Source organism: Amblyomma americanum, chromosome 6 (genome assembly GCF_052857255.1).
Source record: "Amblyomma americanum isolate KBUSLIRL-KWMA chromosome 6, ASM5285725v1, whole genome shotgun sequence".
Taxonomy (NCBI): Eukaryota; Metazoa; Arthropoda; class Arachnida; order Ixodida; family Ixodidae; genus Amblyomma; species Amblyomma americanum.
In genome coordinates this window covers 23,639,823-23,783,461 of record NC_135502.1, presented here as the reverse complement: position 1 = coordinate 23,783,461, position 143,639 = coordinate 23,639,823, and the positions used below count along the sequence as shown (strand labels likewise).

Sequence of the window (143,639 nt, the reverse complement as noted above, 5' to 3'; positions counted from 1 at the left end):
TTTTTTCTAATCCGAGCTGAGAAAATCAAAATTTTTGGAGAAAATGGGCTTCATCGCTTAAATGGCCGCCATGCAGAAATAAACTTAATTACTCTACAACCGAGGCACTCGATTTGAGGATGTACCTGGGGCACGCAGTGAGTCGCAGCCGATGCGCAGCAGTCGATTGGTGGTCGATACTTATGTGCCAAAGTTGAAAGTGGAGGTACAGTTCGAAGTTGAGCATTCACATAACACGGTTGAAAGTTATGACAGTTTTTACTGAGCAGACAAAACAATATACAATAAAAACAAACGCAACGTCGCATTCTACAGGAAGATAACAAACCCAACGCTTTCAGAACTATAACCCATATGTGCTCCCAAGTATTCCCAATCCTGCAAGTCCACTCAGCATCGAAAATGTCTAAACAAGCTAAAACTTTAATGGAAAGTGTGACACGATAAGGATATAGAGAATATTCAGTAAATGTGTTCGGAGAAAAGATGCCATGTTTCATACCTAAAAGCCTTAGCCTGTTGTACCGAAAATTTCACGCACACATACAATCATTTCTTCACATAGTGCAGCGAAGTGTGTAGAAAGAGAATATATCATCTTCAATTTTCCTGTGCCATAAGTCTCCAAGAGCAGTAAGGAGAAGCATATGACCAATATCAGGGCTGCACAGCCTCAGCTGTGGTACTAACATGTTCTGTTGTGTGCTTTGTGTGTGACTCTGTAGAAAGTAAGCAACTAGTTCGCTAGCAAAGAGGTCTCACTCAGCCGCATACTACTCATAAACAGCTGGCTCGCTGATGTGAACGGCATAGCATAATGCAGCAGAGTGCGAAATGCATCAAGTCCTGTAAGATCTCACAGAGTGACTGAGAGAACGCTAATGGCGGTGGGGAGTCAGGCAGGATTTTATCAAGAAACTTTCTGGGATGGGGTCACGGACGCTGGCGCCAGATACTGTTCCTTACAGATCAGTGAAGAGTGTAATGGAGTGATGAGATAATGCGGGGCTTAGAAGCTGTAACAGGGGTGCATGCTTGTTTAGCCACGCTGCTAGCGCATTCGGTGGCTGCTTGCTCTAGGTTGCAAAATTTGGCTTATTTGCATTAAACGAGTGAGAAATCAGTCCACGACCGCGAAAGTAGTTATTGCAAGTAGGTGTGGTGCCTTAGGCTTCGTTGCTTCCGAAACGTGAATTGTAGTCTGTGGCATTATAGAGCTGATTTCGGCTTTTTCTTGTATAAATTAGGCGACATTTTCGCAAAGAGGGGAAGGAACGCTCGGGTGTTTTCAAGAGCGCGCAAAAAGCACGGGACGACGTGTTGTGTGCAAGATACCTTTTGTACATAAGCACTTTTCCTTTAACGAGAGAAGTGCGTTACATGCTTCATCGTTGTTTGACAGATTGACTTGTATATATAAAGCGTGACGTCCTAATGCTTAAGTTTGTTTCGTGTCATTATTTAGTTTGGGGTATTCTAAAAGCACCAGGATTTCAATGTCTGCAGTTAACATTAAACAAAAATCACAGTTTAACGAAACAGTTTAGAATAAGTTTTTTTTTTACCAGAAGTAATGGCAGAGCATGCAACTACATGCCAGTGGTAATGCTAAGTTCCTTTCATAACTTGCAACTTAGATTATTAGATTATGACAGATATTGATAGATGAGGTTTGAAGCGCGATGCCCTGATTCTAGAGGACAAGCCTGGACGAAAATAAATTTAAAAAACGAACTTGCAGCCAAATCAAATTACATAACTCATTTATTTTTAGCTGGCAACAGTGCGGAATCAGGAGCTGCAGAAATCATTCTCAGTCAGGTTGAGCGGAATGCATTCCACGTTTTTTGAACATTTACACTATAAGGCCCCAAAACGTTTGAGTAACGTACCTGAAAAATAGATTCGATTTCACTACACTTGGCTACCTTAATATTGTTTACTATCTTGACGACTACACATCAGAGCTCTTGTATTTTGTTTCAAGTGTACTATATGCTATGTCCACGCCGCAAGGTGCCTTTTCTTCGCTCGTGGTATTTTTCGTTAACACACTGCATTGCACGCAGTAAGTAAATTTGGAGTACGAGAAAAAAAAAGTGCTTTAGAAGCAGGTTTTGTCCTCCAGCGATGATGTGAATGATACGTATGTTTGGTATTAATTTTTGCATGTGTGTTCCTAAATGCTCGCGCGAAGGAAGCCAAAAAGCAGCGGTGGCTGCAGTGATGTTTGATGGGCATGCACGTTATTTTCAGGCAAAAAAATAATGTATTGAATTACCAGAACTAAAACAGATTCAGTTTCACATTATAATTAACTTATGTCAAAATTACCCATCAGATATACTGAAACAATCTCGACGCGAATTCTCTCTAGCAGGGCGAAGTAGTTTCCCGACGGCAAACTCAAACTTATTACTCAAACGCAAACTTATTACTCAGCTCCGATCCGGAGATTCAACTGAAGACCGTCCGACTGGCCGAAACCGCCGCTAGGGTCCAAGGACTCCTGGCCGTCGTCTAGGTGGGAAGGCTTAAAGCCTTCTCTACATCTGTTGGACAAATAAAGTTTTACAATCCAATCCAACGGCAATCAGCAGCGAATATTCACTGAAGCCGAGGAGGGCTCGAATTAGCGAGCTTGATCATTCATGACTAATTATTCGATCCTAATCTTATTTGATTCACTGAACAACTTGTGACAGGAGCTTGAAGCTATATATATTTCAATAAATGTTTATTTTGCGCTCTCAGCAAACGAAATCGCCTTAACTTACTGGCCACTAAAATTAAAATCACTGGAAAGCAAACACTCGCAACATGCTGGCAGAGACATGTCGGCCACTAGTCTTGACCTGGCCAGTGGTGCAGTGTTCCTTGAGTCGCGTATGGCAGTTTTCAAACAGAATCGTTGAAACAAACATTGAGCGCTAAGGCATTGGTGGGACGCGAATAATGGGAATTAGGCGCTATTACTGTTTTTAGAGGTATGAGAGGAAAGGGCAAGCACCAGAGCACGGAAGATCAGTATTCTCTTGGTTTTATTATTTTATGCCTGCTGTTCAGCTTACCGTCGCATTATTTCTTTTGCTTTCTTTTCGGTATCTCATTGAATAGCGTAATACGCAATGTTCTCTCATAAGTGTACTGCGTTCTTCAGTCTCAAATTCGTCAGTGTAATAGAAAACCTGATGCAGGTGTTCGTGTAAAAGTTCAAGTGGCTGCAAAAAGCTGTGACAAAGCGGTTTAATAATTTTCTTCCGAGGCTCGCGGTCATGTCAGATAAATTTCATTGCTATGGGCGACTGTAGAGCCCTGCAGAGGCCAGCATATTATACTTTGTACCTGCGTCTATTTTTTTTAGCAATAAGCTACTCACGGAATACTTCCATGGGGATACCAAGCTGTGCCAAAGATATGTTTCCAACGCTTGCAGGAAGCGCTGAATGTTACAAAATGAAACAGCCTACATTTGCAAGTTGATGCGTATACTTGCTACAATTTCTTTTTTACACAGCTATGTGTTTTACGGAAAGCATTTAAAATCTGCCAATGAATTCTTTTGTTGCCCCTGTACACATGGACGCTGAATACTCGATTTATTAGGCATGCGATATTTTTGTTGCAATGTGTGTTTATTGTGCGCGTATTGTTTGTAAGTTATTTTCGGATGTTCTAACCAGACTCTAAACATTCGTGTTGGTCTTCATAAGTGCAAGATAATGCTTTGCATTTTTTTTTCATTTTCACGGTAACTGTAAACTTCGCAGTTTCAATAAATGTACTAGGCAGTCTTTTCTTAAATTGCCAGATGTGTACTGTGTAAAATGCTCCAAAACGCTTTCTATATTATCAGCTATACATGACAGTCTACGCATTGATTCGCTGTACTCAATGTCAAGAGGTGCATTTGTGTTTCACTTGGACGATATCAGTTGTTACAGATCGTAGTCAGCATTCAAGAGTGGAGTAGGTTTTCACAAGTGACGCACCAAAAACCATATGTCATCCTAGCGTATAGGGGATGACAAATACAACATTGCTTTTTATTACTGGCCTTGAGCGCTGCCCGCGAGAGCATCCTGTGTGGTGCTATGCCGAGTGTTTCAGTGAAGCTCTCTATTATAATGTTTAGAAATAGGCTTCTTGAACTGTAAATGTAGACTTTGTGGCATAATTATGCCTTTTAGTAGACCTCAGAAAGCAGGTGAATTATGTAGACAGAAAGCCGCTGGTGGTTGTTGTAGTAGTTTATGAAAATATAAGACAATAATAAGGCTGTTCAACTAAATCCCAGTAGTCAACCTTTTCGCCATTAAAGTTGGGGGCCTGGTTGAAATTATACACTTGTAGCTGACAATTAGTTATAGCCATGTCAATTTTTTGAATTTCTAAAACGCAATTATCTTGCTTTTTATTTTTATATTTTTGTGCAAGACAATGGTACAGAACTTTTTTATTGGGGGACGGCAGTAAAGACAGAAAGCTGCCTGACGAGGTCCCGCCACCCTGGGGAAACAGCGGTTGACACTCAAGCCCAGGTCAAAACAGCAGAAATATCTTTTTACAAGCACAGCAAATCTGTGAAGAAATGTGTTTTTAATTTTTTGCAAAATAACTATGGGCACAAAAACAGATTTGGGTATCTATTCGGAACGCATGGTACGAAAAAATAACTAAACATAAATACGTCTCCATGATTTAACTCAACACTTCAGAAGAAATTGTTGGTTATTCTAAAGCGCTAATGTTCCTTTAAGAACAACTGCAATACCTTCTTAACTTTATTTATTGAACAACTCATGGTCATTAAGTCGTGAATGATTTGATACCTGTTTAATAAATTCAGTATCTGACAGCTGAATCTCTGATATCCATAGTTCATTCGAAGTCGGGGCTTAGCTTTATATTCTTTCTTAAGTCGCATGTGCTTTTTTTTTTCCTGATATCTTGTTTCCAATGCAGTTTTATCGAACCGGTATTGGCGATAAACTTCAAAACAGTCTGTATTTGTAGATTCTGCGTACTTCGAGTATTCCATACGATTTAAGGTAGTGCCCAAAACTATTGGGCAATTCCAGGTTACCCGTAGCAAGTATTGCTCTTTTTTGGATTGACAGTAGAGAATCTGAATTTGCTTTCGGCGTGGTTAGCTACACGGGTGAGCAATAGCTAAGGCTTGAATGTATAAGAGACTAGTATGCATGTCGTTTTAGAGTAGCTGGAAGATAACATCTTAGTATATTTAAAATGCCTAAAGCGTCAGAGAGATTAATTCTAAGTTCGTGAATGTGCGCATTCTATAAAATAATTTCATGGAATGTAGCACCTAGGACTCTGGTACTCGAATACTGTTCTAGGTCCGCACCTAAAGTTATACAAATCGAATTGTACATTTAGAGCGAAATAGTACACAATTTCTCTTGTTTATGTTCAGCGTGAGGTGGTTATTTCGTAGCCACGAGGTTAAACCGAGAAACCAATTGATCGCCTCTGTAAACAACATATCTAAATCTGTTCAAATAAAAAAAACGCACTGGTTTCGCAGCACATAAATCTACATTTGAAGCGGCCGATATGTTTACAATATCATTAATTGGCTCTGTGGTTCAACAAATTCTGGCCATCTCGTGCGCCATTCGAAGACCGAGCGGTTCTGGAGTACGCATAGCAACGCCCAGCAGTGCGCAACCCTCCGTTGAGCTCGTGTCATGTGAACTCCTCTCCTCTCGCGTGCCCAAGGTGCTTTGCCAGCTCGACATTACCCTCCGCTCCAGTGCGGGCGAAACAAAGTCACAGACGCGTGCGCCATGGAGTGGCATGCACTGTTGGGCGTTGGTATGCGCGCTCCACAAGCGCGCGGTCTTCAAATGAAGCACGAGTTGGCCAGATTTTGTTCAGCCAAAGACACGAGCGTCTTCGCGTCATCAGTTGAATTCAGTAAATCACTTTTTTTTCAAGCGTAAGTGGAAGACGAGGCAAAAGACTCACTTGAAGCCTTTAGTTGCGAAAACGATTATGCGTACTACTTATGGCTAGCGACAAATATCTACATTTAGCCGAGCACCTAGTTGTAGCCGTTAAAATTTTAACTATTTAGATTAAATTAACCAGCTCTCTAACGTGAAAAACTAGTTATCAGGTGTCCGTTAACACTGGTAATACTACTACGCTGCAAAAGCCATCTTTATAAACCAAAAGCCCTATTTTTAAAATTTAACGGCGGGCTTCGCTGAAACACACCGGTACATTCTTCCACCGATTGTTATGATTATGGCAGCATATAATTTTGTGATTTGGTTAGTCGTATGAAAACACTCTTGGCAATTATTATTTCCGTGTGTGCCATTTTAGAAGTGTTTTGTACGTGTTTTTTTTTTTGTGTGCGCACTTCCTTTGCAAATATTCATAGTGTGTCCCGTAATCAGTGCGACACACAATCTTTAATGACAGACAGGACTTCGTACAGAAGTTACAATCGACTGTCATGGTTAACTTTTTAGTAATCCGGAATGACTTTATAATGCTGCCTCACAGGTCAGCACTTTATCTCAGACTTTATTCGTTCAATAGCTGAAAAGTCTTGCCTTAATGGCTTAATGCCACAACACTTGAAGATTGGCACACAGCTGTTGCTTACTGAATCTTAGAGGCGAATTTTGTCGAGGAGGCACTTCGCACTTATACATAACAATGCAAGGGTTATCCAATCTTCCCACAAGCCCCAAAGCTCCCCTTTGAATAAAGCGTAACTATCATCTCAAATGAGCTATCTCTAGTGACTCCGCGCGGAATTCGCTAGCTTTTTGCACTAAAACTCAATAGAAAAGCAGTGTACTAAAAAGCTAAATGCACAGGTAAAGCTCTACCATTCGCCGGAAAGACTTGAAAGTCAACCTGCACATCATGGTTTATGATGTGCTTATGAATGAGCTTTTAGCAGTTCTGTCAGCAGGCTGAAATTTTTGGCTCTAACAGATGGTTATTAGGCGGTAAAGGTGTTACTAAGCTGTTGATATAGAGCTATTTTCTGAAAACAGAGCGGCTTTTGCGAAACGACAGGCCAAGGCAGATATGTGTCACTTGGGTGTTGCCTTTCGATTAATTTACTTAGCATGCAGGCGGCGAAAACGCGTTTTCTGAAGGCCTGCGGCGGTTTCCGGCGTTTACCGGTAAACTCAAGCGAGCACTTTTAGGTCCCTTCTACTTTACCTTTACGTTTACGCATTTTTTCGCGTTAATTCTGCCTTCACTCAGTGTGTGCTAGGCTCGGCAGACACAAGATAATAAAATAGCGGTCACGGTTATGAGACTAAAGAGCCACTGTGGAAGACTGGGCGAGTTGGTAGGTAGTCATTCTAGAAAAAACAGCGCACACAGGACAGGGACCAAGGGAAGAACCGACGACACGAGCGCTGACTTACAACTGATTTTATTAAGCGGAAAGTGAACAATATATATAGGAAGGAACTTTCCGCTTAATAAAATCAGTTGTAAGTCAGCGCTCGTGTCGTCGGTTCTTCCCTTGGTCCCTGTCCTGTGTGCGCGTTTTTTCTAGAAAGAGCCACTGTTCGCTGTCTTTTACAATTATTTAGCCTATGCTGCATGCTATAATCGAAATCTTGAGGTCCGTATTGATTCGAGACTAATCCAACTTTTAGAACTTGCCAATATGCGATAGGTCTCAAGACATTCATCAATCAATTCCCTCCTTTTTCTCATCGTCGGCTCATTTCAGGCCCACGCTGGGCGCCTAGTTTCGCAATGAGCAGCAAAACAAAAACGGTGTATAAAGCTCTAAATAATATAGAATCGCCTGGTATATGTGTGTGTTCAGATATTAAAAGGCTTATTACCAGTCGAAAAAAGATGCAATCGGAACATACCACAGGACCGACGCTGGTGTGTGCGCGTCTTTTTTCGGCTGGCGATAACCCTTTTGAACGTGCATACCAACAGGTCCACCACTTATGTGTTCAGGCATTGACGTTATTCAGGCTCTCATGACCCTTTCTAATTTCAATTAAATTTTATTTGTGATGGGAAAACATGTCGACAAAACGGTATGGACAATTAGTTTTGCAAGAAACGGTGTGATTTTCCTGAAAAACATCTTATATCACAGGAAGGGGAAAAAGTCGCTTTTAGTTTGCTAAGCTGCAAGTTTGGATCTGTGCAAAGCGAAACAGTGTCCTTAAATTTTTTTCAGAATCCGCATTAAAATTTTTGTGTTTGAAGTAGCTCAAAAGTCTCCTGGCTCTTAGTTCAACGCGACAAAATCCCAAACATTGTCTAAAAGTTTTGCGTTCTAAAAATGGCCCTTTTATGGACGATAATGGGACATAATCCGCCAGTCTCACTGTACATCTTTATTGACGCCCGGCGTGTGTTCGCTGCTTAGCACCAACATGGGGGCAAGCAAACGCAACCTTACCATTTATCTCACTTCCAAGCCGGTAGGTGTCGCGGCTTGCGACCGATGAGATGGGATCGCTTATACACCGTGCTACGCACTATCGCCGGTGACCCGATCCTCGCCGTGATTGCAGAGCGTTCGAAAGGTGGCGCGGCGCTCTTTCGTTGGGATGGAAATTTTCGGAAAACTTGCTTCATGTTCTCGCTATACTTTATCGCTGTTCCCGGATGATGTTCGGCTCAGTTTGTCGAGAACTGGAGCTAAAAGAGTTTCGTTCTTAAATTTCCACCCTAGTTAGCTAGTGCCTAATAAGCATGCTTTAGAAAGCCTTGGAATTGGTCTTGGTAATTCTGCCATAGAAACGTAATCAAATATCATGATTACGTTAACTGTCACAAAGTTACAGAACTTAGAAGGAAGCTTGTCCGAGAAGGCAACATAAGGTATCAAAGGGCCGCCAAAATATGTCCACCTAAGAACGTTAAGGTGGCATAAATCAATAGCATCCACTCTTTCGTTTCCATGCCTTCATCGCTGTGGCCTGAACGTGCGGTGTTTCTAATCAATAAGTGCCCCTTAGTTATTTCACACTCGATTTTAGCAATCCCCGTACGCCACTGGGCAACACTCAGCCTTACAACGCATTACTTGCTGCTAGTATTCGGTTTGTCCAACAGTTTGCAGTTGACAGTTTACTTTTGACCTCTGCTGAAGGCACGTGCCCACGATAGTGGATTGTATGGTATGTAGATATGTGAACCGATGACTGCGAAAATGGCGAACAGTTAACTTGAGATTGGGCTTAATTTTAACAGAAGGAGAAAATAACGAAACTGATTCATTTACATTGGACACAAAAAGATATGCAGGAAGTTTACCGAAGCAGAGAAGACGCTTTTATGCACCAAGCCACCACCATGAATGCCTTCCCCAAATAGCCTCATTATTGATATCCGCTTCCCTCTCCCCGTCTTGACGTGATCTTTAAGCAGAAGTACACGTGCCCTTATTCCCCCTGCACTTACCACCCCCGTCATAATTCAAAGGCATTGGAGGAGGTGCTCCTTAGAAGGATTACGGCAATGGCAGCCCTTTACTCGTCGGTGACATGCCAGTGAGGCTATAAAAAAAACAGTACCTAGCATATGCCCAAAACTGTTTGCGCTGGCCGCTGAAATGTATGTTCGCCACCTGCTGTGAACGGGTCCTGGAACAAAGGCTTCAAGAACAATATGACCAGAGGAAGTTAGTCTAACGGCTACTAGGAAGTAATACGCCACACTGCGACTGACGGACATACTGAGAGCCGGAACCTCGTCAGGTTTCTGGATGAAAATAGACCGCACGACCTTCTATACCATATTGATAGCCCAGTCTTGTGCCGCAAGGCAAGTACTGGGAAAAAAAGAGTGGCGAAAGGCACGCTGCCTTCTAAATCATAGAAGACAAGGAAGAAGGCTAGCATCTCAGTGCGCCACAACGCCAGGCCAACAACAACAACAACAGCAGCCAGCAGCGTACAACACAAAAGCACCACAAAGTCCACGATGAATCTCCCTGCGACGGAAATCCAGCCACTGCCGCAGTTAGTGCAGCATGAAGGCGAAATTATAGTCAAGTTCACCGGGAGAAGCACTGCTGGTGAGTGTTTTTTCCTCTGTGTTCAAGGTCATGCTGCAGATTGTGTGCAACGTGAAAATAAAAATAGTTACGCGGGCCATTTCGAGCTATTACCATGTTATACTTTATTTTTTCTCTTTCATCTGGTACTTTGAGATTTTTTAAACAAAAAACGAATTTATTTTGTCTACACCTTTGCTTAGTTCAACCGGTATCACTAGAGAACGCAAATACGTACATAAAATGCGATCGCAATGAAGAAGGAGGATGGGCAATACGAAATTTAGGAGTTTCTACTTTGCTTCACAAAGGGTCATGCATATAATTTCAATCATGTCATGCGATCATAGCGCTCTTAGTACTCTTTCTAACGGTACGGAACGCAGTTATTAATATTAGTCAGCCGTCAAGTGCCATCAAATTTTTGCAACATGCGAAAATGATTAAAATAGATCGAACATTACTTGAGCATTATTACACTTAACGGTGGCAGAATGTAAACAGAATCCAGATGTTTCGGCTTTCACAGCTTTGCAATAGGCCGAAATCAATTATTACTATTGCCTAAACGACACTTAATAAAACACGTTGCAGGGCTAATTGGCGATGCATTGTTTCTGTAAACGTAATTCAGCGCTACTTTTTTCAAAGGAGCACGCAGAGATCATACATGACAGGATGTCTGTGTGCTCGTCTGAAATTAGTAGCGCGGGTTTACGGTTCTAGAAACAACCTTATTAACATATTGCTATGATTGTACAATTTGGATTGAGTACCTGTACTGAGTTCATGTAATGAATGTCCTAAAGAACATAAAAGATGCTGCAAATTCAAGTTTTATTCATTTGGATCCCTGCACGCTATATGGTTTTTTAATCTATTTCAGAATGGCAGTTATATTTTTTATGTTTGTTCATGCTTGTTTGCTATTGTTTACTGTTTATTTTTGTTTCTGAGCAATGTGCGAAGTTTTAAGCGCACTAGCAGTTACTCATTGTAAGCTAATCAGTTTTCAACATGCGTAAGACATTAAGAACCTCACTTCAGCAATGCCGCGTCGGTGGCTGTGATTAATTTTTTTCTCTCCACAATGCAGGCCAGGATGCATTCGCGAAAATTCGCAATAGTCTTGGCGCTTTTACAGCTATTGATAATATTCATGCAGCACCGAATGTTGCGAAAGTGTTCAACCCACGATGAGAGACCATGGTGTTCAGATTGAACGATTGGAAAAGCCCCATGCCAAGTTTAGTGTCGATAGCGTCATTAAAGCGACCCCCGATACATCAATAGTTTTTCTCTCTACCGTTAAACGACACCTGTCGATGCGGTCAAGCAACTAAACAGGTAAACTGCACAGGGCCAGATCATGGCTTGAGTTCCTGGCTGAATCTCAGCTAGAGCAAAACGCACGTCGTTTCGTTTATTTTCTTGCTCCATAAAAACAACCGTGACCTTACACTTCGACGTGACAGTTAGCGAAAAGTTTTACTTTGATGGGGAAAACCATGAGGAACGCCACATATGAGCAGTTCCACAACAAGAGCAGATATTTGCTCCTACGAACAGACAATACGGAACGAGGGTAGTCCTGTGAAGTCTTCACTGCTTCTCCTCGTTTTTGGAACTGCGCATGCCACTGTCCCCAGAGGCTGACCTCGGCGAGTTGATCGAGCGCTACTGGTACGACGTGCGCTTCGAGTTCTTCATTGAGGGCCGCAAGTCCACAACATACTGCATCAGCACCGAGCAGGCGCCCACCGTCCGCCTCCAGCAGCTCAGGCTCGTCGACATCACCAGGGGGCACTACGAGGTACGTGCGGAACGTAGTCATAATATGACGTTTAGGCTTACGATGTTAAGTGTTTAGATACGTTAATGGGATTTTTTTTTAATTTCGTTCTTCACGTTAGGGTTTAATCTGCTGAAACGGTGTGATGACGTTGATAACGGCGAGAAACTGGTTATTGTAACAGTGCAGTCTGCTGGCCTAGTCGGTACGTGATACTTGATATGTCAAGCATCGAAAAATGCAGGTGAGCACAAGAGTAGAAGTAGACAGCACGATAATAGAAAAGAGTTCAGCATCGAGTAGAAACTTCTCTTGTAGCCGCGCGTTTTTTTTTTTTCCTTCTTAGCATCATTCATGCTACCTATCGGAAAATTTTAACCTGAATGAGAACCTTCGTTTAAGAACAAAAAGTATATTCAGTATTATTCCGACGAATTACTGCATGATATTATGAGTGTATGTCGTTGTATTAGTTGAAAAATTAACCATGAATTCCAGCCCTTGTGAGCCACGAACCGCCAGTCCGAAATATCAGCAAAAGTTTCATTTTGCACTGTTTAAAAGACTCCTCGCAAGAACTAGATGTTGTTTTCGGCCAAATAACGTACAGGTATATGTAAGCAATGAAGGTGAGAGCACGTAAGTCAGGCGCGAATTAGCTTTGACGGGTATATTAAAATGTGAACGCCATTAAGGCAATTATAAGCTCACCTCCACGGTAAAGAACCCCAGATGGTCGGAATTAATCCGGAGCCTTCCACTACGACGTCCCTCACAGCTCATGTGCAGCTTCGGAATGTTAAACGTCACATGTCGCAGTAAGTTCCCCCATGAGGCACCACACAAATAGCGTTTATTAAATGTAGGGCATAAACCCGTTAAAGTAACTTTCGCGTACATATGGCTCGTGCTACTTGCACAGCACGTGAAAAAAAGATAAAATTTCTTATAAAAAAAATGAAAGTCGATTTGCGTAGTTACGCCATGTGCAAATCAGATGCGCTAGCATCTGGGTTTTCTCTTCGGGTTTGGTTCGAGCCTCGGTTTTCAAGATTCTCTCCATTCTTACTAGATTGCTGTGAGTCCTCACACCAATTGTGGTGCAGTTACGCAGCGGTTAAGCGTAGTGGCACTGCCCTGCGATGGCAGGTGCTGCCACCGGCGGGATTTGTGCGATCCAGATTGCTCTTCCCGAGAGACCTCTCGCGACCAGCCATTAATTGAACTGCCACCTGCCACGGTGGGCAGTCTGTTCACAATCAAGAGGGCAGGTTGTGATGACGTCAAAACGTCAAGCGGACTAGTTGGCTAGGTGGCAGGTGCAACCCGATGGGCACACAGAGGGACCACACAAACTGATAGACAACGGTCTTTCAGCTGAGTGGTAGCCTTAGTGCTAGCGCACTAAAATGCCCAGGTTCTTTCACGCAATGCAGCCTGCTTCTCCAGCACTATACACGATAAGGTAGAAAAAAAAGCTTTGTTTAAGAATTAAGAAACCCTGGCAGGCGGTCAGTATTGACCTCCGAACGTGATGCGCACCTGAAGCGATACATGAGGAAGCAATTAAAACAAACTTCGCAATAAAATATTAAATTTATATAGTTTATGTTTACTTATAAGCAAGTATTAGTAGATTTGATGCGAAGAGTATGTAAATTTGTTTATTACATGCAGGCATTTCTAAAGAGACTAATCAACGAATTGAGATTGTTTATCCTCCCGTACAGCCAGCAGTCATGATGAAGCAGCAGAACTAAGCAGCTGCCAACCAATAAGAATAAATTTGCTGCAGTATAACTACTGCTGAATATGGTTAGAGAGAGAAAGCTGTGGTGCATGCGTTGGCGGATACAATGTTGTGGCAGAAACACAACACCGGGGCAGTACGCGTTGGCGTTGACAACAATGCTGCAGAAATGCGGCACTGGAGCATAGGCCACCGGCGTACATTTGGTAAATTGGCACTGACGATGGAAAATTTATGGCGCGCATAAGTCGCTCCCTGGGTCAGTGAAGACCTCAACTTCGCTTTCAGGTACGTGGCTGTGGTGCCCACCTAAAAAAACGGTGTTTTCACACAATATTTCTTGGTTAGGAATACTATACCGCCAGCCGTTTTTTTTTTCATCCGAATATATCCTTCAATTCGAAAGAGGCTGATTGTCGTAAAGATAATTTTACAACGATTTACAACAACAGCAGCTTGTAGCACTGTTCCATAGGTAAATGACGTCACCATCAGTCTTAATATATTGTAACGGGAAACTCTCGCTTTCACGTGCTGCGCCGAACGCGCTGTTTCCCAGGTGGGCATGCGGCACAATGGATACGTGTACCGAGGTCTGGGCACTTTCGGGCGTGCGCCAGCTTCGGTCCCGTGCTCGTGGTGGAGCTGGGCTCTGTGCACTCATTAAGGTAGGTGGGGTTACCAAAAGATGGCAGTCTTATGAGGCATCTCTTGTCTCGAGGAAATTCACCTCAGAGTGAACAGTTTAGTTTTTTCACTTCAGAGCACACAAAACTCCAATCTCCTTCTGTCTCTGGTGGCAAGGCCAATATGCGCAATCCTGCCAGTTCCATCTGTACAGACTACAGTAACGCATGGTGATAAACCCAAAACGTCATTATTTATGCTTGCAATTCATTCCCACTGAGATTTCTTGCGATCTGTCCTTTCAACCCATACGCAGGCCTCACTCCTAATCCTGGTGACCAGTGACCTACCGGAGCTCCAGCTGGAGTCGTGCGAGCAGCCCAGGATCTTCCTTACGATCAAGCTCAGCTGCGTAGCCCGGAGCTGGAAGACACCACCACAGAGGGTTCGCAGGGGCATCACCTGCATAGGCTACGTCGTCGAAGAGGACGAGGAGCTGCACTACGGCGACCTGGAATGACCACCGAGCGCCGTGTCACGAAGTTCACCAAGTCTCGACGAGCCACGGTCCACCATGTGTTGTACTCAGGATATGTTCCAATAAACTGGTTGGGTGTCCCGCGTAGGCTCCTGGGGGGGGGAGCCTACGCGGGTTAATTTATTGTGTAATGATTGTTAAATGATTGTTAAATTTCGTGTTAAATGTTTGTTCAGTTTTCACAAATGTACTTTGCGTGAAATAGTTAAATGCACTGCGACGCAGCACGAAGCCACTAACTAATCAACCCGGATGCTGCGAGGAATGTTCGACTCTGTCCCGCTCTTGGCGAGTGTGGTGAATATGCCTGACGCTCAAGCGAAGTGTCAGAATGAAAGCAGAAATAAGCCAAGTCCCCCAGAGTCGGTTTGTGTCGCAGATGCACTCGCGTTTAGGAATACGGGAAAGCGTAACACCCACATCGTTGCGGGTGCTCGTATTAAAAAATGCGTGCGTAGTTGCACCGGCAATCTTTATACACTTACATAGAAGCATGGCTAAAAGCTCGTTTGAGAAACCTCGGTAGTTATAAGTGAGGTGGAAATAAGGCAACTTTTCAATCGCCGATTTCACGACGGAAAATTAATGCACTCTTTCTACAGGAAGGCGCCAGCACCCTCTGTGGGAGCCGTCTTTTTTGCCCTGAGTGCCATTTCGATTCGCGATGTGTTTAAACTAGCCTGGCACTGTGCATAATAATGACTTTTAACTAAAAACCTTGTGATAAACGCTGTATCTCGTCCTTCGTCGTGTAAGCGCAACAGCTAGTGAAAATATCCACCACCGAAGTCGGCCAGAAATGGATGTTGGGACTGTGTCCAGCCTGTAATCGCGGATGATGTATTTTCCGATCTCCCTGCTTTGACCTTCGCAGCCTTTGCCGAGTTAATGAGACTGGTGTTCACGGAGCCTGTGGTTCAGCATTTGCGGCTCCCCGAAACAGTGCAAGCTTCGTAGTAGCAAAAACGACCCAGTGTAATTTTCTGACCTAAGTTGTCAGGGCTTACAAGCGTGTAAGTGCGGGGTGGATGGTTTTTCACGATAACAGAGTAGCGCAAATGAGAAGTGCCGAAGACATAATAGACTGCTTCAGCACTCTGTGCGTCCAATCTGTTCTGCATTCGTCATTTCTGCTGTTTTGTTACTGTGGAGAGGGTTTTTTCACGTTGGGTAAAGCTAGCCTATCTTACCTGATCACGGCTACCCTGTGGGTGAGGAAAGCTGCGTCAATGGCCTACATGCGGCCCTGTTTTTTACGTTCTGATCTCCAAGACAGCCAGTAAATCGCGGTGGCTGCTTTTGTGCAGCGTTTAGCCTTCGACGAGTTACGTCGTGCCTTAAAAAAGTGAGACAAATGGCAGAAGTTGAGGTGTGCGCTTCAAATGATTTCATCCAACGAGATAAGAAGCAGCGTGGGCATCGACATGAGCAGCTTGCTGTTTCCTGGCGGTAACTGCAGATACAGCCGCTTCGTTGATTTCAGCACGAGGCATAACTCTTCCTACGCTGCGGAGCAACTCGCTAGCGATATTTCTCGTGAGTATTGGCGGCTTTCACGAAATTGAAGCCGTGCAGCGGCGCTGGCGCGAACTAGTCTGGTCCCGAAGGAACAACTTTGGCTGATACCAAGGTGCGAGAGCAATCGGGGAAGTCAACGATGCCCTGGAATGAGGGCAGCGGCCTGACTTGGCGTCACGAACCACTGAGACCAATAAAGTTTTTCAGCATCATCATCATCTAAGAAGGGTCGGCGCACGGAACCCCGCCGTTTCTTCCGTTGCGTGATTGGTTCGCCTGCACATCCAGACGCTCTCGTCTGAGTCTTGCGGTGAAGTAGAAGCCGGAGCTTAGGAGGTGTCCTGCTACGTAGATGATAGATGTTTGCATGCTGACGAGATAGAAGAGGCGATAAGTGTTCTTGCGCGAGTATTCCGGGGGCGTAGTCTGGAAGCTGTCCATTTTCCGTTGTTCATTTCACGTCTATTCGGTCCTCTGTCAACAGCAGGCGACCGGACCTGACCATTGGCTTAAATTGGCTGCGATATGCAGCCTATGGTGAGGTTCGGTTGACAAAAAATCATATGCCCGGACAAACTTCGTAAGACTTTGAACGCGTTACAGGTGTCCAGCGATCACTGATGCAGCAGTAGATACTGCGCATAAAAACATAAAAACAGAAAATCAGAAAGAAAATGCTCACATTGTAATAAAACCAATCCACATAGCACATGCGATTTCCACAAGAAAACTTCTATACATCCTTTTTAATTCAGCAGGGATATATGTTCAATTTATTATGCCTTCATGTTTACTTTGAATATTGATTGTTCGTTAGGTCAAAGACTGTCTACCGTAATTTGTTCTAACTTTCGGAAGCCTTCTTGTGTGATGTCTGAAACCGTACTGGCGATCAACTGTTACGTAGAGATCCTTGCATATGTGTGTGGCGTGTATATGTTAAATTATCTTATACAAGTATATTTGGTTGGCCATAATCATGTCGTGATTTACAAATAGGTTCCAAGTGCGTAAATCTTGAATGTCTACTATATAATTTTCAAAAATTCGTAGCATTCTTTTTTGTAATACCATCAACTTATTAGTTATGTTGAGTAGTGGTGCCCCAAACTAGCGAACTGTAGGAAAGCTTTGAATGAATTAAAGTGTAATAAAGAGATTTTTTTAACCAGAAAGGTGTCATTGTCGAAATTTTTCTAATGCATCCGATCGATCGGGCTATACCGGTGGACAAGTGCTCTACATGGCATGTCCATGTCAGAGTTTCCTGGAACCAAACTCTTAGAAATTTCTGCTGGGATGTTGAATGCTCGTTGTTTTATACATAATTTGCATCAAGTGTTGGTCACGTTTGTTTGGAGGAGAAAATATGATATATTCAGTTTTAGAGGAGTTTAATTGCAGACAGCTTTCATTTAGCCCTTCAGAAAGAGTGTGTAGATAGCGATTTGTCACTGACGGAGGAGCGAATGAACGCGAAATGGGCAACGGAAAATGGACAGCTTATAGAATGCAGCCCCTGTTGCCAAGAATACAGAAAGGGCAAAGGGTCAGGACGTTTGCACGTTGTGCAGTGGACTGCTTACAGGACCATGACAGCGCAGCTCTTATCAGGTACAACACCTCTGTTTCTAAAGAGTTTATTTGCGTGGACCCATGTAGGTATGAAGAGCTTTTGATAACAGCCATCGCTCAGCACACATGACTAACTCAAGCACGAGGGGTTTTATGCCTGAGTGCCCCTGTAATGGAAGGCCTTATTACGGTGGGCGTGTATGGTGATTTGTTTTCTACGGAATAGGGGCAGGGGGTTTTACAGTGATTTACTAAATAACAATGTCTTTATTCATGTCATATATTAAATGCATGATACTGGAGACCAGCAGTAAAAGCTGTCACCATTAACACCTTGGCACAGCTGCAGGCCCCCTTACACAGGACAGCGTCACAGCGGCATTCTTTCTTTTAAAAAAGGCATACAGTGCATGATCTTAAATTGGATTTCATTCTCTGACAGTAGATGCGACATAGGATCACGGTGAAGTAAGCAAAAAGAAGCAATCACATTTACAAATTCTTTCATCCAATAGAAATAACAAATACATATACAACGATAGTGCCGTCCAGGGAAAAAAAGCGGATAAAGGAAACATTGTCACTTAAAGCACTGAGAGACATAATTAACAGAACTGAGGAAAGGTGGTTCGGAATAGTGAGAAGCAGTTACAAGCCGCACACAAGTAATATCATTACGGAATGTCAGAGACAAGGAAAGGAAAACAAACGATCCTTCGAACTTGTAATGCTTTTTTACCTCTTTAAAGGTATAGTTGTCTGGTACGTTTTCTCCTTTCAGATTATTTATTAATCTCGACAACTGATTTTGGCCTGTTTGCAGACCGTATGTCGCGCGAAATGTTTTTACAGTTTTACAGTGTTCACTATTACGGTTTACGTGGTTCGGAACGTTGCTTTGTAGGTCAGCTCACTCTCTTAAGAATGTACTAGCAATATTCATTTCCTGTTTATAAAATTACTTAGTAGGTAGTCATAATAGGCACCACGTTTTATATTATAAATAATTCATGCGAGTGGAAATTTTTATGTATATTTTTATTCCATGAAGAAACCTTTGTAGTGTATCAAGTTTTTATATATTTCCCAGGAAATAATTGCGATCGGGATAGAGTTCAAGATTATATTTCTCTCCTTTGCTCGGAATAAAATGGATTTATTCTTAAATACATTAAAGTGAGGTAGTTTTATTCCAGTCCATTGTTCAAGAGCAAGGAGTACAGATTCTACGGAGTCAAATAATTCTTAGATATCTTTTGCTGTTAAGGAGTTACTCGTGTCGACGGCATATATAACGATTTGTGCAAAAGGCGCAATGCTCATAACAACGTTAATGTGCACATTAAACAGAAATGGACCAATTACAACCCTGCGGTACTCCTGGACACTTGCAACTGTTGTGAGACAGGGCCATCCATTTTAACCATTTCTTTTCGGTATCCCATAGCATATTGTATTAAAAATTCAACTTAGCCACGAAAACCATAACGCTCAAGTTTACAAATTAATAGTTCTTAATCAGTAAGGTCAAACGCCTTTGAAAAGTCTAGAAATACTCCCATGATTAAGTTAAGAGCAAATTCTGCATTGAAACCTCTCCGAAAGCCACAGTAAAAATTATTTACTAACTTACGTTTTTGTTCAGATTTGCTGAAGTGTCTTAATATCACTTTAATTGAACTTCATTTCGCAATAATTCTTCCTGCCCTTCGTTATTGCTCCGTGCCTTTGCTGCGGGTGTTAAAGATGGGCGGATGTTAAAGCCGAATAGGATCGGAGTAAAATAACGTATTATAGTAGCCTTACATTCATTACGGGCCTTCAAACCACTTCTTACGAACAGAGCGTAAGGCCCGGTTTCCAGAAAATAGTGCGCGGTGAGGACGAGCTGATATTTTTCTCGCTTTCCACCTATACACAAGATTAGATATTCGCATCTAAAGTAGAGCGTAGCCATTAAAATTTGCGAGGACAAAAAAAGCAGGAAGGGGCGCAGCTTTAGGAGTTAAATTCATGCGAAAATCAGACCGTTTCCAGCTTGCTTTCTGCCCAAGCACCAACACAGTCGTTGAGTCTTGCTTGCCTGCAGCACTAAATGATTGCGCTTTTAGTTCTACCACTACCAGTTGTACAAGTCTCCAACGTCGATGTCATTGATTTGAAATTCTCTCCAAAGTGCGCTTTCACCGTCCACCGCTCCTCATTCACGCCGGCCGTTTTCGCAGACCAGATATTTCTTCTTTGCCTCTCGTTTAGTACTTTTACACCGTCGACCAACGAAAGACCGACTCACACGAGTTCGCTACCATCGATAAACAAGCACAAGTTTATCGTGAAAGTTTAAAAAAAGCACCATTATATCTCATTTACACTGTGCTCAGATGTCTTCCACAGCGCCGCCATGTTGGGTAAACTGAGGCGCCCCATCTAGGGCGCGAAAATCGCCAATACGTATTGGCGAAAAATCACCCTTCATGATTTGCCGCTGAAAATATTCGCAGAGTTTCGGCTACCAACAGACTTTTTAGTTTACATTTGCCCACTATTTCAAGCTAGCAGTGGTGGCAGAACCTTCAGAGTATGTCGATCCATAGGCTTAGCTTTTAAACCTCTGCGAGCAGGTGTGTTCGAACGTAGCACGTTCTGGCTGCACGCACGAATGCGACCTACGTGGGCCTCTTCGATTACCCGCCTCTGGCAGCCCGCGGGCTGCCAGAGCGCGGAGCCAGGCGCTCGATTTTCTCAGGCTGCTCCGCGCACTTCCGGTAGCTGCCTAAAACGCGTTCGTTTTTCTCTGACTGGGCGGTTTCAGGCTGCCAGGAGGCAGCCAGACTCATCAGAAGCTAGATCGGCTGCCGTAATTAAGTGATATATTTATTATGTGGCCACATATGTATGCGCGCGAGGAGAGGCATCGAGCAGCGTGCTCGTGAAGGCTTTTAATAAAGGACATGTTTCAATCAATCAAGCGTTTCTCAAACCATATCAGCCTGTGCATTGCGCAGACCGCTCTTGCATCGCGCGCAACTAACACCTCGCCAAACACGTTCAGCACATGCATATATGCGCGCGTCTGAACGCTTACTCGCAGCTGGAACTTGCGGCCGCTCTCGTGAAAGGCCTCGAACACCATCGCAATATCAGCCGGGCGCACGAAATTAACAGCCGAAATATTTTGTGAATCATAACTATATGCGATCTTAATATGAAGCCAACATTTGCGCTTGCGAGGTGGCGAGACGATCAAACTGTGATCACACACACGTGCGCAAAACAAATAGATAAACAGAGATAATCTCAAAAGGAGCCATTGCAGGCGACACAGACTACTATATGCACAGTGGTCTAGCGGAAACAAGCGCCTGCATCGCGCACAACATCGCATGAAGAACCGCGGTCCTTCTAGTCCATATAAAAATGGCCGCACACACTTCCCGCTACCATACCACCTCTCCGTCGTCTGCTAGTAGCCCGAGCGCTGCTGAAAAATTGTATGGTGCGTAGCGCCCTCTGAGGATGGCGCCGAAAAGCAAGCTGGTTCTGCTCGACAAGGAGGCAACGAAGGCGGGAGGTTTAGAATAGTGCAAGCCAAGCATATTAGCTAATGCGTACCAAACGTTCTTTTACAAACTTCTCAAGTCACCAGGTTTGATGCAAAAAGGTATCGGACACCTTGTGACACTTCTGACACTTAAAAGATTTGAAGGAACCAGAACGACCTACCAGTAGTACTCACACTCGTAATATTCGGAGCATTGGAGTTGTTGCACCACCCACTGGAATTGCCTGAAGCAAGGACGTGTTTTCGAGCGAGAAAAGTTCCAGGGGAAAATCGCACTGAGCCCTGATTTTTTTATATTAAGGTGAAGACACACACTTTTTTTATTTCAAACGCTTTCGTCGCATTAAATCGAGCTTCCATCGTAATGCTAGGCAACAACCTAGAATTCCCTTTCCAACTGGCCGGTTGTACTCTTCTAGCTTTCACCAACGCTACTGCGTCATCGCTTGCTTTTGTTTTTCGATGGTGACTGGTGCAGCCGGTGTGCAAAGAGCAATGTTCCGAGGTTTATCTTCAAGGCTTATTCGTTTTATGTGAAAACACAGCCAGCACTGAGGTAGAGCTAGCCACACTGCGTAAGCTAGATGAATAATTTGTAAATTCCCAAGGCTTTTTAAGAGCCAAATACATGGAGCTCTTTTCTGCAGTGTCCTGGAGTATAAAAAAGGACATCACTGCTTAATGGAATGCTATAATAAATACTCAACTGTTTGCAGCAAATTATCATTTATTTCAGGCAGAAAGCTTGAATGCCTAGGCAAGAAGCAGTTTGTACGGTTTCGCCAAGAATACATTCTTTTCACCCCGTATAGTTTCACGCAAAGAGAACTTTCGCGAGCAGCTCTCTTGTTTTACTTCTTAAGAGAGGCAAACATCTTTCGCAAACTGAGAAAACGGTGAAGTTTTTTTTATAATTGTATGGAAGCGCTTATAGGATGCTAATGGGCCATTGCTTCATTGATCTAGCATTAACTAAAGGCTGTTGAAGAGAAAAAATTTAGCGAAACGAGTGGCTTGTTATAACGTACATATGAAGGAAGCCAACAGTCATAGACACCTGCGAAAGCGTAGCGGAATGTTTTTTTTTCTTTCTTTTTTTAAGAATGGTGGTTTCGGTGAACACTGAAGGTTACGGTAAACGCGACACAAATACGTTCGAAAGTATATTCGACAGCGGCCGACAAATCTCAGTGCTGCTACGCAGCCACTAGCTGGCTACTTTGTAAATAATCTCTGTAATAGCTTGTTTATGTACATAAATGCGTGTAATAGATACCATGTTGAAAAAAAAACAGAGATAGCCCAGATCGTAGACCACGGTACGCAACATAGGGAAGTCTTGGGTTCATATTCTACTGGTGAAATGCGGCTGTTCTTTCTGCTATTTTCTGATAAATTAAATTTTAGGTGAAGAATGATTACACAAATAATTTCTCATTGATCAACACCACAAACTTCCCATTGATCAACACCACAAATGCTAAAAGAGAGATAAACCGTTTAGCAGTGTGTTTTAATTGTTCATGAGATGATGGAAATGCCTTAACTAGCTTAATAACAACGTTGTAAGGAATATTTCCTTGTCGCGGTTTCAAACTGCACGTGGTTAGGACAGTCCTAGACATGAGAGTCAAAAGAAGTGTTACTCTAAATTGTTTGGAAGTCACTGTTTTGCCCTAATTGAATTGCACACACACATATCATAAGTCATGATGACGTCCGTATTTTTTTTTTCAGTATTAACGATCGTTTCTCGCGTTTTGCCTGCATCAAGAAGGGCAGGTATGCCCAAGCACTGATTTCAATAACTTTCCGCTAGACAGTGCAATGCTTCGGAACTGAATAATGGGAGACGCTGAACAGTCACCAGTTTAGAATATGCTGAGGGAGAACTTGCTTGACAAGACACAGCACATCCCCAACCAACAGAGAAGAAGCAGTCTGACCTCAGGCAGACGGCTGTTAGCCGATTAGTCCCTGCTTAATCCTCCTGTGATAGACCGGTATTATGTACCTTGTTCCTACCTGCGTGAAGCGCGCCATACACGTCGCGATGCAAATAAGCGTTGCCGCAACACAAGGAGGGACCACACCTGCCGACGACGGCGCGGCTGCTCATGGTGGGTTCGTTTTTCAGTGAGCTCCTGCATCTTGACTTCCCGCGTTATCTGTCTCGCGGGAAGCGAATTACCTATGCAAATTATATTTACGGAGTTCAGAGCGAAAACTACTCTAAGTTATCCCCTATTTTCAGTGTCGGTTGGTTTCAAAGTTGTGGGATCGTGTACAGCATATTTAAAAAACTGACCGAAATTGGCAGTTCCTGAGAAGATTAATGCCAGCTGGGTCATTCACAGTCATTTCCAGAGACTTCAATGCATTTTCCTTCATGCGCCACATAAGACCAGCAGGTGGCAATGTGAACGAAAAGAAGAGAATAGCTATAGGGGTTATAGGTAATCACATTAAAGCACTAAATCACGATGGACAAAAAGAGACAGAAAACTAGCAACAACTAACAATGCGGATGGAGAAGAAGGTCTATAACGGAGGAGTGATAGCTGAAGAAAAAGTTATCAGTAAAGAAAAAAAGGGTGATCGAAAGACAGCTGGCTGCAGGCCAGTATTGAGGACCGAATAAAGAAATCAGGAAAGAAAGTTTTGTGACAAATCATCATACTTATTGTGCCCGCCCGAGCTTTGAATAAGAAATATAAGCCCGGGGAATTCGTCATTCCCGGTTTCTAATTGGATGCAGCAAGCAGTAGGAGGCAAATTAAACCCAAACCTAAGTGTTGATGTGATGCTGCTTGGCTTTATCACGAAGCTAGCCGTTACCGCAAGGACTTCAAAGTGGCAACTTTTGAACTACCATCTGCGATGCCGATGGTAGTCGTCACCACCTATTATCAGATCAAAAATAGTTTTTTTTAATAAAAATAACGCCTAATAACCTTGTGTGGGCCAAAATTTACAATAAAATGTTTTTTCCATGACTACCCGGCGGAAAATCAATGACGCACTCACACAGGGTCACCGCGTTTCCAGTTAATGTCCCATCGTCGCAGTGTAGCATCACGCAGCAGTGGGCTGATGATCTTTTATTTGCAGTGGACGAGCTGTCGAACTACCTCAGAACGCTGTAGGCAAGAGAAGATTCCCGATCTTCTTCGTCGGTGATGTTCGTTGGGATTTAATCTAGCGGGGTGGTTTCTTCCCTTTGAATATTGTTACATGCGTTGACTCCTAAACCTGCAGTGTAGTACATGCATAGCGAAGATCACGCAGGGAAAGATGGCTGCCATTAACTTATGCTCGACGTCCATTTTCACAGTGAGAACAGTACTAGGGTGGAGGGATCTCGCCTTCATTGTATTCGATTAACTTCTCAAATAAGCCTCCGCGCATTGTTGGTGTCTGAAAGTCATGACCTTGAAAAGCATCAAAAGACGCCGTTGTCTTGCTCACTTGACGGTGGTGGGTCGACGTTAATGACAATCCGCATTAGAGGGTTTTCGTCAGGATTTGTGGACCACGGCGACGTAGATCTACTGCAGTTGCAGGCTCCATTCACCGAGACAGCGCAATGGGCTTTCCAGCGTGGCGGTCGCTGATAACTTTAATTAGCCTGCAAAAGGTAAGGACGGAAATTTCATATAGCCCAGATGATTCCAAGGTACCCATTTTTCGCCAGCGAAAAGTTGCCCTCTGATTTCAACAGACTACGGGTGGTGCAAACAACGACAACCTTTAGGTGATTACAGAAAGGGCAGGAAGATGGGATTCTTGAAAACACAAAACAAATTGAACAAGGTTTCTCGGGAAGACTCAGTCCGCTAGCCAACGTTTCGACAAGACGACTTCTCTTCTTTTGGACAGAAGAACGAGTACGCCACCTTGACTCACGCACTTTGCGTCGGCGGGAATTTCATTTCAGTAGATTCATCCAAGTGCCAAGGAGGGATGGTGACAGCAAGCAGTGTCTGAGCTTCTCGAGGGCTTCGATCTGTGGTGGTCCCCCTCAGAACAGAACGTCTCGTTTCGTTTGGTTTGTCCGGGGCTGGGAACTTTGCGGAACGCCCTTCACGAGCCGCCGATAATAAGAGCCCAAACCTAAAAATGTGGGAACATCTTTCTTATCGCCAAGCTTCGGAAATCGTGCGATAGTACCTATCTTCTCTGATTGGAAGCGTACTGAGTCCGCGCTAAGGACGTGGTCCATAAAAAACAGCTCCTTGCAGGCGACGCGGTTCTTCGTCGACTTGAAGGTGAGTCCAAATTACTTCGATGCTTCGACAACTGCAACAAGGGATTTTAGTCATGCGTCGACGTTTTCGACGAAGGTGGTGACGTCTCTAATGAAGATATGACGAATGTGTGCCTCCAGGTATGCCAACACACTGCCTTTAACAAGCTGGGGAGTGCCTAGGAGCAAGCAAAGCCCAAGTACATTGAGCACGAACAAGTAGTCAAGTCTCATGACAACAGCATTCTTTCGGACTCTTCTGTTGCCTTTCTTTTTTCAGTAACCACTATTGAACGCAATCGATGACAAGTTATTAGCATGGTGACGTCAGCCCATAGTTTAATCGAGAGGCTTATTTCATTATGCCATTCGATCTGCGATCATGAACTTAAGAGCAAGGTGACGTCTCTGTTCTTCACCAGGACAACTGGTGCCAGGTGCTGTTTAACAAATTTCTCATGTCATTGCACATAATTTTTTTTTTCTACTTGGTCCTTGGTGCACTCCTGGCATCCATTTTCGGTTGAAGCTTGGTGAAACAGGTGCTGCACATTGGTCAGTTTATAATGTGCGTTCAGTGATTGCTATTTTTCGAAATTTGACGACGAAGTAAACCATTCTTAGTATTGGCGAAGAAGGCCATGGAGCTCACCTTGCCCTTGGCATGACCATGGAGGTTTAGTGTTCAACTTGGCCTGGATATTTCTGAAATGATTCAGACAGGGCAAAGACGTTCCTTGCTTTAGCGGTTTCTATAAAGAAGGCGGCATTTGTCCCCGTGTTGATGTCCCTGTATGCTGTGCATAAGCTCATCACTAAAAGCTGTGCTTGTACCTTTTGCAGATGTGCGGCTACTCACGCGATGGAACTTTGTCATTCTGCTAATAAATGAGTATTGCCTTTTTCAACGCCATGCATGTCCGTATCCACGAAGGAATGAATAGAGCAGGCAGTACCACAAGCGAGAGAAAAGAGAAAAAGAATAATGGAAGGGCAGGCAGGTCAACCAGCCAATTCCCCGTTTGCTGCCCTGCACATTAGGAGGGGGATAAATGGAGAGAAAGATAGAATTAAGAAGAATGGAAGATCGGAGCTCAGCATGGAGGGTGTCCGTGGAGGCCATTACTCTATGAAAACCAACGACCAACAGTGAAAGACTTAAGTGTGGAGCTCAAGCTTGTGCCCTTTGAGTATTTGAAGGGCTTCTTGATGGCTTTCTCCTCAGACAAAGGTTCGAGCCGAGGCCCCACGATTTTTGGCTTCCGTTAAAGGACGACTATTCAATCGGCGAAGAGTTGCATCCAGGGACAATCGTTCACGATCATTTCGAGAGCATCCGCAAGTACGTGAACATTGGTTTCTTCGCAGCCACAATACGCACATGCTGCAGAGCTTGCCATTGCGATAAGGTGGGAGTAAACATCTGTAAACGCCACTGCTAGCCACAGGTGGCACATATTCGTTGCGTACATGTTGCATGGTGCCTTGCCGTGCCTCAAATGATATCTCATGCAGCCACTGTCGTGTTGCGGACAAGAACTCGTAGTTGACTTGTGGTGTCGGCTCTTCTCAGTGGAACTGGGACAGACAGAGAAGAGAAAAACTTACTTGGTCTTCCAGGATGAAAATGGTCATTGGTTACGTGAGCACTGGAGTCACTCACGGAGTCTTGATTTGTCAAAACACGGCAGCCTTCAAATTCAGGTCAAAGTTTCGTGCTCACCAAAAGCCGGTGCAGAGCTTTCCGCCGCGGAAACGCCCCTGCATCACGACGAACAGCACAGAGTACATGTGTTTGTCGATCGTTAGCCTTGTGGTGCATCGTGCTCTTGGCCTCCGGATGTGCGAATTTGTGGGCCGTGCCAAATGGTCATCGCTTCCTCGAGATAACTTGCAGATTACAGATAATCGCATCCAGTGGCTCTTATACTCGCACCTCGAGTCGTGGAATGTGCGCAGTAGTATTCAGTTGATGGTCGTCGTGGCCGTAGCGTTGCTGGGTTGTTTCAGCCTGAAGTTTCGTGGAATCGTCGTCGAGTTCATCTTCTGAGTTCTACATGCTCGTGAGGCACCGTCGGTGAACGATATTCGTCGTTTAGTCGTAAAGCAAACCCGCTTCCAAAGGTTGCTCCTTTTAGTTTCCCTTGAGTGTGCTGGGAGACCTCGCACGGCCTTCGCGGGACGCGAAGCGTTAGGCTGACGGCGATGGGGACAAGCCTGCTTGAGGCAGGTGGACCACTGTCTCCTTCTATCGCTGTAGCGGGCATGGTTGCAGGACGTCGATGGAGAAGCAAGAAAGAGCCATTGTATGGCAGCGTCAAGGGCCCTGGACAGCCCCACCACAGAAAACCGCAAAAGACAGCTGTGAAAGGTTGCTCTAGCGTCGCATATATGGGGCTTGCGCTTCACACGTAAGTGGATGGCGTGTGGTGTACTCGGACATCAGGTTGGCTTTAACGAGGGCTTTAGACGCTGCGTCAAGGCCCAGGAGAGCGCTTTGAGGCAAAGCTATGACCTGTGCTTTTTGGGTTGGAGTCATCGATGCGGAAGTAGCCGAGTGCATTCTGGTATTTTTCGTGGAAGCTGTCCGTGAGTGTCGTTATCTCATACCCATGTGCCAATGACAATGTCGACGAAGTTCCTCACGAACAATCTTGTGAATGACCGTCCACAGGATATCGCTACCGGCACTCATGACATCCAGGAGGTTAGCTGAGAATACTCGCAATGATCTCTTGTATTATAGGTCTCGTTCGTGGGGGTCAAATCAATCTCGGACACTTTGGCCATGGAATCAGCTGCAATATTTGATGGGTTGCGTATAAGACCGGCAAAATGTGGCCACTTAACGCATCATATCAAAAAATTATTCCTTCTGAGCCATCTCGCGGTCGATGCACCGGACAGGCGTTTAAATTCTTCCATGAAAGCAGTCATTTGCTCATTCGAGTTTTGGATATCTGAGCGAACCCGCAGTTCAGCTCTCTATTCCGGTGACGTGGGACGCATTCAAGTGGGATCTGTTTAATACTTTCACAAGCGTAATTTGTGAGTGATCTTTCTAGTACAGTTGTGTGGATGACTTGAACAGGTATGCCGGCCCGATGAAGCTCAGCACATCTCCTTGGCACTGTAAATTTCTGAATGGAAGGGGCACAAGAGCTACAAACGATACTGGCTATATAGGGTGCATTCAGAATCATGTGCTGAAACTTACTAGCGCAACGCGTTTCCGTCATTCCCGTACTATGTACTTGCGAGGCCTTACAGTACAAAGTAGACTTCGTCCAGTTATCTCAATTACTCATGTCAGCTACACGATAGTACTGCTCGAGTCATATTTCACCGTTTTCTCCAACGGAGTCACAACATGCTTGAGGCACTTAGGGCCACTGCTGACTGACCGCTGGCGTTAAGGGCAGAATAATGAGAGAAGTTAAAGCTCCTGGCTCGGCATTTCTTCTCTGCTAAGGCCCACATTCGGAGTCATGCCACTGCCGTCAGTGGGTGGCTCGACAGGAGGGCGTAATCTTTTCCGCGGTCGAACTGCCCAAGCCATGGCTGGCTGGAAGCATGCGCTATATGGACGGCAACCATCACACACACAGAGTGCAAAGCAAATGATGAAGGCTTCCAAAGCCAGCTCTTTATGAAACGAACTTAAGGTCTTAAAGCAAAGGAAACTTGGCTGCAGTGATAACTACACGCGACCATGGCAATCATCGGGGTGAGAATGACCACGGTCGCTCGCCACGCTGTTTAAACATGACGCTGACCTCTCGAGATAATGCGGTTAAACCGTCGCGAGCCGTCCTGATCCCGGTATGCGTAAATTCGTCAGAGCATGTTCTCCTCCTGTACATGCTGTCTAGTTCACGTCCATAAAACATAGCCAAGATAGCTCGTCCCGCACGTGATAACCAGAGAATTATAAGGCTGCTTGTCCGCTGTGGTAACCGAAGACCAATCGTTAAGAAGTAAAAGTAGCAAAACCTTACCACAATGTCAAGCGTCGGTGATGGTAGCGTCCTTGAAAGATCTTATTATGAACTGTTTGATTGTTGATGGGCAAAATAAAAATTTGCACCTATTGCTCCTACACCTTGCTACTACGTTTTCTTATTTACAATTCAGGTCTTTTTTCTGCTTCGCCCTATTCTTGAGGAATTAGCAGCTGTTACCGCATTGGCAACAACAGGTGTTAATTAAGCTCCTCATCCGAAGAGCGTCGCTGCGCCGCTACTGCTTTATGGGAACAAGCACTGTTCATGGCTGTGTGGTGGCTCGGGCTAGTAGGAAGTCCATGGGAACATTACTAGCGCAACGAACACACGCGGACGTAGAAGAGAATACAAGTGAAGAGAGGCGCTTGTGTACTTTTGTATTCTTCTTGATACTTCCACGTGTGTTTGTTCGGCTATTAAAGTTCACATTGTTCATGCGGATTATTTTTGTTAATATCAGCGAGTTGCTTAAGAAAGGATAGATATCAGTAGGATAGAGAGTCAAGTCAGATAATTCTGAGTGACCGTGACAGTGACCGCTAAAACGTCTAGCCTCGCCATGGAGAAGAGCAGCGAAGGTCGGTACGCGCTCTTGACCGATAATACTGAGAGCTAAGAGAGCACAAGGAATAAGAACGCTTTCGCGCGTGCTCTTAAGGGCGTTATTTTAGTATTTATATTTTTTTAACACGACAGAGAGAGGGAACACTTTCGCTGCCTACTCTGGATTCAGGTCACGTATGCTGACAAGCGAACGCGCTGAGCCAATCTCAGTGCAGCGAGCGTATATATAGGAACTAACCTAGATAGCTCTTGGCTTTTTTTTTTCTTCCATCCGCGTGGCCGGGCGCCCGCACAGGCGGCCCACAGGTATGAGCGCAGCGTCCTTGAATGGGCCGGGAGCGACGCTCTTTTCGGGCATAGGGACCACAGGTGAGCCTGCACGCCGGCACGCAAATGCTTCTGTTTCTCAAGCACAACAATGCCTCTTCGTCCCCATTAGCGTCGCCGTCATGATCACCATGACCACGATCATCATCATCAATGTTAAGTTCACAGCAGGATAAACGCAAATCTCGATGACCTGCAGGTGATCTGATTTGCACCAGCCGGAGCAGCCACGGTGCGCAAATTCATAGGGTTTGTTGCTTCATATGACTCTCCAGTCACATGAAGCGACGTCATATGAAGTCATGACTACGCTTTCATTCGTTTGGCGTTCACTTGACACTTTATTGTTTGGTTTCTACTCGATCATTTTTTTGGCACTGCATATCCTGCCCATTTCATAGTACTATTTTCCTCCAAAATATCCTCAGCTCGAGTCTGTTCTATAACCTGCGATGCCTCTTAATCGGCGCATTGGCACATGTCATAATGCAGGTTAGAGAAGATTTCCTTCCACTTTCATTTGCCCCTACGAACAAGTTATCGCGGTCTCTGTAGATCGTGTTGACTGTTTTTCGATCACTCTTAAACGCACTTTTGCACCGTGGTTTCAGTGACTTCATCTTTATTTCCTGCGCTTTCAAGCGCAATTGGTGACGTCATTCGTAACCTCAGTAGTATAGTTCTGATTAGGGATATTGATGAAGTCTCTAGGCGTCCCGCTTTAACTTTTAATACTTGTTCGACTAATAAAGCAGACTACACGTTGAGCCAGCAGATAGAGGTTTAGCCAGCACATGTAACACTCGCTATTCAAGTACAGTCTACTTCACCGTGATGTGTTTATATAATCGTTGTTTCTTTTTTTACAGCATGCTCGTGATGTGTCCTTTCCTTTCGTTCAAAAGAAACCAGCCAACGGTGGAATTATTTTAAAAAAAAACAGTGAGAGAAGTAGACTCTGACCTGCATCGATAGGGCATCGCGTTGTAATCAAAAAGAGACCCCTTGTTCAGACCAGAGCTTCTGTAAGCTAAAAAAGACCAAAAACGCAGTGCAGGTCTTTCCATCATCGGGCGATATCACAAGTAAAATTCATGCTTCCGCAAAGATTTTTTGCATGGACCTCAAAGGCTACGCTGCACAGCCGTTCACTTCAAAACGGTGGCAATCAGTTCTTTTCGGCAAAGGAGTCGCGAGTTTGAATAGACTGGCGGGAAGATTCCTAAATCCAATTTTCTCGGTGATAAACAAGCTTTTTGCTGCCGGACAAACTTCAGTGTAGTCAGAAAGAGCCATATGACTAATTTTTATTGAGAACAATAACTGAACAAAATTGTCCTCGTGCCCTTTTATTTAATAAAAGAGGACTTGCCTGGCAAAACATACGCCACATAAGATACCAACACATTTAAAAAAGAAACAGGACAGCTAGGATTTCTTCGGAAGTTTTTGTTGTGTACAGACCTGATGAACACGTTGAAATTCAGGAAAGGTTTGTAAAGTACCTTAATATGCAAATGAAACCGCTGTACGTGGTTTACAGCAGGTTGCTCTGCATAAAAAGCAACCTTACATAAGCTTTTCTAAGTACCTCAAGTTACGAATTAATGAGTTATTTCTTGTAATGTATTTGAACGATTGCAAGAGAATTACGCGGGCGTTTTACGCCATTGAGTTGTTAAATGAATGACGAAAAACATTAGCGAGATTATGCGCTCAGTTTAGCAACATGACCAGGCAGTTAGCTAGAAAGCACTCGCTTGGTTAGATATGCGCGGACATATGAAGGTCTAAAATGCTCGTCACCTAGATATAGTATATTCAAAGCGCTAAAGAACCGAAAGGAACGCTTACAGAAAAACATGTAAGAAAAATTGACCCAAATAAATCAAAGAATGACACGAAGAAATATATTTGTATTTCAATTTCAGATTTACCCGTCGTCATGGGAAGGGCTGCTGTATTGCTACTTCTGTATCCTGTCTTCTCGTCTTGTTTACGTCAAGAACAGCCATCTGAAGACGTGCTGCCTACACGAAGTCTGGAATCCTACGCGGAAACACACAGATGGTCATGGGAAGACCTATCGACAACCTTTTTCGGAATACCGTTCGCCCAGCCACCCGTGGGAGAGCTGCGTTTAAAAAGCCTGTCCCTGTAAAACCGTGGAGCGGCGTCCGCAACGCGACCGAACTACCGCCACCGTCCTACAGTCGGAACTACCTTTTCCCGTGTCTTGGGCCGAAAGCAAGCGGCCTGCATCCGAGGACTGCCTCTACGTGAACGTGTGGACACCACCCTGCTCTCAGGAGGATTGCAACTGCTCCCTGAAGAACATTATGGTAAATATCTACGGAGGCGGATACAGTGTGGGTTCCAGCGACTGGGATATCTACGATGGCGCTGTCCTAGCATCCCGCGGTGACCTGGTCTATGCCAGTATGAACTACAGGATTGGCGCGTTCGGCTTCTTCAACGGGAAGGTGCCGATGCTCCAGGTAACCAGGGGCTTCACGACACTCTTCTCGCCGTCAAGTGGATCAAGGAGAACGCCATGGCATTCGGCGGAGACCCCCACAAGATACGCTCTTTGGCGAGAGCGCCGGTGCAGTGTCCGTGGGCTACTTCCTCGTGTCGCCACTCGCCAGAGGCATCGCCAGCAGAGTTATCATGCAGAGTGGCAGTCCTTACTGGAGAATCGGTGACAACACCGACAGCGGACCCCAAGAAGATAGTGGACATAGCGAAGCAAGTCGACTGCACCAAACCAACGTGGAACTTCCAGCAGGACTACAAGGTCATTATGCAGTGCTTAAGAAACAACGTTTCCGGAGAGGCCATTTGGAAGCTGTTCAACAACTCTACGGCAAGAAGCACACAACCACGTTCTTTCCTAGCTACGGCGACGACTTTTTTGCCCCAGGACCCCGTCAAAAGCTTCGAGAACGGTGACTTTGACAGCAGCACGCCAGTGCTGGTAGGCACCAACAGGGACGAGGGCTCCGTCTTTCTCACCACCACACTCCTGAGATATTCCCGCACGGCGGAGTCGTCGAGTTGTCGAAGGATGAGCCAGCTTCTACCTAATCTTTTGTTTCAGCAGCACCTCATGGGCAAGACGCCAACTGGAGTGAGGGGGTTTTTACTTTAGCCACCTGCAAAACCCCAACACATCGGTAGTGTTGACGACGGCGTCGGACGCCGTCGGTGACTATGCTTTCACCTGCCCCGTTAACTACTTCGCCAAGGCCGTGTCTCGCGGGGGTGGAGATGTTTTCTACTACTATTTCACGTTCCGCTCCGCTCGCAGCACCATGGGGCAGTGGATGGGGTGTGGCCCATTTCGAGGAGTTCCCATTTGTTGTGGGCCTGCCGTCTGGTGCGACTACCACTACCCCGATGAAGAAATCAATTTCAGCAAGCAGGTGATGGACATCTGGATAACGTTCGCCCAAAAATGGGTGAGACCTGAAATGATGTATTTCTATTTTGCACCGTGATGATGAATTCAATCTATCGACTCATCCTGATTTCTAGTCGGTACCGAAGCTGCATCGTTTACTTAGGTTATTAGATATCCTTCTCTCTGGGTAACTTCATGCTAGATGCCCCAGCAGATCGTCGATACCCCCATACAGTTGTGAAAAGTGTTGTGCCTTTTTATTTACATCAGTGACAGCCAAGCAGCATTACCGAAGAGGAGAGAATAAGGAGAACGAAAGGCTTTTATTACTATATAATGCATCAATATTGGCAGGTAAACTATGACTAAATAAGAGATGAAGGTCTCATTTGGCCTTCACAGTCATGCCTTCCGACATCTGACAGACCCGCATCGAAAATCAAGGCTTCCGCACCTATACTTTCTTTGCCAAGAGCTTATAAACATGCTGAAATAATGCACGCACGGTGAAGTGTCGCTGACGTTGACAAGCATGTCCGGTCTTTTGTCTGCCCTTAGTAGCAGTTCCAGATTTTCAACCTTTTGCGTTTCCGTCTTTAGAATAGATGCCTTTCTTAAAGACTGTTGTTTCGTGACTGCACGAAGTTTTTTTTTTTTTAATCTTAGCCTCTTCTTCTCTGCCTTTCACTGCCACGAGATAGTGTGAAAGAGGGAAAAACTTTATTATGGACAGCTGTTGGAGACGGACTCCAGAGAATGGAGCTCTTAGTTGAGTACCCCATTTTAATTCTGTATAACTTTACAACTCAACTGCCGCTGCTATCCGGATGGCCCGGGCGGTGGAAGCTTTATTTCCCAAACCCTCACCCTCTACATGCTCAGCATTCTCTACGGGCCGGTAAAAATCCCTACCCTTCAATAACGACTTTTCAGCGCCTTCTCTACCTCAGTCTCGCTCGGATTGCTACCGGCTCAAGGAGGACGAAATGAAATTTTACCAACAAAGTCCAAACTTTGTGCGCCCCTTGATTTCAAGTACAGGAAGAAATTAACCAAAAAGATACCCTGAAAGGTAAGTGAATTTGGCTCAAATATGTAAAATTTTTCAATACTGCATGAAAAAACAGAGACCAGTGTCGTGTTGGTGAAAATAACCAAAAGCAAGGAAATCTTGGAATCGGACTTAAAACTAATACGCGGAAACGGGCAACATTTCTATGCTCCACATCGCCCTTCTTTTTCTCTTAAGTATGGTATTTATTACAATCAAATAATGTAACACAGGCCGGCACAGGATTTTTCGTTAATTAGGGCTAATGTTCATGGTAGTACCTGTTTACGCCTCCTGGGTAAGGGAGAACAACGTGGGACTAATTTTGCACCTCCCTCCTCCTTGCCTAATAAGCCCCTCCCTCCCCACACTGCGCACGGCTATGTGGAACTATATACAAAGCCTGTAGTAATCGGTATGAAATCAAGTTCATAACTAGAGATTCCCAGGTACGAAAGCTCTAGAACTGTCAGCGACTAAACCCTTAACAAAGTATTACGGAAGCAATGTCTAATCCATCTCAGAGCAAGACATGCCCAAGCTACAAAGCACTAGAATGGTGGCAAGGCAGAGCACATCACCAGGAGGGAGTGCCACCCTTTCTGATATATTTCTGGGCATGAATTTACCAGGGATTTTGTATTGGGATTTTGTAGCAACAACAGATTCACAGTGCCGGTCCATCATGAGAGTTCTCCATGGGCTGTGCAATCCGAAAAGAAAGAGCATGCCTAAGGGTTAATTAACATATTTCAGAGCAGTTAAGGTATCGTGCAGAAAGGCTGCGAAATTTATTCACTTTATCAATATTCGCTATAGATAATCTCCGAATAGTTTTGCGTCTTTAAAACTGATGAAGCATAAAGGCTCAATTTTTTTGGAGTATCACAGAGATGGAAATTTACCGAAGACACAAAAATGCCCTTTTTTTTCTCTTGCAATGTTTTAACGGAAAATGTCCTAGTGTGCAGTTTAAAGGAGAAAGTCTTTGTATACGGTGAGAGGGCGTTTTACGTACTCTAAGAATTGCGTCTTGTCCAGGCAGACCGAAATTTGAAGAGTAGTACATAGGAAGAGTGAATATCATAGAAATCATATCTCTGGACATACGTTTCCCCGACAATGATAATAAGAACCGAGCGGAAAAACGAACCAGAAAAAACCGACAGCAAAATACACCCTACGCATTAACCTCTATAATCAAGGACAATGACACATATAAGAGGACATAATAAGGGTCATAAAAATACTAACCGAACTCACTCGCAAGAACGTACGAACTATCGGGTGTGAAGTGTCTCAGCAAAATATCAAACCTGACACAATCTTCTACATATAAAGATGGCCTAAACCAAATCAGCCAGCGCTGAGCGGCCGGAAAATGTTATCACGTCTCATAGAATCAAAAGGCAAATACCCCAAGAAAGTCGCAGGCACTCTGTGAAAGCGCTGTGTATAAAATCTAGCACAATGAATCATTTTCATCATCATTATCAGCCTCACTACGGCCACTGCAGGACAAAGGCCTCCCCAAAGTCTCTCCAATTAATCCTGTCCTGTGCAAGCCGCGTCCACCTGATCCAATAACATAACCGATAACCTCATCCTCATCCGACCTCATCCTCATCCTCATCCTAACCTCATCCGATAACCTAACTTCCTGCCATTCCCTGCTACGCTTGCCTTCTCTTGGAATCCAGTCTGTTAGCCTTAACGACCATCGGTTGTCTTGCCTTCGCATTACCTGTAATGCCCAAGCCCATTTCTTCTTCTTGATTTTGAATAGGAGGTCGTTAACCGGTGTTTGTTCCCTGGCCCATTCTGCCCGGTTCCTGCCCCTTAACGCTACACCACTCATTTGTCCTTCCGTAGCTCATTGCGTTGCCCTAAATTTACGTTGAATCCTTTTCGTTGGCCTCCATGTTTCTGCCCCATAGGTTTGGTTTAGTGTTAATGGGGGTTTAACGTCCCACAACGACTCAGGCTATGAGGGACGCCGTAGTGAAGTGCTCGGGAAATTTCGACCACCTGGGGTTGTTTAGTGTGCACTGACATCGCACAGTACACGGGCCTCTAGAATTTCGCCTCCATCGAAATTCGATCGCCGCAGCCGGGATCGAACCCACGTCTTTCGGGTCAGCAGCCGAGCGCCCTTAGCCATTGAGCCACCGCGGCGGCTCTCTGTCCCATAGGTGAGTGCCGGTAATATACCGCTGTTATATATTTTACTCTTGAGGTATATTGGTAAAATGTCATTTGTTTACAGTGTGTAATAAATTTTAGTAGACAGAAACAGGTTGCAGGCCATTGCCTTACCGAATACCGAGAGACCACGAGGGGCAGAAATCTGGGCGGAGTGCTGTATAGTTGACATGCGTTATTTCCAGTAATCCATGCTATGTTTACATGCACTTAATGCGACGCCAGGGTACTTGGGCGGCTTACGCATTTACGCTGCACTAGTATATTAAGTAGATGTAGATCCCCGTATCCAAAACCACAAACCACAACCACAGGAAGGATCGATCCCAGCCCCTGAAACTGCGCCAAACGCCTCTGTTAAACGAACAACTTCATCTGTGCTTGGCTTGTTAGCGCAGGAAAACGCGAGATAATGTGCATCTGAACCTTGAGCTCATTACCTAGAATACAAAAAACCACAAACGGCACCACTATTCAGAAAACTCAAACACTACGGTACTAAGTACAGAGCGAAGAACTGTGGAGACAACTGCCAACCTTGTTTCACAGGGTACGGAACGGACTCTGGTTGTGAGAGACAACCAAGTACGATAAAGCGTATGAACAAATTGTTACATACGATATTCGAAACAACTGAACCAATACTGACGTGGTCTAAAAGAAAGAAAAGAAACGAATGGCGCCCTCAATCCCACGCCTTTTCAAGGTCGATTTTGCAGTGTTGCTAAGTGCTCCTGAGGGTCGCAAGAACACTGCATAACTCTACGAGCAACACGTAGGTTAGACGTAATTAATCGCCCGTCAAAGTACACGTCTGGTACTAAACATTGAACATTAAATCTAAACATTGAAAGCTGCAAGTGATTCGATTGCACTTTTGCGAAAACCTTATTGTTCACACCAGCAAGCGTGATGGCTTGTAGCCATCCATAAATCATTTTTTTCTTTATCCTTTGCCTATCTGTATTAAAGCTATGGCACTTTTTCGTAAATGACTATGGCAGAATTCCAACATCAATATTGGTCGCGAAAACAAGCAGGGGATAGGGGATAAGGCAGATTTCAATGTCATGTAAATTCCCCTGAAAGGCCCGGGCATTCAGCGACACGACTGTCCGATCACCTTTTGCAATGCCCGCATTGGTGAAGCTTGGTCATGTCAAGCTCAGTTTGAGGAACTGGGAGATGTCATTGATAAGCTGCCAAGAGCTTGACATGCATGGCCATGGTAGATCTACTGGCTGAGCTTTACATGGCTTGTGATCGCACGAACAGGACACGGGGCGGAGGAAGATGGGCTAAGAAAGGCGCAGTGTGCAAATCGCAAATAACTAAGGCGGACGTTGCAAATGGTGATTGTAAACAGGCCTGTCGCGCTCAGCAAAGAAAGGAATACTTGCAGTCTGGTAGGCTTGATGTCGAATAATTGTCTGCGCAGAAAACTGCTTGCCGCCCAGACGTCCCAACACTGCAGAGGTCGAGCGTATCGGTGGGCTGTGCCGGCGACAATGGCAACACAAACCGACGTGAACCACCCTCTTCCCTTGCACCGTAATTGTTACTAAACCGCTGACAAACGAAAACTAGACCGTTTTCACAAATTACATGGTCTTCATTTCGTTAAGAACGCGCGGCGAACTGGGGCCGCATCCTGTAACGACCCATTCCATCTCGTCCTTCGCCATAGGTCGGTACGTGACGTCAGAGAAAACGTCACGCTGGTCGCCACAGGAGCACTCCCATGATGCCGCCTGCTTGGATAAAAGCGTCTCCAGCCCATTATCTACTCGCGGACCGGCGCCTACTAATGACAGAGTTAGACGACGCGTTTGGCGCATTGGCACGCCGGACAAGCTTTATCGCCTCTAATCCAGTCGCGGCAAAAAATCTTGCCGTTTTCTGTGCTATGAATTGGCAACGCATGAACCGAGTGGCTCAACCTGACTGGATCAATGCCCCCTCATTGACTGGACACGGCGACAGAAGCCTCGCTAGCGGCGACGTCGCGACCCAACTGGCTGTGTCTGCGACTGGCGGTTACATTCCAACACGGTGCTGCTCTCGTCGCATTGACGACACGGCCAAACGGAATAGGAAATCGAATAGATAGTTACAGAGTACGGCCCATGATGGTATTTTCTTCATCGAAATTATGGGACTAGGGCGGCATTTTTGGCTTATTTTTTTTCGTGCATCCGCCGAAACGTAATGGGACGCGTGAAAAGCCGTGACTTTCGTCTACTTAGGCACGTTTGCTCGGTTACAAATTACAAGCTTTACGCAACGTTGAACTGCGTGTTTGCGCACAATCTGCTCTTGGCCGCTTTTTGCTCCTTTAAACCCGGCTCAACTTACTATCTTGGCAGTTACCCAGTTTACATTTCCGCGAAGCGCGCTCCCCAGCCACGCGCCAGCGACCAGCGTTCCCTGTCCCCACAGTTGTCGGGCCGCTCAGCGAATGTTTTGCAAACCTTTCCCGCAGCGATTGTGGGGCAAGTTTGGCGCTATCTGCGAGCGCTCCACGCGTGCCGTGGCGTCGATGACACGTATAGTACCGCGATCGCCTCCGACGCCCCACTCCGCTCGTTGCCTCGACGCCTTCTCGTTGGTGACGCAAAGGGGGACGCGTGTCTGCAGGACCCAGAGCGTGTTTCGACACAGTACGCACTCGTTGGGACACACAGGCGGTCTCGATTCTCGCTTTTCGACTTTTTTCCGACTCGATCCGCCGGGGTGATATCTGTCGTGATGTGGATACAGCGCAGTGTTTGTTTTTTTAAGGAGACAGCGTTAAAGCGGACGTGGTCGCACTAATTCAGGATCGGTCGAGAGTGCTGTGACGTCACACCTACAGCTGAGGAATTAAGGTAATTAGATTTAAAGTTAAATTGCGACTAGGTCGTAGCATCACTGGCATGTCATTATGGCACATAAGGATGTAAACTAATTAAAGTTAAAAAGAAAATTAGGGTAATTAGTTGAGAATAGAACACATGACCCTTGGGTTGCCAGTGAGACGCGCTATCCCTAGGCCACTAAGGCACGTTCGTTCGACTTTGTTAAAGGGAGACCTTTTGTGCCTTGTGGTGTATCACGTGGTCTGGTATGCCTACTGATGTATTCTAACGAGTTGTGTGATTCGAAAGAGGTACGAATTAAGAATTAAAGCAGCAAATAACCATTAACGCTGTCGTGTCATGCTATTAAGGCGGAGCTTAAGTGTCCATCAAACCCTTCAAGTCTACAGCGGCCATAATGAGAGGTAGAAGAGGTGATTGCCGTTAAGATTATCAACGAAAAGCGGCACGTTCGCTTTTTTTCGTTTTCATTTTCACAAGCAACGAATATGTGTACCATTTGTTCTGTCACAGGTCCAAGAACCTATTCCACTAGGCTAGAGGGTAACATAGTAGTAGAAGCCCTAATAGCACGTTACCAAGCGATTTATGTTACACACATCCTGTGATGAAATTTGTCGTGTCGGCCGCAGCGCCATGACGCACAGCCTTGTGAGAGGAACAAGCCTTTTTTAGACGCACCCGTAGTAAGGTCACTGGAAGCTTTGCCGTTGTCCACAGTCGCGGTACCCTCAATGCTTTTCCAAGCCACCCGCCGGCGTTTATAGGCAAGAGCTTCCGCGGGCTGCCGAAGCCACGTGCGTCAGCTAACTAGGTTCAATCGCTAGTACTTGCGCGAGGCATGTTATCAGCCAAACGCCAGGCTCTAATTTCTCAGACTGTGATCTCGGGTTTGTTTCAGCTCCAGCACCCGCCGGCGTTTATAGGCAAGAGCTTCCGCGGGCTGCCGAAGCCACGTGCGTCAGCTAACTGGGTTGAATCGATAGTACTTGCACGAGGCATGTTATCAGCCAAACGCCCGCCTCTAATTTCTCAGACTGTGATCTCGGGTTTGTTGCAGCTCCAGCAACTGACGGGAGCAGTTTTAGGCGCGTATTTGAACAACTGCAGCGCGCCTGGACTCCTTCTGAATAGTGCCTCTAGTCAAAAGGGTAAAGAAATCGAAGTGGTAAAGAAATGTTACAGCAAAAATTGTTATGGTCAAATGGTTAGAGGAACCCCCAAAGGTGGAGTAGATTTGTAATAAGGGAGCAATTACTCATTGGCATCCACCCAAGCGCAGCCATAGGGCTACACAGGAAAGCTATATAGCCTTATCGTCGGCGGTGAGGCCTCCAAGGCACTGCTCCGCTTCTTGAAGACTTCTGGCCTGCACGATAGGCTGTGAGCGTACCGAATGCTACGCCGAACTTCAGTTTCCTACTACTCTCTTTTCTCCATCTTTTTATCCCCTTCCCCCCCCCTTCCCCCCCCTCCCCCCCCCCCCCCCCCGTGCAGGGTAGCAAGCCGGTTATTCCTCCGGTTAACCTCCCTGCCTTTCCTCCTCCTCCTCCTCCTCCTCCTCCTCCTCCTCCTATATAGCTTTCTCAGAAACATTGCAGTTAAAATAAAATTCGTCCTTGTCCGGACCCCGGTATAGGCCGAATTTTCTGACAAAGCTGTATATCTTTCCTTTGTAGCCATATAGCTTACCTTTGTAGCCGTATGGCTGCGCTTGGGTGGATGCCAATGCGTAATTGCTCCCTTATTACAAAAATTGTTACATGTCTCTCATGCCTGTTAGTTTGGAATCTAATTTTTACCGAGCATCAGAATGCGGAATTCCAAGCTAGTGTTACTTACACAGTACTTAATACTGATGGTTGTTGAAGTTACAAAGAAATGTGAAAACAAAATTGTCAGCTCCCATGGTCATTTGCCTGGGTACGCTATTCTTACCCAAGCATCAGTACACTACTGAGCGAGATTTTTTTCATTGCAGAGGGTCAGACTTTGTTTCTACACGTGATTTAAATGAAGTCACAAAAAACAGTATGGTGTAAAGTGCACAGTTTTAAACTCCTCAAAATAAGTTTATCTCGGTCTAAAATGGACCTGTTCGTGGTCGCGCACTGGTTGCGCTAATTACAGTGCTTCTCTAATGATTCCGTTGGTATCCGAGAGGCGTGGTCCTGAAAGGTGACGATGATGCCGCAACGGCCACACTCTCCATCCTGTGTCGCTTCGTCGCACCTCATATTGGGAGTAAGACGGTTTGTAGCATCGCATCAAGTATACACGACCGAGCCAGCCAGGCGTTTCTAAGCAATGGCTGTAAACCCAACAACTGCTGCGTAATGTCGGCCGATCCTTGCGACAACGCCGTAAGGTTGTTACGTAAGTCTCTGCGTTCCTGAAAGCCACTGAGCGATCATGCAAGCCATACTGGAAAGCGTTTCCATTAACACACGATTTAAATTTCAGGGTTTTTTTTTTCACCGTGTTTTTTTTTTATTAATATTTAAAGTACACCTACCATCTACTGCCTAATCTGACTTTCAAGGGATCTTCGAAGCAACATCTTGCTAAAGCTTTGGTGTTCGCTTCATAAGAATCAGCGTGACGTTGTTCCAGATGCAGCACATGTCAGCCTTCGCCCATTTTTTCTTTTATTTTCTCTATATTCTGCAGAAACCCACCAAGTGTGAATGGTACGCCGTGGCCCAAGTATTCGGAAGGAGCCCCGTTTCCACATGGAGCTGAACCCGAGGCACTACCGCGTCGGCAAGGGTATCCACGAGCACAGCTGTCGGTACTGGAGAAAGCACATCATCCGTGACGAGTAATAAAAAAATTAAGCTAGAACAGAACAACCCCCTCACGCCTCTTTATGCACGTGAAAGATTATTAGTGCCTTTTACTGCGACTCATTCAAGAATGCTAAGTTTTGAAGCACGAATGGTCAAACTACAGTGCAACAAACGAAAGCGATATGAGAACCGCTTGGTTGCAAAAGTATACACTTATTACTGCTTTTTTTTTAATGAAAAGTGTATTTTTCAGAAGTTCAGCAAAGCACTTAGCAACTTTGGAGATCAAGTATACAGAGCGATCGTTAATGCAATGACGCAGATATCAGATATTATTGCGGAAGATACTGTTTTTAGCCTATTTATGCCAGAATATAAAAACAGCCTACTTGTCTGCGTAACGGCAGCCTGAGCGCTGCACTCTGCACCCTCGATCATTCGTTGCTGATTCCTCATCGGAGTCCTTGGTATTAAATACAACTGTCGGCTAACTCTTCAAGGCGGAGCTAAGAAGGGGACATTTCCATTTGCGCAATGTAAATTGTTTCTCTATTTGCAGAAATCAACGAGACCCCCTCTCCCCCTCCTTCCATGCTAATGAATATAGCGTCAAAAATTGACAGAAAGAAAGGAAACTAGGCTCTTCATTATTTATAAACTCGTTAAGAATGGTTAGCTAAACCGCGAGCTCATGTACTGTTCGCTGCCCTCAAAACGGTTTCACTGCAAAAGCACCATAAGATTAAAGTAATTATTATTTCCTTTTAAGTATAAAATTGGGAACCTGCCGTGCCATTTTTTAAGCGACAATTGAGCAGTAATAACACCCATTTCTCATTGTTCTTATGCAAGAATGAGTACCCAATGTTTTGCTCTGAACAACACCTTTCTTCGGGCAGGCGAATATATCTTATCTCTATATTATATGAATGAACTAACGCGATCGTTAAGTGCTTCAGATCTGGTCTGCATAGCTACAAACCTGGCAAGAATCTTTCTAGCCTAGGCTTTCTAAAAGAGGTCACCAAAACAGCATGAGACAAAAACCAATATTTTGACACATTTCCTATAAAACAACAAACAAATTGATGCCTCTTCATACAGCTGCCCCCCCCCCCCCCCTTTTTTTGGTGGGCGCTTGCCCCTGGCGACGAGACAGACCAAGAATATATATTTTTCTTTCTCCCTTGACGGAAAACGCTATTATTTTCCTGTTCTTTTTTTTCAGCAATACACTCCCTTTTCCAACACATGCTTTAGCCATGTCGGATCAATTCAGTCTAGTCATTAACTGCAAATGCGCCGACCCGCTCCCCCGTTCATTACCGCCAATTAGCGCAGTACATCAGCTCTTTTCCTTTCATTTTTCTTTCCTTTAAACGCTTCATCCAAGGACAACTTGGATACTTCACCTAAGCGCCTCGTTTCCTTGTCCCTTCCGCCCTAATGTCGGCGCAATATGCTTGGCCCAACAAGAGTCGTCAAAATGCCGCTATGGGATCGTCTACACAAAGAAACGCGGTCGGATCTGCCTATATATAGCAGCAGAACAACGTTTAGAGTGCACATATGGCGCGAAGGTGGCAAGCGAGGCACAAATGTGCTGCCCGGGCAACTCCATGGTCGCGCTTAAGGAAAAACTGTGCAGCCACTACCGTGTACACTTTGTGCCCCGCGTTTCCTCTGCCCTCCTCGCTTGCTTCACACGCCCACTGTTTCGTTTCAGGAGAAACGCAAAGCTCGTTGTGGGACAGAGCCTCGTCTGCGAGGCGAGCAAGACAATGCAATCTGACCCCTCTTTCTCATACTCCAGTCTGCAGAAATGACCATCGCGACAAATTTAAAGCAAACATGGTCTCATTAACATTGCATTCACTGCCTGCCAAAAATGTACTATGAGACGGCCTCCAAAATATGCGCACTTTTTTGTGCGGATGTTTGCAGGCGTGCGGAAACTTGTTTTCCTCTAAGTCTACTTCATGCAGACACACAAAAGAGATCTCCGTGGTAGCAGCAACAAAATAACGCCTACTGAGGTGCCGAGAACCTTCGTTGAATGCGGGCTGATTTTTGGCGTTCGTTATGTAGCAGGCATTTGAAGGCCGTCCGCTACGAACGCTGTAGTTAATTTATGCAGAGCAAAAGAACAAGTGGATATCTCATGAGTGTGGCTGAACGAGCTGTCTTGACCTGCGTAGAAGCCCGATGCAAGAATTTATGCAAAGTGCTTGTAACGCGCTAACGTCAAGCGTCTCTTGAGTTGTGTTTTGTGTTTAGCATGAAGGTTAACCCTTGCCATCCGCGTTTGGCTGTACAGTGAACTAATCGTTAGGAAGCCGGTTCGAAAAGTACTCGCAAATTTTCTCCGGGCATTCAAGGTGTTGAAATTAATTTCTTGAGGCCACCTGCATGGCATGCGAGTGCGCCAAAGAAACGAGGTTGCGGCGCCTTTCTTTGTGACAAGCATTACTTATACGTGATTTATTTTTAAAAGAAAATTCTGCCTCTCGACCTTCCAGTGTTGTCGTTTTAAGCTATTGGTGCAGTCATGTTGATAGGGGAGTGAGTGAGTGAGTGGGATATCCCAATATTAAAGTAATTTGCCCGTCTTCATTTGCTTCCGCAGACCTAACAAGCTTTTCATGGTTTAGTGATGAAGCTCGTTCGATTTTAAATAAATATTAGCTCTCTCCTGTCGATCGTACGCTGTCTTCCCGCCACATTCAGCAATATCAAAAGGAAGAAAAAACAAAAGCCGACTAGAAAAGGCAAACCTTTGGGGCGGAGTTCAGAAAAGGCAATAAACAACAAAATCCAATCGCTTGTGTGTTTCGAGGTCTACTCAGGAAATAAAGCGAAAGAAAAACGTGCCACTTCGTTACCACCGAGTGTATAGGTGAACGGCGTTTCGAAATAACAGTGCCGCTGACCGCTGCAAAGTTGCTCCGAATGCCCGTAGCTAGGAAACTTGCTCCTTCTCCCGCCCTAGTCTCGGTGCAGTAGTGAGCGCATGTCTTTAAGCGCACCGCCAAGGAAACGAGCTGTTAACCCTGCCCTCATTGTCAAGTTTTGTTTTTATTTTCTACGACGACCTCGGCAGCCCCGCACCGCCGATTCCATCGAGGCAGTCGATACAGCTGCGCATTCCGATAAAACAACGGTAAGGGCGCTTGGCTGTCTGCTCGTGATAAGCGAGACAAAGTTGCGTATAGAGGCCCCTATATCTGACTGTCAGACGCGAACAACGCCTTGCGCTCAAACCTGTACGTCACGGGAAGCGCTGTATAGCGGCGGATACACGGATGCACGGCGCTTCGTCAGAGGTGCTTCGCATATCGCTTCGTTTCTCCCAGCGATCTCTTCGCGAAGGACGGCTCTCGCATTTGACGCGAAGATTTTAGAACACTGAAGAAAAGCTTTTTACCGGCACATTCAGCCACGTAGGGTCGCGAGGTGAATACGTAATGCCTAGACGAAAATAAGTAGTCTCGAAAGGCTCCGCTGCGCCTCGTTAAAATTGGTGGCAACAAGAGCCATAGCGTCAGCTATCCAGGGCGCTTACTACACAAACCTGTGTGCCTGCAAAAGTGCTTCATGACTGGCCGCCGCCCGTCAGTTTACTAATCACAATGTACGTACACATTGCGTACATACACATAATCACAATGTACGTACACATAGGCATAGCGCTAGTCGATGCCAAAACGTTGCTAAGGGCAAGTCCCTTTCTAAATCTGAACGTCGATTACCTGACGCTAGCTCGAAACATCCATAACGCAGCATGACCTCAGTGTCCTCAGTCAATACCACTAGCTTCCTCTCTACTGCTTCCCCATATTAAAGTGTCTACTGGCGCCGATAAGAGCGCGAGAGGGCAGGAGCACCTCGGCTTTGAGAAAACAAAGTGGCTGGCAGTTTAGAGTTGCTAAGCACGAAATACTGCGCGGAAGCAGTTTTTTGCACGTGGACACCACCTCCACGTACCTGAAAGCGCGATTGAGGTGTCCACTGAACCAGGGAGCCAGTTATGCGCGTCTCCAACTTTTTCATCCTCAGTGCCAATTTGGCCAATGTACGCAGGCGGCCTATGCTCCAGTGCCGCGTTTCTGCAGCAACGTTGCCAGCACCAACGCGTATTGCTCTAGTGCCCTACGCTCCTATCACAAAGTTGTCCACGACAACGCATGCCGCGCACATCTCTGTCACTACCCCCACATAGCTCAAAGCGCGATTATTCGATTGATAGTAGTATTAGTCGATGAAAAAGACGGTGTGCAATGCACAGCGCGAGATGTGTGTTACAGTTTAACGCGACGTGATGGACTGTAAAAAAAAAAGGAAAAACGGCAATAGCTAGTGCTCTCGTGCAGTAGCCAGTGACGCTCATCTGTTAGCGCCGCCGCGGGTTCAAATTTCAGTTGCGGCAATATTTATTTATTTATTTATTTATGGCTTGCCCAAGGACACCGTCAAGGTAAAGTATCACTCAAACCTCGTGAAACAGTGCTTTGACACTAAAACCATGCTGGCGTGCATTGCGTTTTATGGGCAATTTGCCTCAGCCACCACAATGAAAAGAAAAAGAAAGGTTCTACCTGCAGTAAACTTTAGTTTCTTTCGCTCGGTATTTATTATGAAATCGGTAACTTTAGCATTCGCTTTTCTCGTCACCTAGATGAGTAAAACTTCACCATCGTCATCATCAGCCTGACTACGCCCACTGCAGGGCAAAGGCCTCTCCCATTTCTCTCCAATTAACCATGTCCTTTGCCAGCTGCGCCCACCCTATGCCTGCAAACTTCTTAATCTCATCCGCCCAGCTAACCTTCTGCCGCCCTCTGCTGCGCTTGCCTTCTCTTGGAATCCACTCCGTTACCCATAAGAACCAGCGGTTATCTTGCCTTCGCATCCCATGCCCTGCCCAAGCCCATTTCTTTCTCTTGATTTCGACTAGGATGTCATTAACCCGCGTTTGTTCCCTCACCCACTGTAAACTTATTTAGAGTAAAACTAAGAGTAAAACTTACTCTATCATAATCAGATTCGCACCAACCTGTCTGAAAGACACGATAACATCCTTTTTTCTATATCTGCTTTCCTGACGCTCTCAGTATAAACAAAAGAAGATTACTGCTGGCTGAGTTTCGTAATAACTCTTTTTCTGATTCACTAACTTGCTTAGGTTCTACCACCTCTGACTTTAAGCCTTAAAGCTGGCAAGCAACATCGCCGGCATTACTGTCAAATTCGCCGTTGCCAAATAAGCGAAGCGTGTGCACCAGATAATGAGTAATAAATCAATTGATACAGAACGAGGCTCCGGCTGTACATCTGTCCTCAATACCCTTCCAGTCATTTAATAAGCCTCGGACTTTTCTAGTTGGGAACAAAGATTCATTTCCCCAACTGTTTTCTTCGGAAACAAATAGGACTGACGGCACTATGCCTGGCGGTTAACATACTTGCCTCGGAGAACCTTGAAGCCAACTTGTTTCAACTGATACCTATTAAGATTAAAAGCGGTAATTCGGAAAAGGAAATCGCATTCCTGGACGATTTCACGCAAGAAAGGCAGACAAACTCCCGTGACCGCCGGCATTAAAGGCACAGTTTAAATTTCCGTACCAGCCATTGCGGATCCCAGTTGCTAGGTTAAATCCGTCTTGCATATTCATACGCTGCATAGTCACACTTATCGTAACACTTAAAGAAGTGTCCTTGTGCAGCGCACGCATTGTTTGCCCTTTCCTAACCTTTGCGGAAAATGTGCTACTATGCAGCGCACGAATATACATCCAGTCTTCGCGAGAGAAAAGAAAATTTCACGTTTGTTACGCAACGCGGAGAGATGGTATCGACGATGGTCTGCTGGCGATTAGGCGGGGTTGCACGTGTGCTGCAACGCTACAAGTTGGTCAACCGAGCTTTTTGCATCATCAGCCTGCGGTGTCCTTGAAAGTCGAGTGACTGCAGCTTCAAGACGAAAAAGCTGTCCAACCAGGAAGTCCTTCCAACGGAGCAAAGCTTTCGCTTCGTATAGTTAAGGACGCCTTGTATCCTTCATAATCTTGCCTCAGGAACTGAAAGAATGCGAGATAAAGTTTAACTTAATGAGTTCATATTTGCTTGTGATCAGGAGATTACAACGACGATAAAGCAGTGTTGCCCTCAATACGATCTGCGACACACTGGCAGCGACCACCGTGCGATTCGCATTTCACGGAAATTGAACTCGTTGTGGTGCCCACAGCAGGAAGCTACACCATTTCGATTCGGAGCTCCATGCATGAATTTTGACCAGCGCCAAGCTTCCAGGCTCCCACTTATTCGTGAAAGAAGCTTTCATCACTTCTTAATTGTTGAAAGTACTACTGTGTGCGACTGCGCGTCCTCAGAAGAGCCATGCATGCCGAGTATTAACAGTGCTTTACACCAACAGCCTTCAACTAGGTGCGGGGGGGGGGGGGGGGGGGGGGGGGCAGAGAGTACGTTGCTATTGCCTCACCAATTAAAAGCAACTATACCTTGCCTCGCCTTTCTGTCATCCTGTTCATCGTATATAAACATTGTCAAGAGAGAACAGTTCAGCCTCCTGTCCGCCTCACATTGAACCGGGGGTTTGGGCCATGCTACGCGCAAGCTCATGTTAGCCTACGTACAACACGGCTGAACAGTGAAAACCGATGGCGCGGGATGATCGCGTTGTAGGATGAGTACCGGATGGGCGTAGAAAGGAGCAAAACAGCGCACGTTCCTATACCACTGACTACGTTAAGAAATTGGAGGAGACACTTTACCTCCACCTTAATATGACGCAGAAAGAAAACCAGCGCAAAAGACGGAGACACAGAACAGGAACACAGGGCGACGCTGGCCCTGTGTCTCCGTCTTTTGTGCTGGTTTTCTTTCTGCAATCATGTACCGACTCGCCTAGCTCACCACTCTACTTAATACGACGCGATAGCTTAAGGGGTTAGTGCCCATATATTCAGAACTGTTCGTTCTCTACTTAATATTCACAGATCCCTCGAACTGCTCATACCCCTACTGGCGCAGTGATGCAGCGGTTAAGCGATGCGCCACTGCCCTGCGAATGTAGGCGCTGCCACCGGTGGGGCTTGTGAGACCCAGGTTGCTGTTCGCCAGTGACCTTTAGCGAACATTTATTAAATTCTAGCTCCCACCTGCCACGGTGCGCAGTTTGTTCACAATCTTGTGGGCAGGCTGTGATGACGCCGCATGGTCACGTGACCTAGATGGCCGACCTGACTCCTAGGTTGCTTCTCTCGGGTTTTTCGTTGATTTTTCGCTAATGGTCAACTACGCTGACGCCGCCGACGCCGACAGCGACGCCGGATTTTCTGCGACACGAGCTCATTAACGCTATCGCGCCAAAAAGAAATGTAACGCTTAAAGCGACGCCACCATTTTATTCTCGTTACGTCAGCCTCCAAGACGCCTCGCTCCTCAAAAGTTTTTCGGCTTTTTTATAGTTTAAATGCGCCATAGTTTCCGCCAGGTAAGAACTACTTTTCACGCTTTCCCTATAGAGCAGCTTCGCGGCATGAGAACAAAATTCTGCTGTACTCGCTAGAAAGAAACCGCTTCGTGGTGTGCCGGAACAAAACGGGCGCGTACACTCGCAAAGCCAGCGGCCCTATTGGCACGGCGCTCCACAAACGCCACACACGCACGACTAATGTGCCCAGCCGCCGCCACAATTACCGCGGTCCCATTCCTTGTCTTCACTCTATCCACATATCCAGCTTTCATTCCGTGACGGCGTCGCTTATGACTTGAGTCGCGATCCGACATTGCTTATGTGTGGCGCTCGTGGCTCACAGGCCTGCCTAAGATTTTTTTGTTCAGTACTGTGATGCTGTGCATACTAATTGCACAGCGTGATGCACAGAACAAAACAACGCGCAGCTCGTGGTAATTAGCTTCGCATATGCTGGTTACAAATCGGTCTTCGCCACGGGGAATTTTCACGTGATATCGTTGTTCAGAGAATGAATGGGGAAAGACATTTAACGCACAGAATAAATCGGGGTTAGTTGGGTGGGCCGTAATTCCAGGAGCCCATTGGCTTTTGCCGCCGCTCTTGCCCGGTTCACCAGCCAAAGCTGGTCGTCCTGATGTGAGCGGCACAGCGCCGCCACGCAGTCCTCAGTTGTTGGGTTATTGATTCCCAGAATATCTGGATTGTTCTGGCATGCCCATACCATGTGGTATAAGTTAGCCACTTCAACGCATAAGGCGCAATACGGATCGTACGAATCTGGAAACATATAGCTGTATCTGACCCGCCGCGGTGGCTCAGTGGTTAGGGCGCTCGACGACTGATCCGGAGTTCCTGTGTTCGAACCCGACCGCGGCGGCTGCGTTTTTATGGAGTAAAAACGCTAAGGCGCCCGTGTGCTGTGCGATGTCAGTGCACGTTAAAGATCCCCAGGTGGTCGAAATTATTCCGGAGCCCTCCACTACGGCACCTCTCTCTTCCTTTCTTCTTTCACTCCCTCCTTTATCCCTTCCTTTACGGCGCGGTTCAGGTGTCCAACGATATATGAGACAGGTACTGCGCCATTTCCTTTCCCCCAAAACCAATTATTATTATTATTATTATTATTATTATTATTATTATTATTATTATTATTATTATTATTATTATTATTATTATTATTATTATTATTATTATTATTATTATTATTATAGCTGTTTCTGACTGGACTGATATGAGTAGTTGATTGCAACTTCCTTGGGATGACCACTTGCTCCCTGTTTAGATTTTTGTCCAGTTCGGCGCATAATTTCTTTGGTATTCTCAAATGTTAAAATCCTTCACTCACCCCACTTTTTTCAATTTTCTCTTCTCTAATTTTGCTTCTGATACTGTACCTCTATTTAAAACCAACGGTTACGAGCCAACTTACTACTCTTGCACTTGATAATCTACTCACCCTAAAACCAAGCTTTCCACTAATATATATTGCAATCTACAGAGCAGGTACTTTGATAGATTGATTGACTGATTGATTGATTGATTGATTGATTGATTGATTGATTGATTGATTGATTGATTGATTGATTGATTGATTGATTGATTGATGCAGATAGGCAGACCAACATATTGATTGAATGCTTGATTGATTGATTGATTGATTGCTTGATTGATTGATTGATTGATTGATTCATTCATTCATTCATTCATTTGATGCGCAACTAGAGGTCGGATGTAATTCATTATATGAGGGAGTATTCTGTAGCGGTTTTATTTCCTATTCGTCCTTTGAAGTCTTTACTATATATATCGTTTCTGATATCGGAGGCGTCAGCACTGCGAATGGTACTGAGGTTAGAAGTGAATAGAAAAAGTAAATCTTACGAAATACACATCTCCATGCATGGTTTCGAACTTCGGTTGTTTCACAGACGGCAACGCAGGCGTAGATAGGTAGCGTAAATTTTACCTGGCCAAACAAATCACGCGGTCTCGAAATTTTTGTCTGCAACAAGAAACTGTAGACACGCAACTTATTCCAAGCCTCTGGTCCATTCGATGAATTCGGTGACGTGAGCAAAGGAATCGGGGCGGCTCCTGACTTTTCTTTTAACTGTAAGTTCTATTTTTGTCCCATTTTTTTCTATATTAGTCAATTTTCATAGGCAATCGATACTATTTCCTCGCAGCAGTGATGAACTCCTCCCCACATGCCTCCCAGAGGGTCCCTACAGCTCAATATGTGCATTCCCCACCGCTCTTAGCACCTCGCCTCAGCTCCTTTCTCCCTACTGCTCGATTACACCTCAGCGCAACAGTCCGCAAGGAGTGACGCAATCGCAGGGCGTGTACCTTAAGAGAGCATGCACCCTCGTCTTTAATCCACCCCACCTGACAGCATATAAGGCAAGGCAGGCAAGCCTCAGGGCACGGAAAGAAAGCCGGGGGAGTTGTAAAAGGGGGGGGGGGGGGGGGGTTCAGTCAGTGTTGCCATCACATAGGTATATTCGCATCGGCAACGACTGCGAAAGCGTTACACGCCAACACACGCGCGTGTACAGATTCGATGAGAAAGAGGAGGGTGGGGGAGACGCGTTCCACTTTCACCATCGGTGTCGCACTCCTCAGTGCACGCTCTCGCTTTCTCTGCACGGCGACGCCGGTTTGTAGAAGAGAGGGCAAAACGCGGAAAGAAAAGAGAAAAGTTGAGGAGGGCCGCGAGGCAATAAGGGTAGCGGCGGAAAGTGCGCGCGCGGTTGCGTCGGAACAGTGCCCGGTAGAGGCGAGCGAATCCGGAAGCGGTGGCTGCTGCCTTTGCGTCGGCTTCGCCACCATCGGCCTCGAAACGCAGCACTGCGCGTTGGTGGTGGCGGTGGAAGAGGCCAGCCGGAGGCCACAGCATCGAGGAGTCCCGTACACTGAATCGATCGGACTCGCTCCCCGCAAGGATCGCACTGCAGGGGTCGACACAGGCTCGTCAGTCTGCCCACGTTCCGAGTGCGCACGGTGGTTAGCCGGTCGTGCAGCCGGCACAGTTGAGCCGCCGAGCCCTGACTGCGGACTGTTTTGCGTGCGACGGTATCCGCACGCAGCCGCGTTCTCTCCCCAACGTCGCCTCCTGCTCATCACTCCAGAAAGACGGCGAAAGCGACAGGTGAGTGGCATCTTGTTCGGAGGCAGCCAGTCAAGTGCCGGAAAGAGACTGACGAGCGCCCTATCATCCTTTCCCTGTGCTATCATCGCCCTCTTTTCGGATATGATTATGCATCTAGACCAAACAAAACTCAGCAAATGAAAGCGCTCTTGAGCCGGTTACCACTGCGTTTGTAGTGCACATTCATTTAACTGCGCAGGACTCCTACGATGCATGAATTTGGACAGTTAATGAAGGCATGTCTGTAGCATTTATGAAGGCTGTTTTTAGAGTAATAGGTTGATGTATTTGCAATGTGTATCCTGGGAAAGAGCGCCGAGAGATAGGCTGGGTGCTCCTCGCTGTCAACAATAGGACAGATTAACCACGAAAGCCAACAAGCACGCTTCCCCAGGCAGCCAATGACTAACCGCGCATGCGTGAAATAAGTACCGTATATTTCACGTATCGCAGATATTTTTTTCTGCAGGCAGGAATGCAGCGGTCATTACTCACATCATCAAGGAGCCACATTTAGGCACGTTTAACTGAAATGCCTAATACAAGAATGCAACCGAGTTAAGCAAACGTCGCACGAAGTAATCATGACATGACTGTAACCAGCCTATCCCCCTCTGACATCAATAGCAGTTCAACCACCCATAAGTAAAACAGTTGGATTTGGATTTAAAAAATAAAGATAGGGCCAGCTCTGTCCTCGAAATGGCAGTAGGCCAAATGAAAGGAAATTTGAGTGCCTTGGCTCTAGCCTTCACCACGACAGTTCATTACAAGACTGAATAAAAGTAATTTTGTATTTTTACTAAAGAAGGGCGAGCGGTGATAAGCGAGAAGAAAAACACGGTGGTGGGACACTGAATGGTGTCTCTCTTTTTGCGCAGCCATGGTAAATAAAGGTCGGCCCTTCGCGTTGCGAGCAGCGCGTGTACGAGTAGCAGCTCATTGCGAGAAGTAAACGTTTGCTGATCGCGCAGCTTCGTTATTCTGGGACAGAATTCATACTTCACCTGACATACTTCCCCTGACCGACAGGAACTTGAGATATCTATCCTGCATGTATTGCTTCATCGTCAAAACGTTCATATTTAATTTACTTTTTCCTTGCATCAGTCTGTTTTTTTTTCTGCTTCATTTCTGGCTGGCGCGATAAGTGGTTACAAGGTGTTACTAGTTTTGCAAGGCCATCGATCGTGGAAGCCTTCGGCGAAATGTCGGGCCGCCAGCTGCATCGTGCGTCCTATTTTACTTCACCTCTTTTTTTCTCATGCGCGGTTCTGAACTTACACCTCTCTTTCCGCTCCACTCGGACTTTAAATGCTCCGCATGCTACGTGCAACGTGTTGCGCGAAGGAAACACGTTTAGGAAGGAAGCACTGATGTATTTACGACTGAATAAGCCGTCGATTGCATTGCGCAAGAGCTGTCTGTTGAAACTCCATCTTTCAAAGGCAGAGGGAGCGAACATGTTTTTGTGCTTGTACCATACACCATTCCCTTAAATGGTGAAAGAACCAGCCCACATGGTAGATGTGGTTTCACATGGATCATCCCTGGTTGCTACAATTTAAGCATCGAGCGAAACAAGCATCAATTATGTTACACGACATCGTTCAGAACACATTTCGAATTACAAATCATAGAACTGGTACCTCGATTCGGCGCTTATTTCATGCAGCTACTTGGTAAACACAGTAGGCAAAGTCTCTCATGCGCCACGCTTTCCAAAATCCTTCCAGCTCTTTAAAGACATCTGTTAAATTAGGCTCATCTGGAGAGATGCAACTATAGACTCTGATCGACGCGTGCGCGAGGAATCTATGAGTTTGTGTAATACCCCTACCCCTTTTTTGTCCCCCATGCGGTGGGTTCCGTTATTTAACTGGTTCCGGACAGCAAGCAGACAAATCCAGCAACAGTCGAAGCTATACCAGATACACCAAGTGGGGTCTCTCCGCTGAAAGTTCTTGCCGCTGAGCGTCGCTGTCCGAACCGAGGCACAGTGATATGGCGATAAGCGCGACCAAACACGTTGCTTTTCCCAGGGGTCTCCAATCGGAGAACCACGAGGTTAGTTGTCTGTTTGTATACAGTATATAGAGGATGCAAATTTGCTTGTGCAGAGATACGGGCCAGGTGTTTGCATAACGAGTATTGCATAGCAATACCCGCTTGCATCGTTGAAACGGGCATATCCTAGCCTATTAGCGTTACCTTTCTTTGTGATTTGAACAGACAGTGTTTTTGTGCGAAGTTCAGCGCCCAGTACAGCAAGATGTTCTGTTCATGGTCGGCCCTTTGACATTAATGCTCCTCGCTTGACGTTCGGTATAGGCTTACATTTAAGAACGCTACGCCTTTTTGCACCAAGAAGGAAACAACAGGTGCGCGTTGTTCCTGAAACAACCAATCGTATCTTTTTTTCTTTATCTGTTCTTCAAGCGCAGGCACCTTGAGAGTCATGCGGTTAGCCGTTTTCCTGAGCGTCGCTGGAGGCCTAGCTGCTGTCGCCACTGCGGCAAAGGTATACCGTCCTGCCGTGTACACGAGCTCCGGGAAGCTCGTGGGGCTAAAGAAAGAGGCGTTCGGCCGGCCTATCGACGTCTTCTACGGGGTACCCTACGCCCAGCCGCCTGTAGACGAGCTTCGCTTCCAGAAGCCTCTGCCAGTGACGCCCTGGAAGGGACTACGCGATGCTTCGACGCCACCGTTCCCGTGCAAGCAGCCGGACTTTTTCGTCCACCAAAACTACACTATACTTACGCGAAACTCCACCGAAGACTGCCTCTACCTGAACGTGTGGACGCCCGCGAGGTACTGTCGTGATGTCAAGACCTGCGGTCCAAAGGCCGTCATGGTCTTCATCTACGGCGGGGCTTTCACGTACGGCAGCAGCAGCTGGTCCTTCTACGACGGCATCCACTTCGCCGCCGCCGGAGACGTGGTCGTGGTCACGCTTAACTACCGGGTCGGACCATTTGGTTTCTTCAGCTCAGGACTGGATGGCCTCAACGGGAATCAGGGAATGTACGACCAGATCCTCGCGCTCACCTGGGTCAAGTCCAACATCAAGCATTTCGGTGGCGACTCCGAGTTGATCACCGTGTTCGGCCAAAGTGCGGGAGCCATCTCAGTGGGCTACCTTCTAGTGTCGCCACTGAGTCGAGGTCTATTCAGGCGAGCCATCATGGAGAGCGGCAGCCCCTTCTGGATGCTGCACGACAGCCGAGACACTGCACTTCAGAAGAGCTACACCCTGGCTAATGCCTTGGGCTGCACGAAGGGATTCGACAAGAGCATTGAGGACCCGCAGGTGATGTCCTGCCTCCGCTCGAAGGATGCCAACGAGATCATAAGCGTCGCCACGGAAGTCCTAGGAACTCAAGCTGAAACTTTCTTCCCCAGCCGTGACGGCGAGCTCTTCCCTGATGATGCCAATGTTCTAATGGACGCCATGAAGACTTCTGGCGTCGAACTGCTCATAGGGAACAATAAGAACGAAGGCACTTACTTCGTCTACAACTTCCTCGCCAAGGGGCTCAAATTCCACAACCTGGGGCATATCACGAAAGACGAGCTGGGTTTCTACATGGTGCTGTTCTTCAGGACTATGCTGCAGACAGGAGTAAACGAAATCCGCGAGTTTTATCTGGGAAAATTGAATAGCACCGACCCCAATGTGGTGCTGCAGCGCGGATCGGATGCTGTCGGTGATTTCTTGATCACCTGCCCCAGTCGTTACTTCGCGGAAAAGTACCAGCGAAAGGGTCAGCCGGTGTATTACTACCAGTTCTCACACCGACCCAGCTTCAGCGTGTGGCCCACGTGGATGGGCGCGACGCACTTCGACGAGTTCCCCTTCGTGTTTGCGCACGCCATGGCCTTCCCCGAGATCGTGACGCCTGAAGAGGTCACGCTCAGCAGGCAAATGGTGGACATCTGGACGACGTTTGCCAAATTCGGGTGAGTAAGGACGACCCTAACCTTACAAAAATGGTGTATAGACAGTCTATAGACTCCTTATAGACTCTATTGCTTCTTATAGGTATTTATTTTTGTCTGTTCGCAGTATATAGACTGCTATGGAGAAAGTCTATCAAAAGTGCATGGCCATAAATTTATAGCTTGCCTATAGAGTGTCTATAGACTTAAAGACAGGAGTCTACGGACAGTCTACAGACTTCTAAAGATTTTTTGTAAGGGTAATTAACCGCGCAGTATTCATTTTGAGAGGAAATGCGCTACGCCATTGGATTTGGGCAGCGTTTTACTTGTATAGTTCTTTTAATATGTTAAACAATTTTGCCATACAAAGCCTAAGGCATACAGCGTGCTTATGCTAATCCGTTTCCCTTTGCATACGTATTCAGTGCTCCCGTTACGCGTTGGGCGCTTGCCGCTTTACGTGTAAGCACAGACTTTGTTCTCCTCCTCCAGACGCATACGCAAGCTAGAATGCGACCTTAAATGAAATTACGCACGTGCGTCCGCACACAAAGAACATTTATAAAAACAAAGTAATTCTCAGCAGGTACTACGGGGAAGTTTAGAACCCCGTTCACATTGTTACGCAAAAACAATGCCCCATTGAGCGTCGTTTCACCTCGAATTACGCATGGCCCCGACATTCTTCAACATTTCTTTCCTGTGTAACGGACTGCGGCTTTAGTAACTAAGGCGGTTTTTGTGTGGGGTGCAAGGCCGTGGCTTACATTACGGGCGAAACCGAGGAGCCAAGGCCAGCCGTGCAATCAACCACCTTGTGTTCTATAACAGCGCCCAGCAGCGCTCTTAGTTAATCTAGATTCCTTCTCCGCATCATTTTTCTATTGTTGTTATGCTGCTTTGGAAACCTGAACCATAGGAACGAGAGCTGTTAATCTTGACGTCCATATACATTCCCTATGCGCTCAACGCGTTGGAGTAGGTAATCTTCCACTGCATCTATTCGCCTGCGTTCGCCTACCCCACGACTCCTTTCCTTTTCTTCTTCAGTTCATTCGCTTTCTTCAGCCTTCATCCTTTCTGGCTTCGTATTATACACGGGTCTGTTTCCTTACATCTACTGCATCCCACTTTTTGCTTGAAAAAGCACATTGTTATATGCTTTCCATCGCTCAAGCTATGCACTTCTTCATAAGTCACAGGTTGTCCTCGGGTAGTCAGCCACCGAATTATCAGGGCGAATTTTTCGCATAGAAAAAAAATGCTTGGTTCGTCCGTGCCTGAGCTGCCATAGTGTAGGTCCGGGGTGCTGGTTACAGCGTATACAAGTGGTGTAAACGCACAGCAGACTGAATGTAGTCCGCCAGTCATGAAATATTACCTGCTACGAACAGATATGTGGATCCGGCCCTTAACTGTCTGACGTAGCTTCCACAACACTGCGTGGTATTAGTGAGGCATAGTAAGTAGGCTCCACCGATTAAGTCAAGCGGCTTTCAGCTCTATGCCGTTTCTCCTTGGCATTATTGCAACCAACAACACTGCGTTCCTAAACTCGCCCTAACGCGCATGCCTCGCACGCATGCTTCACAGACAGAGAGAGTGAGCCTGCGAGGTGAACTTCATTTCTCCGCGCATACAGACGAGGTACCTCGCCGTGTTGGCGATTCGTGCCGCTCTTGTAGTGTACTTGCCCCGAAAAAAAACGCAGCTTGCTCGCCCCGCTACCTGCTTACATAAACGGCAAACCTTATCTATTTGCTCTCGTTTCCAGCGCGCTGGCTTGTGGAGAGATAACTGAATGGAAAAAGAAAGCGGGCGAAGCGGTATCGCCTAATTTCGCGACCTCGCTGGGAGAGGTTTTTGCTCTTTGCGCGATGCCTCAGTTGAAGCGGGAGTAGAGTGAAGGCCCTATCCGGCGTCTCTGGTGCAACTCAGCGCAGCAACGCCGTATATTATCTTCACTCTGTGACGGCAACACGGTGTGCTGAATGCGGCCGAAGTCGCGCAGGATGTTTCGCAAAGTAACAATTCCATGCACTCATCATGATTAGTTTCGGTTTCTCCTTGAACCGGGAGTGTTTGCTCCGAAGATGTTCGCCCGCACCCACTGTATGCATTTGTACCTAAGCCAACTTCGAAAGTAGCGCACATAGTGACGGGGACAATGCTACAGTTCTGAACTGCCGTTTCGGGCTTTACAATCAAGCATGGCACAATGGCTGCTATGGATCTGTCCTTCACCTCCGTCCCTTGGTCTGGATGTTATAATACACTGTTCTGAATGCGCTCAAAATTTATTTATCATATTTTTTTCATCGTCACTGCAGATGAACGAAATACATGAGAAATTAGAGTTAATTAGAACCTGATGCCTCGAAATGGCACATAGGTCATTCGCAATTTAGGCTTTAAGTTTTATATTCTGAAGTGCCAGGAGACGTCCTTTAATGCACTAATAAGATTAACCCTCACCTGTCGTAAAAACGATGTTTGCAATATCTTCTTTCCTGTGGACGACCAACAGCTCCTAACTCTACCGTAATGACAGCTCAGACCATGAATACCAGTAAAGGTTATTCACTGTGTCTCTTTATCTCTACACATTCGTGTTCACGTCATATAATAAAGAAAAAGAGGTTTCAGTGACGTCACGGGTAACCCAGCCACGTATTTAAGCACACCCCCGTTTTGTCGGGCCCCAGACAGGGCGTCACCTTCACCCCAATATCGGTAGACTTTGCTCAGTACGTATGGGAGAGGATCTACCACTCTCAGACGGTACTCTCTCGCCCCTGCGTCGGCAGAGACCTCCGGTACTCCTGAGAAAACCACCGCATAAAGCGTTCTCTATAGGCTACCGGCTAAGCATAGTCTAGACAACGCGTATCAAGGGTCGCGAGGCACGCCTTCTCGTAGAGCCCGACGTATGCGAGAGCAGGCCTGACAGCGGACGACCGACGAGATTTGCCGAGACAGGAGACTGGCAATTATGGGTGAGCCGAACATAGGCAGGGTTCAGTGAGTGAGTGAGCGGCGGCCGGGTCTGCTGTTCACAGCGCGTTTCAAGGATGCGCACGCAGAGTTCTGTGCCTCTGGCTCCCAGTAATTTCGTTTGGGGTGCAGCGCTACATTGAGAGCGGTTATACTATACGCCGGGAGCTACGCCCCGGGCAGTTAATATGACGGATCGCGAACGGAGACAAAGCTCTCGTTCTTTGTCTAGGAGCGTCAGCGTTCCCCGAAGTGACAGCGCACTAGCGTTCGTAGGAGAAGATCGCGATGCGTCATGAGCAATAAGAAACGGAGGACAAAAAACGGGGACGTAACGAATCTATTTTGGAGCGAAAGTTGCGCTGGCAGCCTATAAACGTAAGAAAAGCCGGTCTTTGACGCGCGCGTCACGTTTACCTTCTTTTCATTGACTGCACGGTCAGTTGACCTGCTCGCCCTCTCAGCACGCGCATCGGCTACAGTAAAATCGGATAGTGTCCGAAGACTCCGCGTTTCACAGGGTGCATGTCGTGTTATTCCTCTATAGTGCATATATTGTTTATAGACGTGTTCCTGTCACTTAGTGCGTCCAATGGCGATTTCCGCAGTCTAAATGCCTTCTTACGAGAGATGTTGGGCAGACCTCTTTAAAGAATTCAGAATTTCATGATTCCCTGCCACCCCCCCCCCTTTTTTTCAGTTTCTTTTAAACTCAATTATATCTCCATTCCTATACACGAATATTTTGTTATTAGATACGTAAAAAACACATTTTCAGGAAACCGGCGTCAGTTATTAGTGAAAACAACGAACTTTAAAAAATGGTTATCTTTTTTTCTTTCATGCAGCTAGTTCTTGCTGCGGCATAGATTTAGACGTAAGACTCCTTCCGAACCCCCATGGGTAAGAACAGGCACTTATGCATACGTAGCATTTCATGGCTCAAAGCTCCTTAGTTTGCCGCAGAGTAAAGACGTGCACTGTTCACAAAGTGTGCTCCTGTGGACACCGGATGCTGTCACAGCTAGAGTTGAACATTTTTTTGCTCTTGACTACAGAAAGCGTAACATATCTGGCGTGTCTTCGACGATTCTGTGCTACAAAGTAATGGCTTTCTCAGAAAAGGAGTTCAGTTTTCTCACGTCATTTATACGCATATCAAATTATGAAGCAAGAGTGCCTCAATATCGAGAGAAAAGCCACAGGGGATTTTTTCTGCAAGAACTGCCGTCATTAAGCGTTCGAGTATCCACTTTCTAGCAGGAGGTGAACCCTTTAAGGTCAGTAAGTTGCGCAACTATACACGGATGGAGACACGCGAGAGTTCACGATTACGCGGGCGGCAACCGCTCTGGCAAGCTGTCAAGATTGCCGCAGGCTGCGTCGTTGTCCAAGTCAAGCAGCTGAATGAACGGGCTTATAGTTTACTACCTGTCGGGATGTTAGCGCGCCGAGGTTACGTGGTTTCAGCGTCATCCGCGGACCGATATTTACCTTTGAACATCACCTCCGTGAGATGGTGACGCAATTTGCGTTTATGGTGCGTAACGGAATTATTCGCTACGCAATACTGCCGCTACCCGGAACTGCGATAAGTTTGGTGGAAGTGAGACCAGTCAGCCGGAGTCACGGCGACAAGGCGTCGTCACGGGCCACTGCAGATGCGCCGAGCTATCCTTTGCTCGTTTTCGTGCAGGAGCTCCAGCGCTGTGATGCGACGCTAGTAATGAGGAATAAAAAACGAGACAGCGGGAAAGTGGAGTCCTTCGCTAGGCCTTAGCACCAATTCAGCAAGCAGGAAACTGCACGCCATGGTTAGGCAAGGCTACAAGCTTAAACGCACCCGCTACAGTAGGCGAATGACTTTTACCGTAGCTCATTTGACCAGTACTCTGAGCGGAGCGCGGAGGCCTTGAGTTCACAGTCGGCATCAGCGGCATATATGTTTTTCTACTTTTTTTTATTTTAGTTTCTACAAGGAACAAATTTCTACCGAAGACTGGCTTCAGTGTTCACTTCCAACGTCAGGTTGACCTGAGACTGTACTTCTTTTTTTATGTATCCGCATCCCATATACCGTCCATAAGTAAACGTGACCCTGGCTGTTCTTCACTTCGGATATCACAATCCAAAATGTACAAATGGCGCCTTTGAGAAAGTGAGGACTTTATCACGAGGCAGTCGGCGATTACTTCCCATTCATGGTAGGAAATGACATCTTTCAATATTTTTCCGCAGTGTATGTCCTCATGAGGCATAATTTCCCTAATTACTTCAAAATTCGACGCATAGTAAAAGTAAGGCAGACTCTTTGAAGTGAATTTAATATTCCCTTTTTTATTGCATGTTCGCGAACTAAGGAGGCGGTGGTTCTATTATTCTGTCTTAAATACACACACAAGGTGACCTTTTAATGGTCTCCACGTACAGGGCTCGCATAATGTGTATGTCGCCACTAGCATTGTACACTACCGCATTTAGAGAAATGCGGTAGTGTACAAACTACTCACGCGGACAAGAAGACCAGAGGAGATAGCGAATAATGCTTGGTATAGAAAAACAACGCGTTTCTTAAAGCGTGACTATTTACTGCCGTGCTTTCACCATCATGCCAAGCCTTAAAATGTAAAAAAAAAAGGAAAGCACAAAAATAAAAAGACGAAACAGCGGAGACACGAACTTCCAGTGCTCTTTTCAGTGCGCTCGTTATCATTTGTGTGCGCTGCATTTTCTGTCCGGCAACAAGCAAGAATAAATAATAATAATAATTGGTTTTTAGGGAAAGGAAATGGCGCAGTATCTGTCTCATATATCGTTGGACACCTGAACCGCGCCGTAAGGGAAGGGATAAGAGAGGGGGTGAAAGAAGAAAGGAAGAATTAGGTGCCGTAGTGGAGGGCTCCGGAATAATTTCGACCACCTGGTGATCCCCAACGTGCACCGACACCGCACAGCACACGGGCGCCTTAGCGTTTTTCCTCCATAAAAACACAGCCGCCGCAGTCGGGCCCGAACCCGGGAACTCCGGATCAGTAGCTCCTTCATGCGCAACGTGACAATTTGTGACAACCTTTGTTCCTTTTTCGTAATGCCATAAATGACAGAAAATGGGTTAGCTACTGGCGCTCAAGAACCTCGGCTCGTTGGTCTAAGGGTATTTTTCTCGCTTAGGGTGAGAGAGGTCCCGGGTTCAAATCTCGGACGAGCCCACTCTCCCTTTTTGCTTCTTCGAGTACTGGTCGCGGCATACCATATTCTTGCTGCCATTCTTTGGCCTTCGCTAAACTAGACTTAATCGATGCTATTATTTTTTGAACACGCTCCTTCATGCGCAACGTGACAATTTGTGACAACCTTTGTTCCTTTTTCGTAGTGCCATAGATGACAGAAAATGGGTTAGCTACTGGCGCTCAAGAACCTCGGCTTGTTGGTCTAAGGGTATTTTTCTCGCTTAGGGTGAGAGAGGTCCCGGGTTCAAATCTCGGACGAGCCCACACTCCGTTTTTGCTTCTTCGAGTACTGGTCGCGGCATACCATATTCTTGCTGCCATTCTTTGGCATTCGCTAAAGTAGACCAGAAGTTATTTTCCCTCGTGTCTTATAGTGGCCCTAAAACAACTTTCGGCGACAGTGCAGATATATTTCCACGTAAGATTTTCTCTCTTCATCCGGCTCGTCCATTGCCGAGTACATGCATGCACAAAGTCGTCGTTCAATGAAGACACCCTGCAGTTTCCTTTTTTTTTCTGTGTTTCTACAGTTATCCTGGAAAATGTGCTAGGCTGTCTTCTCGACAAAGCGAAGGCAGCCAACAGGGCAGTTAATTTCGGCAAAACAAAAGAGCAGTTCTGGTGGTATTAAAAGACTCAACATTGTTTCTGACTAGAGGAAACACAGTAGTAATCACACCGAGTGTTGAAGGCCTCCAGCAATACTTCTGTACATAGCCGAGATTTTTTTTGCCTGCCAGCCTTTCTTTTATTTCTCAAAGAAGAAAGGCAATCACTGAGCGCATTCGAACTTTCTCCTCTGCAATTTTTTCCCCAGGCGTATGACAACACTGGGAAAAATAGCGTGGCCTCGGTACTCGGCGGCGGGACCCTACATGGTGGACATCGCGCTGAAAAGCCTCACGATCAAGAAGGGACCTCAGGAGGAGAACTGCAACTTCTGGAGGCGCTACTTCTCCCTCGACGGCTGAGGGTAGCTGCCCTCCCCATTGCAGCCTGCCCTGCACAAGTGCCAAAGTAGAGCGCACCAGACATCGAAATCCAGCTCGTGTGGACGCCTATAGACAGATGCCCGCCTCCCTCACAAGAGCGGCAATCCGGCCGCCATTTTTGCGCCACGCGTAAGGTGACGAAGTGCAAACCACTGCAATAACTGGACGATCCAGTACCACGGCTAACGAAAGGTAGCTATAGGAAGTGACACTTTGAGAGACTTGACTAAGCTGTCGAGGTGCGTCTGACCATGTTGCGCTGTTCTTCAATCGCATTGTTTGCCACCCATTACGTCGAGAGGCAGTTTGAAGTTAAACAACTGGTAGTACAAAGAGATTCTTAGCCAATGCCAATTGCTAACCTTGAAATTCCCAAGTCCTCAAAGTCAACTAATGTAACTGGGTCTTGAGTACACGCGCTCCCGAGAGGCTACTGTCACTTTAGCCTGTTGTAGAACTCTGCTCGCAGCCACAATAGCCTTAGACAGCTCGTTGTCGTTTGCAATGCAGAATAAGTAAGTAATCCACCTAACGTTACGCCCCGCACAATCTGAATGAATGCGTTTTTAATTTTTTTAATTGCGGCCCTCGCTCTTTGCTGTGGGGCACGTTTCGCCTCCCTTAAATAGAAGCACAGTTCGACACTGCCTCAAAGGTGTCGAGAGTCGTCTGTGTGTGTGCATGTTTCTTTGGTGAACATTTACGAGCTCTATTGACACGCAATACGATGTAAAAGCGTTTTAAATTATAAAATCGTCGTTCTTTTTGATAAATATTTCGGTCTTCTTAACAAATAAAGTAAATATTTACTGCGAAAGACTAATTCAGAAGTGTTCAAGAAACATCGCGCCCTCATTGCTGCGGATAGTGTGCAGCCATATACCACATCACTTCATTTTGTGCATCTAACGCGCAAAGAAAGCGCTTAATTGTTTCTCATCTTATTCTGAAATAACGACGCAATTCCCAATGGGGCAAACTGAGCAGCAGGCGATCACAGTTCGTTCCCCTGCACCGGGGGAGGGGAATGAAAGAAGGATGTGAAGAGGAAAGAGAAGTGTAAAGTAAGAAATGAAATAAGTACACAAATGCTGGACGCGAAAAGCCTGCGGCATTGTCGCAGCCTATCGCGCGAACACGAAGCTCTCAGGAAGCTTAGTAGGGCGCGGAAAGGCTTCAGGGCCTACTGCCGCTGTTCAGGACACTGTTTGAGCGGCCTTTTGGGCACCAACACTGCGGAAGAGCTGCAGAGATGATAAATGAGTAGAGTTCCTCCTTCCCCCGGTGCTAACCTTCAACAAAGCGACTTTTTCCGATCGAGGGTCTGAAGAGAAAAAGTCTCTTTGTTTAAACGCAGGCACCTCTCCGAAAAGCCGCCTCCTTTCTTCATCTTGTCGTTAGCCTCAGCATCCCTCACTCTCAGCATTTCTACGTGTCCCGTGTGTTCACCCCCCCCCCCCTCCCGCGAGTAGCTTTACAGCCTAAGCAACTTTAGGTTAGGGTTCACGGTGGCTGCCTGCGACAATTATTTATCCACACTGCCAACACGCTGAAACAAAGCTCCGTTTACAGGAGAGCGTCGAGTCTCTCTCGGAGTGCAGGTGCCTTGCTGAATCCCTAGTCCTCTACCGCGCTAGAATCACGCCATCAGCTCATACGTATAGATTGTACTAATCGTTGTGCGAGTATTTGTTGCGACTTTTTTGTCGGCTGAGCAAAATGTTGTCATTTGAAATAAAGCGCGAAACCTGTTGTACTTACAGGTGCACAAGCGTTGTGTCGTTCATTTAGTACTTCCTTGGTACTGTCGGCAAGGATATTGTATATCCACACATCAACATAGCAGGAAAACATTCGGTATCTGGCTGAACATGAGACAGATGCATCTGCTGTTTGAAGACATGTGGTTAGCCGCGACTTCACAGACCCAGGCACAAGTGGCTTCAACGTACCCGCTGACGCGCTACTCCGTGAGTGGTACGTACTTGCCATTTTTTCTCTCTCTGTCACTTTTCTACTTTTCAACCCCTTCCACACGGCGCAGTGGTTCATGAATGTACGCGCATTGAAACAGTTACTGCGCCTTTTTTATATAATCTCCTCCTCCTCATCCACTAAACATGACCGAGAAGTGAGCGAGTGTTGGGAACAAGCACTCCTTTGGCAGCGATTTCCCCCGCGCACTTGTACCAAGTGCACCATTTACCAGCTGAGAAACCATTTAGGAATCGGGCAAAGCTCACTAATTTAAAATGGTTAACAACCGTCCACAAACGCGTAGCTTATTAATAGCGCAACTTCTGCCATGCAATTTCTACCAAATTTTAAGCCAATAATGACATTAAATAAATGAAGTGATTATCCACGAGGAGTTACGAAGCATATGTCACGCCCAATAGCAAATTTAATTGAAACAGAAAGAAGAGTCTCTGAGAGCATTTTCATAAGAAGTAGATTTTGTTCGTGGCTGCTGTTCCAAGTTAGATTGTCCTGAAATTCGACAAGCGAAATTTCGAAATACGAGAAAAAAAGTCAAAATCGCGCACAAAGCTCAGCACTCAAGGCTACGTCTAGGACCTCTTACATTCGTGTGAAGTGCAGATCGCGTTTTATGTTATTATTCCCGTTGAATGTTCGAAAGTGTATTATTTCGCAGGAGGCTCCATTCTTACTGCTGGTCACTTTTTGCGTTCAAATAAGAAGTTCTGAATAGGCCCTCATCACTTTAGGGTGCCCCAGAACATTCGCAGGCCTTGCGAGGCGGCTTTGATCTCGGCCCGGAAATGAGGAAGGTCGTCCCTCTCTCCAGGACATGAGTACAAACGTCCCATACAAGCACCAAGTTAACTATAAGGTATAATTGACACTTGTCATGACCGTAGGGTCATTAGAAGCCGGTTACTTCACACTTCAGCCCTCCACTATGTAATCGGCGCGGAAACCATCGGTTTATATTGTTACGTGACGGCCAGCCGAAGAATGAGGCGAGATGAACGACGGCAGTGAGATAATTTGATGGCGGCTGGCTTAGTGCGAGCGCTCCGTCCCTCGCCACTGCCAGCTTCGTCGTCTTCGTCACAATATTTAAGCACATGGTGTTCAAATATTTCAAAATCTCATTCAAGTAGGCCAAAGATTAGAAAAAAAATCCAGCCGACGTTACCGAGGGTCACCATGTTAAGAATGCCGTCATTACTTGTGTTGGAAATCGTCGTTTGTCACCTAAAGGGAATGCGCAAATAAGGCTAGTTTTTGCCTATTTAGAAATTATTCTCGACTGATGCGCATACAGGCAAGTTTCACTCATTATGAGAGGGTGCTGACTAAAATGTGAAGTGTTCATCGCCGTAATCAATTCCGGCGCAGTAATTCTAAACTTTCGTCGTATACAGGATACCTTCCAGGAGCTAGAACTGACGTTGAAAGATGTTCAGGCCGTTCCACTTGAAAACTATGTCCCAATTATCCCCAAGATCCTCGCTGATTCACGATTGCCCAATGAACTCGCAAATTAAACTATCATACTGCTTTCGAAAAGATTTGTGATTACAGCCCTTTATGTTGAAGGTGTGGTCCGAAGGGGATGTGAAGAGGACGATTTTGCACGTACGATAAAATAGGCCCGATGAAGAAGCTGTGAAGAAGAAAGAAGCATATTCATATTCATATTTCTTTAATTCATTTGAATTTCCCAAATTTTATCTCGATTCAGTCTTCTCACGTCTTTTTTTCCCCGCGCAAATGCTTCATTGGCATTCTCCACTGTACCTTGGCCAATCACCCCGCGTGGGTATGTGCCATATTTTCTGAGGTGAAGAAGAGGAAGAAGAAAGAAGCATAGGCCCGTTCTAATGGCATTTAGCTCGGACACGGTCGCCCCAGTTTTTCTGATGGTCCTCTACGGGTCCGTGTTGGTCGTGGCCATTCGAGCCAAGAACAAATCTGGCCGCGGCCGAACCGCCGACACTGCTGGCAGTGAGCAGGTGACAATAACCAAGTCGGAACGGCCCACTTCATGATCGCCGACGGCGACGTTGGATTGTACACCTGCACTTGCTCCATGACAGGTCAGTCCCCGTTTCCTGAACATCTCTGAACCATCGACAGGCGGCAAGATGCTGCTTCTCTCGGCGGTAATGGCTTAGACGCCCAGAGGTATAAACGTTGTTAAGCGTGACACTGTGAAACGAATCTTACCTCGCGGTTCGAAGCGCGGAGCGGATCCTTTGATAAGAGGCCCGGCTTTGTATTGTACCCGTTTCTGCACAAATCGAATCCAATAACTTCGATCAGGTCATCTCAGGAGCGTTGTGGATATTACCGGCATGTCCACTGAATTGAAAAACAGTGCAATGGCTCCTTTTCCATAATTGTACACAAAATAATAATTTTAAGCTTTTCTCTTCGCCATGTTCTGAATATCAGTCGCGATGATCAGCGTCGTGGCCATAAACTAGGCGCAACCTCTTCAGCATCTGTATATAGCATCGGTTCTTGCGGACGTTGTACCACTACGTTTAGTAACCAAGCCGAATCGCAATAACCAACGCGTCTTCACACAAACTTCGCAAACATCCCCATTGAGTATGTTTATGGTAAACATTTAGTCCCCTTCAAAGCATCTCTGATCTCGGGTTTTATTGGGATTGTGAAAAACGGCACCAATAAATTATTCAGAACACTGAACTACCGTAGCTGCATATAGAAGGCATCCCACGTAGGGCGAGCCAGTAATTTAAGGAGTTCAGTCGTTCACAGACCTGTCTAGAGCACCCGAACGACGCGACGGAGATTACACTAGCCGATATTTATAGACTGCAGAAAAAAGAGAGCAATCAACGAACATGAAGTTGTTATTTGCTGTTTTTGTTTTCAGGGACTGGAACACGTGCAGACGTGTCACGCTAGTATCGGTTGAAACTTTTTACCGTTTTTTTTTAACTTCAGGGAGTGTTTGTGGATTGTTCTCTTTTACACTGGCGTAATTTACGAGTGCCCTATGCCTCGAAACAAGATGATATCGTGCGTGTACATTCTTATGGATAGTGCTTAATTGGTCATTTCTTTAAAAGCTATATCGGGCCCGCCTGAGAGTGGTGACTTTTATAGACGCACAATTGAGCGTGCCGTTCGAGCGCTCTAGACAGTCGTGTGGATGACTGTACCAGCACGTGTCGGTGTGGTACTGAAGCAATATTCTTGACTGTCACTTAGCTCACACATCTGTGTTTCCTGCTTCATATGTGAAGTAGTTAGGTTAATTTAACCATGGATGACCTATGGAAGTATCAACCAAGCTGTACAGCGTAAACAAAAACGAAAACAAATTGGTGGAATCATTGAAATGATGGCTATTTCTTAAGGGTTTCTTCACGCTTTGAGTCCAGCGCCCCAAATTCCGAGAGCGCGTGAGATTTGGTCTGTTGTTGATGATGACGACTGCGGTTGCACCGTAAACTTCCAGAATTAAAACTAGTAAACCTAATCTACAACTTGAAAACTTGAAATTGCTTCCCATCATTTCTTATGGCTGACTGAATTTTTGATTACGCAAAGTATAGCGTTACTGCGACCAGCCTGAAGCGATGTATTCTTGTAAATAAATTACCTTAAAAATCACCTCTAACCATAATTCGCAGCTTGGGCACGCAGTTTCGTTTTTTTTTGTCTTTTGAGCCAGATGGAGCTTCCCTTTCGACTGCTGTTACTCTTATCGGGTCATTTTATGCTCCTGAATTGCCACGTTCGTTGCAGCTACATGGGTGGGCGGCTCGTACTTGAACGCCACCACAGAGGCCGCCTTCAAGTACGGACTCCTCGGATGCCAGGCGCCGCTCTGCTATGCTTGTAGCCTGCTCGTCGGTAAGCAACACGCTCTGCGATGCAAGGCATTGTAGAACTTAGGAAGCACCGAAGGCGGTGTGGTATGGTATGGTATGGTATAGTATGGTATGGTATGGTATGGTATGGTATAATATGTATGGTATGGTATGGTATGGTGTGGTATGGTATGGTATGGTATGGTAGGGTGTGGTATGGTATGGTATGGTATGGTGCGGTATGGTATGGTATGGTATGGTGTGGTATGGTATGGTATGGTATGGTGTGGTATGGTATATGGGGCCTAACATCACAAAACGATGCGGGCTATGAGGGACTCCGCATGGAGTGCTCCGGAGTAATTTCGACCCCTTGGAGTTCTGTAACATGCACTGACACCACACAGTACAGTCAGTTTCATCCTTGCGTAGAGCGCTCGGGCGGTGCACTTCCCAGCAAAGAAATCCGGATCTTCTCGCAGCCTCTAGAGTCCAGAGGAAATACTTGCGAAGAAGTAGTGCCAGATAGACCCGCAAACCATTTAGATATGAGCACTTTGCCGAGCAATCAGGGGCTGCTCTGTAATTTCAGTTTTCGGTTCCAGGTACGCACTGCTCGACCGCTCCACACAAAGGTGACGCGGACTGCGTACGAGCGTCTTGCGCTTCGCCTCCATCGAAACGCGGCCCCCGCGGCTGGGATCGAACCCGCGCCCTCGAGCTTAGCAGCCGAGCGCTCTAAGACACAGCGGTGGGGTGGGAAGCACTGAAGAGCTGAAATATTTTCACATAGGCGACGACATAGGTGAAAAAATGGAAATAACTGTAAGAATCGGTGGTTCACCAGTCGTGGAAACCACGTTCTGCTCGCTCTGTGTGGTTCTGCCGGAGTGTTCAGCATCTTCTATTGTGGCCAACAGCAGTCCTTGTTATTAACGCTATCATGGCTATAGGCTCCACGTTAGCATGCCTAAATACCAATGAACTACGCTTCAACGTCAGTTACTACCGATCCTATATTTAGCGCAAGCAACTTTCCCAGTACCTGACAATATCTGCCCAATTGAATGAAGTGCATTTTGCAGGTATCCTCGAATTATGAGTAGCAATATTGTGAAGAAACATGGAGGCTAACGAAAGGGGTTCAACTTAAGCTGAGGACAACACAGCGAGCTATAGAAAGGAAAATGATAGGTGTAACGTTAGGAGACAAAAAAAGGGCAGAGTTGTCCAGTGAACAAATGCGAGTTAACGATATCCTGCTTGAAATAACGATAAGTAAATTGGCATAGGCAGGGCATGCAACACGAAGGCAACATAGTCGATGGTCCTTAAGGGTAACGCAGAGGATTCCAAGAGAAGGCAAGCGTAGCAGGGGGCGGCAGAAAGTTAGGTGGGCGGATGAGATTATGAAGTCTGCGGGGATAAGGTGGCTGCAGCTAGCCCAGGGCAGGGTTATTTGGAAAGATGTGAGAGAGGCATTTGTTCTGCAGTAGACATAGTTACACTCATGGTGATGATGTTGGCCATTCTGAGATGTCATGGTCGTAGTTCGATCCGGAGCAGTGAGATGTTCATTATTTCACCCTATATTTTAACCTCGCTAGGTGACTTTCTGGGGTGCAAAAAAAAATATAATTTCGCGCTTTATTTAGAAAATCGGAAAACTACAGTTCACAGCCGCCCTCCTTGGGTTTCAATTACAGTTAGGACCTTAAAGCGTTTAGCCCGCTGAATGTTTCCTCGAGTGTTTTTGCTGGTTCAGCAGATCACCGAAAGACGAGCTTAGCTCTATTCCGACCCCATTCTTACTCTTTAATTACATCAAAAACGCATGATGAGTACATAAGGTACATAAAATTGGTTAACTTTATATTCTACTGTCTTTCGGCAATCTTCGTAACTATGGCACCTAAATAAACATTTTGCTTCATAAGCTACTAAACCTTTTTCTTCTTTGAGCGCAACAAATGTCATCTGTGTCAGGTGCTAGGCCTCTTCAAGAGGGCTATTTTTCCTTTTTCATAGATGCAAACAGAGACGCCATGGATCTAAACAGTCCTCTAAAGATAATAAAGTAACCAAGGAGATTAAGTGTCGCCACATAGACGCTACGCACCTAACGCAGTGCCCTAGGTGGTAAATCCTCAGCACGCTTCTAAACGCATATCCTAACATTTTCCACTCCTTCGTAAAATGCACTCTAGCTTTCAAAATTCACAACAAAGCTTTTAAACTTTCCAAGAACCTCTCCACAAAACTGCAATCCTGGAATCTCGTCAGTGACCGCAGCGGTGGCCTAGTCGTTTGAGCATCCGCCTCGCATGCGGGAGGTGCAGGGTTCGATCCCCAGTGCCTCCGGGTACCCACCGGTGATACAATGGGTACAAGTTTTCCCCTGCCTGGTGCTCGGCCTCTTTAGGGTTAAATGCTTGGAAAATGGGTTTCTGACCCCACCTTGAGTATACGAAAAAAAACCTTTTGCCACGGCGCTCTTGGGCCACAGATGCCTTTGCGCCATAAAAATCCATTATCATCATCATCAATCTCGTCAGTGCTGACTACGTACTGAGCCGAATTCTGCCTTGAGAAAGCGCATGCTGAACTTTGTTAAGCTTCTGTGGTGAACAGAGACCAATCCTCTTTCTGGCCGCAGGAGGTCGACTGTTTGCGGCCAAGATGCGTTCGGCCGGCTACAGGACCATGCTGGACCCGTTCCAGGAGCATTTCAGCCCGTTCGTGGGGGCGTTGCTGTTCCTGCCGGCATTCTTCGCAGAAGTCCTTTGGGTGACCGTTGTTTGCTCAGCGCTAGGTGAGTCTATTACAGTCAGCCCCACAATATGGATACAGTGAACTGAAAACTATAGCCTCTATCATCAAATCAGGAGCGCAATTCGAGAAGTGGTTCACGCTTTATAACAGTCTAAGAACGACTGGCGCCTTGACCAATCATGCACTGGATTGTCATAGCTGCTGACATAAAAGGCTTGCACCAGCCATAAACCGTCGTAACGAAAACAGTGTTTTAAGAGTTCGGCCTCAGATTTGGCGGCGTCGGCTCTGGACCCTCCAAGTCAATGTGAGGAAATTCTGAATCATAGTGTGCATGCTGCAACTCCCTGAGAACTACAGATACATCTATATCCTGTAGCTTTAATTTATATATAGTTGCGAGTGTTCCCAAAAGCAAGACAAAAATGCTCAATATAATCGTCGAAGCTCACTAATGCAGCAAAAAGAATGATAAAAATTCCGATACATTTGCTGTCGTTATTCTAATTTGCTATTTTTCTATTCTAGTTTGAGTAAATGCGCGTAAGAAAGATTACACTTAAAAGAAACAAAACTGCAAGGCTGCCTGAAAGGTCACTGGAAGAATGGCGGCGCTGCCGTGACGTTAAGGCCTTCTTCCACGTGGCACCAAATAATCAGCTGGGGAACACCAACGCATGTTGTGACAAAAAAAAAAAACTATGGATACCGACTGTGTAATGCAAGGTGTAGTGACAGCTGTTTGCGGTGGCGAATATAATAACGTTTATTCGCTGCTAGTATTTTTCTTTGGCAGAGTGTGTCTGGCGTCATATTATGCTTTCATTCGTGATGTCACTGTGTTCGGACCACTCAACGTGGCGCGTTGTCATGCGCGTTGCAGGGACGCCACTTATGACGTCGCTGCATGCGAGACAATCAGCGTAGCATGTTGCGTTGACGTCACGTATGACGTCACTACATTTGCTGGCCAATCATCGGGCGCTGTGTAAGACTGACGACACCAACACTCCGGAGCAGGGAAGTGTAAAAAAAAAGAGAAATCGATCTATTCAAAAGATTTAAGAGAGAGAGAGAGAGAAGAAAACTTCGTAGCAGTCCCAGGTCTGGATCGCTGTTTCAGGTTGGTGGGTTGACGTTGGAGTTCGGCGCGGCATGTTGGTCACCCAAACACATAGGTGATACGGGCCACCAAGAGTGGCCATAGTGTTGGACTGAGTGCAGGAGTAGGAGCGGTGCGGGTAGCCAATGAAAAGGGGACGTATATGAGTGAACCCGGAGAATACCTGACGAAAACAGTCGCAACCTGTTCGGCAGTTTTAGAGCTGTAATTCTACACTCAAAGTTTACGTATCATCTCCATTCGCCTTCATTGCCAGGGTCATTATAATAGCACAAGGACGAAGCGCTCAAGTAGAACCGTCTATTACCACGTGGTCTTCGCTCTGCTACTGACTGGTACAGTGCAACACCATGTGCGAGCGGGAACTGGGCCTTGTCATAAACTGCAGGGTCTGCTGCTGAGGTCTTACTGAAGGTCTCCGGCAGCGACGCCATCATGGGCCCAGCCTTTCTACTCATGTTCACCACCTTCACGGGCGGCCTCACCGCGATGATTCACGCGGACGCTGTCCAGCTAACCGTTATGTTCCTCGGCATGGTGAGGCCTTTGCTTCATCCTAATACTCTGCTGCTATCATTCGGAAACCGTAAAAGATAGCAAAGTTGCCAATGTCCTCATCTAACACTAAATGTTTGTAGCTAACTAGTGGTCGCTATGCTACGCAACACAATCAAAGCCTGCTCTGGCTTGTCTGCTTTGCTTTTTGCAGTGGTTTTGCGTTCCATTCGTGTACTTCAATCAGCCCGTGGTAAAGGCGACTTACTCGACCGGAGTTTGGCTGGGCAGCTTCACCCCGACGGAGCTCTCCATATCATACTTGGACAACCTGCTCGCGCTGGTCTTAGGAGGTGTGCCTTGGCAGGTAGTGCTAATGCTAGCTCTTTCTGCGCAATAATAGGTGCTCCACGGTTTACTGTGCAAGTGTTCAATGTTTTCGTTAACCCCGTGATCAGCAGTGGCCTTGGTGTGTAATCGAGACTGTGCAGGGTTTTGTAAAGGTGTCCGGAGCCACCAATAAGTTTTGTTGTGTTCCACAGTCAAGAAGTAAATTCAAGTTGATAGAAAAATTCATGTGTTTTTTTTTGAACAGCCGAGAGTACTAAGGCCTCTGGGGGCAAATACCTCAATGTGCCCCTTGGGGGTCTGTCTCAATTTGCCGAGGCCTGAGTACAATGTTGTGACTAGAAGCTGAATGCCTAAAAAGCAGGGTTAAACAGCAACCAATTTTACAAATTGTCCACTAAACGAAGAAAAACTGCGCCAACTACCGAAAGTCACACAGAATTCTTTTGAAACAAAAACTAAATTCTAACTTCATGCCCTCTTCAACGGTGAAGTGGCAGGGAGAGCTCAATCCCAAGTACAGGCCCTTACAACATGAAATGGAAGAGCCAAGTTGCACAAAAAAGACAATTTTTTTTGTTATTTCTCTACTAAAGTGTAAAATAACGTTTGGATATTATCCGACAAAGTGAAAACTATTTTTAAAAACATTAAAAGTGTGCTTGTCGCACAAAAACATGAAGTGATCATTACCTGAATGCTCAACCTTTGTTACCTTTCATATTGGAGGTACCTGTACCATCAGGCGCATCTAGGTCCAAGCTCAAGGTTATCACATGAGTAGAGAACGCACACTCTCCACCCCAGAAGAAGCAGGTGTTCCGTATGCCTCATACATAAAGCTTTCGCCTCAGGCGTGGTACATCTATCCCTGATACTGCCTTGTCCCAAAGGAGGAAACGCTAAGGCGCCCGTGTGCTGTGCGATGTCAGTGCACGTTAAAGATCCCCAGGTGGTATAAATTATTCCGGAGCCTTCCACTACGGCACCTCTTCCTTTCTTCTTTCACTCCCTCCTTTATCCCTTCTCTCACGGTGCGGTTCAGGTGTCCAACGATATATGAGACAGATACTGCGCCATTTCCTTTCCCCAAAAACCAATTAAAAAAAAGGACAAGAAATTTGGGAGTTTCGCTCCAAATCTCCGCGAATAGAACAGCAGACTTGTGTTCCGGCCAATCGGCCAACCATGTGACGCCGTTTTCAAAGTGTACTTGCGCCTTAAAATGGTCTCGAGCCGAATGGCCTTTTCCCAATGGTGTGTAGCTTGCTTGACGCTCAGCTTTTCAGATTATTGGGAATGAGGCTGTCGAACACACATGCCAGTTATGTGGTGACGGGGCCTCGTTAAACAAGACGTCAAATTCGTTTATCTGAACGTTAAACTCTTCGGCAGAGTGTCAGTCAAGTAAAGCCATGTCATTCGTCTGGTCATGCCTTTCCTTTTCTTTCCGGTGGGCGGGTCGATCGATGCCTTTACAGGTCTACTTTCAGCGGGTGCTAGCGTGTCGAATGCCCCAGGAGGCAGAGCAAGCCTCCTACATAACTGCACTGGGCTGTATCCTTGCGGCAATACCTGCGATAATCATCGGTGCCGTCGCCAAAGCTGCAGGTGAGTTTGAAGTGACATCAAGCGAGCGATGCATGATGTCACTCGCAAAGTCATCAAGCGCCTTTTCCAGCTTTAGATTTTCCAGATTTCAAGAAATTCCGAGTCTCTTTGTTGTTATCTTTGTCATCGTTACTGAATGGTTTGCTGCAGCATCTCAATAGCGGCGCCTGTCGTGACCATGTGCGAACTAATCTGAGTAAAACGCATGGTGGTAAACAGTGGGCAGCGAACTCATCTCGATAGGTTGTTACCTTACTGCAGTATAAATGCAACACGACGCTGCGAAATCGTCAAACGCGTACAAAGAGTTATGACGGGCTTTTCGCGCGCTCACAGAATACGCGAGAGGCAACGAGACTGGGGCGCTTCTCTTTCAAAACAAAAGCATCTCAATGCTCCTCCCGCTGACGCTGCGGTACATGAGTCCACCAGCTGTCTCTGCCGTGGGACTCACGGCTGTGTCGGCGGCCGCAATGTCAACCGTCGGTTCGTCCACTCTGAGTGTGGCCTCCATGTTTGCCTGGAACGTGTACAAGGCCATCTTCAGGAACACGGTTAGTATCGTCGTTCTTGCGAGAGTGTGAGACGTGTGGTCACTACATCTCCTGAATTCATACTCCCTTTATCGCGCCCAATCGTAAATGTTCAGAGTTCATTAGTATTCTAGAATACTTTGGGGCTGTCTGCCTGTTTTTAAAAACTAAACTAGCATCCTTATTAAAATCGCTGTAATTACGGTTGGAAATTCTCACAAATAGTCGCCACCGGCCCATATGGCCAGTCAGTTTGGACCTCTTGCAACGTATCTGCAGTGAGCTGACCGTAAACAGACTAAACAACTACGGAACTGCCGGCACTTTGCAGTCTGCGCAGGTAAACTGCAGAAAACAAGTACTGCAATAAGACCAACTCGCGATAATTCGTGCAGCCTCATCACGTATTCATGAACAACGAATATTCTAGGCATCGCCCAGCACGTGTACCGACAATACGCACCCAAAAAGTGATTGAAGCCTTCACTAAGTAGACATATTACGCCTGTCGTAAGCTTGATTCCACCATATCCTAAGAACTCACCACATGCGTGAAGAGTATGAGGAACACTTTTTCTCTCATCTTTTCTCCCACATTAATATGGCCATAAATCGTGCCAAAATCACTCTTAAAACTGGCTGCTCTTGTAACTCAGCAAGTTAGATAGGTCGCTGGCCCCCTAGCCAAGAGTTTACTTCACAGGGCAGAGGATATGTTGTGACGGCTCACTCTCGAACCTGGTGCACTAACAGGCCTCCGACTACGAGGTGGACTTCGTAATGCGCCTGAGCGTCGTGGTCGTCGGCATAAGCGCCGTATACCTGGCTAGCTCCGATGCCACAGCGTTGCGTGCGCTGTGGTCTCTATCGGCCGACCTGGTTTACGTGGTCCTGTTCCCGCACCTGCTGTCGGTCTTCTACCTGCGTGACCACTGCAACACCTACGGAGCCCTGACTGGATACATTGTCGGAGTCGCACTCAGGGCGAACAGCTTCGACAGCAGCTGGACATCGGACCCACTGAGGTATACGAACCAACTCATTGTATGGTACCCTCCAGATCACCTTTGTTGGCTACTTAGTCCTTCGCTCCCTGGTTTCATGACAGGAACACCTACATGGCCGACTTGGGGTAATTCAGCCCATTTGGTAACCATGTACACAATGAGGGAAGGGATGAACGAGGTTAAAAGGAAGCAACAATAAAAGTGAATGTGAATATGCACATATCTTAGGGTATATACCGGTGCATTTCATTATCTGCGCAGGGGCTGCGCTTGAAGCTTGCAGAGAGCTAGCACTACGGACAGTAGAGGCAAAGCCGGAAAGATGAAGAAACTGCATCATAATAAGTGATATTGAAACGGGTACAGAAGCGTACGAAAGTTTTTGCCGTATTCAAGCAAACAAAGCCGCGAACAGTGGTACGGAGACGCATACAGCAAGTCGATATACTCTTAAAGGAACATCAAACTTCTGTTAAAGCCAGCACAGCTGCAAAGTAAAGTATTTCTAATTAATATGAAAAATATGAAGGCTGGGCAACATTGGGCTAGTATTTATGGGTTGAAACATAGACCCCAGGACTTCGCGTCGAGTCCGACCTGCGAACAGAATTGAGATGGACCATGCTACAGATCTGGAATGCAGACACGTTCTTTCAAATCCGTTAATCATCCGGGTATCTACTCGGCCACCATGCCAGGCTCGCTGTAATGAGGCGATGGACAAGATAAAAGGCATCGAGCACTTCATTAGGCATTTCTCATGCTCAATGACCACCCGGAGGTGCGCCTGAGCACTGCACACCCGTGACGCGGTTCAATATTCAGGAAATTGTTGCTTCACCAAGTGCGGGTTTGGAAGCCCTTGATAGTTCCCGTAGACACTTGCACAGAAAACAGTGGCGGGAAAGATATCAGTCTTCTAGCCGGGTATATTACTCAGCTGTCTATTACGCTACTTGTATCAGCCGTTGGTAAGTATGCTGGACTCCAATGTGCACTGGCTCTGTTCTGCCTTTCAAAAGAAACCCTGCACTAGTTTCGTTTATTTTCCGCAAATGTTTTGAGAAAATCGGGACTCAGCAGTGTGTCAGATTCTATGAAATCCGAATTGAATTTCTTCATTACAGCGTTAGCTGATGTTAGCTCGTTCTTCATAAATATGGCGTCGTTGACGCCATCCGCACGGTCCTTCGGGGACCATGGGGGAGCGCTCTGTACCTCCGGGTAGAGTGCTCCTTATCCACTCTAACGAATCAACCCTATTCTCCATTTCTTGGCGATCACAAATCATCTAACGCTGGATCCTTCGCGTTACAAACTCGCCAACTGTCTTTTTATTTTTTATTTTTCTATTCAGCGACAACAGGCAGGTGCTCCCTCTAGAGAAGGCAGAAGGACAACGCTACCCTGTTCGTACTATGGCAATGATGACCTGCTTTGCTACTATTATCGGAACTTCTCTCTTCTCCAAATGGCTCTTCGCTCACGTGGTAAGCAAACGTGTAAATGCACATACATTACTGTTCAAACTATTGATCCGGGAATCAGTAAACCAAGCATCCGTGCGCCTGGCAACTCAGGAAAAGATTGCAACCTCAGAAAAAAACAGATTTCGTGTTCTCACGTGGGCCTGGGAAGATGCAAAGATGGATGCACCATATACCTGCTCCTTTCCATCCTATGAGAGCGTCAGTTCCTCGCATGGGCTCACAAGGAACATTCTCCACGTAGCTTTCACTGCGCAAAAAAAGAAAAGAGATGCTGAGCAGTAAAGGGGCTAAACTTCTCTGCCCTTGCCTATACGTGCCCAGCGGATTCCTCCCAAGTACGACATCTTTGACTGCTTCTCGGCCTCGAGATGTGCCACGGTTCGGCATCGGCCAAGCGGCTACTTTGGCCGGGTCTCCCCAGGAGCTTCGTTCCTGCCATCCTGGGTGCCCCGGTTGCTACGCCAGAGCGAAAGGAAGGCACGAGGCAGCCCGGAAGTGCGGCCGCTCTTTGATGCCGGCTGTGACCACGCCTTCGATTGTGTAGAGCCAGGTCGGTGCGCCTTGGCCTGCTGGCCTTCATGCCCACGGTGCTTCCTTGTTTTCTTACGGTGACACCTGCAAAAAATACGATTCCGTCGTCACTTCCTTGCCACGAAAGGAAGGCGGAAAGTTGGAAGGTTTCTCCTTCCTTTTTTTTATTAACCAAACTGAACTTACCTCATGACGAGGACGAAGAATTTCGAATGATCGCGAGATGGATCACCCACGTATCATATGTGCTGCTAGGAGTTCAAAATTTAATTGACTTTTGTGTAAGACCTGGGGATAGTTGCGCTAAATGTCCTTTTGAGAGAGCGACGTAGCCCGCCTGAATCGTTGTGTCGCAGCCCGCGACGGAGCCTTGTTCCTGGTCTGCGAAGGTGACGCATACCGTGAGCACCGTTCCTACAGCGCTCCAGAGCTGACGGTGCCTTCGACGCGCCAGTGGGTCGTCGGTCATGAGACCGGCCCGTCTATAATGGCGCCCAGGAGAGATGTCAATGAAGGTACAGTATCACTTGGCATTAGCTCGCCCAGAAAAATTCGCGTGCCTTAGAGAACTAGGTAGATTCGCGTGTAGATTGCAGCTCATACTGGTGGTAAGAGTTGATAAAATAGGTTTCTACTGAACCTTTCGTTAACGAAGCCTTACCAAAGAGAAATCCTGAGTTTGCTAATTGCTTATTTCCCCGTGGTTTGCCATGCAGCCACTTTTTTTTATACAGCCAGTTGCTTCCTCATCTTAAAGGTCATTATTTGACAGCATGCTTTGGGGCTCACCTGAAATGTGTCAGCAACATCGAACTATGCGAACAAGCGGCCACACGTGCGCACGCTGGAACAGTAGTCAAGCGACAAGGTTTCCCTGCCTCACGGCGAACTAGTTCGGAACTAGCTAGTATGGCTTTGTGCGTGCCGCTGAGCATAGGAACTAATGAGATATGCCGAATTAAGTGGCGCGCAATGACGTCATCCATCAATCAACGAAGGCCAACGTAACTCCCTCTTATCCTCTTATGTTAGAGGACAATCTCGGAGTCACCAGAGTGCGCAGTCGGAACAGTTGTCACGTGGCTGCCGCGGCAGGAACCACATACGGCGGCAACAACGCCGAGCGCACTTTTCCGCTAGTATGAACGCGCACCAATGCGGGTAGAAAATTATATTGGATCCTGAGAAGTGCTTAGTTTTGCAGAGAAGCTAAGGTCAGAACGAAAGCAAAAGCAAATGCTCTCGTTGATTGCGAATTAAGCGCTTGGTTTTATAATACTAGCAACTGTACCCTTTCCGGCATCGATGGCGACGCCACTTTTCGGACTGTGTCAAAACATCGAAATGAAGGGCCGAATTAGGCACAGGTTCACTCAGTACTCTCGGGCATGGAGCGAAATCTAGTATACGAAGACAACAATATACACTTATCCTCTGAGAGCTTGACGCTGAGTGGTAAGGGTGGTAAATGTTGCGCCTAGTATATGGTTGGTGAAAAGAACAGCCCTCACAGCAACTAACAGTCGCCAACACAGATAGTCCACTAAGTATTGAGGTCAGTGGCATTCACCGGCAGCGTATCGGTCCGACATTCCGAGGCTGTACAAAAGTTCGAGGCTGTCTTCTCTGAGGAGGTCATATGCCGGAGGTCCAGTCCATCTTCAGATTATACAGAAAGCAACACCGAAATTTCTCAAAGCCCGGCCTGCACTGTTTGAACTCCGTCCAGAAGCTGAAGCGGGGATCGATCGTCTCGAAAACCAGAGTATTTTGGAACGAAAAGAGTTTCTGACTGGTCCTTATAGGGACTACCATAGTACAGTAAACGCGGCAACAAAGGAAGCCCAAACCCACTGCCCACCGCGAAGGAAATGTTCAGCAGCCTGCGGGGTGGAACAGTGTTCAGCCCATTCGACTTGTCACAAGACAACCGGCAGTTACGAGTTACGGAAGCTACAGCTGAGTTCTTGGCAGTGAACGCAATCAAGGGGCTGTTTAAAGTGAAAGGGTCTGGTTGTTACAGTACCCGCCGGGATCTTTCAGGGCTTATTGGAGACAATACTGAATGAACTGCCTGGTGTTTGTGCATGTCTCAATTACAGACTTATGAATGGAACAGCAGAAGCAGAACGCCGAGAGACTAGAAATGGTGCTGCAGCGACTTAACGTAGCAAACTTGCACCTCAACAAGTCAGTGTAAGTTTGGAGTATCCGAATCCACACTTGGGCCACAGAATAAATGTCAAAGGAATACACACAACTGACAGTAAGTTCCAAGCAGTAGTAGAAGCATCCGTACCAACAACCAAGCAAGCAAACCTTGCAGTTATTTTTAACATGCTCGCCTGTTATGATCGTAGCCTATTGTGTTCAGCCGCGAAGTGCCAATTCACTTGAACCATGTGGTATCCTCACCGCACTCGCCTGTTACTAAGAAAAATCAACCCAAAAGCCTCCAGATTGATGCATAGGGGAAGGTCATGGTCGAACAGTCTCTTCCAGGGGCCAAATCGATGCCTGGAATCGTAATGAAGCCAGTGGGGCGACGTTATCGGATGGTTCGGTGCGCTGGGAAATCGTGCCGCGTTAATAAATCAGATTAAGCGCGCTCACAGTCAAGCAGAAAGAAAAGGAGTATCGGCGACCCTTGCATGGGAGATTAAGCGAGACGAGAAAACTGATGCTGCCGACACAACACAGGAGCACGATGTACCAGTGATGTGCATATCGAGCGGACAAGTCGACGACAGCAGGGGCATATAGAGGCCGACCTTTAAGAGGGGAAGGATAATATGCTCAAGATCCACTTGAACGCTATCAGCATCAGCGTAGCGCCAAGCAGCCGAGCGTGTGAGCTACGCGTGAAGAAGGTGTAGACAAGAATCCATACTGTTCGAATGGGACAATAAATGCAAGGTCCATACTAGCTTAACGTCTCACAGATGTCTTCCAGCAACACTGATTCAACTTATTTCTTCGGTGATTTCGTGATTCCCGTGCTTGAATCAACTGATTAATCATTCTGCGTCTATTCTGGACACAATAAGGTACCAGCTTCTTCCAGTTTACTTTTGCACTTTCTTTCAGAAATCCGAAGCAAGTGAACAACGCACTCAGCGAGGAAACTGGCGGGGACTGCAGTGCAGCTTTCGTCCGTCTGCGCTTACCTGCTCGTCTATTGTTATACTATTTCTATTAGCGTGTTTTAAAGAAAGACAGTTCATGGCCTCTAAATGCTCCGCATAGTATTGTTTTACTTGTGGCTCAAATACATGGGCTTCTTTTCAAGGCCTGTAATTCGTGGACACTCCCGAAGCCTTCGGTTAATTGAGGTGCCATGCCAAAGGTTCCCTGGCCTCACTAGCTTATTCTGGCCGACGTGGTGGCTCAGTGGTTATGGCACTCGGCTGCTGTCCCGAAAGACGTGGGTTCGATCCGGGCCGCGGCGGTCGAATTTCGATGGAGACAAAGCTCTAGAGGCTCCTGTACTGTGCGATGTCAGTGCACGTAAAAGAGCCCCACGTGTTAGAAACATCCAGAACCCTTAACTACGGCGTCCCTCATAGCCTGAGTCGATTTGGGACGTTAAACCCCCATAAACCATAAACTTATTTCTGTGCGTCCTGCTCAAACACCTACCGACGTGCGCACACAACAGTTATCTCCAGCGCCTACATTTGAACCTTTGATCCATGAACCAAATCACCAAAACTTTCCATTTTGGGTAAATGTCAGGTGAAAGCAGGGATTATACTCCTTTCACGCGCCTGCCTGTCTCGCGTTTCCCCTGAATACGAATGGAGACATCACACGTCAGCGGGAACAACGCGTTCCCAGAACAATGCCGCCGTTTATCTCTGAATATACGCAGGCCACAAAACGCTGTAAAAATGATTGTCACGTAGCTATTGCGTCACGGGACTAAGTGAGTGGGTGTTGGCAAAACCACAGGAAACAAGGACAAAACGTACGCCTGTTTCTAAGGCAACAAAACAAAAAAAAACACAGAACGCTATGCGCAACGCTCCAATTGTTCTTAGTTGCAAAATTTTCTCATCATAAAAGCAAAGATAAACGCTTTAGCGTTGCTTTCGTAGCGTTTGCCGCTGGAAGTGGTAGGGCCGTTGTCATGGCAGGCTCATCAGATTACTTCAGTGCCTATTCAAATGGTTAATGATTTGTAAGAAATTGAGTAAACGCATTCAAAAGTCACTATAAAGACCATGTCGTGAGAGTAGGCCTGCAATATTGCTTGTGTCAATAGGCGAGCCTACAGGGGTGGCAAGGCGGCAGCGCACCCCAGTCCACCTCCTACAGCACAGGGAGGCTGAAATTTGTAGCATAGATATGAAGAAGTATGGAAAGTTGGGCGAGTTGGTAACAGTTCATTGTGGGTGGAACAGCGCGAACAGATGAGTGTCTTTTGTCTTCTCGTCTGTTCGCGCTCTTCCACCCACCATGAGCATAGCTATGAACCGACCTGCAAAGACCAGTTCACTACCGTAACTAGTGCTGCGGGAATGCGTAGCGTCTATATGCACGCTGTAATGAACACCTGGAATTTTTCGCTCAATAATCCATGGAGGAAAAGTTTTCAATATTTTCTGCGCGGTAGCTTTTTTCTGTGGCATAAACATGGAGGATACGAAAGCGCAGAGAAAATGAAGAGCATTTGTTATTTCCAAGCATGCATATGATTATGATGGTGATTATGGAGAACTTTTATGGTGCAAGGACATTGGCCAAACAGCGCCAAGGCAGAAGGTATTTCTGCGTACTCAAGGTGGGGTCAAAGGTCCATTTCCTAAGCATTTCACAACAGATAAGCCGACCTGGTCGGGGGAAAACTTGTACCCATTGGATAACCGGTGTGTACTCGGCGGCACAGGGGATCGAACCCCGCACCCCACGCATGCGAGGCGGATACTCAATCCCCTAGGCCGTCGCTGCGATCTCGGGCATGTAGACAGGCTAAGGAGGCTTGTTTGAGGTTCATACTGAGCAGCTGGCGAACTGAGTCCACAGGTGAAGACTAACAGTGGCATGAAAGTTACAGGACTATCATATCAGCCAGAGGGGACTGTGGGTTGTTCAAACTTGGGTGTTTTATTTCATGATGTTTGTGCTCTTCCGTTAGTTTAACGTCTCCAAAAAGTCAGCGGCGACAAGCGCCACTCGAGCTTCTCTCCTGCGTCCCACACGTCAGTGTTCTAATGACGTCACAATGTGTAGCTGCGGTGGCGCCCCGGTGGCAGTGTCGTTTGTCTCCGTGCGCTTGTGTAAGAACTCTAATTATTCTTTTTTGTTTTTTTACCTATTTTCGTCGCTGACACTGGCCTTGACGACACAAGCGCTTCCCCTACGCATTGACGCAGGGTTCGCGTAGAACGATAATCTTAGGCGTACTCTTTCTGAGTTACAGACACGAACAGCATGAAGCGAAAAGCGATGTATATAAAATGTGGCGGGCTTAGCGGTCATAGCATGAAGTTGTGTCATAACTGACGTATTTAAGCGCCATGTCCCATTGTGTGCGCGTTTTAGTGTCTGGCGGGATATAGTGCAGACGTATAGCGGAGCGTATGTGCGCTTTCTCACTGCAAAACGGCCGCTGCTGCTATAATGTCATTCGTTGCCGTCAGTGCGGTAGTGGCGTCGATTAAACGTCTTGATATGAAAATTGAAATACTATTTGCCCTCTGAGTGAGCCACAATGCAATTATATTTGCACGTCATGCGAAGCATATTTGTAGGGACAAAGCAAATAGTAACGAATGCTTTTTTTTTGCTCTTTATCAGAGTGTGTGTGACTTCTCTGTGTAACGAGAAGGTTCTTGTGGCTTCCGCGGCCTTGACGTTACTTCTCCGACTCCTGACTTAGCGTAAGTATGATTCGCGGAAACAAGTTAGACTTTGAGCAAATGCATTTCTTGAAATATACCATACGCTGTGGTTGCCGTCTCGGCCCGAGATGTGCTTCGAGATCTGGCTTCACGCGCGTGAAGCCGTGGAATTGATCGGGTGTTTAGTTTAAACCGATATACGGATGTTTTCAACACTAACAGCTCGACTGAATGACCATATCAACGGTGCCAACCCGACACACGAAGAAAAAGAAAGAAAATAAAAACATGCATTGCGAGACAAGAACTTTCCTTGGAGAGCGGAGTCTATAAGACACCCTTAATGCCGCAAATTATGCAACCACCAGCTAAATCTGCGCACTAAGTTAGCAGCGTCCTTAAAAGCGTTACCTAAAGACGCGTGATAATTCATGCTACGAGGGTCGCCGCCTAAAGGCTCAGTAGTTATGGCGCTCAGCTGCTGACCCGAAAGACGCGGGTTCGATCCCGTCCGCAGCGGTCGAATTTCGATGGAGGCGAAATTTTAGAGGCCCGTGTAGTGTGCGATGTCAGTGCACGTTAAAAAAAACCTGGGGCTCGAAATTTCCGGAGCCCTTCACTATGGCGTCCCTCATAGCCTGAGTCGCTTTGGGTCGTTAAACTCTCATAAACCATAACCATCATGCCACGAGGGCTGTTAAATGAAGATTTCTCTTGAGCGACGCCCCTTAGCAGAAAGAGGTGGAAGTTGGCACAGCTAAAAACCTTTCTCAATCTTTCTCTTGAAGAACATGGAGACCTCCATCACGTGGTATGGGCGTGGCAGGGGAAACCGAAAATCTCCAAGATAGGCGACCCGATTCCTGAGCAGGGGAGCACACGCTAACCAGCCCTTACATGGAAACACAGCGACACCTCATATCCAGGGCCACGCAGACGGCAAGATTTAAAGGAATCCTGGACTGAGGGTAATGACCACGACGAAAGAAAAAACGTTTACTTCTCCTCCTTCTCTTCAAAACAGACACCTAGAGCCTCAAACCGCTGCCATGTTTGCTGTAACAAATGAACTATAGCGTAACCAAGACAAAATAAAGAACCACACAGGACTAGCGCTAGCGCTAGTCCTTTGTGGTTCTTTCTTGTGTTCGTCTTGCTTGCGCTACAGTACTTTTGTTACAACATGCACCACCTAGCCCAACAAGAAGTTCTAAAGCCGTCTTTGCATGCTGCTGCGAATACTTCTTCTGCAGAAGTTATCGGGTTTATTCTTGAGCCACAAGACTTCATACTGATAAGAGAGTTTGCGCTAAGTGTGTGTCATTCGAAAAATTCCCGTGCACGTTAGGCGGTTGAAATGGGGTAGCACAAGGTAGCTGCCGAATGTTTAGTCGTCATGGAATAAAAGGCGTCTGTCGTCGCCAGTGCTTATATTACAGAATTTACAAGAAGCTACGCAGAACCACGTTGCATGCAAGTAGAATTGATGACGTGCATCTCTGATGAGTGACAAATCGCTCTGGTCTGTACGGTAACAGGAATTCCAGGAGCAGTTGTTTTGTTCGCGTGGTTGCGAAAAGTAGTCTTCAATTCATTTAATAACGCGCAAATAAAGAAATATCCCAAAAATACAAGTACTCCGTGGTGGCTGTGCCGGGGGTACCTTGCAGTCCGCTCAGGACACAGCAAGAGGCTTGCCGCAGAGCTACTTTGAAGGAATGTTTTTTTAGGGCATAGCAGCTGCGCATGTCAGCCGGGTGGCTCTTAGCGAGTGAAGCTGGCACGTGGGTGAGCGCGGCGGTGATACCTAAGGGCCAACCGAGCGGCCCGCTTGCGAGAGTACAATGTGAACTTTGCCAGGGCGCAAGTGTCCTTTGCGGGGATGTCTTGGTTCGGGCTACGTGTCGAACGCCCAGGAGTGTAATCGAAAGCGCCGCCCTTGCTGACTGCAGCGGCGGGCCACGCCAGCAAGCATCAAGCCGGAAGCAATAGTGGTGTACTTGCTGTAACTGTGAAGCCCAACGGCCATAAATTGTATCGTGCGGGGCTAATGCTAGCCTGACCTCAATTTTTTGTTAGCTGCTGCTGTGCCCAAGACCATAGCAACATTGCGCAATTAAGTTTTCTTCTTCTTTACGTGTGCAGTAAACCGGTTATTTGGATATATTCTTGTAGTTCTATTTTTTCCTAGGCTAGTGAGCATGAATATGAAGGAAAGCCAGGCCTTCCAAAGATTGAAAACTTGGGAACATCGAAACCGAACATTCTCACTTTCTGCTAATCGGTGTTCCCAAGCGGAACCAGGCGCGGTTTCCTGCATGGGACACGAGCTCAAACACACTGGCAAAGAAAAAGACGCATCGAACGCCACGCGCAGCGTTTTAGAGATCAGTCATACCTAGCTCCAGACCGACAGTGTGCGGAACAGTTGATATATGGAGGTTCATATGAGCCGGTACGTGAGTCGGTCTTGCCAAACCACCAGTGCCGTCCCCGATCCAAGGGCCTCTGGTGACTGCATCCCGGATGAGCTGGTAGAGTGCTGCCAGAAGTTAATCCAGACTCGCGATTACCATGGGGATAGCGGTCCCGAGGAAGTACCCGTGTGTCTGGCACACCGGCGACGCAACGGTGGCTCGGACGCTGACGCCAGTGGAACGGCGAACAGCAGGGGCTGCAGGCGGTTCAAGTTCATTAGCTTCCTGAGCCGCCTGCATGGCCAGCCCAAGCAGAAACAGCCTCCGGAAAAGGCCCGGCCTCCCAGGTAGGTCTTGCGGACAACTAGTGCCTCAGCGGTTAATGGAGGACCTCCACCTATCCTCGAATCTGATGTGTAATGACGTGAACAGCTTTGGTGAACTAAACTCGGAGTGGGCTTTTTCACACGCCCTCTGGGAGAAAGGAAGAGAAAAACAGCTTTATTGGAGGCAGTACTAGGGCCTCATGAAAAGCAGCGCTTGCTCTGCTAAGGTCCGCTTGTAATCCGTCGAATCAGAATCAAGCCAAGAACTCCTGGGGAAAGGGGGATGTGGGAAGTAGAGACAATAAGAGACCTCAAGCAAGGATCTATATTTCTCATCTACTCGTACATGTTGCTCGCCTCGTTGAGCCCCACGCAATAATTGGAGTTAGCTCCCCCTTGCAGCAGGATTTACTTCGCCGCGGAAACAAATTTAAAGCTCACTACTGTTCACAGCGCGTACGGTGCGTCCAATGTCTCCGAGAAAGTATATGCTCAGTCGTGTGCTAACATGCGCTCGCAGCAGCCAACATTTCCTAGAGATATGTACTTTGGTGCCATAACGGAACTTTTCCCGAGCGAGGCAGCGTGCTCGAGGTGCTTTCGCGAAGCGCATATGTGACCTTTCACCTTTCTTAACGCCACGCTGCAGAAATTTGCACCAGGGCAGAATCCCTTCTTCGATCAAAACGTCTCATTTCACTAAGTCAGATGCCCTATGACAAGAAAACCTTAGCACACTTCACTTCTTAGCAACGAACAGCGAAGAAATTTACCGTCCACTAGGGGATCGAGGCGCTCCCACTTACAGTAAATGGAAGTTGTATAAAGGACAGAATATCGATACCTAGGATAGTGAATAATGTTAACGGTTTCTCTTTCGCGCCGCACATCGCACCTCCATACTCACTCACTATGTGCTCGGATCGTTTTAGCCACTGCTTTGTGCCCGCAGGTGGTCTGCCCGCGCTCGACAGCGCTTCCACAAGCTGGCTTCGTGGGTGCACGCGCTTCGACTGGCGCTGCGTCGTCCGGGCGAGACGGCGCCGGCACCCGAGGAGTACCGCAGTCCCGCCGCGGCCGAGGCCGAGCAGTCGCCCTTTGTGGAGATCCCGAGCGAGGAAGACGCAGACTCGTGGCCGCAGGACTGCTTCCAGGATGTCCCTCTGTGAAGCGACCGCCGCTGGAGCACCACCTCAGTTGCGCAAGGAAGGCCGTACCCAGATCTCCCCTACTTGCCCCCGCAAAACGCACTGACAATTTGGAAAAGGCCGAAGTATCTAGGGACTGTCCTTGGAGGGAATTTGCAGTAGGACAACTGGTGCGACGATGTCTCACCGTCTCATACGTGGCCGAGTGTTTACTTAGACACTTCAGTGTCCTTGTTCAGTGTCCTAGTCCTCACAAGGGGAGTTGCATACAAAGCTCATACTCCATTCCTGCGCATCGTGGTGCCTTCCTTACATTCACTTTCTGAACTCACCTGACCAAAAACAATGCCTCATGTCTAGCCAGACCAAATAAACTGTTGAAAGCAAGGACTCTGTCTCCCCCTGAAATGCTACGTGAGCGGAGAATGGTGTGCAAAGAAAGGGGGACGGAAAAAATTGGAGGGGACTCTTAAGCTCCGCCTTAATGGAATGATGTAATAGCGTAATGGGTTTTATGACCATATATGCGGAATTGATCATTCTCTATTTTACATTCGTAGAGCCCTGGAAGGCCCCATACAACTCATGGCGCAGCGGTGCAGCGCTTAAGCGATGCGCCACTACTCTGCGATGGCAGACGCTGCCACCGGTCGGGATTGTGCGAACCAGGTACCTATTCCCGAACCTCTCGCCGCTAACCATTTAACTGCCTCCTGTCAGTGTGGGCAGGTTGCTCACAATCTGATGGGCAGGTTGCGATGACGCCACATGGTCACTTGACCCAGGTGGCCCACTTGCCACCTGCATGGGCCACCTAGGCGGTCCGTCTAGAATTTGAGCAAAGTGGAGTTTTGGATCAGTTGGTAATCCATGATTTGCAGGTGGGCTTTGCGCGAGACAAACGAGGACTAGAGAGGGACACAGGACGAGCGCTGAAATCAGTCTGAAATACTTCTCTAGGGATTTTTCGTGCATTTTTCGCTCTCGGTCAACGACGCTGACAACAGACTCCGACGACGACACCGACTTTTCTGCGACACGGGCTCCTTAACGCTATCGCGTTAAAACAAGAGCAAGTACGCACCATGCACGGTCTAAGTTGAACGCGAGGGCCCAGAGGTTGCGTTGGTCCAATCCACTTGTGGTCCGATCGGTAGTGTTGCACCGAACCATTCTTCCGCACACTACAGACAAAACTCGTTGAACCCAATGCAACCAAAGAAGAATCGGCTTTAAACTTTGACACAGTCGCCTTTTGCCTCGCTCGAACACAGACTGTGAAGACACAAGCAATGACACAAAAGTTGCAATAATGATTACCTGAGTGAGAATTGCAGCTCGCGTCGACATGTGACACCAAGTGCGTGTGACATGGCACACGCAAGTGTGAGGCTATAACAGCTGTGTGTCAATGGCTGTCATTCAAAATTTACGTTGACCGCGGGCACATAGTGTTGACCTTGTGCACAGGAATATCGCGAAATGAATCCACGCGCCTCGATTGAACGGGAAAGATAGCCGTCGTTGCAACAAATCATAAACCACGGCTGTTACGCACAGTGGTAGAAATCACACTTCTAGGTCTGTGCTGGGGGGAGGGGGGGGGGGGGGGGGGGGGTTGATTGGCCAAATGCGCTTAGGCGGCGCAGCTCATGATCACGCGTTTCTCCTTGCCGGTTTACAACGTTACTCCCTTGGTCACAGAAAAGCGCCGAACAGCTGCCCTTTGAGGGGCGCGCAGACGCGATTTTCATCCTAGCTTGCGCGTGTGGCTCCAGTGACTTCCGTAGAAACCGGCAGTGAGAAAAACATTGGAAGCTGTAGTTTTCCACAGGGATCGCACTTCCGGCTCAGTCCAACTGTCATCTCACTCGGCAAGGAAGAGGAACCGGTGGTTACAACACAAATCGCTGGCTGAACTACATGAACTATGTCCATTCCACTGCTGTGTAAACTGTGCTATAGATGGTGCCATACTGAAACTTACACGTAATTTTCTAAGGCCCTTAATGGCGTCCAAACAGGTTGTTGAAGCACGAATAGGAGATTACTCTACCCCGTGCGGTACCATCATGATACCGCCATAGTTGTCGGTACTAGTTTTCCCAGCAGTTCGTGTTCTTACACATTATTTCCGCAAGAACAAGAAAAAAATTAAGACTCACTGCTACAACAAGCGTTACAGCCTGTTTAAAGAGAACATTTTTTTTCTCTCAGCACCATAGCCTTGAAATTCTGAGGGCACTTAAGTCTGCTTTCGTGGAGGAATGCGAAAGCATGTGTTTTGAGGATAACTCGTCGCCTCTCTTTGTTCCTCTTTTTCCTCTAGGGGTGATTTCAGAAGGTTCGCACAGTTACTGTAATTGAATCCTTCTTTCAGCTCAACCACATATTTTGGTTCTTCAAATTTGGCACCAATTGCTGCTTTCCCGTCCACCTACTATATCCCCGTCCGCCTATTCAGCCATAATTAACTAATTACTGTATGTCCATCAAACTTTCGTTCGATTATCACTCATCAAACACAATTCAATCCATTTCAAACTTTATTTCCACTCATTTGCTTATTTTGCATTATATTGCTATCCTGTTTTCTCATCCACTCACTATATCGACGTCCGCACTATTTTGACGGTTTTCCGACTTTTTTTGCTCTAATTAACTAAACCTATCAACACCAAATTTTGACGCACATAATCCTCTATTGATTACAATCCTTCGTTTGATCCTAACTGCTCTGGAAACGATAGAACGGCTGCCGACACATTTTGGCAGACAGGACCTCGCCGACATAGCCAAGTAATGCTTTCGCATTAATAATGTGGTAGAAACGCTGTCTGTTTCAGTTTCGTGGTGTAAGAGCAGCCATCATGTTAGCGGTTAGAAACGATCTGAAAAGATCGATGCTCCACGTTCCTGGGCATATGTAGTCAGTATATTAACTCTATAGGGCCCCTGAAAAGCGGCTACTATCAAGAGCCGCACCATATTGCCTACTATGCACTACAGTTAGCAGGAAATGTAGACAATATATGCTTGGCAGTGCAATCATCGCCTTCACTCTGGAGTCAATATTGGCGATCGTGATCCAGTATGGCGGCGTTATGGAGGACTCCTTCTGCGGGCAGCCTAAGTAGAAGCGCTTAATAGTTGCTTTAAAATTACACAATAAACGAGCTGCTATTCGTTGATGATGGCAAGCTCGCGTGAACCAGTCTTTCTTTTCTCGACATTACAATGGAGCAAACGAGATACAAGGAAGGAGTCGCTGTCTGCCGTGCAAGAACGGCCGGCGTGAAAACGGAGCGATTTATGGTCAACGAGCGCCTTGGAGAAAATTTAAAATCTCCCCCCCCCCCCATCCAACCTTCCAAAATGACATCAACGGTAATGACACTTGTAAATACCCTAGAACCGCAATTTTTCTTGCATGGCCCTGTCGTCGGGGAGAGCGTTTCGCAGCAGCTGCCGCAGATGACTCGTGCTACATTCCTCCACTCTCCTCCTTCCCCGGTATTCACCCGAGTGGTTCCCATAGCAACGCACCCACCGGTTACGCCGACACCTACCACTACTACGACGACGACAACGCGAAACCGAGGAACAGATATGCCAAGAATCAATAACCCCAACTCACGTTCGGAAGACCAGCTTTGGCTGGTGAGCCGGGCAAGAGCGGCGGCAAAAGCCAATGGGCTCCTGTAATGAGGGCCCAGTCAACTGCGATTTATTCTTTGCATTAAACGTTTTTCTCACTCGGGCATGAAGTCCACATGACGGCTCTCCCTAGTGACGTCATGCGAACCATATACGACGACGTGAGGTATTAGCACCAGAAACCGGCTACAGACGGCGCCGCGAGCCGCGGAAGAGCGGACTTTTACAAATTACTTGTAAGGTACCGCTTCGCTAATGAGGACCTATACGCGGCATGAACATTCAATAGTGTTTAAATAATGTGCGCGCTTTATAGCCACCTTCAAAACCTTTTCAAGGGCCCTTCAAGGAGGCACAGGCAAAGTTTTGGGGTGTTTGTTCTTTTTCTTTGAAGGAGGCCTACGGGCCTCGTAACAAACAAAAAGAGCTCAGAAAACAACACGCCTCTGAGTCAGTCCATAATGTTTTGGTGTTGGTATATTTTAGTGCGCGCGGTTGCGCGGCCCATGGCGCGGGCTTCTGCAGCAAGGAGGTTGATCTACAATCAGTTTGCCACGCTGGTCCACGCATGCGCGCGCGCAGCGGGGGATGGACATCACCGCGCGCTATCATGTGTCGTGACCACGCGGGGACCGACTCTCTCCATCTCTTCAAGGCTATTGCCGGACGCTCCGTCCAATTTTTTTTTTCCTCCATGCTGGCAAGTACCGGTTGTTCATCTGAACAACCACTGGGTTTGGTGACGTCACAATATTTGGGACAAGTGCACATTAACGTCACTCGGTTCGGGTGAAAATGCCGAGTGGCTGCTCAGGCATTCAAACCAATATTGAAATATGTTCCACTCAACACCTGCAACTTAAATTTGCAATGCATCTCCTTACGCCCTTGAAACAAATGCCTTTGTCAGCATTCTAGATTTTGTGTAAGCACTCTGCAACTCCCGTGAAGACATTTATCGCAAATTTTTACCCACCAGCAGAGTAACTGCAAAAGTTATGCTGTGTAAATTGCAAAAACCAATGGCAGCTGAGCGCCATACCCTTACAAAAATTTCTTCAGACAGTGTATAGACTGTCCATAGACTTCTGCCCATAAAGTCTATAGGCTCTCTATGTACAAACCTTAGAGAAGTCTATAGGCAATACAAATCCTATAGACAGTCTATAGACAATCTAATTTTTGGTCATACACTTTTAGTAGACTTTTGTCTATAGACAGTCTATGGACTATGAATAGACAAAACGAAATATAGAAAGGCAATAGAGTCTATAAGAAGTTTATAGACTGTCTATAGACCATTTTTATATGGGTACACTACATGTGACCATAGGCATGAGGCGAGTAGGTGCAAGGGAGGCAGTGGCCCTTTAATAGACATGGGAAAGGAGGGCGCATATCATAATGCACCCGTCTGCCGCGATAGCTCAGTGGTTAGAGCGCTTGGCTACTGAGCCAGAGTACCCGGTTTAAACCCGACCGCGTCACCTGCGTCCACACTTCCCAGGCAGCACCGAAATGTTTTCTTCTTTTCGTACACAACGAATAGTTTTAGCACCACCATATGGTAAACACGGTATCTGCTACCATATTAACCATATGGCAAATGTGGTTAGGCAAGCCTGGCAATGGTGGCAACAGCAACACGTAACCGCATTTGCCGTACAGCTGTCCGGCTATGCTAAAACCTTCTACTATAGTTGTTGGTGCCTTTTTCTTCTAGCATTTGCAAACATTGAATTGAGCTATGAAATAACATTTGCTAAACTTTAAACATCTAAGCAACATATGTGCAACAATCGCAAAATGGTAATGCAATCCTACAAGACAAGACCTGCCCATTGTGATACACCACAACAATCAACACTTGGGAACAAGCAAGGGGCATGCACTACAATACACAACTAATACATGCAACGCTAACACTCTCTTTCTAATAGATAGAATGACCTTACGCTTATTTAGCCCGACGCCAATGGTGTCGTAAGTAGTAGTGGTCGATGCGCCATATGCAAAGATTTCTAATTAAATTTTCGGTCTGTGCACGCAATCTATGGCAGGCATCATCTCAGATGTTTAACTGTAATGTTATGCTAGTTGAAAAACGTTATTACTGTACAAAGAGTGAAAAAAGGTTTGAGACACAATACTTGAATATATTGGCGATGGCGCTTTATGGTCATGATTTTAACGCAATAGCGTTAAGGCTCCTGTTCTGCAGAAAATCTGGCGGCGGCATTGTGAGCGAAAATTGTCCAAGGTAGTAGGGTGGCCACCCCATGGCCAACTTGGGGCGCAAGATTCTGCTAAGCCTCCCGCAACCCACTATGGTAGAAAAATGGGCCGGTCATGTGACCTTGTCACATCATCATAAGTCACGTGAACTTATGGCATCATCAAAACCTGCCCACCAGATTGTGAGCAGAGTGACCGTCGTGGCAGGTAGCAGTTATGCCTAGTCGCTACAGGTTGCTCGGAAAGAGCAATCTGGGTCGCACAAGCTCCACCGATGGCAGCACCATAACTTTGCAGGGTATTGGCACATCGCTTAACCCCTATACCACCACATCAGCAGTGGTATGAGGACTTCCAACGATCTATGAATGTAAGAGAATGACCAATTCCACATATATGGGTATAAACCCATTAACGCTATCCCATCATACCCTTGAGGTGCAGCTTAAGTGTCCCCTCCAGTTTTTAACATTTTATAAAATTAGAATTTGTGACCTTTCATAGTTATGATTTTAACATCAAAATAACATTTTGGCACCGCGTCAGCATGCTTAGTTTTAACATTAAACTAATGCTTATTATGCAACATAAACGTTAATTTTTAATAATCAGAGTAACATTGCAGTGTAACATGTAATATTTCAACTTAAACAGTTGTATTACATTATTCTAATATTCGGTTACCCAAGTCGCTTCCCTTGGCGCAGACGCCGCATCAGGTTTCACGTTCACCACTCCTTTCTGACACTGAGGCACGGCTGTTCGATCATTCCCGCTGTATCTGTCAGTGATGGAAGTCCCAGCTTCAACACGTAGCCGCGCCGTCCATGTGCCCAGCGCCATAGCGTCACCGCAAGCATGCAGCCGTCCAAGCATGCTCTCCACTCGCAAATTATGTTACGTGTCTGTTAGACAGTTCGAATTGGTTCAATTGCAAGTGCCCACATTCAAGCTTGACGCTGATGAAAAAGGAGGAGGTCATAGACTAAAACGAGTCACTGGACACTATAGACGCCAGCATGACACCACGCAGCTCATGCCAAAAACAGAGATAATACAAGCATGCAAAAAAATGCGATGGTGAAATGCATTAAAGTGGCACTGAGCACAAACTGGAAGTTTGCCTTTAGCGACAGGGTACTGCATTCTAATCGCTGAGACCACTCTTTCCGAAAATGGAGCTCTCATAAGCCAGAAGAGACCAAAAAATAAAACACAGGTATCGTCATCACCGCCCGATATCGCAAGTAAACTGTGTGCGCTGATCTCAGAGGCAACATACAGGCATTTGCTTCAAAACGGTGGCAACCAATACTTTTCGTTGCAGACATCACGTGTTTGAGTCTAGTGGCAGGAAAATTTTTAAAATTTTCACAGCCATAAATGCATCTGTAGCTGCTGGACAAACGTCAAAAATATCAAAAGAAGAGCCAAAGAATCAATTTTTACTCAGAATAATTTTATGGAGTTCTGATGAGTCCCTTTAATGAGAAAGAATGATCGCAGTCATTAAATGCAACAGTTTCCTCACTGCAAATGCTCACCAAAAGTAGCAGTAGAGCTCAATGGCAGCATCAAGACCTGCATGGCATTTTGCCATCCCGCAGCTCTGACAGTCCTAGCATTGCATTGGCGACACATCGCCACGCATGCCATTTTGCCTTGGCGCCTGAAGCGAGCATAAACTTGACATCCTCTGCCCCATCTTCATTAGGCTGCAGCCACTGTGGACCTGAGCGCAAAATGATCTTGTCTTACTATTGTTGTCGGCATGACGCCATTGCAGAACAACACATTGGTTCGAACGTATACACGCGGACTTTATTCCATAGAAGCCTACAAATCTCTCATGTCCATCTATAGAAACGCCTGCAAAAATCGCCACAGCACGACACGGAAACACACTATCGCAGAGGCAAATGGGGTAAACACAACTGTGTAGGTTCTCGTTCGCCCAAGAAGAAAAGGGCGCCATCTAGGCCTCACACACCCAAACATGGGATGTGTACACCGATGATCCCAGCAGTCGTAACATTAACGACCACGAACATCTTGTGTACTCTCGCGGACAGAACATTCACAACATTTGCGAGACACTGCGTACGGTGCTGATCACTCGGACAGGAAGCTAGACCCAACAACATGACATGCGTGGCTTTCCCATGGCAGTCCTCAATAGGAAGCGATAAAGCATTCCTTTTAATTAGAATCGGCTCATCTACTACAACCATGTGGCTTTCATTCCTTCTTGCAGCTAAAGTGATATCCCACAAATTGGTGTAGCGGAACATTACAGGGAAACACTGGCAAAACAAACCCTGTGTGTCTACTTTTCGCTCACAGGATTGTTTTTCCCTGAAGGAAACCACTCACATATATCGGGCAGCTGCCAAATTCCAGATAACTGCTCTGCAGTAGCATCGCATTTTAGACCAGATGAAATGACATTTTAGACCAGATGAAATGACAATGACATTCTCATTTTAAGAATGTCATAATATATTGCTTAGAATCGTTCCCTGCACTGTCCCCCAAACCAAGGTGTATACAACGCACATCTTCGCACAGGCTACAAGGATGCCAACTCCAACGAGTGATCACCAGCGATTTCCTACGCGCTTTTTTTTTTTTCAAATCCAGTGTCATGCCCAATGACGTCAACAAACATTCCTGCATGCTTCCCAAGACCAAAAGCGATGCGTTCAAACCAGCTTCACAACGATGTGTCAAAGGCACCGCTCTTCACTCCTCCTCACCAACTTTGAGCTTGCAAGAAATCGTAATGCACAAGATATACGCAGGTATTGCACATGACTCGGCGTTGCGACGCGGCCACAATGCCTCCTGTAGTGAGCAGGGGTACTCATTCCCAAAAATACAACATCAAGTGTAGAACACAAATTTGCATCACATGCAAAGTCTGACATGATGAAAGAGCCCAGGCAATGCTATGTACAATATAGTTACAACGCTTACTGCCTAGAATTCCAATGCTTCATAAGAGCCTCATAGGCCACCACAAGCAAAAAGGCTCAACAAATCCCGACTGATCTGCAGTAGCTAAGGAGCCCTAAAGGTATGCTATGATTTCTTTGTGCATTTCCTCTCTGACCTTTACCGTGTGGCTGCTAGTAGCAAAGAAGAAAAGATCTGTTTCCGATTCATTTCTCCACTTTACTGATGATAATACGTGTGTGTTACTGCCATGGCACCATCAATAAAATTACACATATTTGTGCAGCCAAAGTGGCAAGAAATATTTAGAACTGCTGGATGGAGTGTATTGCTCCATCTCAGGCTTTCAGAAAATGAATGCCGGTATAATGAGTACCCCCTTCGAACCCACCACTGGCAAGCGTCGCCCGACAAATATGGTGTACACCACAGCACAACACTGCATTGGCGCAATTACTCATGGGACCACAAAAAAGATTACAATGAGCAAATAAATAGAGATACTGTACACAGCCCTAGAGACGAAAGCGTAAGGCCTACGATGCTAGCCAGGAAAATGCATAAAAGTTTTAATCACTCATAACAAAGACAGAATGCAAAAGGGAAATATGGGGCATAAGAATAATGCTCACCAACTACATCATTAGAAATAATGTAGCACTAAGGAGAACGTTCACTACAAACATGTTGTGCTGCTCATTCTCTTAAGGCGAAAATGATGAGCAATAACAGCAAAAAGCACATGACACAACACAACACCCAAAACTCCCTAAGAGTGCGCATGATGTCGGTAATTCCCATTCCTACTTGTTGGAACATACAGGCGAATATCTGAATTCTCTTCCATTCACTCGGTCCAAGCACTGCAAAGCTACACCCAGTTGAAGTGAAAACAACAGACAGCATGTACCACTGTGTCTCAGCAGTTTCACAGGACCAGGAATCAAAGGAAGTAATCAAGGCTTAAACGGCAAATCAGTTACTAGATGGGGATTCACACTGAAGCGGTCACACACAACACCCTACTGGCACAGAGATTTAAAGCACGGCTACTTTTGTGTCCGCTAATGAACATGGCAACAAGAGCATGCCGTATCAATATGGAGCCACAACAGATAGCTGATTATTCCAGTGACAAAAATTCACAAGAATGAAGCATATTCTACTCAAGAAAGGTTAAAACTGCGCAAAAGACGACATAGGCAACGAGGAACACACAAAACACTAAGGGCGCAACTCCTCGTTGCCTATGTCCTCATCTTTTGCGCAGTTTAGCTGTTCTGGAACTATGAGCCAACTAGCCCGCAAGAACACTCTACCGAAGAAACACAATAAACCGTGCTTCAATCTTCAACTTGCTGATAAAATGACATGCAACACGGCAGAGATACAGCTGCAAGATGTGAACAATGATGTCACTGAAACCAGGAGACCAATTCGCAGATAGGCTTTGCCTGCTTCTGTAGCAATCACAGAGTAATTTAATTTCTATCAATGTCAGCAGCTACTCCGGGATCTTTCTCATAAAACTGCATTTCATCACACCACCACTTAAAATGTTCCATTACAACTAATCTGCACACTACAAGTGTCTTAAAGGAAAACTGTGGGGTTTCTTCGCCTGTATGCATTTTACTGAAGGTTCCGAGGTGGGTTCACAGCAGTCTTCTTGATCCTTTGTGCCGGATTTTTCAGACAGGACGTATTTTGTCTCAGCACATATGAATTTATAATTTTCCTGTTTAAGGGCCTCAAACAGGAGAATTTCTATAGGCAGCCTTGAGTTTGTGGCATCATAAGCTGCATACCCATCAATATTTGGTCTGCGTTGGCTGAAGGAAAAAATCCTGAGCTTGGCTTTGGTCATTTAGTACAAATAATGGTCGATGCTGTCACTTACAGTAGCCATTTCAGCAACTGTGCACACAAGAGGTATTGTGACAGTATCCGTGATTTAATATGTGGTGTATCATGACGACGACAAATCCCAGCATAGGTCATGTGAAACATAAAAAATAGTGCAGTGTAATCGCTGCTTCTTCATTGTTTGTCATTTCAGCTCTTGAGGCAGGATGGCTTTAGCATCTTGAACTAGAACGACAAAGCAGCAAGTATATTGCAGTTTTTCTTCTTACCTCTAGTGACCTTCATTGACCTTTGACATTGCAGCCATCGTTCAGCTGCTGATGCCGAAACAGCATGACAGTATATATTTAATTACATTTTTTGCGAATCGTAGGCGAATGCTGCCAGATGATCATGCACAGTCATGTTTTCTGCCCAATTACAAAAAAGAAAGCATGCAACCAAAATGTGGCTGCTAAGCTCCTGCAAATACTAGTTCCTTATATGCATGCTGCTACAATTCCAGCACAGCCTAGTAAAGAAACATCACCAGTTTTTTGGTTTTTTTTTTGTAGTTTGCCTAACATTCGCAGCCCAGGATTTTCAACACTGTTGTAGTGAACAATAAAAGTTCCTACCCAATCGCGCTCTGCACTTGCCAGTGTAACCATCAGTTATCAAACAAGCATGAATGCCTGAAACAAAACCAAAACATTCTCAGAAATAAGGAAAACTAGAGCTAAATCATCCTGCTGCAATGGGTACCTGAATAAATTAAACAGTATTAACATATGAGCTACAATCCAGTGAAAACAAGCTCACAAGATCTCTTGCTTCCTTATGTCACCATGTTATAATCTGTGAAAGGCGGTACGGACTTCACACAAACAACAGACTGAATAAGTCTCAGAAGCACAAGGCAGGGGAAACTTGCAATGATGACGGGCCCTGCATCTTTCCGCAACAGCTGACACAGCCTACAAGTGGACACACGGCTACACAACAAACGACACATACAGCCACTTTCCATCTCACAACAGCCCATCTGTCACACAACTAACAGCCTACAGCCTCGAGGAATGCGGTTGCGTGGGTGCATAAAGCGCTTTCTCAGTTCGCATGGGCGCACCCGGCTTGACACTAGCACAACAATGACACCACTGTATTGAGCTGTACCCACGTGGCTGTACCCACATAGAGCCTTCCTGCTCAACCGCGCCAGTACATCAGTTCTGGAAGTGGCCGTCACAAACACCACGTCTTTGGTGGATATCCCTGTTTAACAGAAACTGCAGACAAAGGTGTACAGGAGGCGACACTACATCCCCCAAGCCTACTCAACTGCATTAAATTTTCATATCAGTGCCAGAGCATCTGACTAAAGCTTCCTCACACTTTACAAGCACAAGTTCCCAACGGCTGCTCTTGATATGCACTAAAAGAAAAGCAAAGATGTGACACCTAACCAAGGTAGAAAAAAAAAAAGAAACTGAATATGAGGGAAAAGCTTCTCGGTACTTTTGGCTGACAGCAAGCAATCAACAAAAAGAACATCAATGCTTTTCATGTCCAAGCTTAATACTAATACATCTTTTTTAAGTTATTCATTAAGTTACACTTGGATTCAGACTAAAGATCACACAACTTACCATAATTACACGATTGTAAGTCGACCTATTTTTTTAATCTTGAAAATCCGAAGTGGGGGGGTCCACTTACAATCGAAACGAAAACATCGCACCATAAATAAAAGCGAGACAAACGAGATATCAGGCATGCTACAGCGTGGTTGCATTTTTGCTGCGTGGCTCCGTCACATCGCTATTGGTGCTGGCCTTGAGCAGCTGCTATGTCAACATGCAGAACTGGCATCCTCTCCTCGCGCGCCGGCGGCCGATGGCGGCTATCGATAAGCAGCAAACTGGCACGCCACACGTGGCTGCTGACTGCGGTTGCTGATAAGCGGCGGCGGCCCGATAACGCAATCACGTTCTACGGGAAGCTCAAGCATCCAACAAGTTTTCGTTTTACTTTCAAATGCGCACTCGGCGCTCAAGGGAGCATTGATAGTTGATGGAAAGGCCGCTGTTCCGCACTATAACTAAAGGTGAGACAAACGAGATATCGGGCATACTGCAGAGTGGTTGCATTTTTGCTGCTCGGCTCCGTTGCATCGCTCTTGGTGCTGGCCTTGAGCAGCTGCTATGTCAACACGGAAAACTAGCCCACTCTCCCCGTGCGCGCAGGCGGCGGCCGATGGCAGCTATCGATAAGCAGCAAACTGGCACCCCACACGTGGCTACTGACTGCAGTTGCTGATAAGGGGCAGCAGCCCGATAACGCAATCGCATTCTACGGGAAGCTAAAGCGTCCAACAAGTTTTCGTCTTACTTTCAAATGCGCGCTCGGCGCTTAAGGGAGCGTTGATAGTTGATGGAAGGGCCGCTGTTCCATTCGAGGCGGCACCCCCCCACCCCTCGGAACGGCAGTGGTGTCGGGGAGTGTCGATAGCTGACGGAAGAGCCGACGCCATTAACGCGTAGTTTCCCTTTGGCTCTGACGCATTTGACTACTGCCGGCCACGTTTGACAAGTTTTTAATGTAGCGCTTCGTCAGTCATCATTTGTGCTCCAAGTCCAGCAAGCAACCGGCGCTCGTTCACTGCTACATTCAAGATAGCTGCCATTTTTTACGCCAAAGAAATAAACAGTCGCACGCCGGGCCGCAAGTTAGATGTTTGCAACGGGCGATATAAGTGTGGCAGCTGCAACGAGGAAAATTTTCAGCTGTTCCATGCGATGTCGTGATGTAGCTGTTTGGGAAGTGCGGGATTTTGCTGGACGACGACGTTAGAACAATGTACTGTGGGACCGCAGCAGCGATCACGATGGTAGCGCTAGTGAGGATGATGGCGTAAGTGTGGACAAGTAGTCCAGTGACTAATACACTTTCGTTTTGGAATGTGCCCACGGGCACGCCGATAGCACGCTGATAGCCGATAGCACCTGGCAATAATCGGCGGCCGCTGGATAATGCTATCACGTTCAACTATTCAAGGCCAAGCTTAAACAACCTTGGAAGTTTTTTTTTATTTTTCGGAAATGCGTTTTGGGGGTCGACTTAAATTTGAGGTGACTTACAATCGTGTAAATACGGTATATGAATGACCAGAGACTAACCGCAAATGTAGCAAAGTTTACATTGGTGCTGGTTAAATAAATCGATGGAATAATCTCTCCGGACTGGCCAAATCATTTTACGAACATATATTGAGGAGTGGAGCATGAATTTACATCCTAAATAAAAGATATGGAACAGCTGGAAAAGTAATAGTATTAGCATTGTGCAACAAACACATGTGAGAATTCAAGACAGGATTTTGCTGCAAACTTCTTGGGAGTGCTCTGCTTGGCATCTGCCCCAATCCCTCACTAATTTTACCTCTGTTCAAAAGGTGCAAAATGCAACACCATCAGTCGCAGCAGTAACATGAAATTTCATGGCCCTGCCATCCTTGCAACTCGAGGGTTTACAGAGGCCACCTAGAGTGGTATCTGACACAAGACCAAGCTCATTACACTAGATTGATCTCTCACATGGAACGAACTGGGCGTTTTACCATAGACCACCCTAGAGAACTGATTTGCCGTACTTCGACAAGTGTCAGGGACCCTCCTGTGCACCTTTCTCCACTACACAAAGCCTTCTCAAATACAAGTGCCTGGTTTTCTTTTTTTTTTTCTTTTCAGAGTTTAACTAGAAAATCTAAAAGTTGATGTGGGTTGCTTGAGGCTCCTAAGTGCTAACCCGCAGCCAAAAAACAGTCATCCAAGTAGGTGCCACACTAGTTGGGAACCACAGGGGGCACGCATTAGAAAACTTGAAAAGCAAAGCGTAGGCTCCTCGTTCATGTTCTGTTCATCCGTAGTCAATTTTGGTCGATGGTAAAGATTGTCTCTATGGAGGGCATTTAGGTCGAGGAGAAACGGCATCTAAGCCTGAACAAGTGTGATCACGGGACGGCTCATGGCACTTTGTGTGTGGTCTAGCGCCTCACACCTTGTTTTTCCCAACTCCACATTTCCAAATTTTTGCAAGCTGTCAATAATAGATTAGAGAAAAAGAATGGCAAGGTGTGATCACGGCTTCCTTCTGTCGTCAGAAGTAGTCTAGACAGGTCTCCACGATAGAAAACTAAGCACGTGGGCTGTGCTTCCATCGGTCCACAAAAGTGTCAGGGCTATCTCAGAGTGCTGAATCTTCGAAAAAAAAAAAAGCCATGCCCAGAGAGAAAGCAGAACCACGATAATGACATCAGCCATCAACTCAGTTGCAACCAATTCAACCTGGAATAGTTGGCCCAGACGCAGTGCAAGCAACTTCATCCACATGCACAAAAAAGTAGAGAACGAAAGGAAGTCATGGATCCTGTTGAACCGGTCACGGGTGGAGGGAAAGAAAGGTGAGAGGTCTATCGCTACGCTGTGACAAACACGCGACAACCACATAGCATAGAAAATGTTTTTTTTTGACCCCCTCACCTTTCCCCCCGAGGGCTGTGAATGGGGATGTCACACGAGGAATCACAGCTGACAACGAAGCAGGAAGCGCTTCCCATCCTACAAGGCAACGGGCGGTAGAATGGGATACAGACAGGGAGACAAATCTATGCCAGAGTTGTGCGATGCCAAGCAAGAAGAATGTAATGAGCACGTGGCACTCCTGACTAAAGTAGGTGCCAGGGCACAATGCTGAAAATACTGTACCATAAATTGCACTATAAAGCATTAGAGATTGAGCACAGTAATACCCACGCTCTATAACTTCAGAACACAAGCAGTGTCATATGAGCATCACAAAAGAGCCCAGTGCAGTGGGTACCAATATAGTTGGATACAGCTTAAGTTTGCAGTGAAGCACCGCCCACATTCAAGACTGCCGAATAGGATTCCTCCGTGACAAAAAGCAGACCGCTGTAAAAGCGTTTCTTGTTACCTAAATAAGAAGTTAAGAATGAGAGAAAATTGTAAGCTTGAGAATTGTGACGCCTCTGGCTTGTTTGATACAGTCAAACTTTAAAAATCTGATTTGGTTCATTGTGGTAATTGGCCAGCGGAGTAATACAGGACGTCCTGTACTATGCCTAGTGTTTTCTAAAGTTGTATCCTACTATAGACAGCTCGAAACAGCCGCTTCAACCTTCAGAACTTCATTACACATTGGCTGCTCAAATGGAAGTAAACAGCGCAACAGGAGAGAGGCAGGAAGACACATAATTCCTGGACTGACAAGTACTTTTTAGGCTGCTCGCAACGTGCAACTGGCTGCCAAGGTACACCTTGGCCTCTTCCACCCAGAAGAGGGCATTATCACATACATATGCACACATATCAAAAGGGATGCCTTTAAGACTGACCAGATAAATTATGAACCTCCACACAAGGCTCTCCTCACTGTGGCTCTCAATGCATATGTTGACAATGCTGCCACAACAGACTAAAAGAGGATATTCAAAAGTAACGGGCATTTAACTCTTCATGGACAGTCTGTGCCCTTTTCAGCATCTACATGATTCGAATGTGATCTGGGCCCGTATTCTAACTTTGCATCGTTTTCAGCGACACCCAATTGGCTGCAACACTGGATGCGGCTGTCAGTTCTGTTGAGAATGTGAGCAGTGGTACGAGTCAATGCGTTGCAGGTCTGCAGCGAAACGCCGATGGCACTTTTGCCCCTTGCCGATAAACGGAACACAGCCAATGAAATATCAGCCAAATTTTTATGATTTACGGTTTATGGGGGTTTAACATCCCAAAGCGACTCAGGCTATGAGAGAAGGAAGTGAAGAAAGTTTTTGACCACCTGGGATTCTTGAACATGCACTGATGACGCACAGCACACAGGCCTCTAGAACTTCGCCTCCATCAAAATTTGACCACCGCGGCCAGAACTGAACCTGCGTCTTTCGGGTCAGCAGCCGAGTGCCATAACTACTGAGCCACCGTGGTGGCCCAGGCAAATTTTAGTTGCCCATCAAAAGCCACAGTAAAGACATAATCCTAAGATGCTCCTTTCCCCCAATGTGTAACTAAATAAATACAAACGATATTTCAGATACCTTTTTTTTGTACAGTCCGATATTGCTACAATGAAATTCACGAGACTCGCAAAAGTTTCGCTGCAGTGAAACTTCGCTGTCACGAAACTGGACCAAAACACTGACAGATTGGACTGGATAGTTCATGAACAATGGAAATCACTGCAGTACCCACCAAATATTGACAACTCCTGACAAATACCACATTATATCAACTGTACTGAATATGGGATCTCACCATGACATGGACACAGACCGAACCTGAAGGGTGTAACAAGTGTCAAGGTAATGAGAACTGCACTAATAGAATGAAATTCTATGATTTCTTACCTCTTGAAGTGAATAGGAAAACAAACAGGTAACCTCCTTCAGTTATCAAAACTTTTTTGGCCAAGCTATCCTAGCACACAATAACTGGACTTCACTATGCACAAGTACTCCAAGTTCCCTAACTGAGAGGCGAACAGTGCGAGATGTAAAACAGCATATAAAAAGAAGCCAGCGTCACCTGAACGCACATCCAGAAATTTTTAACTGTGATGTGGTGTTAAAAAAAAAGCATGAAACAGAGTACCACTCAACCTGTTCACAGACACTGACACCTAGAAAAATTAAAAGCAAAATGTTCATGACTTCCCTTAGATGCTGCGTCTAGCAGTAACCCAAATATAGGATGGCAAGGGGCGCACTACCCTTGACATTGTGAGCCTCAAGTATGCGCAGTGGTCTGTCTGGTATATGCGTGCCAAAGACTAACGTTGGCTGCTTCCTTGGAGCGTTTGGACAGCAGGCCACTCTCGGAGGACTTACTGCTAGGTGCTTGGCTACAGATTTGGTAAGCAGCCCAGGCAATACGGGCATTTTCACGTTTTTTGAGTGACATGAGCTTCGAATCGCGGTTGTGATGCCATCAAATGTGTGTGAACATATTACTCTCATTTCTCTTCTCATCACATCGTCACCCATCACGACCCATTTCTTCTCCTCCCCTTCCCCAGTGCAGTGCAGCAGGCCTGATATCAATCTTTCTGTCCGACTTCTTTGCCTTTGTTTCATTAAATTTATCTATCTATCTATCTACCAAGTAGGCGTCTCGTCAACAGCAAATCTACCTAGGTGGCACACAGCAAAAGAAATGACGGCGCACATTAAGGTTACTACACAGCCTAATCAGGTTCACTTAGAGCCAATTCCTTTTGGTCCCAAAAAATTTACAACAGAATTATACTGCCCAAAGGCTGAATGAAATTCACACAAGCCATCAGTAACGTTAGAGTGCCTGACTAAAACTGCCGAATCTGGCACTGGAATCAGCTAATTGTAGCAAGTAGCATATGCCAGTGCACAATGTGACTTTCATGGCATGCACATTTCAGCCGATGTGATCTACCTAAATGTGCAAGCGTAGTGCAAAATAATATTTTGTTCTGCCAAGCTTGCTTACTAGAAAATAAAGGCTTCAGACTATTTTCTGCATCGCTTAAGTTGGACACTGTGCCTAGTGTCACAGAGAATTGGGAACAGAAGCTGAGTACAAAATGCACAGGCACAAAGCACATGATGAACTATGTCAAATTAATTGCGCTGAAGGAGGACATACATGGATAAAAGAAGTCAAAGCAAATTCAAGTGCAATAATGCAAATGTACCAAGTCTGGTTAACTGAAATGTTTTCCCAAATAATTTTCCAATCTGGATCTGGATGGAAAAATTACTGAAAATTACACTCCCACAAAGCAAAGCTCACATTGCCTTCAAAAAGAGCACTGACAGCGCAACTGCAAACACACAACATTCTACTGCCACGAAGCTTCCTACAAGCCTGTCAGGAGACACAGAGAATGCTGCCACAAATGGAGCCCTACGTACATTACACTACATTAGACACCCATGCAGAAAAACTGTAAATCAAAGAGCTCCACCTCCTGTAAACTGAAGTCAGCGAAGAACCCCAAACATGCATCTAGTATTTACTCCTGCAGAAAATGGAGACCAGGTCTGTGCATTAGGGTTTTGCATGTTCGTTCTTCATGTAGGAAAATTTCTTGCATCACTGTAGGGCTTACACAACTGCTTCTGATGGCGAACAGGTACCTGTTACTATGCATGCTTGAAGCCAACTCCAGAATACACAGGAAGCCAAAGCTGTTAAAGAGGGAATCCAAACCTTCCGTTGGACATTTTTGTTCCCCTTCAGAATGGTGCATAAAGTACTACTAGTACACATGAGTCAACAAGTGGGATTGCCTTGCACCCAATAAATACACTTTATTTTTTCTTCTGTGTGGTTTCAGTCATAGTTTCAATAGCTGGGCTATAGCTGTCACATCAAAGCTAGGATTCACTATGTAATGCAAGGAACACAAAACAAGAACTGCAATACAAAAGGTGGCTTTGCTGGTTTAATTCACTTTAGCTTTAACGCCATCCTCCTCAGGATCCAGAATGACATCCTGGGAACAGACCGCAATTACATTGCAGCTTTGATGAGCCTCATGTGACCTCAGCTCCAGCTGCAATATGACAGCTACAGTACGACTGTTGGAACCAGAACCAAACCTGTACGAGAGAAAAAATTCAGTTACAAATCATTTACCAGGTGCACGACAATTCCAAATGGGGAGCCATGTTTACTCATGCCTTGCATGCCATCTCAAAGCAAAAGCACACAATAAAAAATTTGCTCTCCTCACTCATTTCACTGGGCTGTGCTGTTTCAAAGCAAAAGTCAGTGCACGGCTATCCAACTGCCTTGACAAACTGGAAAGCAGGAAGGGCTTGTATGTATTATTCATTCTAGTAGACGGCAGAGTGCTAGGACAGTGATAATAGACACAGAAGACAGAACAGGAATATATGCACCTTGAATTTTGCATGACAAAAAGATTGATGAATAAAACAGAAGCCAGTACACAGGCAATCAGACAGCGGTTGTGCTGTGCCAACGTTATCGCACTCTGCTCATAAGCGCCTTTAATCTGTAAACATATGCCAGTCATATTTGCTGTTGCTTAAATATCCAAGTGAAGGAGACCTTACAAGCAATAAAAGGCCAGACCTGCTTGCACACATCAGTGCCTGCCATTGTCACTATGGTTTTGTAAGAAAAGTCGTTTTCTGTTTCCATAATAACCAGAAAGTGCATGAATTAGTAGTGCCTCCCCTCAGTTGCCGCCGCTCAGTATTCACTACCAGGAAAGGGAGCATGATCCAATTCACAAACTAGCTTGTTTAGATGTCGCACTGTAAGGACCCCTCCCTGACGACTCCAGCAACAACCCCTTTTATCAGAGCAATAGAGTTTACTTTCTCATGCTGTTTTAGTCATTGCTCCTTTTTTTTTATGAAGCGTGTAACTCAGTTCATGCATAAATTGCTTTTTCTTCAAAATAAGAAGGTAGTTCTGAGTCAACAGCCCCCTCTCATCTTCACTGTCTGTCCTCATCCCATTAGTCCTGCACTGCCTGCAAGACTGAGCCCCGATGTGTCTCACTAGGCGAAGAATAAATAATAACAAATATGTCCGTGACTTTTGCCTCTCCATCACTGTGCCATCTAAGTGCTTACCCTACTTATGTGAAACGCATGTGTTCACAACTAGTGAGCAGTACAGATAGAGTAAAGCGTGAGCAGCACCTGGATATGTTTGCTGTGCGTTATGGTACCGAGCAGAGCTCCTTGTATTGTGCGAATGAGTTCAGACAAAGAAAGCAATGTGAAAATGAATGTGCTTGCGAAAGAAGACCTCATACTTCTCAAGTGCATTCCTGTTTGCCGAAATGTGGAGGCTAGCACAAACCTGAAACACATGAACTGCACCCAAAACGTTGGGCAGGTGCATCCCGTGTTCCCTTGATGCTGTTTTAAATACTTGGTGGGTCGCGCAATTTTTACGCTAATACTGTCGCAGACACAGCAAGAACGCCACATGCAGAGCTCATACCGACTGAAGCCAACCTAGCGACTGAAGGTAGCCTGGCGTACATGGTTAAAGAAGAACACCAGAAAGACATCAGCGGATATCGCACAGAGGGCAGAAGATAGAAGGAAAACAGATGGAGCAGAATTGACCTTCTCGGACCAGCCCTATCAACTCGGACTAAAGGGTGGACCACTGTGTTGCTCACTCGACTGAACAGCGGCCAATGGGCCGCCATCGCCAAGGGCAACTGAGTCTGCCAACTCTTCTGAGTAGTAGTGTGGAGTGTTCAGGTAGGCCTTGAGCCTTGACGGCAACGGCAGCGCATCCACGAAGTCCCTCCGTATAGTCTTCAGTATGGAGAACCTGGGAGGAAATAACAGCATTGGGAGAAGGCTCAGACTGACTGGTCCATTGTGTGCAACTCACCAATTGTGTCCCAGTGCAAACTTTTTATTTTAATATACTGATAAAATTGATGAATTTGTCCTCGTCCCATAAGAGTCAATCAGCAGGAATCAACACTGCTACTTACTAGTACAATAAATGCCCCAAGAGTAATTTCCGGGCGACATTAACTGCTCTACATGACTACAGCTGTGTCTAAATATTATCCTGAAACTCCCATATATATCACCTCAGTAACTACAGCTGGACCTCATTATAACAAGGTCTAAAGGCCCTCACGATATCTTCGTTACAGCCATTTGAGGGAGCTTTCAACATGTGTACCAAGCACCACGATAGGGTAGGTTACAGGCACATGAAACAAATTTGTCAACCTCATCAATGCGCGCACGTTTTTTTTTTTTGCAGCACTTAGAAAACACCTTCAGCATCAAGCAAAAGGATCATGAGAAATAATTTCAAAGGTGTAGAACTACTTATAGGCGGATACAACTCAAGACCTAAAAGGATTTTTCCCCTTCCAGCCAATGGCGTCAGCCAATTCTCATGAACCAACTAGTGAGACTATGCAGGAGGGGACTATCCCCTTTCACCTGCCACTCCCTGCACTGTCACACTAGCAGGCTCATGAGAATCAGCCGACACCACTAGCTGAAAGAAGCTACTTTGACGGGGAAAAGCCGCTTCGTTCTTGAGTTGTATCCAATTATAATGTGTCTAGCCTCGCTTTTTATTTCTAGGCTCTGAAGCTTATACAACACGCTTTCAAAGAGGGAGGGCAGTGGCGATTACAGCGTAAATAACCACTTGTGTTGGCTTCCTCACATGGAAAACAAACTTGCTGGCCTTAATACCTCACTGTGTAACAGTAGTGTCTTGTGAAGATTGGGTGAGCGAGACCTACGGCTAATGAAAAACCATTTGAAAAGGGCTCGCCAACACTTACAGTACAAGAAACCTTGACTTCAGTTCCTTCACACCGTCGGCGACAACATTATAATTAGTGATTGTTTCTTTGTTTTATTTTTTTTATGGCGGTTTGACACCGTAGTGAAGGCGGAAAATTTCAACCGCCTGGGGTCCTTTAATATGCACTGACATTGCACAGCACATGGTTGCATTTCGCCTCCATTGAAATGCAACCAACGCAGCTGGGATTAAACCCACATCTTTCGGGTCAGCAGCCGAGCGCCATAACCATTGAGCCACCGCGGCGGCTGTTTCCTTGTTGGCGAGGATTGTACACAGCATGCTCATAGCTATGTCAAAGTCCTTTGCTAACTGATATTTCACATCATATGCAACTGCTTTGATTACAGCCACCTTCTGGTCACTGCAAATCGTCTTGCACTTTTGTTTTCCATAACTGTTACTAATCTTGGCCTCGCGAAACCAGCAAAATGTTGATACCACTATGCACACCAAACAGTCAAACCATGCAACTATGCCATAAAAACGAAAAGTATACTGCATATGTGTCAGACCTGAGAAGCACAGTGTGTTCATAGTGAGCCGTGTGCAGCGTGGAAGTCGGATAATGGGAAAACTCCAATCACCCTGGCAAATACCGAGATATAGCATAATGCAGTGAGCCGTACGTGCCGCTTTGCATGACATCGTTCAGCACACTGCGCGCCCAAGTTTCGCAAAAGCGGGTGTGCCAGCAATAACATTTTGTTGGAATAATGCTGAGGAATCATTCAGAGAAATGCACCGTGCAGGCCAAGCTAGAGCTAGAGAGGTCATTTCTGTTTGCTGCATCGAATTGCTACAGGGAGGGTGGTGCGAAACAGCCACTGGGTTTGGCTTGCGGTTTGTTACAGTCCTTTGTAGGAAAATTTTACTTCATAAAAACAAGATATCAAATACATGGGATGTAAGCTTCCAAGAGGAGTAGCTGTTCCTTCATTACATCGGTTACTTCATCATAAACCACTTTGTTTTAGCAAGGTTTCACTGTACTAAGAAATGTTTCCCACCGCAAGCAACTTCATGGGCGCCGCAATATTTTCTGCATAAACAAATAAGCACTGCAAGCTGTACACAGAGAGAGAGAGAGCAACAATTCGCGTTCTAGAGTAAAAATTCCAGCCTGTGCCACCAATCAAAAATGGAACTTGCTCTCAAGCAAAAAGCCCGAGTACATTATGTCTCAAATCACAAGCACAGATCTCACAGCTTACACAGCTGCAGTCCTCAGTAGAACAACTGTTTCAAGCTAATAAAAGCTTATTATTTCGAATTTACGAGAGCGGAATTTAAAATGTTTGAATTATCCGAAAGTTCGAATTTTAAGATAAGAACAGCGAAGCAATAACAGTTTTTCACATTTCCATCAATGCTTTATTGCGTGCATACTGTCGGGCGCATCGAAAGAGAACTGCTCCAAAATCATAACGGCCTCTCGCATCCTTCACGGCGTGACGGGGGGGAGCTGCATCACTACCACATCACACCCATTGTACGCAGCACCGTTGCATGTGCAGAGGCTTCACCGCATAAACACGGAACATCATGTGATAAACGTGCAGTTTCAGTACACTGGAAGAACGGAACCACATAGAAACAATCGAAGCTGCACCCAAGGGGCGAGAGAAAAAAAAATGACATCAATTTGCGTAGCTAGGCCAAATGCGAATTAGGTGCATTAGCACTGTGTGGTCATTGTTTGTACTGCTTATCTTGGTTTTGTATTGTTTACCATGTTTATGCCTTGATATTCATGATATTGCTTTGTGATTAAAGTGGTACAGTAAAAGCTAGTTAATTCGAACTTCACGGGGCCGGGAAAAAAGTTCGAATTATTTGATGTTCGAATTATCAAATGGCCTCGAAAAAACTGACAAGAACTATTTGCATTACGGTATATGTACCAAATTTACTCGCGTAGCGAACCCACTCACATAATGAACCCACCCAACCCCGATTTTAGCCTAAGAATTTGAAAAAAAAAGCGTCAGTCGTTAATACTTCCCTCTGTTTCGCATCGTCACCGCCCACAACGCATTTCATGGCAGTGCACCAAAATGCTGCGCAGCGATAACTTTACGGTGTGTTTACCTTTTGACTTAGCTCTAGCAAGGGGCAGAAGCAAACTTTGCAGAGTGCCAACGCTTGTCCGGTTATGCAAGCCTCGTTTTCGGTACGTTCGCCTTAAGGGTGACCCACATGGAGCGAACTTGCGCTGCGGATTTTGAACCGCTGCCGCCAGGATTTAGAAACAGCGTGATTCCATATGCTTAGTAAAATGATGAAAAGAACAGCTGTGCATTTACAATGAAGCTATTATTTATTCAATGACAACAAAGAGGGCGAATTATTTTTTGTGACCCCTTTCTGAACCAAAACAGTTAACCTGTTTGAACCTCCCACGCTTCCTGACGTCAACCGACGCGCAGTGGCTAAGCCTAGCAGCTTTGAAAATCCAGAAGCATTCTGAAAATCTGGCGCGTTTCATCGCTAAAATTTTGTGCTGCGGGCATCTTCAGGCAAAGCGAAAGCTTCATGCGACTTTTGTTTGCCGTGAACATGAGGCACAGCGTAGCGGCAACGATAAGGTCGTGGTGAAGCGAGAGGCCGCTTCGGCAGGCACGGCCATGTTGTAGAAGCGAGCTGAAGTCAGACGCTGCCGCCCCCTGATTAGTCCGCGCTGATAGCCCACGTTGGCCCCTTCCGGCCAGCGGCTGACCGCCAGGCCAAAAATAGAGGAGGCGCTGGCCGGGCGATGCTAAAAGCCGGCGTCATGATTGCGACTGACCGCGTGCTTCCATTGACGTCTGATGGAAGGAAGGATGGAGGACACTCGCAAAGAAAAAAAAAGTTTTTCGCACGAAATTTGTCGCGCCCATCCGATGTCATAGCCTTTCATAGGCGTTGGCTGCGACTGCGCTGACAGTACTTATCTGTATTTCCGAATTAACAGGGCTCGAATTAACAAATATTTAGTTTCGGGTTTCAGAGGCTGCGCAGAAATGAGGGTAGGCAGCTGCCACCGCAGCTGCCTACGGCGCCGCCGGCCACCACGCCGGTGATGGCGCCATTTACGCTTTACCCACTCATCCACAGTTTTATCTGGTTGCTTTTTCTGTCCCCGTTTCGGACGTGCGCAGCCTCTAACTATGCAGAGGTGCTTTTTTTTTTTTTTTGCTACATGCTGTGTGCCAAGCCGCCCAGATGCGACGGCACGTAGTTGGAATTATCCGTAGCGGAATTGACTCGCATTCGAATTAACGGGCTTTTTTATACACAGATCTCTATGGAGTTTGGCCGAACCAGGAAGTGTAGTTCGAATTATCCGAAAATTCGAATTATCGAGGTTCGAATTAACGAGCTTTCACTGTATAAATCAAGTGTATTCTGTGTGTTGTGCATGTTTGCATGGCAAAGGTGAAACACGGTAGATAAGTACATTATACAATGTTCCTTACAGCCATTCTACGCATGCATATCAGTCACGACTTCCGTACTGCAGAAAATCCGGCATCGTTGGCATTGCCATCAGTGGCGGTGCTGTGGACGGAAAAGCAGGTGGCCCACCTACCACCTAGGTCACATGACCTCGTGATGCCACCATAACCTGCCCACCCTGATAGGTGGTAAGTACCTGTTAAGTGCATAGTAATCATATTTTAAGGTGTAACCAGACAAATTACACACGGCAACCTAAGTAATACATATACACACACCTGGGCAGGTTGCCCACAACCTTGTCAAGAGGCTTCAGACAAAGTGGGGGCTTCAATACTAGAGCACAAAAGAAAAATTGGTAAGATAAAACACGAGCAACACGCCAATCAGCATCCGAAGCGCTGCTCAGCTGGGTTACGTTGGCTGGCTGATGCTGGCCAGTCAAGCCACCATCGCTGCGGGCTCGTGCGAAGCTCAGAAAAGAGAAACCGAAACTACACGGTCAGATGACTGTTCTCGGAAACAGGGCCATCAGTTTTTCGTCACGTCTGCCGTCACACACATGTCAGAGGTGAGTGAGCAACTCTGAAACTTGATGATGATTATCGATTTTTATGGCGCAAGGGTATCTACGGCCAGAGAGCGCCATGGCACAAGGTATTTGCGACTACTCAAGGTGGGGTCAAACACCCATTTTGCAAGCATTTCACCCCAGATAAGCCGAGCCCCAGGCCATGGGAAACCTTGTACCCATTGTACCATCGGTGGGGACCCGGCGGCACTGGGGATCGACTCTGCAACTTGAAACTCAGGTTTTAAGTAGGGCAATTTTGAAGACCTCCCTTCGAGAGCCCATTCGAATTAACCAACGCAAGGCCCATAGCATCTAAAGAAGTGAGCTTTCGATGCCATAGATTTACATGGTGTGAGCCGGGACCGAGCGGGCAGTTCGAATTATCCGGATTTCCGGATTAGCGGGGATCAAATTAACAAGATTTTACGTACAAGTTAATGCAGTGCAGGCCAGAAGTTCGCAACCAACTCCCTGAACATTCTTTTGTAATGCTTTGATATCCATAAAAAAAGACTCAATGGTTTGCTGCAAAGTGCATCTCAAATTTCAAAATCCACTTGATATATGCTCTTGCTCTCCCAGTAGCCTCCCCTCTTTTATACCAGCCAGAGCCAATACTGTCCGTTCCTACTAATTACATTTCTCTACCTTACTCAGCTCTTCCCAACTACTATTCTCTTTCCTTGGTGTCCATTCTGTTGTTCCTAATCGGTCACCGGTCACCTTTCTATATTTTACATGCACTGCCCATGTCCATTTTCTCTTCCCAACTTCAGCTTCAACGTCACAGTCATCAAGATGAGCCCAATTAGGTCCATTGCAGCACATAGGCCTCTTGCACTGTTCTCCAATCAACCCTATCTTGTGCCAGCAGTGGCCACCCTTTCCTTACAAATACTGTTATCTTACCTGCCCACCTGAGACTCTTCCCCCTCTCTTTACGTCTTCTTTCTCCTCGAATCACCACTGGTTGCCACTCCTCACGCTACATGTCACATCCATGTCCATTTCCTCCTCTTGATTACAGTTGGGGTGTTTGTTCCATAACCTGCTCTGCTCTCTTCCTGTCTTCCAATGTGATTCTTACCATTTTATTCTGCATAGCTCATTGCATCGTCCACAATGTTATTTCAGGCCTTTTTGTTAGCCTCCCAATTTATGCCTCATAGGTAGGTACTGGCAAGACAGCTGTTATATGCTTTCCTCTAGAGGAATAATAATAAGCTGCTGTTGCTAACCAGACAGTACCAGACAAATACACTCACCCCATTCTTATTATACCAGCTTATTTCACCCTCATTCTTTAGATGCCTGCTGAATATTATCAGCTACCACTTCTTTCATGCAGCTATCTTCCAACGCTATGCCCACCATCACTTTCTACCCCGTCTACAAGCAACATCTCGAAGTTCATCAAAATACACTTGAGAATGAAATTTGCCATACAGCCAAGTCTAACCCACCGGCAGAGGTGCTGGAGTGACTGGACTTGCTTGAAGCGGGACACTGGGTGTAGCAGCTGCACCCGCATGGGGCCTAGCACAGGCCGCCGGTGCAGGAAGAACAGATAGCGGCCGCTGCGCGAGTGCTCCACCGCATTCTCAATGAAATCCACAATGGTGTTGCTGTGGAACTTCTGCAGGCAGCCAAAGCTGAAGTTGCCTGCAATGCATACATTAGAACAAGACTCTTCACTCAAGAGAAGAAGACTCATGCCCATGCAATTATAACCACCTACATGCTAGTGCGCTTAGAAACAGGATCGATGCAAGAACAATCCCCCCTCTCCCCAAAAAAAAAACAACAGCAATGGAAAAACAGAGAGAGGAACAATTAAGAGAGAAGGCTATCATAGCTTTACTGCAAAAGTGCTGCAAAATGTATAAAACCACTGAGAAGGGAGAAGTGAATTCTAAATTAGTCAATAAATGCAGTCTTGAAGGATGGAAAGAAAAGCAAGGCAAGGCTTGCTGTCGTCCTGCTATCGTAAGAGGCCTGAACATTCACTGAATTGGTGGCATATGAAAGCGGACGTGACTTCATGGAGATAAGAGTACCTCTCTTCCCCATTTCAAGAAACAATGCGAGAAATCCAATAAAATATGCTCCAAGGCACAGAAAAAAGCAGTGAAATGCAAAACACAAGAACCAAGCACATGAAGTGCTCAGTGCTCATACACCAGAAAACATATATAATGGAAGGTGCACCTTGGTCGTGCTCAATGCGGACATGTCGCACGAAGCCATTGAGCTTGAAAGTCAAACTGAAGATGTAGTGCTCATCAGAGCTGTCGCGCACCACGAAGGACCCATCCGGCTCATGTGCCAGCAGCCGTTCAGCAGTTTCTCCACTGATGGGACCCCAGTACCAGCCACACTGCACAACATATGGTCATGACACTTATCAATAGCTCTCCAGAAACTTTCCCAAAATTATCAAATTGCATGCTTCAAGGGGCTATTAATTTTTTATAGCGATTGGTGTTATTTGCAAGCAAATGCAGTGGACATGGGTACATTCACCTGAGACAACATCTGGAGCTAGGGAAGGGGGAGAGGCATGACAAGGCAAGACTAAGAGAATCAGCTATGGGATAAGGCACAGTAACTTTCTCACTCTTATTGCACACCTTAACCAGAGGTAAGGCATGAAGGAGGGAGTGAAATATGGAAGGAGGCACCATGAAAGAGCACTCCTAATAACATTTATCATCTAGGATTCTTTAATGCATACTGAAATTTCTCAGCACACAGGTGTCTTTTGCATTTAACCTAAACTGAAACAAAACTGCAGTGGCCTGCATCACCTCCAGCATCGTTATGGTCAGCAGGCAAACGCCACTGAAGACAGAAGGCCAGAATTTCATCTTGCGTCTAAGTGTTCAGCAGCTGAATGTAGCAGAAGATGCTGCCATGCTGGTAACAAGCTTGGGCTGCACATGTATAATGCTGACACAAAAAAAATCCCAAACGCTTGCACAAAGTTGGATTCGGTGCTTAGAAAGAACCTTAGTAGTATTGAGTGCCTAAATTTAACAATGCACTTCAGTGATATAATGCCTATTAAACCTACAGGAACGGGGATAAAATTTTGCACAGTACTGGTGTATGTGCCCTGGTTGTGCGAATGTATATAGGCTATGTGCAGCAGAGCATGCAGCAAAGTACGTAGTGAAGGAACCAGGAATATTTATAGGTATCAGAAGTGCCCACAAAGTAAAGTGTGTACAAAAACCAGATGCGCTGTTTCAATTAAGTGGCCTCAAGATACTACAAAATAAAACCAACCTGCACAAGTTTTGAATGAGAAGGAAGTGCTAAGCAGTTGAGTCTCAGTTACTGTAAGTCAGTAATAAATCCCATGTGTAGTTAAAATCCCACAAATGCATGCTGTTGCATACTGCCATTGTGTATGCTTCCAAGCCTCCCAACATGCTCTCTGCACCTAGTCCATCCAGCTGCACTTTGTAGCTAGGTCTGATTGACTCCAAATCAGCAATTCTGAGCACCAATCCCAACAGTACCAAATGGACAGTTGCAAATAATAACACCTTCACTTAAGGTAGCACTTAAATTTACAACGGGACAAAGGTATTTCTTCGTGTACCATACGTCATTACGATGTACTAAACCCCAGTCCTTAAGAAAGCTACCTTCAGCTACCTGCCGTGGTTGCAAGCCACGGTGGGCTGTAGGAAAGTTTCAAAATCAATTTAAACAAATTCAATGCAATTGCCAGCTGTGCACCGTGGCACTGCGCATCAGCTCATCAGTCAAGAAATCGCCTCCCAAACAACTATCTGTGCAAAAATAAGCCTTACGGGAGCTCGGGAAGAGCAACGTGGGTCTCACAAGCACCCCGGTGGCTATATATTTGAAACAACCACCCGCCAGGGCAGTTGCACATTGCTTAGCCGCTGCACCACTGCACCAGTAGTAATATAAGGCCTTCCCGCGATCTATGAATCTATGAAGGAGAAGACGTACTTGCACAGAAGCGATCTCTAATGCTATCATATTGTACTCTTAAAGGGGCTCTGAAAGGGGCTCTAATAAAGTTGCAGTGTGGCTGGGATGTTAAAGCACGCCTCTTCACGAATATTGCACAGCAAGAAATTTTCTAATGCGCTTTGTAGAAGCTGAGTTATCTGCAGTCAAAATTTTCATTTCAGCGTCTTCGCGCTCTTCCCTCTCCTCTTGTCACTTTTTGCATGCCGGAAGGTCGGCTCTCCTCCGCCGGCCCCACCTCCAAGGGAGAGCTTCCTGGCCTGCCGGAGCTACGCGGATAATTGGCCACGGCCTTAGTAGCTGCCTGACGTCTGAAAAAATCTAACCAGTAGCCACCTCTCAACATGTACACGTAGATGTGAGCAACGGAGGAGGGTGCGAGCATGAAAAGGTCGCCGGGAAGGGCTCGTTAACTTTCGCGCGTGATTGTGGGTCCTCTGCTGTGTGTAGAAGTGTATTATTCGGCTCAGGTTTTCATGACAACACAATGCAGTGATTAAGCGAGTTGATGTGCTTTCCTCGGGAAGTGTTTCAGAGCCCCTTTAAGGGAAGGTTAAGCGTTGTCCAAGCTTTTTTTTTTGTAGCGATAGCTACATTACGGCAGCATTTCGAGCCTTGAGCGCGACGGTGACGTGGCGGTGGCAGCGCTGCAACCCTGTGGCGGCGCCGCCACCCCGTGACTGCGCCACCACGCTGTCATGTGGTGCGAAGCAGCTGCCGGTGGCGCAGTGCCGTGGCTGATCACGTGGTTCGTCACATGGTTGGTCACGTGACCAAGTTCCACTCGGCCGGCTGTAGCTATCTCGTCACTCCAGGTTTAACCAAAGCTAAACCACCGCCAATTTTTTTTCCTTACAAGTACTGTTCACAGCATCAGTACCTCTTGACAATCACATAAATTTCTGTTGGGCACACTGTGCTCACACTGTAGCACGAGAAAATGACCTTTGGATAAATGAGTGTCATTTGATGGCACGGTACCATATAAAAGTGGTTACCAGGAGGTAAAAAACGAAACAACGTATGAAACCCTGAATTATGATACAAACCACCATTCTTCTTAATGACTGTGACATGCATATACAGACGTCTCATCGGACTTTACTTAAAATGCAAATGTCTGACTTCCAGTGATGGCTGCCAAGGACTGATGCTAGCCCACTCTCAACAGAATGCTGACCTCTAAAGAAGTCACCATGCAAGATGTTTGCAATGTTGCTGACAGTTCAGTAAACGACTTCCTTCCACAGCACAATGTCTTCTAAGGATCCTATTTGCATGCCAGCTTCAACTTTGTAGTTTGTTTTTGCACAGCATTATTCAGCAGTGTAAGTCACCACTTCCCTCTCCCTACACTGCTGTAGTAGCCCTGAACTTAGATTATTACACTAAACAACTAAAAATATATCTAAACTAAATGAATAAATTATGTGACCTAACATGGTCTTTTAAAAAAAAACCACAGGAGCACTACTGACTGAAAACAGCAAGTCCTATTGTATCCATCACAGTAAGAAACAGAAAGCTTTATATATTTATGACCTTTAAAAAGGAAACATACTGTTAATATAGAAGAAGCAAATTTGTTTAACGGACTTGGTACAGCAAGAAAGGTGCTACGCCCAGTTTGCAAATTATGCCAGTCTAAGTAGCATTAACAAAGATGTAAGGTTCTCAACGCTACCTATGCTCCAAGCTTTCCATTTTCCTCAGCTACAATCATGCTAGCATGTGCAAAGAATTTGAAAGGAGCAAAACTTGCATTAGTGATTTTTCATTAATATACAGAAAGCCACAGATCTCTCAACCAATCAACGAAAATTCTGCTCTACATGTATCCCACTGAGGAATACAGGAACTGCACCACCTTTTTAGACTGCATGTCACAAATCAGCCTTAGCCAACTTGTCATAGGAGCACTCACATCCTTGACTTTCTCTATGCTGGATGCATAGTCAAGGCTCTTTCGGTCGGAGTCATCCGAAGCACAGCTGACTGCATCAGCCCCTCCAAAGTGGTCACACAGGGCCACAGCTGCATTCCCTGGAAGCGGAGGCAGTGCACGTACAGCATAGGGACTGGTTGCTTTCTCGCTGCAGCGAACCACCTCCTCTGGGTATGGATCAGTCTGGCTGGAATTGTTTCGTACAGAGGGAGGGGCACCAGACGATCTGCGGAAAACGTTCAGCAGTGCATTGGGCAATGTGAACGAAAAGCGTCGCTTGGATGATGATGCTTTTTCTGCAGACCTCGATGCACTCTGGCCCCTGGCACCCAGGCAAGAGCCCAGTGAGTAACGCAAGGAAGCCTTTCCAACAGGCCCAGAAGAGTCTTCAACGCTTTCACAGGTGCTGTGCATGCCAATCTCTTCTGAACAGCACCGCTCAGCCCGGGAGTTCTCTTTTCTCTTCTTGCTTCTAAGGTGTTTTTTTGATTCTACTGTGGTGGAGCGCGACCTGCGACAGTTGCTGCATGTAGCTGCCAGCGTGTTGGCTTCCTTGTTCCTGTGCACATCTGCGTCGCCTGATGCTGCCAAGAATGGAACGGGACTGTTGGGACTGCTGTAGGGCATGTGTGGAAGCAGTTCACGGCCCTCATCGCTCGAGCTGAGTACCTGTGACGGAGTGCTTCCTGGACGGCTCACGATTTCGGGCCTTTCAAACGAGGCACCCCCAACTGAACATGCTGAGTGGGCAGAATGAACAGAGTGGACGGAGCCCCGTGCAGGGCAAGGTTTTAACGCTTTGGGCTTGAGGACGAGTGTGTAGTTGGAAGGCTCATCATCCAGAGAGCAGCGCGACCTTGATGATCTTGTTGTCGAGATGTCGGCGTGACCTGATGCAGATGCTTGGCAGCTATCTGTATTGGAAGGCAATGGTGACCTTTCTGTGGCACCATGCGACTCACAGCAGCAAGCAGCTTCAAGACGACAGTGCTGAGTGGACATCTGGCAGGAGTCCAGTGACAGACAGGCCATGTAGACACTCAGAGGCAGTGTCCCAGTGCCTTCTCTAGGTGGCCACTCTGCAACCACAGATGAAGCTCCACCTCTCGCCGTTGCTCCATTTTCCTCGCCTGTAGAAGATGGCCGAACAGTTGGAACCCTTGCTTCCCACACTCCTACATTCTGGCCTGAAGACGGTGGGTGGAGGTCAACTTGAAAGATGAGAGGATGGTGGCTCGGACGAAGCGGCTGTTCGAGGCCACTCTCCCGAGCATGGCTGGTGAGGTCATCCCGAGTGGGTGCCTCACGGGGGTCGCGGCTTCCTGAGGAAGCCTGTTGGTCCATGTCAGGCCGTGAGCTGTGCAGGAGGCATCCAATCAGGGCAGGCCATAGGTGGAGGGACACTCGGCTCTCCTGCTGTTTACAGCAAGGCATCCTTGATGCAGCGACAACGGCCCGCAGGCACAGTGGCCACCGCTGACAGTGCTGCCATTGATGGGCTCAGTGAAGGCGCCTAAGCCGGTAACGATTCCTATCTAGGAAGAGAAAAAAAGATAGAGCAATTCAGACAAACAATGCAGTTCTGAACAGACCACTTTGAAAATTCAATATTTAGCGCATGGTTGCATAGTCTAGTCTTTCCAGCATCCAGCGAGCACGGCACAGTGCGCGCATAGCGGAAGTCCAGAGCACATGCGTATTTTGGAACTCATTTCGCGTCGATTCCGAACTAAGGAAGTAACCAGGTACGCTTGGTCGTGACGAGTTAGTCAATCAATACACCGCTATGCCACAATTGGAAATGAAATAATTTTTTTTTCTCAGGCTCTCTTGAGCACGACTCTACAAAGGCAAGGCGCGATAAAGATAGAGCCGTAGCCAAGTTCCGCCAAAGAGAGACGATTTATGTCGTCCCGCGTTAGAAACGGCACAGAACAAAAAAACAGCGTTGAACGGCGTCTTCATCTGTTAAGAACAAGTGCGCATCCAGCTGGAATCTTTCAAAAAAGCCCACAGCAACGAACGAAACCAAGAGGACAAGTTCCAATTAAACTTTCTGCATTTCAGTCGTACGACGGGAAGTTTCATGAAGAAAGTGTAAACCCTTGGCATGGCACTTTCGACATGCTCTGGTCAAGTTTTTCCCAGTACAAAAAGTAAAGTGCAAACCCCTGTATTCTGAAATTCAAAGCTGTACAGTCAAGACCGAAAGTCGCAAAACAGCCACAGACTCCTCCATGAATGATAAAAAAGCGAGTAAAAAAAAAAAGCGCAAATGGATGACAATCGCTAAGTTTATACCACAGGTAGACAAACAAAAATAGAAACACAATCGCTGCATTTTTTTAAAGCGCAGCAAAGCTTGCCTAGCTACTCCAGCATTATTCCATGGCGTGAATGCCCAGTTTCCAAACAACAAAACACGCAGATGCGCTCGTCTTCGACAAGGAAGCGCAACGCTCGAGTTTACAAACAAGTGAAAACGAATTACGACACTGAAGGAATGCAATTAAGAAACGTACTTGGCGGCATCTGCGGAGAAGAGACATGCCACTTTAGAGCAGTTCAGTCGCATGTAAATTAAATGAGATGGAATATTCGAGACATACTGACCTGATTACTGCTATCATTCGACGTCGCAATGAAGACGAGGAAATTTACCAGCCCCGCAAGAGGCAGCCATTATGAGGTGAGCGCAGCGTTGCTTGCCTGTCTCGTATTTGGGCTGAGCGCGGAGGGCAGCTACCCGTTGGCTGTAAACAGCGCCAAAATTCGAATCTGGTGAAAGCATGCCTGCTGGAAAATCACTGATAATTGTTTCCTGAAGACGATAAAGTCTCATTTTGTCTTCGCAGTGCTCACAAAAAGTGGCCATGGGTTAAACTTTAAATGCTACTGCCATTTCAGCCTTCCCCTGCTAACGCCAAATGCGTCAGACAGCGCGTCTGTCCGTCGTCTCCGCCCTCGGTTTTAGCCTTCATATCTTTTGTATTTTTCCCTTTTACAGGGAAGCTGTCAGTGGCTCACTTGCTTTGCTTGTGGCGTGAGCCTGCGTTCTTAGCCTACGTTCTTAGTACGCCCACTTTTGTTACCTACGTGCTGCGCTACCACCGGAGCAGCGCGTGCGACCACGACAGCGTCTTCATCAACGTTACTAGAGCTTGTTCTAGTAACGTTGGGCTTTATGGTCCCCCGTGGTGTTTGTAAAAGCAGTAAATGAGGAGGATAAACTTTATTTCCGTCGACAGATGTAGCAGATGGTGTGGGTATAGCCCCATCAAGTGGCCATGAGCCCGTGGCGCACGGCGATTTCTAGGGCTCTTGTCACAACCCGGATCTGTGTGTCCGAATCGGAGCTGAGCAATGCGGCCTCCCACTGGCCTGGATTCGAGAGCTGCAAACCTCGAGGAGAGGAGTCCCGAGGGCAAGCCCGAAGTATGTGGGATAGAGTGGCCTGTTGGACACATAGTTTACAGGAAGGGGAGTAGACCCCAGGATATATTCGGGCAATAAAGCGCGGGGTCGGGGAAGGTGTTCGTTTGGAGTTGCCTCCACCCAACCTCTTGGGGTATGGTGAAAGAAATACGTGCAGGGGGATATAGAAGTCTACCTAAGCGGTTGTGCATGGTGATTTCATGAAATGTAACCATACGATCTCTCGCCGTCCGCAGGACGGGCGACACCACATCCCGGTCGACGAATCCTCGGGCATGATTGTGGGCCGCCTCATTCCCTGGATGGAATGAGCGCGCAGGGACCCAGACCAATTGGATCGGGCGGAGTTGGAGGTTGGTGGAGTGGAGGAGAGATAGGGTGGCAGGGGAGACCCGGCCTTTGGCGAAATTACGAATCGCAGATTAAGAGTCGTTGAAGATAGATTCTGCAGAGGTGGAGACCATCGCCAAGGCTATGGCCGCCTACTCGACCTCTTCAGACGGTCTGACGGGAATAGAGCTAGCACGCAAACAATGGCCGTCCACAGTAGTTTACAACCGCGAGCGAAAAAACATCGCGATCGGGGTATTCGGCGGCGTCGACGCAGACCGCTGTCCGATCTGTCAAATACTTTTTGTGCAGATCTCTTAGCCCTGTCCTTGCGGCGAGCGACATGATACTCAGGGTGTTTGTTTTTAGGGAGAGGGGTAACGATAAGGTTACCGTGGATATAGGACGGAAGCTGGGCCTTGTCGGCGACGGTCCTTTCGGAGCTCATTCCAAGCCTGTCTAGTATGTGACGTCCCGTGGTGTTGTGTGTGCGCATGCGCCGATGTCATCGTAACCAGAGAGACCCCACAGCGGCGCCGCGTTCTTCGTCGCCGCCTCGCCGCACGCCGCTCTATCACCCGAACCCCAAAAAGGCGGAGATGTAGTGGGCGTCTGTATCACAACGTTTGACATGCATGCAGTGAAGGAGAGTCCAGCCGCTGCTAAACGGCAATACAGACAAGACAAGATTAACTCTTCCGATCCTGAGGTTGTCGCCAGACAGTTGGCTTGAACCAAATAAGAACGCTGGAGTCTGTGTACGTGAAACAAGGTATAACCGCTGGCAGACATCTCCCTTAGATCGCTGTGGATAATGGTGAAGCCAGTTGTGTTCGGCTTCTGGAAAGCGGCATTATCATCCAAGGAGTCTACGTGGCACCGGGAACATCTGTCAAGCAGAAGATTTATGTGGTTCCCACGTGTATACCAGCCTACGGCACGGTTTCACAGTTGTGTGTGACTTTGGGTGATTTCAACAGGAAACAGGACTCTCTTAGTCAGTGTATGAAAGAAAAGCTTGACTTTAATTTAGCTTCGGACCCCCGCGTCCTGACTACACAATGGGGAACTACTATAGAGCTTGTATACTAAAGCTCTACGAAATCGAAATACTGTATCCTCAAAAATGAGAGCACTGAATGCTACTTCGCAGATCATCGGGCAGACTTCGTCTCTGTCAAGCAAAATGAATAAAAGATGTGCTTACCCGATGTCTCTCATTGCTAAACATACAGTGACCACAACAAGTTCCGCCAGGGTAACGTACCTCTCGTACGTATATACTGGCATAGCCGAGCTAAGCCACTGCCATTTTTTTAGCAATACGACGAATCAGACGAATGGTCTGAGATACAGACTGCGACAGCAGTAAAAGCCGCGCGCGGCTCGAAAGAGTCTCATTTTTGCCTTGCAGTCCGAAACGCGCGCGCGCGGTTATGGTACGACAACGCCGCGTGAGATTCCGTCATTAAGTAATGCGCGCGAACCTTTGAGCACATGTACCGTGGCGCCATCTATCAGCAGTGCCAGTAACCACTGCAGCTCTAATTTGTTTTTCGAAGTGGTGGTCGTCGCAGGCGGAGACGGCGGCGTCCGGCCGAGCCGAGTTCCAGCGTTCTGTGTAGCTCATGCTGGCACCATCCCCTCTTTTATGGCACGTGGCGAGCACTGGTCGCGCGGGCACGTTGTCGCCCGCAAAGAAAAGCTAAGAAAACAGGCTGATGAGGGACGCTCCCCAAGACTCGTGTGGAGCTACCACCATCTTATGAGCCACCCTAAATAGGGTACGCCTTTCCTGCAGCCCATTTCATGCTTACATCTATCTACCCTCGATGACGAGGTAGTCTGAATTTTAAACCGAAAGCTTTACAGACCTAGAGGCGCCGATTTCGCCGTGGGCTGCAGTTTGACTAAATCCGCCTTGGTTTGACCTTGAGCGTCCTTGCTGCGCCGCTGCCATAGCAACGCATCACGTGACTTCGCCGCGGCGCCGAGCCGAGTCTTCGCTGTCGCTGCACCGGGGCTAGCCGAGCAGACGCGGCTTGAGCCCCAACTCGATGGACACTTCCGAGGCGTACACGCGAAGCGCCTACGCGCACGAGCGTCTGGAAAACCGGTCTGCGCATGCGCGAGGCGCGAGCGGGGCGCGAGCAAGGCGCAGATATCTGAACGTTGAGTGCGTTCCGCACACTGGATAGGCAGCGCGCCCACCGTGCCACTCTGGCAGGTGACAGTTCATGGTGAATCGCGAGAGGTTGGTAACCCAATGAACAATGCGGCCTATTCTGCAGTGCCGCGTGTCTGCCACAACGTTGTCAGCGCTAATGCATGCAGCACCTGCCATGCAGCTAATCAACATTCATATTTTTTAGTTATTTCTAGTATGCAGTGTTGTAATAAGTCCCTGTAAAGGATCAAGTGTTCATGTTTATCGCCATGTTTACATTTAACTCTATACTGGCGATTTTCACGACCTAGAGGGAACGCATAGTTGGTCCCATATGACAGCGCTACGGAGAAGCATGCAGAGAAGTGCTTCCGGAGTCAGCTATAGGTGAAGATTTCATATTAAACTCGCACTTGTTTGTCGATGGTGGCAGCTTGTGCGGGCCAAACAGTCTTTCTCTGTTAGGGGGTGTAAAGTATAAGACAAAAGACTGTAGAAAGAAATGACTGCCGGGCGTTTGAAAACTACAGGCGTGAAAGCGGGCCAGTAGTCTGTCGAAGTGAGGTTTGGGGGGTTTAAAATCAACGACATTGACGAGGAAGGTTTGTACAGTCATGAGTAAAAATGGCTGTGGCTTAAATGTGGCTAAGCCTGGATATACAAGCGAAAGTTTTAATTATGCTGTGGTTAAATTTTGTTAATCACAGCTGCAAGAGCATTGTTGACAGAGAGTTAGACGCAGTCTTTGAGCTGTGGTATCACTCTTTATTTTTGCTCCTTTATTGCTAAGAAGACTGCCCGATGGTCGATGAAGTAGTTGGCTGCTGTCTCCACTTTTGTTACGCAGTATCGAGCTTTGCCGGCCGGATGATCAAACTCTGCCTGGTTCCAATAGTACTTCGAGCGTGCACTGCACACAGGCTCCTCGGCACGGTGTAAGAATACACCGTCTAACACAGTGCTCTTCGGCGTTCTCCACCATGGCGCCTGTGCTCGCACGCCCCGGCGCACTAGCTCGCTCTCCCTCAGCGTCTGAGGCTAGCTTCGCCGCTTCGCGCTCTTGGTATTCCGGACCCTCTCCAGTGAAGCAGCTCGCCGAGCGATATCCGCGGGGTGGTCAGACGCCGCTTTCCGACGAAGGCTCAAAGCCTCCCGCTCCCGCGCAACGCTCAGAGAAGGCGGCCCGGCCTCACTCTCAATCATGGCCAAGGCGAGGTATGTAGTCGGGCATCAGGTGGCGCCCCAGCTGCGGAGCGCGCATGCGCCAAGCCGGCGGCGGTGGGGGCGGCGCAGCTCCGGTCAAATAAAGGTCAAACTGCAGCCCAGGACGAAATTGGCGCCGCTAGGCCAGTAAAGATTTCGCTTTAGAAGTAAGAACCTCCCCCCCCCCCCACCTCCTCGTGTGTCGAAGCTTGTCGCTCTGCATGGGGGCGCCACCTGACGAATCCCTCCTGGTGTCGAGACCGCACTGGGCTACAAGCTTCGGAAAACGAGGGGGGTGGGTCTCTTACTTTTGCGCACGACTGTACAACGAGTAGGTGATAAAACTATAGAAGCGCAATTTGCCGGATTCAGCACCACAGGTAAGCAAGACCCTGTGACTGTCAGCTTATAATTGTCATGCCGCTTTGCCAAAAAAAAAAAAGGAGATAGAAAAGAATGCCAGTCGTACTGCGCTCTTCTGCGTTTTCTCGTGCTGACAAATTTTACTGCCTTGTGCTACTTCGAATATGAACACATATATCTGATCATCTGTACAGGTCGGAAGCGAGAACAAGAAGGTCGCCCTTTTCGGCGCACTGTTCTCTCGGGCTCTCGATTAGCCCGTAAGCAATAGATGGAAGACATGCAATGAATGTATACTGCCCCTAGATGCAATTCTTTTCGAACGATTTTATTCAGCAAAGGGCAACCATGTTCGAAAAGAACAAGAATGAAATGGAATTCGAATGAAATCCTTATAGCACCCACGCCATTCTCTGTGATAAACAAAACACTATACCACGCCATGCACGCATGACTGCATCTGTAATACAAACATGCGAAAGCTCTTCGCGCTTGAAAGTCGCATGTTAGTCATGTGTTTTCAGCGATGTTGCCTAACAAGCAGAGCATCGTATTTTCGTAGACCTTTGTAGTCTAGGTAAATCATTTCTTTATAAATATAGACTGGGTGCCTGATAAGAACTGCATGCTCTGTAGTGGTCCTGCAAGCATTCCACTACAGTGTGGAAACTTCCTGTCCCCATCCTATCTCGTTCTTGCTTGCGCCAGAAAACTCGCGCAGTGGAACTTAGCGGCTCTTCTATTTCGTTAGCGTGCATACATCTGTGCAACGGCGCTCCTAAGGCATATATTTGCGGCAATGCTCTGACAGCATCGTAGGAATGGGTCGACGAATTATTTTGGCGACGGAGCTAACTACCCGGTTCCGCGCGCGCCGATCCTTCTTGGACTAGTAGTTCTGGGGAGCGCCGCAGCGTGGCGTCAATTTCGCGAAAATCGCCAATAAGAATTCTGAAACGAATGGTCAGTTTTCGATTACTCAGTGCAGAAATTCAAAATAAATTATTTCTAAAATGCGATTGGTTGGCATCGGGAGAATGGCTTTTCGACTTGTTCTGCATGGAATACAGATAGCTAACGGCTTTTCAAGGAGCATACACATTGCGTTTTGTACGGTTAAGTTTGTAGGTTTGGTGCGTCCTACTAAAAAATGTATATAGGTTTGAACGGGTCAGCAAATAGGATTATGGCACGTTTGGTTTGGCTTTATAGGATGGACGTCCCAAAGCGGCTCAGTCTATGAGGGACGCCGTAGTGGAGGGCTCCTTAACGGTTCTTAAGGGGTTCTTAACGGGCACTAGCAATGCACAGTACACGGAATTTTCACATTTTTCCTCCATCGAAGTGCTACCGTAGTGGGCGGGTTCGAACCCACGACTTGCATGCACTGTGTGATGTAAGTGCACGGTAATTAACTACGGGTAATGGTAGTTATACGGAGCCCTCCACTAAGGAGTCACTCAAAGGGTGAATCGGTTTGGAAGCTTCATCCTATAATGTTAAGCGAAATGTGCCATAATCCTATTTGTCTCCTATTCAAACCTGTACACAAGCCTGTACGCGCGCGCGCGCGTACGTACACAGGACGGTCCAGTTTTTGAGCTTAGCAGATTAAAGTGGTTACGACGAGAAATAAAAAAAAAATATACCTTACACGTTGTCGGTTTCCGTGCTGTAGTTGGTTTCAGAGAGAGAGAGAGAAATAAATTTAATTTGCACCCGTCAAAAATGACAGGGGAGAAGGCTGTAGCCTAAACCCCCATTCATTCCCCTAACCGTCCGCCGGAATCCCTTGGGACTCGGCGGCGGTCAGGGCAAGACCGTTGACTTTGCGTTGGTTTCACAATTTATTTCTCTTCCTTTCTGTTTGTTTCGTTTCTCTTTCATTCACTCACTCTTTCTTTGGCTGTGAAGAAGGCATGTATATGTACCAGGTGTGCAGCTAAATTTATGCAACTTTCAAAAATATATCGGAGCATAATATGTGGAACCAATTTCTACAATATATTTATTTGACCACTGTAGTAAGTGAGAGCACTTCTATATTATGTTCGACTGAATAAATAAATATCTCAAAGAATTCCTGTTCAGCTATTACGTTTCTGGCGAAAGTTTAAGTGACAAATTGCGCAGCATCCTAAGAAAACGTCTAATTCATCATCAGTGATTAAGTCGCTCGGCTACTGATCCGGAGTTCCCGGGTTCGAACCCGACCGCGGCGGCTGCGTTTCGATGGGGGCGAAACGCTAAGGCGCCCTTCTGCTGCGCGATGTCAGTGCACGTTAAAGATCCCCAGGTGGTCGAAATTATTCCGAAGCCCTCCACTGCGGCACCTCTTTCTTCCTTTCTTCTTTCAATCCCTCCTTTTTCCCTTCCCTTACGGCACGGTTCAAGTGTCAGTCGAGATGTGAGACAGGAATTGCGCCATTTCCTTTCCCCAAAAACCATTTTCAATTTTTTATTTCATTTTTATTTTGATGCGTGCTAAAGAGTAGTAGCCGGACGGCGTCCCGTGTCTGGTGTTCCGACTCATTGCTTTTCTTGTAAAATTGGCGATTGTTTTTCCTCCCGCCCAGCAGACGAAACGCCCGACCGACAACTGGGAATACTGCGTAGTGTTTCTGCCTGTGTATCGTTACCGGGAACGAGCGCCTCCGCTGTTTTCCACACTGAACGCGACTAGGCTACAAGTGTTGCTTTCAGTTTTGCCGCGGGATTTTTTTTCATATTTCGCGGGATTTCTCCTCAACTCGAAAGAGACTACTAACCTTTAACACACATAAAAAACAAACTGCTGAATCACACATTTTGTGGGATTCTCTAAAGTTAGGCATAGGAATTTTTGGCTAAACATAATAGTTAAAATGTAAAATTTTTCCTACTTATTTATCCAATAAAAAAAAAAGAGGTCAACAACTTGGTTAAAGTTTCCTCCAGCTATTGCGACTCGGCGTATTTTTAATTTTTGGCTAAAGTTAAATGGGACACCTGGCATGCACACACACACACAAAAATTGAGTTTGTTTAACAAGGTGTGTCTGAAAGAATTTCGTCTCACGCTTTTGTAAAGGGATCTCAATAATATTTCATTTGCACAGCCTTCGCCGTACGTATCAATTACATCTGTTTCAAGTCGATGCAGGTACAGTTTGCGTCCTGCATTAAATAATGCGACCACTCACTCCATATCGTATTTATTTATTTGAATCAGACGTATAGTGCCGTTCCACCGTTCCATATATTCTCTTCGGCGGGGCTGGTTAAGTCTCTATAGGCCTATATACAACTTGCATCCATTCTTCCTTGAAATGGCTGCCTGATTAGTATCCTTCGCAGATGTTTTCGCACTGAAAGCGTGTAAAAAAGAAGGAAAGGGTTCTACGTACTGTTGCCAAAATCTAAGAAGCATACAAAAATACTTCGTAAAGACACTTTCAAACCTCTTAATTCTCTCTAGAGTGTTGCTGTAATAAAAGGCACGGGAAACACTACAATATGTAAAACTTTGGCTGAGCCCACTGCACACCATGACTCATCAAAACAGGAGAGAAAAAAAAAAACACTATTGTGAGTACCGTTGAATTTCTATTCCGCACACTTAACCCGCAGTTTAATACGACTCTGTCATTACACGAAGGTTCACACGCTACAGATCTAAAAAATTAAGCATTTCTTCCTTCCATTCGTGCGCCAGTCAGTTCAAAACAGCACGTGGTACTTGGACGTGCAAGCAGAAATTTTAACTTGTGGTCGTTTTAATGACGACAATAATAACGAAAAGGCGCTTGGAAGCGTTATCTCGCAAGCATGCAGCAAATCACTCGAAAGGACAGGAGATTTCAACCAAGAAACCGAATTTTCATTCAAGTACATTAACTCTATGCTACTGCATTTTATGGTGGGACAGGTGCTGTGCGCCTGATTTTTTTTTTTTTTACAATGCCCGCATATACCCTAAGGTCTACTCCCCTTGCTGTTAACTATGTGGCCAACATTCTATACTCTATCCCACACACTCTGGGCTTTCCCTCGGGACTCCCCTCCTCGAGGTTTGCAGCTCTCGAATCCGGAACAGTAGAAGGCCGCATTGCTCTCCCGACTCGGACACGCAGATACGGGTTGTGACAAGATCGCCGAACGCCACGGGCTCATGACCACTTGATGGGGCTATACCCCACACCATCTTCTACATTTGTCGACGGAAATAAAGTTTATTCTCCTCCCCCTTTACAGTGCGGGGCTGCTCTTCAAGCCCGAAGAAAAAGAAATAATTTGATTACAATATTTTGCTTTCGAGGGTAGTTTAATTTCAGACGCCCGGCGTTAGCTGCGCTGTCCCGCGCACGGCGGACCAGCAGAAGCTGATGGCCGGCCAAGCGGACGGAATTGTTAAGCGCAAAAATCCAGTGTTCGCGGAGGTGGTGGATGGGCGCGTGGAAGCACCCGCGTTTTTCCAAACCAGGGAGTACACACACAGCCCGGCGACAACACCGCTACTGCCGGATGAAATACCGGAATACGTTCATGAGTTCGCCTAAAAATTCCACAGGACGGTCTAGTAAAATTGTTAGTCTCCTCTCATCGCCCATCTTTCCTTTTAACGCGACAAAGTTAAGGAGCTCGTGTCGCAGAAAAGCCGGTGCCTTCGGCGTCGGCCGTGAGCGAAAAATCCCTCCTCCTCCTCGCAATGTGCGCCACTGCCCCAACAGATGGCGCGCGACGGCAGCGCCTCCCGCTCGTCTCGTTCGGGCGCAGTGGGGCCGTGCGGGCACGCAGGAATCACGCGGTGAGCGGCGAAAAATGCAGCGCACATCCAAAGCGCGTTCACCACGAAGCCTGCGGCTTGCTGCCCGTTCGTTCGGCGCGGAAACTATGCTGCCGTTCGCAGCATCGGGTTTGTCGAGAACGATGTGCCGACGAACTACGACTGCAACTTGAGTCCCGCGCGTTTCGGCAAGGCGCCCGGCAGCGCTTCTGTGTGGTTTGCAGCTCCGCGCGCCCGTTTCACCGTACGTAGCAGAGCGATTCGTCTAACGGGCAAGGCGTCGCGCCGAATGGGCGATGGCGTTCCGTGGACTCCCTGGCAGTGCTGCAACGCGCTGTCGCGTTCCACTATTAAAGGCGAATCTTAAGCGTCCTCAATTTTTTTTTCGTTGAATAACAACCCCTGCATACGAAATGCCGTTGGCCGTTGTGAAGGAAGACGAAGGAAGGACTCCAGAAGCCTCACAGAATTGTATGCGCGAGAGAGTATAGCGGCAAAGCTAAATGGCCAAGACTTTGGAGGGAGGCTTAGCGCGAGAAAGCACGGACAATACAGGGCCAGAGTACGAGCGTTCTTACAGCGTCCCTTGAAAACCATGCGTTACCAACAACCCTAAACTTAAAATTTGCTAAATGATCGAGTTTGGTGCTGCTGCAGAAGAATCGCGTATGTCGACCCACGATTATGTGGCTTTTAATATTTTATTTTTGATACTTGGTTTGATAGCAGATACCGGCACAGAAAAACGGAGCACCACCATGGAACCCACAAGGCGACGAAGGTGAAAACCACGCACCAGGTATAAGGTACCCTGTGTATAAATAATTCCCCGTGCAAGACACCCGTTCCGTACTGTTAGCGCGTGGGGGCACTGCAGCTCAGTGGTCGCCGTGATTGGCTACTTTTGCTGTCACAGGTGCGGACGAAAATATCGCAGTCTGTTTCAAGCGTGCGCCAACAGTTCAGAAACGAGCGCGATGGCCTTCACAACATGTTGCGTTCACAAACGACTTTACAGGTCTGAGTTACACAAATTGATATTAATAGAGTGCGTACCATAACCTGTTCCCCGAAGGGATTTTATTTACACGAGGCCTGTGTTTTTATGGTTGCTACATCTACTGCGTAAACAACAATAAAGTATCTAATGGCAATGGCTTGTCTTTGGTGCTTTATTCACCATTAATAACGAGGCATTTCATTCGCACTGTACAGTGGTGAGCAGCCCTGTCTGTAGAGCGCGGCGACAGTGCTCTGCGGAGCAAGTCAGCGCCATCTAACTTTAGGCTCTGGGTTTGAGTCATGCGCTCCGTGCGCATGCGCAGCAAAAACCGAGGGATGCCTGCTCATCGCTTCTTTGTCTAGCCCCCGCCTTGCGAGTTCGTTTCGTGCCGCCAGGGCCGCGCTGCCTGCATTTGTGACGGTGGCCAGGGTGTCGCCATGCCGCCGTGTTTCAAGAGTGTAACGAGACGGCCGGGAAAGCAAGCGCGAGTGATAGCGGATGATCGCGCGTTTCTGCATCCAAGTTCATAGATCTGTACGGATGCCAAATGCGGTGTACCTTGTAGCTGATAACACAGCGCAAAGACACGCCATCAAACAATACGCCAGCAACGCATGATGGGCCGTGGTAACGGGCTAACTTTATACGGACAAGACGAAAACAGACACCGAACAACCAACAAGGCCATATTCTCGCCCTCTCAACCTGGCGGGTGTTTGTTGAAACGCGCGATCACCCGCCACCACTTGCTTTTGAAACGCGCGATCCCCCGATATCACTTGCACTTGCTTGCCTGTCCTCCTCGTGACTCGCGCGAAACGCGCTAGTTTTCCGGCCGCTGTTACATACCATTCAGCGCGACCCTAGCAGCGTGAAGCGCAAGCACTGAGCGGAAATGAGGCCGAGAACCCACAAGCGGGCAGCGCTTTATTTTGGCCGCGCATGCGCACGGGACGCATAACACAAACCCAGAGCCTAACGTTAGATGGCGCTGACTTGCTCCGCAGGGCACCGTTGGCGCGCTCTAAGCAGGGCTGCCCACCTCTGTACGCGTCTGGTTGCGTATGCCCAAAAAGGTAATATTACCAGCAACTTCCGAACAAGTGGCCTACCTTTCGTAACCGTGCGCTCGTATGTTCCTCGTTAGGAAGTATAGTTAGATATGACGGGCTCCTCCAGCAGGTCTTCAGACAAGTGCGTTACGAAATAATTCCAGGCTGTCAGCAACGTTGGCTCATCCTGCGCGTTTCCTGTGTGTAGTAGACGGACCTCTATTTCAGCTCGGTGGTAGTAACTGGGAGCCGATTCGAATCTGTCCAACGCAGCCAGCATCTGGTCGTCGACCAGGTACACATCTCCGTAGACTTGCTGGAATAGGAACAGAAGGAGGACAGTATCGATTTACTAACACGTCATCTGTCATTACCAGGAATCCGGGACGGTGCCCAATCAGTGCAGATAAGCCTAGCGGTCTATCACGTTCTGTTGTTGTTGTTGAACCAAAAGGTGGCAGATACCCACACTGGGGGATGGGCAAAGAATCGGGTGTCTATTCACCTGTACATAGTTAATAAAAAGGAAAGCACGCGGGAACGCAAAACCGGTGGATTCTTCCGCCCCGCCGCGGTGGCTCAGTGGTTAGGGCGCTCGACTACTGATCCGGAGTTCCCGGGTTCGAACCCGACCGCGGCGGCTGCGTTTTTATGGAGGAAAAACGCTAAGGCGCCCGTGTGCTGTGCGATGTCAGTGCACGTTAAAGATCCCCAGGTGGTCGAAATTATTCCGGAGCCCTCCACTACGGCACCTATTCGTCTTTTCTTCTTTCACTCCCTCCTTTATCCCTTCCCTTACGGCGCGGTTCAGGTGTCCAAAGATATATGAGACAGATACTGCGCCATTTCCTTTCCCCAAAAACCAATTATTATTATTTATTATTGTTCTTCCTCATGAAGAGAAATGGGAAAGAGTTTTGGTTTAAAAAATAATAATATTAATAATAATAAAGAGAGGGATTAAATAATGTTTCGTTCTGCGGCCACTCGGTCATTCTCGTTCTTTCCTCCCAGCCGAAAAAAAAAATGACAGAAGCTTGTAAAAATACGACAAAATGCCTTGTAGTTATTTTGTAACGACGGAGTTGTCTGTTGCCTAGTAGTATTTTTTGGTAGCGTTGTAGTTCTTCTCTGGCGTACTTTTCTGTAGTAGCTACACAGAACTCAGTTGTTATAGCAGAAATTTTTTTCGTTACCATACAAGCTTTTTGGTCAAAAAACATTCTGTTGTGACGACAGAAATTTTCCCGTTGTATTTTTCGACTGGGTTACGACACAGATGATGTCAACGCCTTATTTTTTCTAATTTTCCAAGCAATGCGCCACGTTCTGGCAGCCAAGGGAAACTATAGAAGCGCTTGTTACGAATTCCTTGTAATGATTGTTAGAGGAAACAAATACATCCCATCATTTAGCGAGCAGTGTACAATGATAACTTGACACATGCTCATGAGTGATCATTCACTCCCGTATAATTCCAAGTGACCTGGGGCTAGATTACGTAACTGTCAATTAGGAAAATTGTCAAAAACTTGTCACAAAGGTGTCAATAAGCCTCGCTCCTATTGGCCGGTTGTGGCCAGCGGCCATATTGCTTTTTTTGCCTCATGGGTGGCTGATGATGACGTCACGGATATGACAGAAGTGGTGACGTTGCACACGTAATTATGCAGGCGTTTATTGACAGTTTTTTGTCAGTTTTGAGGCTGTCAATTTGACCGTTGAGTTTGTGACAGAAAATGGCGGCGGTGTACGCAGCGATACGACTGAGGCGGATGCGCTGGCGCGATCAACGGTGAAGGAGGGCGCACGAAGACGTGTTTGACTTGCCGGACGAGCTGTTTCGAAGCCTTTTTCGACTGGAGAAGCAGACTGTGGAGTGGTTGTGCGAAGAACTCGCCGATGAACTGGGAGGTTTGCGTGCGAGTGCGCTATCGGTGCGGCGGCAGGTGCTGTGTGCACTGCGGTTCTTTGCCACGGGCGGCTTTCAGACTGCCGTTGGTAGCGAGGCGTACGTCGGCATCGCACAACCGACGGTGAGCAGATGCGTGCGGCAGCTTATGGAGGTAATTTGTAGTTAGTGCGCAGAAGGGGTGGGTTCCGTCGTCACCTCTTTGACACACAGCTACATATAAATAAGACACGCTTATAAGCTGACAAAGCACTTTATTTTTCCCAGCAAATGACACTTCGTGGTCGTCTTCCGTTTCCCAAGGGGAAAGAAACAAACAACCACTCGTCACATACTGCAACAGCTCGCCTTTTGGCATTTTTGTCATCGATCGAAGGAGCCGAACAACACAGACTTCAACAAGTTGTCTTCGTCGATTTCGTACCAAGCGCTTCTTGCAAGTTCGCTCGGTAGTCCCGTAGCCTTCACTGCATTCGTTGAAATTTCTCTGTGCACTTAGGTCAACCGCACAGTAGCTCGATTCCAGACGCCGCGCAAAAAAACAATAACACGGCGTGAAACAGCTGCTTCTGTGCAAAGCGGCCTTTTTACTGCCGTCAGCACACCCCCGTGGCACCGAAAGTTACCCACCAGTCAATTTAATAGCACTACCTCGTACGCTTTTTGTTTTGCTTAATATTTTCGAACTTTAAACACAATGTTTTCACAAAATAAAATATCAGTTATTTTCATCGTTGCTTATTTTTTATTTCTTTTTACAAAAATTAAGCAGACGGCCCCTCGAATGCTCTCGGGGCGCTGCCCTGCTGTAATTGGCTGATTCCTCGTTGCGTCACGTCCAACAATATATGAGACAGATAATGCGCCATTTCCTTTCCCCAAAAAACCAATTACTATTATTCCATTTCAATTTTTTGAAATTGGAATAAATATTGGTTGTTGGGGAAAGGAAATGGCGCAGTATCTGTCTCACATCTCGGCCGACACCTGAACCACGCCTTAAGGGAAGGGATAAAGGAGCGAGTGAAAAAAGAAAGGAAGAAAGAGGTGCCGTAGTAGTAAGGGCTCTGGAATAATTTCGACCACCTGGGGATCCTTAACGTGCACTATCATCGCGCAGCACGCGGGCGCCTTTGCGTTTCGATAGAGGCGAAACGCAAAGGCGCCCGTGTGCTGTGCGATGTCAGTGCACGTTAAAGCTGAGTATATTTTGGTTTTCGAGCGAAGGAAATGGCGCAGTAACTGTCTCACATCTCCGTGTACACCCGAATCACCCTTTAGACCAATACAGTTATAACGACAATATGCCTATTCGCCGCGGTGGCTTAGCAGGTGATGCTAAGAAAAAAAAATAATGTGGATTAGCCCAGCTAATCCAGGATATACGAAGCGAAATATGCCGCCGTTCCCTGTGTTCATTGGCGTTGGTGTTGACAATGTTCTAGTCGGCGATGGCTTTGAGGAAAGGAAGCGCATAACTGGCTTCCTGGATATGCGGACACCTCATTCGTGCTTTCATACATCAGGCGGTGGTGAGAGAGAGATGTGGCCTGGATGCATTAGCGCTGACCGCGTTGTGGTTGACATGCGGCACTGCAGCAATAGCTAGGCCGCAGCGTTCATTTAGTGATCAATCTCTCGCGATTAACCATTAACTGCATGGAACGCAATCAAAGCAGGCTTTTGCAGCTGGACACCACCCGCCGCGTTCGCTCAGTGGTTAGGGCGCTCGGGTACTGATCCAGAGTTCCCGGGTTCGAACCCAACCGCGGCGGCTGCGTTTTTATGGAGGCAAAACGCTAAGGCGCCCGTGTGCTGTGCGATGTCAGTGCACGTTAAAGATCCCCAGGTGGTCAAAATTATTCTGGAGCCCTCCACAACGGCACCTCTTTCTTCCTTTCATCTTCTACTCCCTCCTTTATCACTTTATCCCTTACGGCGCGGTTCAGGCGTCCAACGATACATGAGAAAGATACTGCGCCATTTCCTTTCCCCAAAAACCAATTATTATAAGTTGGACACTAACGCCACGTACAGGAAAGCGAGATTGAGGTTTCCACTGGCCCACGGAGCCGATTGTGCGCCTTTCCTTTCATGAAAATGAACGGCCTTTGCAAAGTTGTCAACGCCAATGAACGCCGTCGGCTCACTTGTTTTGTTTGGTTTTTGAGGAAAGGAAATGGCACGTAACCGTCTCACATATCTGGGTGGACACCTGAACCGCGCCGTAAAGGAAGGGATAAAGGAGGGAGTGAAAGAAGAAAGAGAGAACTGAAAAATGAAAGTTGGATTTTGAGGAAAGGCGCGGCGCTGCACAGCGGCGGAACACCTGTGGCTCGGTGCTACTAGTGGCGCATGCATAGTAGTGACTAGGGAGCGAGAGAGAGAAATATCCGCGGCGAGGCGCGCGTTGTGACGTCATGTGCCTCCTCGGAGCGCTGCCATGGCGAAATCGCAAGTTCGCGGCCAGTAAAGCTTTCGCTTTAAAATATCGCGGGCTTACTTCCCAGCTGTAATTCGATGGAGAGGAGACGAAAAACGGCCGGCACTGGCCGCGTTTCGATGGAGGCGAAACGCAAAGGCGCCCGTGTGCTGTGCGCTGTCGGCGTACGTAAAAGAACCCCAAGTGGTCGAAATCTCCGGAGCCCTTCACTACGGCGTCCCTCATAGCCCGAGTCGCTTTGGGACGTTAAACCCCCATAAACCCAACGCTTACGGCGCGGTTCAGGTGTCGGCCGAGATGTGAGACAGATACTGCGCCATTTCCTTTCCCCGAAAACCAATTTTGAATTTTCACTGGCATTACGGGGCACACACATTATAAAGAAAAAAAAAGAACACTTAGGTGGTCGAACATAATACGTAGCCATTCGCTATGTAGTTCCTCATAAAGCCTAGATGCACCTTTGGCACGTGAAAGCCCGCCGTTTTTATTTAGTCTCGTAATTGACAACTAAGGAGATGAGAACAGATACCATTGCAGGATGCTACTTATTGGAACAGCGACCTAAGAAGCAAGCCCCGGCAGTCAGTTCGGAATGACATGCTTCTCGTGAACTACACGGTTGTTAGAACACTGAAATACAAGGTGACACTCACCTTACCTTGCCCTTTGTCATGGATCATGTACGGTATGCCATCCTTCGATGAAACGACAAGAGGCCATGTGTCGACGGTAATGGCTGGGCCGACAAGCGTTGCGACCCCGTTCTCGTCAAGTTTCTTCATGACGTAGCTGTGCGATTTGCCGGGCTTCAGCGTGCCGTACACAAACACGTGGTGTGTAGGCTCGCTGCTCATGACTGCGAGAAAGCGTCGGTCTTTGTTGATTAAGTTTGTCTGTCATCATCATCATCATCAGCCCTACTACACCCACTGCAGGGCAAAGGCCTCTCCCATGTCTCTCCAATTAACCCTATCCTTTGCCAGCTGCATCCACCCTTTGCCTGCAAACTTCTTAATCTCATCCGCCCATCTAACCTTCTGCCGCCCCCTGCTACGCTTACTTTCTCTTGGAACCCACTCCGTTACCCTTAAAGACCAGCGGTTATCTTGCCTTCGCATTACATGCCCTGCCCAAGCCCATTTCTTTCTCTTGATTTCGACTAGGATGTCATTAACCCGTGTTTGTTCCCTCACCCACTCTGCCCGCTTCCGATCTCTTAACGTTACACCTATCATTTTTCTTTCCATGGCTCGCTGCGTTGTTCTTAAGCTGAACTCTTCTCGTTAGCCTCCACGTTTCTGCCCCGTAGGTGAGTACCGGTAAGATTATGCTGTTGTACACTTTCCTCTTGAGGGAAATTGGTAAACTGCCACTCATGATCTGCGAGAATTTGCCATATGCGCGCCACCCCATTCTTATCCTTCTAGTTATCTCCCTCTCATGATCCGGATCAGCTGTCACTACCTGCCCTAAGTAGACGTATTCCGGCACAATTTCTAGGCTCTCGCTGCCAATTGTGAACTGTTGTTCCCTTGCTAGGCTGTTGAACATTACCTTGGTTTTCTGCATGTTAATTTTTAGACCCATCGATCTGCTCTGCCTGTCTAACTCGTAGTCATCTTTTAATCGGCCGCGCGGTGGCTGAGTGGCTATGGCGCTCGGCTGCTGCCCGAAAGACGCGGGTTCGATCCCGGCCGCGGCGGTCGAATTTCGATGGAGGCGAAATTCTAGAGGCCCGTGTGTTGCGCGATGTCAGTGCACGTTAAAGAACCCCAGGTGGTCGAGATCTCCGGAGCCCTTCACTACGGCGTCTCTCATAGCCTGTGTCGCTTTGGGACTTTAAACTCCCATAAACCAAACCACAAATCAATCATCTTTTAATCGCGATCCATAGCATAGCGCCAGGCGTCTGCGCGCAACGGCCGCTTTTGTGAGGTAAAAGAGATTAAATTTGCAGACAGTTCCCTGCAGTGACCGCATACGAGTGGTCTGTGCGTTTACATATGCGCCAAGCATTTCTGTGCCCTGTTACAGTACACGATAGTCCGTGCATGACGCTTCATTCGTCGCATTCAAACTTCCATGCACAGGATTGGATTTAGACACAAGAAATATGATTTATCTCGGGTCGACAGTGTCGGTTGTGCCCGATGTCTGGGAATTTAAACAATAGTTAAATTGTACTCGCGCATCACACATCGCGCATCAGTACTCGTTAACCGATAGAGTCACACTATTCTAAAAAAGTGTGATACTAACGTTCATAATATCGATCCAACAGGCCAGTGGACGCTAGATCGCGTGCAAATATAAAACGGTGCCGTATGTGATGAAAATGAGTATATCCGAAGCGATTAAAACATAACCGAAACAGACCTGCGCTGATCGGCAGAAGAATGGCCGCAAAGAGCGACATCGATCGTGTCAGGTAGAGTCTTCCCCGTCGTCTCTCCCGCGCTGAATCTCCAAAGTGCGCCATAATGCGGCTAACAGCTGGCAGACAACTGCTTCGCTCACTTATAGCTGTGCCGTTATATTCACCTAGCTTTTCCGCTGTTACGATTAAGCAACACCTGTCGCAGTGTCATGACCCCGCATCGCCTCCCCCCGGAAACGTTGCGTCAAGAACCGTGACACTATGTCAGTAAAATTAGGAATTTCACTGAAGAAACGCTGAGGTCGGTGCGTTTTCATTCCGACCACAGTGTAAGGTCACGTGCTTTTATGACGGTAATGTACCACAACGGCTTTGCTTTACAGTGTCGGTGAGCGTGATGCGCTTTCCAGATGCAATA

The 143,639-nt window shown here is 46.7% G+C and overlaps 5 protein-coding genes and 1 pseudogene across 8 annotated transcripts; 5 read left to right on the top strand and 1 right to left on the bottom strand.

Moving 5' to 3' along the window:
- The first annotated feature begins 8,856 nt into the window (after window positions 1–8,856).
- On the top strand, window positions 8,857–14,761 carry LOC144136453 (uncharacterized). Its single transcript, XM_077668788.1, has 3 exons — window positions 8,857–10,057; window positions 11,686–11,849; window positions 14,522–14,761. Exons 1-3 carry the CDS (start codon window positions 9,964–9,966, stop codon window positions 14,723–14,725), a joined length of 462 nt encoding a protein of 153 aa, XP_077524914.1. The 5' UTR covers window positions 8,857–9,963; the 3' UTR covers window positions 14,726–14,761.
- A 14,595-nt stretch (window positions 14,762–29,356) lies between these two features.
- On the top strand, window positions 29,357–42,795 carry LOC144094497 (acetylcholinesterase-1-like; annotated as a pseudogene).
- A 10,102-nt stretch (window positions 42,796–52,897) lies between these two features.
- LOC144136452 (acetylcholinesterase-1-like) lies at window positions 52,898–66,416 on the top strand. 2 transcript variants are annotated; one of them, XM_077668787.1, is made up of 3 exons: window positions 52,898–53,497; window positions 55,937–57,457; window positions 64,481–66,416. In XM_077668787.1, the coding sequence occupies exons 2-3, from the start codon at window positions 55,956–55,958 to the stop codon at window positions 64,632–64,634; spliced, it is 1,656 nt and encodes a 551-aa protein (XP_077524913.1). In that variant the 5' UTR covers window positions 52,898–53,497; window positions 55,937–55,955; the 3' UTR covers window positions 64,635–66,416. The 2 variants fall into 2 exon arrangements, with proteins under 2 accessions (XP_077524913.1, XP_077524912.1); XM_077668786.1 differs by having other exon boundaries at window positions 52,899–53,497; window positions 55,942–57,457.
- An 8,195-nt stretch (window positions 66,417–74,611) lies between these two features.
- On the top strand, window positions 74,612–83,633 carry LOC144136450 (high-affinity choline transporter 1-like). Of its 2 annotated transcripts, XM_077668783.1 has the most exons (8): window positions 74,612–74,906; window positions 75,079–75,231; window positions 76,694–76,823; window positions 77,160–77,377; window positions 78,110–78,381; window positions 79,721–79,853; window positions 80,175–80,403; window positions 83,472–83,633. In XM_077668783.1, the coding sequence occupies exons 1-8, from the start codon at window positions 74,805–74,807 to the stop codon at window positions 83,486–83,488; spliced, it is 1,254 nt and encodes a 417-aa protein (XP_077524909.1). In that variant the 5' UTR covers window positions 74,612–74,804; the 3' UTR covers window positions 83,489–83,633. The 2 variants fall into 2 exon arrangements, with proteins under 2 accessions (XP_077524909.1, XP_077524908.1); XM_077668782.1 differs by lacking the exon at window positions 83,472–83,633 and having other exon boundaries at window positions 79,721–80,276.
- Window positions 83,634–88,581: 4,948 nt separating this feature from the next.
- LOC144136449 (uncharacterized) lies at window positions 88,582–90,496 on the top strand. The gene is made up of 2 exons (XM_077668781.1): window positions 88,582–88,991; window positions 89,923–90,496. Exons 1-2 carry the CDS (start codon window positions 88,663–88,665, stop codon window positions 90,137–90,139), a joined length of 546 nt encoding a protein of 181 aa, XP_077524907.1. The 5' UTR covers window positions 88,582–88,662; the 3' UTR covers window positions 90,140–90,496.
- Window positions 90,497–104,556: 14,060 nt separating this feature from the next.
- LOC144136447 (uncharacterized) lies at window positions 104,557–124,865 on the bottom strand. 2 transcript variants are annotated; one of them, XM_077668780.1, is made up of 5 exons: window positions 124,782–124,865; window positions 122,148–123,703; window positions 118,424–118,592; window positions 117,679–117,877; window positions 104,557–111,192 (listed from the first exon to the last, which is right to left on the bottom strand). In XM_077668780.1, the coding sequence occupies exons 2-5, from the start codon at window positions 123,600–123,602 to the stop codon at window positions 110,997–110,999; spliced, it is 2,019 nt and encodes a 672-aa protein (XP_077524906.1). In that variant the 5' UTR covers window positions 123,603–123,703; window positions 124,782–124,865; the 3' UTR covers window positions 104,557–110,996. The 2 variants fall into 2 exon arrangements, with proteins under 2 accessions (XP_077524906.1, XP_077524905.1); XM_077668779.1 differs by having other exon boundaries at window positions 104,559–111,192; window positions 122,148–123,699; window positions 124,782–124,863.
- Window positions 124,866–143,639: the final 18,774 nt, after the last annotated feature.

Excerpts from the sequence above, each read along its gene's own strand:
- LOC144136450 (XM_077668782.1), top strand. The coding sequence starts at position 74,805 with ATGGGCCCAGCCTTTCTACTCATGTTCACCACCTTCACGGGCGGCCTC. Across the intron at positions 74,907-75,078 it reads CCGTTATGTTCCTCGGCATG|TGGTTTTGCGTTCCATTCGT; the intron begins GTGAGGCCTTTG and ends TGCTTTTTGCAG. Across the intron at positions 78,382-79,720 it reads TGGACATCGGACCCACTGAG|CGACAACAGGCAGGTGCTCC; the intron begins GTATACGAACCA and ends TTTTCTATTCAG.
- LOC144136447 (XM_077668780.1), bottom strand. The coding sequence starts at position 123,602 with ATGCCTTGCTGTAAACAGCAGGAGAGCCGAGTGTCCCTCCACCTATGG. Across the intron at positions 118,593-122,147 it reads GCATAGAGAAAGTCAAGGAT|TGTGGCTGGTACTGGGGTCC; the intron begins GTGAGTGCTCCT and ends TATGTTGTGCAG. Across the intron at positions 111,193-117,678 it reads TCACTCCAGCACCTCTGCCG|GTTCTCCATACTGAAGACTA; the intron begins GTGGGTTAGACT and ends ATTTCCTCCCAG.
- LOC144136453 (XM_077668788.1), top strand. The coding sequence starts at position 9,964 with ATGAATCTCCCTGCGACGGAAATCCAGCCACTGCCGCAGTTAGTGCAG. Across the intron at positions 10,058-11,685 it reads CACCGGGAGAAGCACTGCTG|AGGCTGACCTCGGCGAGTTG; the intron begins GTGAGTGTTTTT and ends CACTGTCCCCAG. Across the intron at positions 11,850-14,521 it reads TCACCAGGGGGCACTACGAG|GCCTCACTCCTAATCCTGGT; the intron begins GTACGTGCGGAA and ends ACCCATACGCAG.
- LOC144136452 (XM_077668787.1), top strand. The coding sequence starts at position 55,956 with ATGCGGTTAGCCGTTTTCCTGAGCGTCGCTGGAGGCCTAGCTGCTGTC. Across the intron at positions 57,458-64,480 it reads ACGACGTTTGCCAAATTCGG|GCGTATGACAACACTGGGAA; the intron begins GTGAGTAAGGAC and ends TTTTTTCCCCAG.
- LOC144136449 (XM_077668781.1), top strand. The coding sequence starts at position 88,663 with ATGGAGGTTCATATGAGCCGGTACGTGAGTCGGTCTTGCCAAACCACC. Across the intron at positions 88,992-89,922 it reads GAAAAGGCCCGGCCTCCCAG|GTGGTCTGCCCGCGCTCGAC; the intron begins GTAGGTCTTGCG and ends TTGTGCCCGCAG.